This window comes from Castor canadensis, chromosome 9, assembly GCF_047511655.1.
Source record: "Castor canadensis chromosome 9, mCasCan1.hap1v2, whole genome shotgun sequence".
Lineage (NCBI taxonomy): Eukaryota > Metazoa > Chordata > Mammalia > Rodentia > Castoridae > Castor > Castor canadensis.
The window spans coordinates 8,537,669-8,681,847 of record NC_133394.1 but is presented as its reverse complement, the minus strand read 5'-3'; positions in this window follow the sequence as shown (position 1 = coordinate 8,681,847).

Genomic DNA, 144,179 nt, shown 5'->3' with positions numbered 1-144,179 from the left:
TTTTTCTTTTTTCTTTCTTTTCTTGAAAAGGGATGCTGTGCACACACATAAAAGCAAAGCTGACATCCTTTGTTGAGACTGTTTATGAAATGCTGTCTTTTGAGAGAACATTTAGATGGCACTCTGTCTGTCTGGTGGGAAAAGGTTTTCAGCTCTTGTCTGTTGATCTTGAGGTTTTGTTGCACTAGGGAATGAAACACTCAGTGTGTTTATATCCATGGAAGCAGAAAGTGCTTTCTCTCTCCCATCCCCTTCTTCCTAAGATGTCATATCTTGAAGAAAAACAAAACAGAAAAGGAACAAATTTATTCTCAGGGAGCTTGGAGGAGCATGAATTATTTATTCTTAGAAATCCTCTACTATCTTTGCATGAAAGAGAGCCCTATTATTAAAAGTGAATATTTCTTTTTCTGCATGTCAATAACTGGGAGATGAGAATGGACTGGCTGTTAGATAGCTTCCTCCTTAGAGACCAAGCTCCCCAAGGCAGTCTCTGCAGCAGCTAAGTTATTTTTAAGACAATAAAATCATTGGAACTGATATATTAACACTCACAATTGATGTGACAGAGGTCTGCCACCGAGGCAGTCTAAAAGGAAGAAAAGGCCATTAAAATGATCCCAATTATTTTTTAATTATGAATTAGTGCATTTGCATAAATCACAGCACAGAGAATTTCTGGGTGCACATGCAGGCATGTATGTGTTTAAATTGCTTGGGTTTATTGGTTTCTTGTTTTCCTTCAGCTAGGTCGAGCAGTAAATTCTCTACTACCTTCATCCTGGAGCAGAGGAAGTTGGTTCCTCTTGCTTGGGGAAAAATTTAAATTTTCCTTTGATGTCAGCAATTCCATTTTCTTTCTAAGCAGTTGTGCAAATGAGAACAATCATTTTGTCTTTCCAGTTCATACTGGCCTTTTCTAGAGCTGAAAGAACATGGTGCTTCCTTGACAAAAATAAATTTTGGTTAGAAAGAGTCAGCTGGCATTTTAATCCTGGAGGAATGGAAAACTAAGGGAGAATTACAAATTGGCTTGTCATTCTGGTGGGCAGTGGCTTTGGGGGTCACAGCCTCCCCATTGATCCTTTGGCCCTTTTTGCTTTAGGGGGAGTGGTAAGCTGGAGGCTGTTAATATTTTATTCCTGGAGGTAAATCATTGGCTGTTTGGAAGCAGCTCTTCCCTTTATCAGAGGTGAGGAAACCCCAGGATTCAAAACATTGCTGTATGAACCCTTGTATGTCCAGTAATGCAGGCTGTTTGTCTTCACCAAGAACAAGCAGTGTTTGCTGATTCCTTTTTGTTAAAATAGGTCACCCTTTAAGGAAAAATGTCAGGGCTGGTGGAAACAAAGCTTGGAAGGAAAGAGTTGATCTTTGGTGCCACAGCCCCTCACTCCTGTCATAGACCTGCCCCACCTGCAAGCGCTCAGAGCCTTTGTGCTAGTGACAACACTTTCTCACTCCTGATTTCCATCTCTCTTCCTCCTGTCCCTTCCTTTCTTTTTCTTGTTATTATCTGGGAGCTCAATATAATTCTATGAAGCAAAAGATTAGAAACAACCCAAATGCCTATCAGTGGAGAGGGCCAGTTAAATAAAGGGTAGCGCCCGATTTAATGAAATACAATGGGCTGTAATAAAGGATGAGAAGCCATAAGTACTGATAAGAAGAGCTCTCTAAGATTTATTGTCAAGGGAAAAATAAAAGGCACAGAACAGTGTGTTTGTTGGATCTTCTGTGGTGTCTTTTGTGCCACAAAGTGGTGAGGGAATAAGAATTTACTTCCTTATATATGCTTTTAAAATGTCTAGAATGATACGTTCGAAAATAATTAAAGTGACGAATGCTACTGTTATCCAGGTGTGAAGTGGTTAGTGGTGAAGATAACTTTCGGTGACTTATTTATTTTAAAACTGAGCTTTTCAGAGCTGGGAGTGTGTGTGTTAGAGTTCTATTACTGGGATGAATATCTGAGACAGTCAGTTTATAGGGGGGAAGATTTTTCTGGCTCACCTTTTTAGAGTTTTCAGGCTATGTTTGCTTGGCCCATTGCTTTGGGCCTGTGGCAAGGCAGAACATCATGGTGGAGAGTGTGTGGTAAAGGAACTGTTTACCTCATGGGAGCATAAAGAGAGAGAGAGAGACAGAGGGGAGAGAGAGAGAGAGAGAGAGAGAGAGGAAGAGTTTAGAGTCCTAACATCCCCTTCAAGGGCATGTCTTCAATGACCTGACTTCCTTCCACTAGGCCTACATCCTAAAGGTTCTGTCACCTCCTAATGGCATCACAGGCTAGTGACCAAGCCTTTGCCATATAGATTTTGGAGGACATTTAAGATCCAAGCTGTTATAACAGAATGTGGCAAAGTGATTGCATGCCATGCACAAAGACCAGGGCTCTATCCTTGACACCACACACAAAAAAATAAAACCAAAATTGGAATAACAAAAAGAGCTTTTCATTGAAATACATTGTATATTCAGAAAATTGCAAAGAACAGGAACCTGTAGCTCAGAAACTTCATCTGTGTGAACAGTGTCCATGTGTGAAGTGGAACCTAACTCTCAATGACCCTCAGCTCCTCTGAGCCCCTCAGGTGTGCTCCAGTCACCACCTGCCCCCCAGGGCTAACTGCTGTCAGTACTTCTCAATCCTGCTAAAATTTATTCTCTACAAGGAGGAAGAATCATAATTCTACAAACATAAAAAATAATATTTGTCAAAGAGTTTTTGAGCTCGTTACCTAATGAAGGCACTGGTAAGTTTTGTAAAGATTAAATTTTACGTCAATTTCACCAGCACAGATTAAACATCGTTTTGGAGTCTGCAGGGTGTTTCTGGATGCAAAAGCATTTAAATTGAAGACTCAGTAAAGTAATTCCCTCCCCAAGGATGGCGGCATCATCTGATCTGTTGAGGCCTGCATGGAAGGAAAAGCAGAGGCTGTTTTTTTCCCGGCCTTACTGTGTGAGATGAAGCACCTCATTGTGTCTTCTCCAGCCCAAGGATTGGGGTTCACAGCAGTGGCTCCCTTGGATCTCAGGGGAGTAAATACCTTTGGAATTAATAGCACAACTTTCCTGGGGCTCCAATTAATAAATAGCAGATTGTGGGACTTCTGAGCCTCCTCTCTCTCAAATCCTGACTAATAAAAATATTGAAAAAAATTGAACAAAAAACACTTCAATGAGAATTCAAAGCAGGTAAGGAAGTAGCTCAGTGGTAGAGCACTTGCTAGCGTGTGCAAGGTCCTTTGTTTGGTCTTCACCACTGCAAAAACAAATAGAAAATGATCCAAAGAACAGACATGTATATAAGCAATTAGGACCGAAATGATCTAGCTAATAGAATGCAAAATTAGTCAAAATTACATCTATGAACAAAATAATTTGCATTATTGTTCATTGTCTACAATTTATAGAGCTGCAAGATAGCACAGGGACAGTAAGTTCCAGACCATCAGGTAACACAGAAGAACCTGTCGCAGGAAAGCAGCCATGGTCTCACATAATGAATGGATGTCGCTGTGTTGCAAACTTTATTTACATAAACAGGAAGAGGGTTGAGTTTGACCTACTATGATCAGTTTCCTGACTCCTGTTCTAAGCCTTCTATGCATGTAAATTCATTGTCTATTTTAATGTAATTTTACTATTTCAGGAAATGTTTCACCAGGTAGGTACAAGTTGAAGATAACTTCATTGTTCAAGGTGTGTAGCAGCAGAATGGTGTGATAACTTATCTCCTCACCACACAGGCCATGGTTAACACTCCTGTAACAAAACAAAAGTCACAAGAGAGAAGAGTAACAAATTAATCAAACTTTTATGTGACATGGGAGCTTTCAGAAAGAAGTCTTGAAGATGCAGAGAAAACTACATTTATGTTACATTTGATGAAGAATAGGTTTGCATGGGGATCTACAAATGTTACTGACAAAGGGAAGGCTCTAATGGTAATGCAGCAAGTGGGGAACTGAGGGAGGTCTGTGTGTCCAGATTCTCTGTGTACAACCCTTCTTTCTGGACATTGGGCAGGACTCTTCAGTAATAAGAGTACTATGACTTACTATCCGACAAGGAAGGTCAGAGAATTTCTTTGTAGCCAGCTATTATACAGAAAGATAATAACACTTCTAGATAGTAACACTTCTAGATTTTTATGGCTGGCTTTGGGAGAGGGGTATTCTAGCTTCTATGCCTTGGAGAAGAGGAATTCTATTCTCTATGACTTACCTTTGGGGAAAAAAGAGGACCAGGAGAAAGGGTGGAAGGAGACGGTCTGAGGGATTTTGCTTCTGAGGTTGCTTCAGAGGCCTTCGACTTCCTCAGTTCAAAGCACTCAGCACACGAAGATGCCGTTCTTTAGGGAATCCTTTTCTGAGCCCAAAAAGGAACTTATTCCAAATCCTACTTACACAAACAGAGACTGCTCAACTTTTTGATAGAGTGCACCAAAGATGGCTTACTTTCCAAGAGTCTTAGAAAGCTTCACCTTGAAATACTTGCCTACCTGTGTCCATCAACCTTAACTCTTTATATCATTATACTGACCAAATCCTAACCAAGCATCCCACACTGAAAGACACACCCCAAGCCCAACCCCAAACATCATAAATTTCCTCTCCACTCCACCGTGAGATGTTTCTAGAACTCTGGCAAGACAATGTTCCTCTTCACTGTGGTGAGCAGCAAATTCACTGTTGTCTCAGCAACAGTTGACTTGGTGGTGGTTTGCTGGGAGCCAGTGTTTGACAGAGTTACTATGAACAGTACTAAGGTAAACATCCTCATATGTGTCTTCTGGTCACATGTACAAGCATTCCTGCTGAGTGTGTATTTATGAGAGGACTCTAGGTCACAGAACATGTACACATTCAGTTTAGTAAACACTGCTAAACAATTTTCCAAAATAGCTGCTTTTGGGCTTTTTGATTTTTTTAAAGCATAAACTATTTACAAATTAAATAAAAATACAAAAATATATTAAAAAGTAGAGTCAATAAAGCCAAAATGTGATTACTTAGTAATCAATGAAAGAAAAATATTTTATAGACAAAACTATTATGCTTTTTTTTTTCCAGAAAGATGTGTGTTATGCTGAAGCAAATCTCATTCCTCAAGGTTTGTTACAGCTAGGACCAAGTATACCCCAAGACCAACTATTTTCACTTCGATTCCATGTTTGTTAACCACGCCTCTCACGAATTGGGTTTCTTATGCCACCTGTCTGCCACACCCCCCCTTGTGCTTTGTCTCACATTCTCTTTGACTTCTGATAGAATGATAGCTGAGAGACCTAACTAAATCTGCTCAGGCTTTGATTCACCTTGTGTTGACAGTGTCATGCCTCAAGCATACATTGTATGACTTTTTTATTTGCCTTTTGGGATTCTCCAGTGACACCGAGTAGAACACAGATTGAGACTGGAAGTGGGGTTGTTGAGGTGTCACCTTCCCTGGGCCAGTGCTTAACCAATGGGGAAATGATATATAAAGGCTTCTGCAAAATTACAGATCAGTTCTTGAATTAATCCCAGCCCTTGAACTAATTCCAGGAGGTTTTGTCTTAAACAACATTGAAGTTAATCCTTTTTTTTTTTCCCTTTGGCAGTACTAGGGGGTAGAACTAAGGATGTACCTATTTGCTAGGCAGGCAATCTTACTACTTGAGCCACTCAGCTAACCTTGAAGTTGAATTCTTTTTGTCATTTAACCAGATGACAAATGCCATGATTGTGATCTGTTCTAAACTGAATACATTTAAATTTTGGAATAGCGTTGTAACTTGCTTTTGACTTTTGGAGCCGGAGGGCTGGTCTAATGAGAACTGAACCCCTAGTCTCTCCCTCTGACTATTTCATCTGTGAATAGTGATGGCAAGTGCTGTGTGGAATCTGATGGTCCAGCTCCAGGGAACACCGGTTCCCAGCCCACATACTCTCTCTGTTCTAGTCCCTCACCCAAACCATATGCTACCATGATAACTGAGATACTCCACCACCTATTTTCAGGGTAGCCAGGCTGTCGTTCCCCATGTGACTATCTCTTTATGGCAATTGCTTCTCAATTTTTCCCACAAAACAAGCTCTTCACACAGTGGTAGGTAAAACACCTACAGCACAGCCATGCTATTCATGAACATTCTGCCACATTGGCAAACTCAACTTCAAGACCTCCACTGTCCAGGGGAAGATTTGGTGCCAAGATGTGAACGTAGACAGAGACAGCTGTAAACCCATGGCTCAGAAGCATCTTAGCCTTGGAAGGAGCCTCAATAGAGACAGGGTCTGGCTCTTATGCTCTACCCATAGTTTTGAGACTAAAGTCAGATGAGTTCCTTGACCTTCTCAGGCTATGAATAGGAAAGTGGCCCTTCTCTTGCATGTGCTTCCAGGTGTGTATGAACCTGTCTGGGTCCTGCCTTTTCCCTGATATTCAGCATGAGGTACGGAAGGGCTGTAAAGGGTGCAGAATGTGGTCGGCTAGCTTGGGAGGTCTGTGTCCTAACAGACAGAGCCTTGAAGCCTATGTGTTCCAAGCCCAGATCACCCTGGGCCCCCATATCTGCGTTCTATTGCTTAGCATCTTCTTGTCTTTGTGGATCTCTCTGTCTTTTGCTCTTTCTATAAAATACCTCTTTTTCTGTTTCCTTCTCTTATTTTTCTCCCCTAGTTGGCAATTACAATTTGAATCTTCTTATTGTAGAGTTCTGTTTCAAATGCTTAATTTAAATAAAAGGGAGCAGCTTTGATGCCGGTATAACTTACAACTTCCACTCGAGGAGTGTGCTGCTGGTTTTGAAGCTCTGAGATCTGAGGTGTAACTATTGTTGCTCGGGGAGCACGCTCATTCAGTAGTCACTCTTGATGCCGCCCGACTACTCCTGCTACTGTAATGCTGCTTTTCTTAGGGAACAGGTGTGAACTGTTTCATTCTATTGGGGTTGTATCAGTCAGGGTCCCAGCAGGAAACAGATGGTATACTTGAAAGAGGTTAACCCAGCGAGGATTTCTTCATCCATTTAGAGGATCCATTTGAAAAGGTGTGCTGTGGGAGAGCCCCGGGGAGTGGTGTAGTGATCTGGGTCTAAGAGAAGCAGAGTTGTTATCACCTTCAGGACACGGAACTTAGAGACAGTGCTGTAGCTTTAGCTTCTTTGGGAAAAGCAGTCGCTTTGGATGTGTGTGTGTGTGTAAAAGAGTGTTGGAGGGGGAGATTCTTTTTTTTTTTTTTTTAGCAGCACTGAGGTTTGAACTCACAACCTTGTGCTTACCAGGCAGGTACTCTACCACTTGAGCCACACTCCCAGCCCCCCCTAGGGGGAGATTCTTTAACCTGAGATGGCCTTGCAGGGAAGGGGACCCTATTCTTCTTCACAGCCCCAACCAGGTTCCTCAACAACTGAACCCAGTAGGAAGCCAGAGAACTCAGGAGTCTACTGATGTCCTGAGGCAGAGGTCAATATAAATGGAAGATATGCCAGCTCTTTATTCCCCAAGGCACAATTAAGTATCACTTAAACCTAAATTGTGGGTGGAAAACCTGATATTAGTGAGTTTTTAGGTTCTTTCTTTTGGGTCACAGAGAACAATTTCTGCAGTCCTGACAAGATGTCTTTAGGCCATCACTCTGGCTCCCTGTGTCACCTTGTGGAAGGCTGGCCCTCCTTTGCCTCTCTGGAATTGCTGTTCAGGGCAGGCTCCTGCAATGTCTGCTGGTAATCTTCCTCCTCTTTGGAAACCATGAGCCTCCTATTTCCCAGTCCTTACAGTGGCCCTTCTACCTACATTGGAAGCACAGCTTTCCTCTTTCCTCTCTAGACAGTCTGGTTACATGGCTAGTGGACTTACCTCAGCATTATAATACTCACAATGTACAGGGACCAGAAAGTTACCAAGTTAACAGTGGGGGAATAACACAGGGTAGAGCTACAAGTCCAAGAAATGGTTCACACCTCTCTTACTCCACAATCAGGTAAATCACAGGACAAGCATGATGCTAAGACAGCAAGAATTCAGGAAGCAGTGGCCACTAGCTTCTGAGCTCTAGCCACTTGCTGCTATTTGGGAACATGGGCTATTTTAAGATGCACTGGCAATCCGGGTTTTCATGTAAAACCTCTCAACTTTTAAGTGTTGGTCATTGGGAGCTAACGCAAGGCAGTAAATACTGCTTTGTTATATGGAGGGGATAGAGAAATAAACTCTTGTGGGGAGGGAGCTTAGAGTTTACAAAGCTGGTATTGAGAAACATAGGCATGGAGTTCCCTATCCTTTCATTATCCCCATTACCCTTTTGGAGGAACAGGCTGGGCCACGGAAAGGTTGCTGTGTGCATCTGTTCCTTTACCTTTTCATGCTGGGTGTTAAGTTTGGGCACCAAGCAGTGTGGAATAAACACCAGGTAAGCAGTGCCTTGTCGCGGAGGCCAGCTGCTACCTAGCAAAGTCATGAGGAGTTGGATTTGCCTTTCTCAAGAGAGAAGCCCCTGGATCTAGGGAAGTGAGGCTCACTTCATGCTGGTCAGTTCACTGACAAGGCCTTGAGTTCTTGTTGACTGTGCTGCTGATAAAAAATTATTGTCAAGACCAATGTACAAAACTTTTCCTTATATTATCTTTTTATTTTTTAGGTGTTTTTCTTTTTCTTTTTTTTAACTTATTTTTTTTCCTTTTTAAAATTATTGTTGTGCTGGGTGGGGGTACACTGGAGTAGTTGCAAAAGTTCTTACAATGTATCAAATATATCATATTTGAATTCACCCACTCCCCCAATTCCCAGACTAGTCTCAACAGGTTATCATTTTTGCATTTACCATTTACTTATATGTGTATACATTATTTGGACCACCCTCCCTGCCCAACCTCCGGGCAGAGCCTGTTCTCTGATTTTGTAGGAGAAAAAACATAAAACATAGTAAGAAAAACATGGCCTTTTTGCTAGTTTGAGATAAAGATAGCTATACAGAGAGATTCCTAGCATTGCTTCCATGAACTTGTGCATTACAACCCACATTGGTTCATCTCTACCTGACCTCTTCACTACTTTCTGGTCACCTTCCCATGGTGGCCTTGGCCAATGTAAGATTACTATATTCCTCTACAGTGAGCACATCAACCACATCAAGTTTTAGGTTTCCTTTCCTTTCCTATTCTTCCTATGCATGTTCTTCCTTGAGTGTGTGACCTGTGTCCAATGATATCACTGCGTTTGCTTAGTCTATAATCTGCATATGAGAGAGCACATGCTATTTTTGGCCTTCTGAGCCTGGCTAACTTCATGTAATATGATGTTTTCCAGTTCCATCTGTTTACTTGCAAATGATAACATTTCATTCTTCTTTGTAGGTTAGTAAAATTCCATTGTGTATAAATGCCACATTTTCTTAATCCATTCATCAGTAGAGGCACATCTTGGCTGTTTCCTTAGCTTGCTGATTGTGAATAGTGCTGCAATAAACATGGGTGTGCAGGTGCTTTTGCAGTAACCTGAATCGCATTCCTTTGGGTATATTCCTGGGAGGGTATTGCTGGACCACATGGAAGATCGATGTTTAGTTCTTTAAGAAGCCTCCATATTGTTTCCCATAGTGGTTCTACTAGCTTACATTCCACCAGGAGTGTATGAGTGTTCCTTTTTCCTTGCATCCTCACCAACATTTGTTGTTGGTGTTGTTCTTGACAGGGTGAGGTGAAATCTTAGTGTGGTTTTGATTTGCATTTCCTTTATGGCCAAGGATGGTGAGCATTTTTCATGTGTTTTTTTAACCATTTGGACTTCTTTTGAAAAAGTTCTTTTTAGTTCATTTGCCCATTTCTTTATTAGGTCATTGATTTCTGGAGAGTTTAGTGTTTTGGGCTCCCTATATATTCTGGCTATCAGTCGTTTGTTTGATATATAGATAGTAAAGATTTTCTCACACTCTGTGGGTGGTCTCTTCAATTTAGAGACCATTTCTTTTGTTGTGCAGAAGCTTTTTAATTTTATGAAGTCCTATTTGTCCATCCTTTCTCTTAGTTGCTGGGCTGCTGAAGTTCTACTGAGGAAGTCCTTGACTGTGCCTATTGCTTCCAGTGTATGCCCTGCTCTTTCCTGTACTAACTGCAAGGTTTCAGGCCTGATATTAAGGTCCTTTATCCACTTTGAGTTGATATTAACACAGGGTGATAGGAATGGATGTAGTTTCAGTTTTCTACAGGCAGATAACCAGTTTTCCCAGCAACATTTGTTGAAGAGGCTGTCTTTTCTCCATCGTATGTTTTTGGCACCTTTGTCGAAAATTAGATGAACATATTAACATTTATGGTTTCAGTCCTTCTGATTAAGTCTAATACATTTAGAGTTGATTTTTCTTTATGGTGTAAGATAAGGGTCCAATTTCATTCTTTTGCATGTGGTTATCGCATCCAGGTTTTGTAACACCATTCATTGAAGAAACTATCCATTCCCCACTGTGTATTATTGGTGTCCTTTTGAAAATCAGTTGACTGTATAAGCCTCAGATTATTTCTGCTCTAGGTTCATCTATGTGTTCTGTTCATCTATGTCTATGCATCTGTTTTCCTGCCAGTACCACATTGTTTTAATTGCTAAAGCTTTGTAATATGGTTTGATATCAAGAAATATAATCTCTCCCACTTTATTCTTTTTTCTCAAAACTGTTTCGGTTATTTGTATTTGGGGTCTTTTTGTGGTACTACAAAGATTTTGTGGGACTTTTTTCTACTTTTGTGAAAGATGCCACTGAAATTTTGACAGGGAGTATATTGACTATGTAGATTTTTGGGGATGCTATAGACAGTTTGATGATAGGAATTCTTTCAATTCATGAACATGGGACATCTTTCCATTTATTTGTTTTTTTCTTCAGTTTCTTTCACCAATGTTTTATCAGTGTACAGATAGTTACCTCTTTCGTTAAATTTATTTATAAATTTCTTCTGATTTTTAATGCTATCATTAATAGAGTTATTTTCTTAATTTTCTTTTTGAAAGAAATGCCACTGATTTTTGTATGTTGATTTTGTATCATGCAACTTTACAAATTTGTAACTTGGATTCATTTAATAATTCTAATAGCTTTTAAGTGGCATCTTTAGAACTTTTCACATATAGGATTATGTCATCTGCAAATATTGACAGGCAACAAAAGCAAAAGTAAGCAAGTGGGACTACATCAAGCTGAAAACCATTGCACAGGAAAGGAACAGCTAACAAAATGAAAAGGCAACTTATGGATTGAGAGAAAATATTTGCTAACATATATCTGATTTGGGGTTAATCTTATACAAGTCAGTAGCAAAATAATAATAATCTGCTTAAAAAGTGGACAAAGGACTTGAATAGACATTTTCCAAAGAAGATGTACAGAGGGTCGAGGTACAGAAAAAGGAGCTCAACATTACTAATCATCAGGGAAATGCAAATAGAAACCACAGTGAAATGTCATCTCCCATCTGTTAGGATAACTGTTTACCAGAAAGAGCAAAGATAACAAGTATTGGTGAGAGTATAGAAGAAAGGAACCTCTATATACAGTTGGTAAATCAGTATAGACATTATTGAAAACAGTATGGAAGTTTCTCAATAAAATTAAAGATATAACTTCCATATCATCCAGCCATCTCACTACTGGGTATTATCCACAGAAATGAAATCAGCATGTCTAAGTGATATTTGCATTTCCAGGTTCATCACAGCATTATTCACAATTGACAATTTGTGGAAACAACCTAAGTGTCCACTGAGAGATGGATAAAGAAATAGGGAATCTATCTATCTATCTATGAATGAGTATTATTCAACCTTAAAACAGGAGCTGTCTTGCCATTTGAGATAACATGTATGAACCTGGAGAACATCATGCTAACTGAAATAAGCCAGATACATGAAAAAAATACTGTATGATCTCGTTTATAGGTGGGAAAAATTTGAATTCATAGAAGCAGAGAGTAGAGAGTGGTTGCCATAAGCATAGGTAGAGGAAATGGTATGTGTTGGTGAAAGGAACAAATTTTCAGTAAGGTAGGATGAATAAATTCTAGTGATCTATTATGCTACATGGGGACATAATACATTATTTTGTATTGTATACTGGAAATTTCTGTGATCCTAAGTATTCTCACCACAAAAGAGATGTGAAGATATTTTCTCTCATGTATGAAAGATAGAGTCAAATACAAATAGAAGATATTATATATATATATGTATATAATGTATGCATGTATATGACATGTTTCCAAAAGCAGGATGGTTAGAGGAGACTAAGGAAGGAGAAAAAGAAGAAAAGAATGATAGAGAATGACTAATACTGAAATACATCAGATCTGTGTAGAAAGAAGACATAATGAAACACACTAAAAACTGGTGAACAATACAGGGTATGGGGAAAAGGGTAAGGAAGAGTAATAGAGGTGGTAAGACTGATTAATGTACCATATATTTACAGGTAAAATACCAAGGCAAAACCCCACTGAACAATAAACAGACACTTAAATGATGAAGGACAAGAATGTAAAACAAGTCATGTTAAAGGGAGGGTAGTAAAAGAAGGGGGAGGTAAATGAAGAGGGTACCTGAGGGAGAATATGGTTGAGCTACTTCTGTAGAGGTATGAATATGGAACATTGAAAGCTGTCAAAATCATTTTAACAACAGAAGTGAGAAAAGAGGGAGAACAATGGAGGAGATGAACCAATTGGGGTACAATATATGTATATATGGAAATGTCACAATGGAATCCCCTGTATAACTATCATACAATAATAAAAACATTAACTATAAGAAACAAAAAGAGATGTGAAGAGATGGATATGTTAATTAGCCTAACTAGTTTACTATACATGTTTATCAAATCACATATTGTATACCTTAAATACATACAATTTGGACTAAAAAAGTAACTCGAGCTCCACAGTATCTCATTGGACAATCCTGTTGGTTTCTGCTCATCACAGATAGTTCAGAACTTTTGGAACATTGAAATGTCTTTGGGTCACCATTTTCATACCCTTGAGCAGACATTGGAAACCAAAAGACTGGCTTGAGACTGTCTGGTGTCTTCCTTTCAACCCTCCTGCTGAGAAGGCACCCTCCTCACCTGAGGGCAAGGAGAACCCACCATAGCAGGATAGACTAAATGCCAGGTAGGGATACGTTCATTTAGTTCTGATGAATTTGCAGCAAATAAAAGCAAATACAGGTAATTTTTTGTTACTCTGATAAAGTAGACTAACTAGTCTAAATGTCTAACTAGTAAGTTATGCTAAATGTAAGCTATTTAGACTCTTTGTAATTGACAAGGAAAGGGAGTATACTATGGGAGGAAATGACTGGACTAAAGAATCTTTACATTTCTTCACAAACTCATTTCTCTCGGGTATACCTTGCTCATGACTGCAGGGCTGCACACACTAACATGCTTAAGGGTTGGGGTTCAGGGGACTGATACTGCTCCTTCTTAAAGAACTAGACTGTACTTGGGTATAAATCCCTTTCCTTTGTCTTCACTGAACAGTTAGATTTTAGAGATACCATGGAAAAGTGGGGTGTTTGGGGGTGCTTCCTTATGTCAGGCTTGGTGCTATGGTTGGAGATTCATGGGTGAGTAAAATAGACGCAGTCCCTGCCCTTGTGGGATTACTCTGGTGCTCATCAATATGGGGTAATATAAATTGGGTAATTTTAATTATAACACATGGCTTGCTCCCCATCCTGTGTTCTATTACATAGATCTTTTCGGCTCCTGGCCTTCTTCCAGGTGGTGGAAGCTGGCTTAGCTATTCCTGACTATAGGGACATCATTTCCCCTCAAATTCCAGGTCCAACAGTGGAGGAACCATGGTGGTTCTTCCACCAGCTTGCATGAGTCAGCTCATCAGGCTTAATTTCATCTTTGAAGACAATTTTCTTCCCCAGGGAGGCTCTGTTTACCTACATGTGTCTGGTATTACCCTACCTTATTCCCAAAGGGTAAACAGATTAGAGTGCAGCATAATAACCCCAGATACATAACCTAGAAATGGGGTTGTGGTGGTGTGCCACCTGTCAATAATAAACTTGCAACTTCCTCCTTTTAGAGAAAAGAATGAGAGTTCACATGCTGTTGCAGAAAATAGGACAGCAGAGCAGGTCTGGGGCCTGTCATTTCTGAATATTACCTTTAAGAAACACATTATATTTAGAAACATAAATCTTCACTTGAACTTTAACTTAGGCACCCCTTGAGGTTTGGTGCAATGTCTCAGAATTACTGAGGATTGACTCCATTGGGTAGAAGAATATTTTAAAGTGATCGAGGGCTGGCAGCTTAGCTCAAGTGGCAGGACTTTTGTCTACCAAGCTTGAAGCCCCAGGTTCGATCCTCTATAGTGAAAAAAAAAGCATTAATGTAATTAAGTAATCTAAAAATTAGCTTGCCACTCATTTTCCATGTGACAAGCATTGAGCACATATTTTGTATTAGATATAGAGCTAAGTTATTGAGAATAAAGAAAGTGACTTAGGAACTTACTCATAAAGCTGTATTGTAATGAATTTTGGTATTTAAACATTTATTACAATTATTTATTGTATAATTCATATGTAAGTATGGATTATGTATCATGTGTCACTTTATCAGCCACAATTCATTTGGAAAAGCAGTGCCATAATGTGTGTTATGGTATAAAGACTAGATGATGGGGGCTGGACACAGGTCATTGGTGTACTACTTGCCAGCCTGCATGAAATCCTGGGCTTCTATCTTCAGTGCACACACATACCCAGCTGTGAGAGGAGGTGGGGAAGCAGAGCACTGGAAGTGAAAGTCTGCATCAGGGAAGAGTGGGCCCCGGAGTGGGTGCAAGTCAGAGCTTACAGTGGAGGAGCTGGAGAAGGGGCCCATGGGAAGCTATGGCCTTGTGAGCCACTGCTTAAGGTCTGCTGTGAGGCTGGGGCACTGGGACAGCAGCTCCATCTGTCAGAAAGGAAAGCTAGAACCAGAACAAAGGAGTGAGGGCCAGCTGAGACCCTTGGGATGCTTACATCTCTCACCATGCCCAAATCTGGTCATGTTTCCTTTTTACTTCTGCATTCCAAATTTTTGTACAAGTTTCTTTATTTTGGCCAACTGTAGCTGGGAACCACACAGAGAAGATATTTTGAGAAGCACAGTTTGCATCTTTAATGGACTTGACATTCACAATCCAGCAAAATGATGATAGAAGGAAACGCACACACACACACACACACACACACACACACACACACACACAATTGGCCTGTTGTGATCTATTATAAAACGTTCCTGAGATGGCTCCATACATACATTTACACATACCCTAAGATTTCTAAGATTTTGTTCCCTTTCAATAGTAACATATTTTTAAATAATGTTAAATAGGACTTTTTTAGGCAACTGTCATATCTCTCTTGGGTGCATCACATTTGGCAGAAAATGCTTGTCTCAAGTGCTTAAAATAGTACACATAACCCCTGACAAATACTGTACAATTTCCTCTATTTCAGAGCCTGCATGGATGTCAACAGACTTCCCAGCAGTTAGAAGCTCTCCTAAGTCACAGTGCCTGTTTTCCTGTTAGGTGTTCCGTTATTGTTGAGCAAAATCCATTTAGAGAACACGCACAACTTTGTTTAACTCTGAAGTCCTCCTGAGAACAGGCAACAAATGTTGGCGTTCTCTAACGACAAGCACAAGGTTTGATTTGGCAAGGGCTGCAGAATCAGAGGTAGGAAAAACCATCTGGGACTTTTCTTAAAGATGGCTGGAGGTGTTTGACCACAGGATCCTTAAAGCTCTTAGGGAAAGACTTCTGAAACAAACTCATAATTACAGCAAAAGGAAATTCAGATTTCTGCATTCACAATTTTTTTCTTATATCAAAAGGAGGCCTCTCTTATGTTCTGAAAGTCTTATTTCAATACTCCTTTTTGCATTAGTTGATAAAAAAAATCCTCTGGGTGAAGCAGGGACACACACTTGGCCAAGAAGGAACTGGGTTTCTGTCCATAGTTTTTATTATTTATGACCTTGAACTATTATCCATTGTAAACCTGTTTCTCTTTTTTGCTAAATGGGCACCTTATAGTATTTTTTTGAGGACTAAATGCAATAAGTATTTCAAGCACTTAGCTAATTGTAAATACTCAATAAATGTTAATTTCTTTACTATTCTGTTCAGCACAAATTTATTTTATTACGGCAATAATGTACTTTTCTCTCCTAAAACTATCACTAAGCGGCTTTTGTGGACATTGATTTTCTTCGTAAATAAAGACTGATGCTTCCTGTGGAGGTAATAATGGATTTGCTGCAAGGCTGATGACTGGCTGTCCCTTCTGTGTTTTGCATCGGGGTTGAGGAGAGACCTTAGCTAAATAAAGGTTATCAGAACAACAGGCTGCTGGAGAGATGGGAAAAACATCCTCTTTCTATTTACTTTTTGAGAGATGTTTGGTATTACTTATGGAATGACTGGAATATTGTTTTGCTTAGCAGCAGGAAGAAAGGCTAAAGTTTTTTCCCCTCAAACTTACGTATTTGTTTAAGTGGGCAAATACAATAGTATCATTCATTGTGCACAACGTGAGCACATTGTGTGTGAACATGTTGTGGAATGGTTATATCCAGCTTATTGAAATATGCATTACCTCACATGGTTGTCGCACATGTCATGAGAACATTTAAATCCACTCTCTTAGTGTTTTTGAGAACACAATATAGCATCAATCTGTTCAAGCATCCCATCATCAGATTGATTCAGAAATGTCTAAGAAGTGAACAGAGCTGTTTTCTGTCATGATCATTGATCAACTAGATTCCTCACCTGGCATATTTATGCTTTTTTTAAAACTCTAGACATAAGTCAAACAACTTGATGCTTTCTTATTGTCTCTGGAGATATTTCTCAACTGCAAATATCACATTCCTACTAAAAACAACAGAATCCAGAAAAAAAAAAAACTAAAGTCTTACAGTACCTCAAATAAAATATTTTCCTTATGTTTATGTAGAAAGTTTCTAGCTAGGATATTGCATTGCCAGATTATTCCTCACTATCCCAGGGGAAACTCAAATGTGAGCCAAGTTCCAGATTTAAATGATATTTTCTTGGAAATTATTTAAATAAGACATAATATAATGTACTACTGAGGCCATAATTTATTTCAGTGTTACCTTCATGTTGAAAAAGAGTTAAACAGCTCCTGGGTATAGCTTATGAATTAGGAGAACTTGTCTCCATAGATAATCACTAAATTTTATAGAACTTACATATAAAGTTATACTGCAATCATAAATCATACACTTTAGGATATCAAATGTATCTGTTTTAACTTTTACTGGGCCTCCAAATTTTCTAGGAGTTCCTTATTTGAGATGACAATCATCAGTATTAAACTGATTCAAACTGGGTTCTGTCTAAATGGACATTACATAAGATATCAGAAGACATGACTCTTCCATGTCACCTCTTTGGGCTACAGTAGCTTTGTTTATGAAATGATGATCTCTGATGGTCTCAGGAGATCACCACAAGTACATACAAGTCACTGGAAGATACCCTTGTTGATTAGGTTTTCTTAAATTAAATACCCAGTTACTCCTTTAGGAAGTGCATTTACTCCTTACGTGTTATTTCATTGATTTTACTATACAAAATTCATTTCCAATCTCTTGCCAGGGTTCTTTTCTCCTTCTTAATAATGGTTCGCTTGTTAGTCCTTGTGATAGATACTAGGACAAAAATAAAAAAAATCACAAAATAAATGGAGTTGGAAGGGACTGTGACAGATCATCTGGCTCAGCCATCTGCAATTGCAGCATGCTTTGGTGTTCATTTGCTCTATAAATAACCAGGAGTATCCAGCCAACTGCATATCACTTTAACATGGCCAACAGTGCTGGTCACACTTAGCAACTTTTCCCTTTATTTATCCTTGGAACTCTTTTGATTTTTTTGGCTGGAGTTTCAGGAAAACCATCTGACTCCAGTCTGGAGTCTGAAATGAAGAGCTGTGGGGAACTGGGTTTGGTAGGTGAGGCAAAATCCCGAGAGCTTCCAGATCTAGCTTCCCTACTCCTGCTTCTATCTCTGTTTTGAGGGTGGGCTCATCTCTGCCTTTGATCTCTTGTTTCATATCCATTTTTGTGGTGCTGAAAGGGATAATGTTAGAGCTAAGCATAGACTAGGATAGAAGATGACAACACAAATCTAGAACAAGAATTCCTTGTGTCTTGCTTACTGTTATTTTATGTACAACTTGAATAGGTCCTGGTACATGGTAGGTCCTTGGTAAAATGGTCAGTGAATTTACAAGCTTGCTTTTGTCCTCCCCCTTTTCTCTATTTTCTTTCCATGGTCTTCCCTCTCCCCATCTTTCTGCTTATCTTAATCTCTCACCTGTAAAAATTCAAATTAAGACAAAAATAATGTTGATACAGGGGTCTATCAGCCATTGCTTCTTGATTAGAAAAAAAATGGAATGTTTGGTGACTGTGTGAACTGGACATTGTAAAGGAGCCTCTAGGAGAAATATTTCTCTAGCAATCTATGTGCTTATTTGTGAGCAAGGATATCCAGAGAAATAAAGCTTACATAAACTAGATTATTTCAAGCCAAAATTCCACCTTGAGATGTTTCAGAGAATGATTGAGCAACTTGGGTAAGAAGCTGTCACTTAGCAGCCAATTCATATCCCTACATTCCTGCCCAATGGACCCAGTCACCAGGGGAGTCATGATGCCCTGTAGAAGAGGCCTGCCTTGTTCTTTGGTCCATGCCAACTCCAGTCCTTGCAATGATTCTCTTTCTTCTGCTCAGTCAGTGTCCCCAGGGAGATTCCTGATGTCAGGGATGCAAAGGGCTATTCAGCAATGCTTCTTTCTTTTGCAGTTCTCCCCCGAATCACCAGAGAACAAATCACAAAATCTTATTATATGTCTGACACTTCTTTCTCCTCCAGCTTTCTTCATCTCCAGCTCCCTACTTGTAGCCAACACTCCAACCACATCAAACTCTACTCTTTCCTGAGCCCCAGCATGCTCTTTTCAATCTGCCATAGAAAAGACAGAGGAGGAGGATTCTAGCATGTGTCAGGCTCAGAAAAGTGACCCTCCCAAAGACATCCATTGTTAATCCTGAACCTATGAATGTTGCTTTATAAGGAAAAAAGAAGTAAAGGATCTTTGCATATGTGAAGTTAAACATCTTGCAATGGATCATCCAAATGGATCGTAAATATGATCCCATGCTCTTAGCAAAGGGAGATTTGACCCACACAGAGGAGGAAGCACCACGAAGGAGACAGAGATTGATGGCATATGGGAACAAGTCAAGGAGTGTAAGCTGCTGGAAGAAGCAAGGAATACATGTCCCTGAGAGCCTCTGGAGGGAGTTCAGCCTGCAGACCTCAATCTGGCGACACGGTTTCTGACTTCTGGCCTTCAGAACCTTGAGAAAGTTCATTCTTGTTGCTGTCATCTATCAAGCTTGCAGCAATTTGTTATAGTAAGTGTTGTAACACCTTCTTTTACCCTTCTTTTATACTTGGCTAGCACCTACTTAATCTGGGTATCTCAGATCTGATGCCACTTCTCCCCGGAAGTTCTCTGTATCCCCCTTGGGTCCCAGTTACATGGCCCCTTAGAATATTCCCACAGTAGCAGGGATCCCACCTGCTTTCACCGTAAATGTTTCTTGTTTATTCCATCCCTAAGTCTTGGCAATGTGAGGGCAGGGATTGGCTTTTGGAATCCATCCCCCAAGTTTCTTTATGGGCTGGCATGCATTAGGTTCTTCACATGTGTACAGAGACCTGTGCCTTCCATCATTCCACCAGCCACTTCCAATTAGAATAAAATTTTACCATAGCATATTTCTTTGCAATTTTTGATTGGGGAAATAATCACATATTCTGTTTTCAAGATTCAAGGCAACTTTCCTCCTGTATCCTATTGAGTTCAGAGGCTGCTATAGCCTTCAGCTCTCAATGTGGGATGCTATAATCCCCCATGCTTGGTTGATGGTCTCCAGCATAGCCTTCCTCTCTGCACCTTCATGCTTTTATTGGTGAGAACCCTTGTCCTCAATCCCTTTCTTGCTGGTCCCACTGGATAGAGAGGTATGGAGTCTATTCCCAGTCTCCTCTCATGTGAAGGGGTGACCTCAGTTTTTTGGCCAATTCCTTCATGTTCTTTAAGAAGTAGCTTTTCCTGCTTCTTATCCCTAATGCTGATCCAAGATGTGGAATTAGTTCCATTGTGTGTGATTTGTGTGGGTAGACCAGTCCTACTATGGAGTCAATATTTGCTGAGATTAACCTCCTGGTGTTTCTGGGTTCTGTGAGGTAAAACTGACTGGGCTTTTGAATTCTAGGTTTCATGAATTCAGACATCAAGGGTTGAGGGGCTGAGCTAGAGTGATGATGTTGGGAATTGTGTGGTAAGGGATGAGTTCAAAAGACATTATGTTGCTGTGTGGCTTTCCGTCCCATATCAGCCTGGAATTTCTATGTAAGCATAAATGATCATTGATAATGAGTTTGTAACTATTTGGCTGCTAGAAATTTTAGGCCCTTACATAGTCCTCCTTTTAGTTTTTCCTTCTGGGGAGCCCTAACAAGTGGTCTTTGTCTCCCCAGCAATTCCATCCCTGTCTCCAGGTCCAGCAGCTCCATCAAGGCCTGCCTCTATTACCACCTGAAGCTCCAGTCCAATCCTACAGCCTCATACAAAGGCTTCACTGCTGGGGCTGCCATCATTCCTAATTAGGTTAGGACATTTGTTTACCTCCAAACACAGAGTTAGATGAAACATGGATTTTATTCGGACTTTAGTAAGGAGGGAAAACACCACAGGAAATAACTTACAATTAACCACAATACTTGACTATTTTTCTACATATCACAGTCCCAATTTGGCCTTTGTCCTGTGCCCCTCAGCCTGACATCTCCCACCACTACTGGGGTTCTGAGCAAGTTACTTTGACAATTATCATGTATCTCAGAGAAGGAAGGAACTCCTCAGACTAGGTTCTGAAAGATCCAAATGTCTTTTTTCTTCAAGAGACCCACACAAGGTTGTGTGGGATGGTGCCCAGCAGGCCCACATCTGTGCATTCTGGCTTAATCACCATTTGTAAAAGCACAGCACTAGAGCCAACAGCAGTCTGGCTCAGAATCTCTTTACATTCTCTCCTCCAATGTAAGCTAAAGATTTTCTGGCAATCTTTTTAATGTCAGGCCTCCAGTGACTATAAAAAGCTAACACAACAAACCAAATCAAACCAGCAACTACTCCACGAGAAAGGACAATTGAAATTTAGTACACTGTGTAGATTATACAGAACCTGAACAAATATCTTCTTTTCTTGTACATTTCTTTTTCCTCTTCTCTCCTCTCCACATAAGGGTATGGAGGCATTTTTACTGCATCTCTACCCAGCACACTCAACTGTCTCAAAGATCTTGTCTAAATTATGACTTCAAAATTTGCCCCAAGATCAATTAATCAATCCTTTACATTTGTGGAATTAAAGAACCCATTTTGTTGATTTTCCCCTTGAGAAATTAAGTGTATCAATGGAGTTTTATTCAGGAAGAACAAATCATTATGTCATTTTCAAGAAATGGATGGAACTGGAGTTTCACCATGTTAAGTGAAATAAGCCAGACTCAGAAAGACAAATATCACATGTTCTCTCTCATATGTGGAATATAGATTAAAAAGAAAGACATAGAAGTAGAAGAGACACAATTTGAGATAAAGAATGGGAGAAGGGGGAAGCAAGAGAGGACAATGGGGGGTGAATATGATAAAGCACATTGTATACATGCATAAAAGTGTCATAATGAAATCTTTTATTTTGTACAACTAATATGTGTTAATACAAGTGAATGGCAAAAAATTATGTGTTCCACAATTGAATTTCTGATTCAACCTCTCATGAGGCTTAAAAAAGACTTTGAAAAATTATTATCTGTCTTTTAAAAAATAAATAAATCAGACTGGGGGTGTTGCTCAAGTGATGAGTGCTTGCCTAGCAAGTGTAAATCAAAACAAAAGACCAGATATTTTTGGGGTTTCTGCTCATTAAGGTTTCAAAAACCTTAGTTTCCAGGTTTTAGTGATAAAATAAACTCTTTCCTTTATGTAATTCTGGCAGAACATGGGACTTCCTGATACAATGGATGAAGCTTAAAGCTTTCCACTATGGGTAAGTGAAATGGTGTGTTACTGATCAGGTGTGTAGTGCCAAGAATTCTGGGAGAATGGTTCTGGATGGTATGATAAGCACTTGATTGATAGCTTTTTAAAAATTTTTAGCTTCAATTGACAAATGTAGATATGAATATATTTCTTGCTTTCATTGTTTCCAACCTAACAGCAAACATGAATAGTCAAACAATGCTTTCCTGCCATTGGAAAATATTAGAGCGACTATTTCATTTTAGGAGGTAGGAGGTAGGAGGTAGGACATTGGTCAATTCAGGTTTATCCCAAACAGAAGAATTGCTTTGTAAGACTTTCTAAAAAAGTAGAATCCTAGTGGGCTGGGGATGAAGCTGTGGTAGAGACCTGCTTTGCATGCTTGAGACCATGAGTTCCATCCCTAGTGAGGGAAAAAAGATAGATTCCCATTTGAAATTGCATTTTCCAAAATTTACTGGTTTCAGGATTTTTCATACCTTACAGTTTTCAGAGTAGTCTAGATTGGACAACTGAGCAGATCATCTTAGAACAATTTAAAAACCACATCAACATTCCATTAATGCAAGGTGAAAACAACTGTTAAAATCATTATCTTTATTACTCAGTGTTTTTCTAGAATTTGATAATATGAAGCAAGGTCTCCCCAATAACACTGTATTCCATTTTCATCATTATGCTTAATTACGTTAGTCTTTATCCGCATATGTACACAATCTAATCCATTAAATATAATTTTATTTCAATTACTAAAGTGTTTTAGTTTTGAAACTACTCTAGAGGGTTGTTTTGTTTTCTCAGGTAATAAGCAAATATCCATTTTATCATCCTTATTAAAATGAGCTGCCTTTTCTTATCAGTTGTTGACAAAGGTAGTAATAGTGATTATAGTTCTTGATGTTTACTTAGTATATTACACAAAGTCTGATTTTCTGTTTGCTAATAAATTTTCTCCTTTCTCTTTGTTTTTCTTGTTTCTAGACCTTTCTGTCATTGAGAGGTAAATACTTACCACATTAACATTACCCTTTAATCGTTGAGAAATGCGTTCGTTGATGTCTTTTTAAATCTTTAAATAAGCTTCTCTTTCAATTTCAATCCACAGGAAGTAAGACTCTTTAGCTTATTAATGACTTATTTATTGACACCCATTTTCTTGTTGGATTAAAAATATAATTATATTGGCATATGCTTGATGAACTACTTAGTAAATCACTTCAATGTTCTTATACTCCTATCTTCAATTTAAGGTGATGAAAATTAATCAATCTGCTGTCAGTACACTAAAATGTAACTCTTCCCTACTGGGTCTCAATAACCTTCATGCATCTGCTAGCTAAAATGCAATTATAATTTCTCATTGTTTCAGAAAAAGTAGGGAAATGACTATTATATATAATCTCTAAAAATAGCCTCAATTTTCACCCTCTTCACTCCAACTCATTTGAATTTGTGAGAACCTTAGTTATTTTTTTGAATCTTTTTTTTTAGGGATTAATAATAAGAGTATAGGATAAATATATTTGCAAACCACATACTCAACAAAAAACTTGTATCTAGACATACATAGAAAGAACCCTCAGAACTCAGGCGTTTTATGACAGACAATGTGATTATAAAATGGATAAAAGTCAGGAAGAGACATTTTATCCAAGGAAGACAGGAAAGGCAAATAAGCACACATGTGAAAAGTTGTTCAACATCACTAGCCATTAGGTAGATAAAAGTTAATACCACCATGAGATATTACCACACAGCTGTATGATCAGCTAAAATTGAAAACAAAGGCAGTACTAAGTGCTAGTGAAGATGAGGAGGAGATAGACCTGTTGTACATTACTGGTGGGAATGGGAATTGGCACAGCCACTCTGGAAACTTCTTCTGGCAATTTCTTTTAAAACTAAATACATATTTAGCTTATGCTCTAGGAATTTCACTCTTGGCATTTGTCCCAGAGAAATAAAAACCTATGCTCATGTAAAGTCCTGTACATGAATGTTCACAGCAATGGTATTTGTCATAATGCAAAACTGCAACCCAAACGTGTCTCGGTGAGTGAATGGCTGGACAAACTCCTGTACATCCATATAATGGAATATGACTGAGCAATAAAAAGGGAAAAATGCCCTATTGAGACCAGCCAAAACTTGGATGGACCCAAAGGGCATTATGATTGGTGAATAAAAAGCTAATCTCAAAATGTTATACACTGTATGATCACATTTATCTAGCATTCTTGAAATGCTAAAACTATAGAGACGGAGGTAGAGCAGTGTTGTAGAGGCAATGAGGTTGGGTAAAAATAAAGGAGCAGCATGAGGGAGCCATTTTGTGGTGGTAGAACAGCTCTGCATCCTGATGAATGCATGAATCCCTCATGGATCCTATGAAGCTTACATGGGATCAGATTGCATAGAACTACCAATCTACCTCCCTACTTCCCTGCCTGTCTACCTACACACACACACACACACACACACACACACACACACACACACACGTGCGCATGTGCTATTGAAAACTGAGCAAAGTCTGTGGTCTGGTTAGCAGCATTGTGATGTAAATTACGCTTTCGTAATGTGCTACAAATACATAAGATTGTTGTCATTGAGTGAAGGTTTCAAGGAACTCTTTGTACTGTGTTTATATACTGTTTTTATAACTTCCCATGAATCTACAGCTGTTAAAGGTAAAAATATATGTATTAAATAATTTAAAATACCATTGATTAGCCATTTCAAGAAGATACTGCATATAAAATTCTTTGGAGTAGTAATTTCTGAAACACATTCATAGAGTCATTTTTATAATGCATGCCTTAAGTGATAATACTGGATTTTTTATTAATTAATTGTAGCTTAATATGATCAAATAAACCTGACAATCAGGATGTATTTGCTGTCATGGTATATGCCTTGTCTCATGAAGTAGTGCTGTATGTTTGGTGTCTGTCCTTTTGGGAGGAAGGATTTAGGATCAGCAGGAGGGATTATTGGGGATGGAGGTGTTTCTAGATAAACCCATGGATTCGTAGGAACTCTATGTAATGTGAAGAATAGGAAGTCTTTAGCAGGCAGACTCATGGACTCTTAGTGGGTGACCATAACAGTGATGGCTCTTGTGGGTGGCCTAACACCTGGCTTACAGAATCCCTGAGGATTTAATCACTGACTCTTGTAACAAGTAAGCCCCCATTCCAGCATGACACTAGTGTATGGTAGCACTGGTTTTCCCATTGTTCTTGACAACATGAGGTGGAGTTATCCTTCACAGCTCTCTTTTTTTTGTGTGCCCCAAACCTGGTTTATCAGTAAATGCTGTTGACTAAGTGCCTTGCTTCCTACTTTACAGAGAAAATGAGTTAGAAAAAACCTTCATGCACACCAATGACCACATTAATTCACCACCAGTATCCCTTCATTGTTACCCTTCCCGTTACTATAGAATCCCAGGTGAAGAATCCACGCTCATCTCAAATTTGTTTCTTCACTTGTGGAACAGGTGACATTCCTTCTCAACTACTCAAAGGCATGACTCCAGCAATTCTTCCCATCTCATGCATTGTCAGTTTTCCGTTTTCTCCTGAATTATTCCATCCAAGGTACAAGCATGTTGTTAATTCGACCTTCTTAAATATTTATCCTCTTGCTCTACTGTTTTGCCAGGTTTTCCTTCATTTCTTTCCTCCATTTGGAGAACTATTTCTCAAAAGTGTTGGCTGTGTTGATGGTTTCCAATGCTGGTCTTCCTAGTATTTTGAGAACCTACTTTCTACTTCACTGTAAGTTGTATCTTAGTCTCCTTAGATGGTTGGTCTTCTTTGCAATCCTTTAATCCACAGGTCTCAGCGCTTGTCCTCTTGTTCTGTCAACTCTAGTTGCCTTGGTCATTTCAGTCTCAGCACTTTTTTTTTTCCCTTTTTCTTTTATTATTCACGTGTGCATACAAGGCTTGGTTCATTTCTCCCCCCTGCCCCCACCCCCTCCCTTACCACCCACTCTGCCCCCTCCCTCTCCCCCCCCAATACCCAGCAGAAACTATTTTGCCCTTATTTCTAATTTTGTTGTGGAGAGAGTATAAGCAATAATAGGAAGGAACAAGGGGTTTTGCTGGTTGAGATAAGGATAGCTATACAGGGCATTGACTCACATTGATTTCCTGCATGGGTGTTACCTTCTAGGTTAATTCTTTTTGATCTAACCTTTTCTCTAGTACCTGTTCACCTTTTCCTATTGGCCTCAGTTGCTTTAAGGTATCTGCTTTAGTTTCTCTGTGTTAAGGGCAACAAATGCTAGCTAGTTTTTTAGGTGTCTTACCTATCCTCACCCCTCCCTTGTGTGCTCTCGCTTTTATCATGTGCTAAAGTCCAATCCCAATGTTGTGTTTGCCCTTGATCTAATGTCCACATATGAGGGAGAACATACGATTTTTGGTCTTTTGGGCCAGGCTAACCTCACTCAGAATGATGTTCTCCAATTCCATCCATTTACCAGCAAATGATAACATTTCGTTCTTCTTCATGGCTGCATAAAATTCCATTGTGTATAGATACCACATTTTCTTAATCCATTCGTCAGTGCTGGGGCATCTTGGCTGTTTCCATAACTTGGCTATTGTGAATAGTGCCGCAATAAACATGGGTGTGCAGGTGCCTCTGGAGTAACCTGTGTCACAGTCTTTTGGGTATATCCCCAAGAGTGGTATTGCTGGATCAAATGGTAGATCGATGTCTAGCTTTTTAAGTAGCCTCCAAATTTTCTTCCAGAGTGGTTGTACTAGTTTGCATTCCCACGAACAGTGTAAGAGGGTTCCTTTTTCCCCCGCATCCTCACCAACACCTGTTGTTGGTGTTGCTGATGATGGCTATTCTAACAGGGGTGAGGTGGAATCTTAGCGTGGTTTTAATTTGCATTTCCTTTATTGCTAGAGACGGTGAGCATTTTTTCATGTGTTTTCTGGCCATTTGAATTTCTTCTTTTGAGAAAGTTCTGTTTAGTTCACGTGCCCATTTCTTTATTGGTTCATTAGTTTTGGGAGAATTTAGTTTTTTAAGTTCCCTATATATTCTGGTTATCAGTCCTTTGTCTGATGTATAGTTGGCAAATATTTTCTCCCACTCTGTGGGTGTTCTCTTCAGTTTAGAGACCATTTCTTTTGATGAACAGAAGCTTTTTAGTTTTATGAGGTCCCATTTATCTATGCTATCTCTTAATTGCTGTGCTGCTGGGGTTTCGTTGAGAAAGTTCTTACCTATACCTACTAACTCCAGAGTATTTCCTACTCTTTCTTGTATCAACTTAAGAGTTTGGGGTCTGATATTAAGATCCTTGATCCATTTTGAGTTAATCTTGGTATAGGGTGCTATACATGGGTCTAGTTTCAGTTTTTTGCAGACTGCTAACCAGTTTTCCCAGCAGTTTTTGTTGAAGAGGCTGCTATTTCTCCATCGTATATTTTTAGCTCCTTTGTCAAAGATAAGTTGGTTATAGTTGTGTGGCTTCATATCTGGGTCCTCTATTCTGTTCCACTGGTCTTCACGTCTGTTTTTGTGCCAGTACCATGCTGTTTTTATTGTTATTGCTTTGTAATATAGTTTGAAGTCAGGTATTGTGATACCTCCAGCATTGTTCTTTTGACTGAGTATTGCCTTGGCTATTCGTGGCCTCTTGTGTTTCCATATAAATTTAACAGTAGATTTTTCAATCTCTTTAATGAATGTCATTGGAATTTTGATGGGAATTGCATTAAACATGTAGATTACTTTTGGGAGTATCGACATTTTTACTATGTTGATTCTACCAATCCATGAGCATGGGAGATCTCTCCACTTTCTATAGTCTTCCTCAATCTCTTTCTTCAGAAGTGTATAGTTTTCCTTGTAGAGGTCTTTCACATCTTTTGTTCGGTTTACACCTAGGTATTTGATTTTTTTTGAGGCTATTGTAAATGGAATTGTTTTCTTACATTCTTTTTCCGTTTGCTCATTGTTAGTCTATAGAAATGCTAATGATTTTTCTATGTTGATTTTATATACTGCTACCTTGCTATAGCTATTGATGATGTCTAGAAGCTTCTGAGTAGAGTTTTTTGGGTCTTTAAGGTATAGGATCATGTGGTCTGCAAATAGGGATATTTTGACAGTTTCTTTACCTATTTGTATTCCTTTTATTCCTTCTTCTTGCCTAATTGCTCTGGCTAGGAATTCCAGTACTATGTTGAATAGGAGTGGAGATAGTGGGCATCCTTGTCTGGTTCCTGATTTTAGAGGGAATGGTTTCAGTTTTTCTCCATTAAGTATAATGCTGGCTGTAGGTTTGTCATATATAGCTTTTATAATGTTGAGGAACTTTCCTTCTATTCCTAGTTTTCTTAGAGCTTTTATCATGAAATGGTGTTGGAGCTTATCAAAGGCTTTTTCTGCATCTATTGTCTTTGCTTCTGTTAATGTGGTTTATTACGTTTATTGATTTTCGTATGTTGAACCACCCCTGCATCCCTGGGATGAAGCCTACTTGGTCGTGGTGAATAATCTTTTTGATGTGTTGCTGAATTCAGTTTGCCATTATTTTGTTGAGGATTTTTGCATCAATGTTCATTAAGGAGATTGGCCTATAGTTCTGCTTTTTGGAGGTGTCTTTGCCTGGTTTTGGGATAAGTGTAATACTGGCTTCATAAAATGTGTTTGGCAGTTTTCCTTCCCTTTCTATTTCGTGGAACAGTTTAAGGAGGGTTGGTATCAGTTCTTCTTTAAAGGTTTGATAGAATTCAGCAGAGAATCCATCAGGTCCTGGACTTTTCTTTTTGGGGAGACTCTTGATTGCTGCTTCAATTTCATTTTGTGTTATAGGTCTATTCAGGTGATTAATTTCCTCTTGGTTCAGTTTTGGATGATCATATGTATCTAGAAATCTGTCCATTTCTTTTAGATTTTCAAATTTATTTCAATATAGGTTCTCAAAGTAGTCTCTGATGATTTCCTGGACTTCCATGGTGTTTGTTGTTATCTCCCCTTTTGCATTCCTAATTCTACTAATTTGGGTTTTTTCTCTCCTCATTTTAGTCAGGTTTGCCAGGGGTCTATCGATCTTGTTTATTTTTTCAAAGAACCAACTTTTTGTTTCATTAATTCTTTGTATGGTTTTTTTGGTTTCTATTTTGTTGATTTCAGCTCTTATTTTTATTATTTCTCTCCTTCTATTTGTTTTGGGATTTGCTTGTTCTTGTTTTTCTAGGAGTTTGAGATGTATCATTAGGTCATTGATTTGGGATCTTTCAATCTTTTTAATATATGCACTCATGACTATAAACTTTCCTCTCAAGACTGCCTTAGCTGTGTCCCATAGGTTCTGGTAGGTTGTGTTTTCATTTTCATTGACTTTGAGGAACTTTTTAATTTCCTCTTTTATTTCATCAATGACCCATTGCTCAACAGCTGTTTGCATGTTTTTTGTCTTTACTTTTGTTGTTGAATTCTACTTTTACTGCATTGTGATCAGATAGTATGCACGGTATTATTTCTATTTTCTTATATATGCTGAGGCTTGCTTTGTGCCCTAGGATATGGTCTATTTTGGAGAAGGTTCCATGGGCTGCTGAGAAGAATGTATATTGTGTAGAGGTTGGATGAAATGTTCTGTAGACATCTACTAGGTCCATTTGATCTATTGCATATTTTAGATCTTGGATTTCTTTATTGAGTTTTTGTTTGGATGACCTATCTATTGATGATAATGAGGTGTTAAAGTCTCCCACAACTACTGTGTTGGCATTTATATATGCTTTTAGGTCTTTCAGGGTATGTTTGATGAAATTGGGTGTGTTGACACTGGGTGCATACAGATTGATGATTATTATTTCCTTTTGGTCTATTTCCCCTTTTATTAGTATGGAATGTCCTTCTTTATCTCGTTTGATCAATGTAGGTTTGAAGTCTACTTTGTCAGAGATAAGTATTTCTACTCCTGCCTGTTTTCGGGTGCCATTGGCTTGGTAAATCTTCTTCCAGCCTTTCATCCTAAGCATATGCTTATTTCTGTCGGTGAGATGTGTCTCCTGTACGCAACAAATTGTTGGATCTTCTTTTTTAATCCATTTTGTCAAACGGTGTCTTTTGATGGGTGAATTAAGCCCATTAACATTAAGCGTTAGTACTGATAGGTATGTGGTGATTCCTGCCATTTAGTTGTCTTAGTTGTTTGAAGGTTTGATTGTGTGTACCTAAGTTGATGTTACTCTCTACTGTCTTGCTTTTTCTTTTCCTGTGGTTTGGTGCTGCCTGCCTTTTCATGGTTAAATTGGGTGTCACTTTCTGTGTGCAGAATCCCTTGCAGAATCTTTTGTAATGGTGGCTTTGTGGTCACATATTGTTTTAGTTTCTGCTTATCATGGAAGACTTTTACTGCTCCATCTATTTTGAATGATAGCTTTGCTGGGTAGAGTATCCTGGGGTTGAAGTTATTTTCATTCAGTGCCTGGAAGATCTCACCCCACGCTGTTCTTGCTTTTAATGTTTCTGTTGAGAAGTCTGCTGTGATTTTGATGGGTTTACCTTTGTATGTTACTTGTTTTTTCTCTCTTACAGCCTTCAACATTCTTTCCTTAGTTTCTGAACTTGTTGTTTTAATGATGATATGTCGTGGAGTAGTTCTATTTTGATCTGGTCTGTTTGGTGTCCTGGAGGCCTCTTGCATCTGTATGGGAATATCTTTCTCTAGATTTGGGAAATTTTCTGTTATTATTTTGTTGAATATATTATGCATTCCCTTCGCTTGCACCTCTTCTCCTTCTTCGATGCCCATGATTCTCAAGTTTGGTTTTTTGATGGAGTCAGTGAGTTCTTGCATTTTCTTTTCACAGGTCTTGAGTTGTTTAATTAATAGTTCTTTGGTTTTTCCTTTAATTACCATTTCATCTTCAAGTTCTGAGATTCTGTCTTCTGTTTGTTTTATTCTGCTGGATTGGCCTTCCGTTTAGTTTTGCAGTTCTGTTTCGTTCTTTTTTCTGAGGTTTTCCATATCCTGGCAGTTTTCCTCTTTAATGTTGTCTATTTTTGTCCTGAGTTCATTTATCTGTTTATTCATTGTGTTCTCTCTTTCACTTTGGTGTTTATACAGTGCTTCTATGGTTTCCTTTATTTCTTCTTTTGCTTTTTCAAATTCTCTATTTTTGTTGTCTTGGAATTTCTTGAGTGTCTCCTGTACATTTTGGTTGACCCTATCCAGTATCATCTTTATAAAATTCTCATTGAGTACTTGTAGTATGTCTTCTTTTAAATTATTCTTGTGGGCTTCATTGGGTCCTTTGGCATAGTTTATCTTCATTTTGTTGGAGTCTGGATCTGAGTTTCTGTTCTCTTCATTCCCCTCTGGTTCCTGTACTAATTTTTTGCTGTGGGGCAACTGGTTTCCCTGCTTTTTCTGTCTTCCCGTCATTGTCCTTGGTGTTGTTACTGTCCCTGTACTGTGTGCAATTAAGTATTTTCTAGCTTGTAATAATAACAATGGTAATATTTAGAATGGAAGGGAGATCTGAGATGGAAAGCAAGAAGTTAAAGAAAAGGGGAAAACAAATATACAGACAAGAGGGAGAAAGCAGAACAAGGTATCAGACAAGAGAGTTTCAAAGGTATAAACAGGGAGTGTTAGTGTACTAATCGACAGTAAGCTGAACAGACATTAGAGAGACAGAGAGAGGATTGAAAATCAAAGATAAAAAAAAAACTAAGTAAATGAAAGAAATATCTATATATAAAAATGAATTAAAATAAAATGGAAAATAGAAAATTAAAAACAACAACAACAAAAAAAAACTTCCAAGTTTATATGCAATGCAGTTTCAGTCTTAATAATATGGGTGTCCATCTCAATCTCCCGTCTTGGAGTTGGTGCCTCAGATGTTGTTCTGTAGTTGTCTCATCAAAGGGAATGCATAAAGTAGAACAAAACTACACACTCACACACCAAAAAAAAAAAAAAGAAAAAAGCCCCACCAAGTGTCCCAAGTTCAAATGCAATACAGTTTCAGTAAGTTTTTTGGCTTGCAGGTGTAATTTGGTTGTTCTCTCATCAAAGGTAGGGAGAAAAAGAAAAAAAAAAAAGCATCTGGAGACAGTTCTGAGAGTGGTATCTGCAACTGTGGCTTGCCTGCCTGCTGCTCTCAGCTTGCTGTTGCTGGCGGCGTTATTTATGCAGATCTCTGGTATGAGCTTAGCACTCACCTGGCCCTGCAGGCTTTGTTTGCTCAGAGTTCTCCTGTGTGGGAGCCTCTGCTACAGGCTTTCCCCTTTCCAAGCACTGGGAAAGGTGACACTGCACTGGCGTTGTCAGGCCTGTGTGTTTATTTACAGTTCATGTGGGAGGTGGGTCTTCCCCTCTCTCCTGTGCAGTTTTCCTCCCACTGCCACTTTCACAAGCTTTCCTGCTCCTGCTTTCTGGGCAGTGCTGCTGCTCCTGCCGGCCACCATGTTTATTTACAGTTCAAGTGGGAAGTGGGTCTTCCCTCCTCTCCTGTGGAGTTTTTCTCCCTCCTCCACTCTCACAAGCTTCCCCGCTCCTGGTTGCTGGGTGCACGCCCCGCTCCCGCCAGAGGCTCTCCTGCCTGCCCGGCTTGTTTATTTACAGTCCTGGGAAGGGTTCCCTTCCCCCCAATCTTCAGCGCTCAGGGCGCCCCACCCTCTTTCCAGCATCTTAACTGTTCTTATTGCTTATTACTCAGTTTCTCTTTTTTTCCCCAGGTGGAGGTCAGTCTGTCCAGGGGGCTATGCTGCTCTGGCCCAGGCTTGTCTGTAGGGGGTACCATGGTACCACGAAGCTCACCTGGTCCGTGTCTTCCCAAGCCATATGGGCGCTGGCCACTGGTGGCCCTGGGGGCCCTCCTTGTTTCTCTGTTTAACGTGAAGTGGAGATTCTCTGCGCCAGCTGGAGGTGTGGAGGGGTCAAAGTTATGCCTCTTCTCAGTGGTTTTGCCTGCAAAGTGTGTCTCCAGCGTCTCTCCAAGATTTCACTATAGGAGGCTCGCTTTCTGCTTCCTCCCTCTAGCCGCCATCTTGGAATCTCTCAGTACTTTGAATGCCAACTCTACGTCAATGGCTCCATGTTCACATTTCCAGCACAGGCCTCTCTTCTGATCTCTAGATGACACTACACCACATGATCTACCTGGATGTCTAATTGCCATCTCAAACTCATGCCCAACATGTACTCTGAGCTTCCTCTCCAAACCTATTGCTTTCCATACTTACAATTTCTTATCAACTTCATTCTTTCTGTTTCTCAGGCCAAAAACTTTGCAGCAATTTTTGGTTCTTCTATTTTACCCCTCACACCCAGTCCTGTAGAAAATTTCCTTGGTTCTACTGGAGACATGTGTCTAAAATCTGACCACATTTAAGTCACTTTTTTTTACTGTCATTATCATCTGATTTTTTGTTTTGTTGGTGCTGGGTATCAAACTCAAGTCCTTTCACGTGCAAAGCACATGGTCTACCATTGAGCTACACCTCAAGCCCTATCACCCTTATTTGAACTACCCATTATTTCTCATATTGGATCTCATATTTATAAATTGATAGTTGCACTCGTTCGTTGAGTCTTTCTACAGCAGTGATCCTTTTAAACATAATCAGATGTAAGTCTTCTGGTCAAATCCTTGCAATAACCCCCACTTCACTCAGTAAGGGCCAAAGTACTTCAATGGCTATGATACCTTATAGTATCTGCCTCTTTCCCCATGGTTCCCTGCTTCTCCTAATTTGCTCTTGCTGTGCTAGTCTTGGTGAGAGCTCTTCTATCACTGGGCCTTTTGCTAGCTTTTTCCAGGGAGCTCATTTCCCAGGTATTCTTCACGAACTCCCTCATCATCTTTAATGTGTTTAGGTAGCTCACCCTCTCAGTAAGCCTATGTCAACCATAGATAACAGCTATGTACTATTAACTTTTAAATGCTAAAAGAAAGGGTCATGATGGTTTGCATCATAAAGGAATGATTAATGAGGTAATATTTCATCACAAAGAAATGATATATGTGTTTAACCAGATTTACACATTATTCACACAAATTGAAATATCACATAGTATCCATTAACAGGTTTTTTTTATGTTTCTATGTATCAGTTAAAGCAAATTTAGTTTAAGTAATAAAAATAATTATTCTAAGAAAAACACACATTTGTTCTACAGAAAACAAAACAACCATGATTTCTCATTCTAAAATTTGGTGGATAAACTGAAAGATAAATTGGTGAATTTTAGACCTGAAAGGTAAGGAGGAAGAAACAATAATACAGCAAAGCCAAAAAAAATGAGAATCATGACAAACAGTACAACAGATTTATTTGATACATTTGTGTTTTCTAACAAGCAAATTACAGAGCTCCAGAGGAGGAAAAAAAAAACCCAAAACAATAACAAGAACAACAACAAAAACACAAGTCAACAGATACAAGGGAGACAAACAATAGATTAAAATTTCCCTGATCTGACAAAGATGGAATCTGCAGATTCACAGAGCTGATAAAGTTAAAGATACAACTGGTGCACCATACTCTGGGAGTATTCCTGATCTCAACAGGTACAGATGTTATTTTTTAATAGGAATAACATGTTCTAGTGTTCCAATGCACAGCAGGATGAATATAATTAAAATAATGCCTCATGTATCTCAGAATAGAAGGGAGGAATTTGAATGCATTCACCATAAAGAAATGACAGAGATTTAATGGGCTGCATATGCTAATTACCCTGAGTCAATCAAAACATCTTTTTGTTCCTTATAAGTACATAGGAACTTTATGCATCAATAAAAAACTTTTCAAGAGGATAAAGAACAGGTTATTTACAAAATAAGAGTCAGACTGACATCTCTGATTTTTCGTCAGCAATCTGGAAACTGAAACACATGACTCAGGAAGGAGAGGAGCTGGTATTCAAGGGCCAAGTTTCTTCTCACAGTAGGAAAGAAATCTATTTATATGAATGGAAGAGTTTAAAAATGTATTACCTACTTGCTCTGTCTGAGGAAAGGACTAGAGGAAGAACATCACCCAGACAACTCATAGAGCAGAAGACAGATTTTAAATAGGGGAGGATGGAGAGGCAAGTGGTAGCCAATGAAACTTGCAACATATGTAATTAAATTTAATACAATAGAATACCTGAAGAGGTGATGGAATAATAAAATAAAAAGTATCGAAGCTTGGCACCAGGGGCTTACACCTGTAATCCTTGCCTCTTGGAAGACTGAGATTCAGAGGATTGCAATTGGAGGCCAGCTTGGAGTATGCCTGTCATCCCAAGTTACACAGGAGGGTGTGATGGGGAGGATTGCCTTTCTAAGCCAGCCCAAGCAAAAAGTTCCTGAGACACCATCTCAATGAAAACACGCTGGGTGTGGTTGTGTGTTCCTGGTATCCCACTACCACGAGAAGCATAAAATAAGGAGGACTGTGGTCCAGACCAGCCCAGGCAGAAACAAGACCCTATCTGCAATCTAACTAGAGCAAAAAGTGCCAGAGCCATGGCTCAAGTGGTAGAGTGCTGGGCTGGCAAGCATAAAGTCCTGAGTTCAAACTCTGGTACTGTGATATATGTATATAAATAGTAGAAGCATGTAATGGAGACATAGTAGCCTAGAATTATTAAATCATCTAAGCAAAGCTTGGGAATTTGTTGGTGAAGTATGTTTGCAAAACATGAAGTACAATTAATCTACAGATTTCATCTGGCTGGAGAATACAGAAGTCAAACTATTTTTAAGGTCTAATCCAGTTGCCTTAGGGTGGGAAGTAATTAGGGTATCGAGCATGTCAATGGTGAAAATGATTTGTAAGTTTCAGGAACTTTCTAGTGGCCACTAGTAGAAGGAAGAATATGGTAGAATGTCCAGATTAAAAGAAAGAAAACGAATAAACTCCAGCCTCACTAAACCAACTCTCAAATAGAGAAAGGAAAATTAAGGAAATACTAAACATTGTAGAAAAAAATAAAGCCCAGTAGATTAAATATAAAACAAGAGGAATTCTTTTAAATGCCAAAGATAGTCATATCACGACAAAAAACAAAGTTCCATGATATAGTGTTCACAAGAACCACTTACAACAGAGTAAAAGAAAAAAAAATTTTAAAAATATAAGTTGAATTAAGAGAAATGTAAATAGAAAGCCACAGGGAAAATATTAGCATTAGACCATAATTAATACTAAAGCTAACAACACTGAACAAAATAGAAACATTACCAGGATAAATAGGGATATTATGCAATTATCAGAGGCAAAATTTATGAGTAAATTATAAATCTGCATGCACTAAACATCAGAACATTTAAATAAATAAGGCAAAAACTATTAGAAATACAAGAAAACCATGATAAATACACAATTATACTGGAAATTTCCATACATATCACCCAAATGGTCTAAATTTAATAGCCTCAGAGTAAGCAAGCACATATCAAATTGATATAATGTAGCTTGGAAGTTTGATTCCATCTCTTCCCTGTTTCTCTGTATTAGCCAGCCATGGTTATCATAGCAAAATACTACAGAATGGGGTGGTATAGACCACAAATTTATTTTCTGTCTGTCCTGGAGTCTGGACATCCCAGACCTTAGCAGGTTTGCTTCTCTGGGTGCCTCTCTCTTTGGCTTGCAGGTAGTCCCTTTCTGCTCTTTTTGGATCTCATTTCACCTTAATTATTCCTTAGACATCTTAATATTCAAATACAGTCACATTGGGAGTTAGGACTTCAACCTATGAATTTTGTGGAGATACAGTTCAGTCCATAATGCTTACACTCTATATTTGCATATGGGATATCTACATTTTTATTTTCATGGAACATATATAAAATTGAGTGTATACTTGATCACAAAGAAAACTTTAACAAATTTAAAATCCAAAACTGGACAGTCCAAATTCTAATCATATTTCAATTAAAAATAATAAGATGACTGAAAAGTATTCACTATTTGAAAATTGAGAGATAGCTTCAGCTGGGTATGGTGGTATGTGCCTGTAATCCCAGCTGATCAGGAGGTGGAGGCTGGAGGATCATGAATTTGAAGCCAGCATGGGCAGACCTTGTCTGAAAAAAAATTCTGTAGTTAACTCTGGAATCAAAAAATAATTGACATTCATACTCTGGCTTGAAACACAAATAATACTTCACATTTAAATATGTCTACAATTTAAGCCGTATTCAGAGGAAAAACCTGTAACAATGAATGCTATCATCCTTTTAGAAAAGACTAAAAATGAAGGAACTTGAAATATAGCTTTGGAAATTAGAAAAAGGATCAATAAAATTAGTCAAAGGATATCGGAAAGAAACATAGATGCTGACATTAATGAGGTAGAAGCAATAGCAAAAAGTATGGAAAGTAGGCACACCTCATTTTATAGCATTTACTTTATTGTGTTTTTCAGACACTGCATTCTTCTTGTACAAATTGAAGGTTTGTGACAACTCTACGTTTATCAAGTCTGTTGGTGTCATTTTCCCCAGCAGCTTACGGCTCACTTGGTATATCGGTGTCATAATTTGGTAACTCTCACAGTATTTTTAACTTTTTCATTTTTATTTTATCTGTTACAGTGATCTGTGCTCAATGATTTTTTGATGTATTCTTGTGATTGTTTGGGGGTGCCAAGAACCACACTGAAAAAAGAGGGAACAGGTTATGTGTTCTGACTGCCCCACGAATCAGCATTTCCCCATCTACCTCCCTGGTCTCTGAGATGCAGAGATAATGAAATTAGACCAATTAATAATCCCACCATGGCCTCTACGTGTTCAACTGAAAGGGAGAGTCATACATCTGTCACTTAAAATCAAAAGCTAGAAAGCTCGAGCAGGAAGGCATGTTGAAAGCTGAGACAGGCCTAAAGCCAGTTCTTTTATGCCTATGCAAGTTAGTTTCATTGGTAAGTTGAGGTAGTCAAGTTGTGAATTCAAAGAACAAGTTCTTAAAGGAAATTAAAATTGTTACTCCCGTGAATGCACAAATGATAAGAAAGAGAAACTGCCTTACTGTTCACGTGGAGAAAGTTTTAGTGGTCTGGAGAGAGGATTTCAGCCACGTTTACTTAAACCAAAACCTAATTGAGAACAAGGCCCTCTCTTCAATTCTACAAACACTGAGAGAGGTGAGGTAGCTGCAGAGGCAAAAAGCTGGTAGATGTTGGTGAGGCTTAGGGAAAGAAGCTGCTCCTATAGCATAAAGGTCAAGGTCACACAGCAAGTACTAATGTACAAACTGAAAGCTGTGGAGAAGATCTAGCTATGATCATTGCTGAAGGTGGTACAACAAACAACAGCTTTCAAAGTAGTCAAAACACTTTCCTATTGGAAGATGCCACCTAGGACTTTGACAGCTAAAGAGGAGAAGTCAATGTCTGGCTTCAGAACTTCAAATCATAGGCTGACTGTCTTGTGAGGGGTTAATGTAGCTGGTGACTTTGCGTCGAAATCGATGCTCATTTCCTATTGTAAAGATCCTAGGACCCTTAAGAATCACACTCAATTTACTCTGTGCTCTGTAGTAGACACAAAGCCTGGATAATAGTATATACTTCTGTTTGCAGTGAGGTCCACTGAATATTTTAGACTTATTGCTCTGAAAAACAAATGATTCCGTCCAAAATATTACTGCTTATTGGGTACCTGGTCACCCAAAAGCTCTGGTGGAGATGCCCAATGAGATTGACGTTGTTTTCATAGCTGTTAACATAATTCCCTTCCGAAGTCCATGGGTCAAGGAGTCTTTTTGACTTTCCAGTTTTATCATTTAAGAAATACATTTCAAAAGGTGATGACTGCCGTATTATCAGGTGACGGTGCTACAGTAACTCAGCTGATGGATCTGGGCAAAGTCAGTTGTGAGCATTGTTGAAATCACAGTAAAGGATTTAGAATATTTCATAAACTTAGTTGCTGAATCAATGGCAGAGTTTGAAAGGATTGACATGAATTTTGAAAGACTTTCTACTGTGTGTAAAATTATATCAAATAACATCATATGCTTTAGAGAAATATTTTGTGAAAGAGAGAGCTAATCGATGTGGCAAACTTCATTGTCTTATTTTAAGAAGTTGTCAGTCATCCCCACCTTCAGCAACCATCACCCTGGTCAGTTAGCAGCCATCGACATCAAGACAAGACATTTCTCCTCCAAAAAGGTTAGAACTAGGCTCAACTCATCTGTAGCATCTTTTAGCTATATGGTATTTTTAAAATTAAGTCTATGCATTTGAAGACACAATGCTGTTGCACATTTCATAGAGCAAGTACAATGCAAGCATAACTTTTATATACACTGCGTCATTACAATGTTTACTTTATTGTGGTGGTCTGGAACCAAACCCACAATATCTCTGCAGTATGCCTATATATAAAAAAATCCTAAATTTTCTAGATTCACAGCAAACAGTGAAAACTGTCTGTGTCCATACAAAATAGAGAAGTTTGGGGTGGGGTGGGTGGTGTAGGGAAGGTACTGCTTCCTATACTTGGCTGTGCTTTTAAGGCATGTGTAAAAGTATGGTTAGAATTAAAATGAAATCTTGGCATTTAAAGGAATGAGTTTTAGCAATTTGGAAGAGTTATTTGCACAGAGGTCTTATGCATAATGTACTTACATGCTTAAACAAATATCAGTAGTTCTAAAATATAGTGTGCTATCATACTTTTGGGTTAGAGTCAGAGGGAGATAAAGAGTGATTTCAGTTTTTAGGCATGGACTATGAAAGTTTCTAGACAATAATCTTAGTAATCCCAAGTATGTATGTCATAAATGTGTCTTCATGAAGACAAGATTTGAAAATGTTAATATATAAGATTTTACCAATATACTCTTAATAGCCCAGAGGAATAAATGTACAGTGTCCATTTGGCTCCTGGCTGTATCTTAGACTTCTTCATTTTTTATGACTTTAATATTGTTTAGATAGTTGGGTTAATTTTGCTTGACATAGCTTTAACAGAGGCTATTATAACTTAAGTAAATCCTACAGCTATTTCTGTGGGCAAACATTACAATAAATATGAAATGGAGAGTGTGTCCAGGTTGATGGCAATGCAGACTGGTGGGTGGGCCCTCTGGTAGTGGTTAGATGGGAGCCTGTGAATACTGTTGCGTATTGTAGACCCCAAAGTGTGTCACATAGGCCCTCAGTAGGTGACCACATGACCTAATTTTCCCTTGCAGGTCCAGTAATATTACAGCCTTTCTCTTGCAAAAGCACCCTGGAATGGATAGTGTGTTCATCTGGCTCACAGATGCACACATATGGGGTATCCCTTGCAGAGGCATGGTGAGTCCTTCATGGGGGAGAGAAGAGGGGAAACATGGTGGAAAGACATCCAGAATAAGTCTACACAGCAATTAGAATCAAAAGGTTAGATGTTCTTAAAGTGAGTTAATCCTAAAAACATGTTGTTTAGTCAAACGGGAAATAACCACACTGACATTTTACTATTTTATTAGACAAAATGCATGCCTGAAAAGAACCATATTCACATTTCAAGGGTGTGTGCAACCCGAAAGTAAATGCATGGTAATAGTTGGCTGGCGGGGAGGAATGTGAGTGGGAGAGAGAATTGGAAGGGAGGGGAATAAAGCAAGGTGGTGCCTTGAACAGACCAGCGCTAATAATGGGTTGTGAACCGAACAGTATGATTAAGACAGCATTCTCTACTTGACATCCAAAAAGAGCGCTGCAGAATATAATTATATTTTATGTGATACAAGTATAAAGACTGTGTCTTTAAAATGTTTTTTACAAGTCAGAATTAAAACATTATTACCTACCTCAGGTATGAGAAACAGGATACAAAATGAATATTAGTGAATCTTTGCCAAAATAGAAGCTTCTGTTTTAAGAGTCTCTAATTCAAAAATTTGTAAGTACAGGGCTGAAGGAATTCAAATGGGACAGGAAAAATACCCATCCTCACTCCCAACCAGCTTCTGAGTGATGGGAATTTTCCACGAAACGTGCAATTGCAAATGTAGCCACTTATCCACAGTATTTACACATGTCACAGCCAAACTCTTGTAAGAAAATAAATACTTTCAATTTGAATGACAACTGGAGGATTTCACAAAGGGAAACAGTGTTGATGTCCCCTGTTGACTTTCTGGGGTCTCTTGGTCAACAATTCTCCATGGATTTGGGCAGCTTGATAATTGCTACCTATAAGAGTTGAGGAAGCTCAGCAGGTGAACCCTCCTGTTCTTTTCACTTGCCTTTTCTCCTGCTTCTGAACGTGGTTTTCTTGAAGGAGAAGGACTGGCCTTCACTACAGAGTATCTGTCCTCAAGACTCCAGTTGAAAGCTTGAAACACATTCTCAATTCCAGTTGGCGCAGGCTTGCATGGTGTCTTGAAAACAGATCCCTTTTGTGCTATTGGTAAATGTCAAGAGGACATTTGAGATGTCACTGAATACTGCTGGGGACTTTTCAGGAAGGCAACTTTCTCTGCAAGTATAGTTTCTTAAACTATGGGAAGAAACCTAATGACTTAGTAGCGTTTTCAGAATTCTATGGTTTTGTTATCCTATGGTTCCACAAGACAATTGTAAAGGCAATAATGATACCTTACGGCAGGCATTGTTTTAAGCTTTAGCACACTGTAACATTTTTAGCCCTATGAGATAGATGCTGCATAATTGCTGGCTGGTAGATGGGAAAGGACATTACAAAACTTTATGAGCTAGTACCTCATAGATGGCAACTTGGGTGCTCTGGTGGTGGAGGAGAGTTGAATTCCACCACTCGCTGAAGCTCCCCAAGATGCATTATAGGATGGGCTGTTCGTCTGATGTATGGAAACTTTAAGTAGGAGGGAAAGGAGCGTGTATTTTGGAGTTAGACTGACTTGGGGTTTTATTAAAGATTTTGCCACTTCCTATTTGTGTGATTCTGGGGCAAGTGATTTGATCCCCTGGAACTTCGGTATTCCCCTTGATAAAACAAGACTAATGATACATTTTTTTTTATCTTACAAGTGACAGAATTCTTACACCAATACTAAACTTCAGTAACATTTATTACCTAATAAAATGAGCATCACGATACTTCATTACACTATGCAAGCATTTTTACAACACTTAGAGTAGAAAATACAATGTAAAATCACTTCATATACTACCCACTTGATATAATGTACATACTTAATGTTCAGTTTGACCCTCAATCATTATTTTGATAGGTTTCAATGTTAAAAATTTAACTTAAATTTTAAGAAAAAGCTTGACATGTTCAAATTAATTTTTTGAACTAATGTTGATTTTAGCCAGATATTCTTGGTGCCAAGCAAAAACTTGGACTAAGTTATATACATATAGACACCACATGTGATTCTGTTGCTGCCATTTGGGGGAGAGGAAAACCATGTGGTTTTAGACTTTTCACTAAATAGGGAGACAGATGCTAATACATTGGTGATTTGATTTAACTAAATGGGAATATTTATATGATTAATTGCAACATTTACTGAGCACTAACTATGTGCCAGGTATATGAAGCGATTTATATTACATTCCCTCGTTTAATTCTTATACAACATTAAATGAGTATTTAATGTGTGATTAAGTATTGTGATGCTTATCTTATAGAGGAAACTGAGATATAGAAAAGTCAGTAACTAATCCAAGGTCACAGAACAAGTAAATTGCTGAGTCAGGTTTTGAACTAACACATCTCCAGTTCTAACCTGTGTTTTTCATTCTCACAGGAACTGCTCCAAATGGGATCTGATTATAGTAATGATTCCTAACTGTGCGAAGTAGCCATCAAAAATCCAAAACCAATCTGTTTTGTTTAATTTAAATAAAGAAACACCATTACACCTGGCTCTTGTTTTTATTTTTAATTAGTTAATTAATTAATTAATTTATTGTGGTGCTGGGGACCACAGCCTGGTGAATGTTACACAAGCACTTGACCCCTGAGCTATATCTGCAGCTTTGTTTATGTGTAAAGGGTAAAAAAATGTCAATTTTCATTGTTCTAAAAGACTAATGTTCATAAAATTGTGTGTGTGTATTCCTTTTGGAGAGAGTTGTATGGGAGGTATTATTAATTTACAGTTTCATTTGAATTGTAGATTTGAAAGTAATCTAACACTTGATGTAAACAATTTGGATTAATTGAATTTCAACTGGCTTTGCTGCTTCTGTGTTTATGACTGTCATGCCAGGGGAAGTGTAGTGTCTTATTGTACTGTATACATGGAGGTTTTTCAACAGTAGTCCAACTGCAGAAGAACAGTGGACAAATGGTTATAAAGTGGAGTGTTCCAATTTGGGGCTGCAAAATTCAGTAGCTCCTGTGCCACAGAAATTAGTGATATATCATGACTTGGTGTGAATGTATTATGTGCCTCTCACCTTTGTTCAGATAATTCTGAAATAATTTATTAGCAATTAAGTATAGCAGCTTACATACATACACACACACACACCCTTACAGAATTTTCTTTACTGGATTCCTGCTGTAATTTGACTAGAAAAGAATTTTAGTTTCATTTTCAATAATACCACAGGTTTAATCATATATTCAATGTAATTTGATAGAATTATCAACAGGAACCTCTTTCTTTATTTGCTAATTTGTGTGAATATAATATCTGATTATCCTGAAATAAGACACAAAGATTGAGATCATTAGTAAGTTTTTGGGGAAACATTTATGTGCAAGTCATACTGCAGAAGATTGTCATTGAAGTTAAATTGTACATACAATGAATGGGGAACTGGACTCAAAATAGATTTTTGTTATTAAGTCTACAAAATACTATTTGTATTTTTTACATAACCAAACATTACCTGTCATTGAAATTAATGTGATTTATATTGCATTTATATTTATATTGTCTATGTATATGACTTACTGAAACATTCACTAACCCAAGACTATACTCATTAAACTACTTTGTCACTATTCAGGCAGTAAATATGTAGGAATTTGTATGGAAACTTTTCATTGTTTCAACATAAGTCCTTCAAATTTAGATCTATACATATTCTCCAGGGATAATATTTACAGATATATATTTAGCATCTTTAAAAAGAGAGTATTTGCTTCCTGCATTCACGCTTGTTATTAGTGCTTATGTATATGGAGTGCTAAAATGTTTGCACATTTTTGAAAATTTCATCTCTTAAAAAATCTGAGAGAAATCATAGTATAAGATAACTACACAATACTTTTAAATCACCGTTGCATTTTCGTTGGCTTTTTACTCCAATTTCATTCCATCCAATGAGAGCTACTTTATCATTTGCTCTTTCCTAAAAGGGCTCCTGGACCCCATCTCCAGCCATGCTGTGATTTTTTTCATTTTAAATCTAGGCTACCTTTTGACTTCCTTACACAAAGGCATGAGAGGAGAATGATGGGCACAGGATTCAATGGTAATTTATACATAATTCTTTGCTTAATCTGCTTCACAACTTCAAACTATTCTGCAGCTCAAGGTATTGTCTCCTTTCCTTATAGGCATATATCTAATCTGGGGATAAAAATTGAGAAATAAATGAGGTAAAAATAAAACATTGTTCAAAGTAGCCTTTTTACTGCCTTGGAGTTTGGGAATGATTGCTCTCTACATTGGCATTTGAGAGAAAAATTTGGCTATTATGGTTTTTCTTGTTATTTTTATTAAGCGAATGAAAAAGGATGGTAGTGGTTCAGCCACTGGGGTGTTGGAACAGCAAATTGAGGGGCCCCCAAAGACCTTGATACCCATTTTTGAAGTTCAATTCCAGTCCCTAAGATTAGAGCAGCCCTTCCAAAATGAGGGTCACAAATGCATTTGTGATTTAGACTATTTGTCTGGATGCTGTCAGGGAAACAATTGGCTATTATTGAACAGAACTGCTGATTTTCTCTTTGTACGATTTTTTTCTTTTGTTTTGGTCGTCTATGAATGGTAAAGTCTGACAGAAAGTTAAAAAAAAAAACCTAGTTATATGGAAAAGAGAGGAACATGGAGACAAAAAGGGAAGAAACAAAAAGAGATAGGGACGAAGAGGGTAGATTTTCAATTTTAGATGACATTGATTTAGTCTTGACTAATTTAGTTCAAAATACATTCATGATGCATGTACTATGTAAGAGACTTTAGTAATTGATATGGGCTACAAATTAGACAAAATAAAAATCTGTGTCATGAAGGAGTTTACTGTCGTGAGGGGAGGGATGAAACTGAAATGGAATGGAAAGGACACTTTCCGTACACCTTCTCTTCCACGCCTTCTCTGGATTACCCCTCACCCTGCCACTCCTGCCTGCCCTTGGTCATAACTCATTGGTTCAGAACAAGCACAGAGCTCAGAGGAAGCCAACCCATTGAGTAAGAAGAGACTCTAGATGTGAAGTGTCTAATCTTGAGTAGATGAGCCAATTATGTCAGAATTCCTGCAATCCATCAGCAGTCTTTTTCCATTCCCTCTTAAAAATATATGTCAACTCTACTTCTTTTTTCCCACTCCCATCATATCACTGCCAACAGGACCATCATTTCCTACATGATGTCTTCACTGCGCTTCTCTTCTTTAAATTTTTAATTGTTGTGCTGGATGTGGGTACATTGTAGCATTTACAAAGGTTCTAACAATGTGTCAACTATATCATTCTCTCTCTCTCCCTCTCTTTCTCTCTCTCCCCCCCCTCTCTTTCTCTCTCTCTCTCTCTCTCTCTCTCTACACACACACACACACACACAGAGCAGGAACTGTCTGATTATCTGGCTAGATTGCAGGTACCATTATTATTTATAGTAGACTTCACATCTTACATAGCCCTTAGAGCTATATTAGAAGCACAAAATTAATTTATATTAAGACATTCAGAAAGTGTGTGCTAGTGGTGAATCCTGAAGTTAGCAGATAACCTGTGCCCTTGATGGAGGGTGATCACTGTGGGATCACTCGGAGGTTTAGCAGTATCACGTAGAGGTAGGTTGACCTTGGAAGTGTTGGGAGTCAAGGTGATCTGGGTTCATGTTTTAGCTCTACCATTAATAGCAGTGCTACCTTAGGTAAATTAAGTAGCCTCTGTGAACTGTTGCCCATTATGTAACTCAGAGGCAGCAGTGTCTTTTTACAAGATTGTTGTAAGGATGTGTGATAATGTGTGTAAGTTAATTAGTATGAACAGTAATGAATAGCGTTTATTAATTCTTCCCATGCCGGGCCTAAGGCTGAGAGCTTTATTAATAAAATATTAGAAAACATCAGATGTTTTCATATAGCCAGTCAGTGGCAAAATCAGGATAAGCTCAGGAATTTATACAACACAGCCTAATCTTATAAGCCCTAAGCTGTACTGGTTTCCATATGCTGTATGGAAAAAAATATCCCAAAGGAAACAAGGAGTTACTGTTTCTAAGTAAGTAGTGTTCATAGAGCAGAGGATTAGAAACCACATCAAGGTAGAAAATGACCTCTAAAAGGGACAGTTTTTCAAGTTTGACAGTTTTCGATAGTTTTGTTTCTAAGAGTAGTCTCAAGAAAGTCAATTATATCCTTTTCTCATATTGGCTTGTTCTAGTGCCTCTCATTTGGGGTGAGCTACACTCCCATTTGCTGTCTTTTCTCTGACTTATGGTAAATGACTTTTTTACTGGTACGTGTAATTATTTACTGTAAAATCATCTTTTGTGGGTTCTGGAAACATTTAGAGCATTGAACTGTGGATGTGTCTTCACTGATAGCTTCCCATTTGCTTCCTACCTGGGCTCAATAAAAATTGGCCTAGACCAATTTTTGTTTTGGAGTTTCTTTACAGCACAGGCAATGCAAATTGAGACCTAATGCCATGCTTGCCTGGGCCTGAGGTTGGATTTCTGATGGGGATGCCTCCCATCCTCAACAGACCCAGTCCACCAGCAGGCTTCCTTATAGATTTCTCTGGATTAATGGTCAATCTCTTAGTAATCATATTTTCAAAGATGGGCCAGATCCTAGAGGCTGCTGGATTTATTCAGTGTTTTAGATTCAGTTTCATTTTACTTAGGCCACAGAGTACATGTTTTCCCCACATATGTTAGAAGTTCAGCTCTTAACCGGGGCTGACACCTCATCTCGCTTATGCTACTGGTTTTACCCCTCCATATTGTTTCTGTAATATGGATTTTACTTTTCTTTGTTTAAGATATGTATCTGAATTTTTGTGGGTGTTTTATTTTTATCGACATTTTCATGTGTTGGATGTGGGAGGAGCTTGGTATCAATTCAGTCTACCATGTTGTCCCCAGAAGTCCCAAAGCATAGGTGAATGAAGTGAACAGCTTTTTCTACATTGATAGAACTTGTTATACAGAGCATAGAGAAGAATATGTGTCCTGTAAGGAAGGACAGAGCTAGGAAAGGACGGTCATAGGGAGCCACCAAAGACATTTGAGTAAGCGTATAGCACAATTAATTCTGTTTTTAAGGAATTAACTCAGTAGTATCATAAAGAATGAATTTATGTCTATGACATAAAAGTTAGAATGATATTTTGAATGTCTTAATAAAAGTTGAAAGGGTTGGGATGTAGCTCAGTGGTAGAGGGCTTGCCTAGCACGTGCAGGTCCCTGAGTTCCATCCCCACTACTGAAGGGAAAAAAGAACAAACCAAACCAACCAAACAAAACTTCTAAAGGGTCAGGTATGGTGGTGCAAACTTGTTATTCCAAGACTCCAGAGGCTGAGGCAGGAAGATTGCAAGTTTGAGGTCTGCCTGGGCAATATAGTAAGCTCCAAGCCAGTTACACCTACTTAGAGAGACCCTGATTCAAAAAAAAAAAAAGATGATAAACTGATTGAAATAGTAGAAATAGAAGGGAGAGAATAGATCCAAGAAAAAAAGAAACAACACACTTTACACCCCACAGAGACTTTTCATATAAGAGAGAAGACAGAGGGAACAAGAAAGAACATCTAGGCTTCTGACATGGGTGAGAAGGAGGACATGTGGTGGACTTACAGTACTTTTTTGGAAATACAGATTATCACTGATTATTGGCATATTGTTGCCTTTCCTCTGCTACAAATATTCCAACTATGGAGTATATGCTGAAACCTGGGACTGCTAGTAGACAGTGGAATGAGCTGGTAGGCTCACTTCTGGTTCAAATGTATTTAGTAAGTTACTTCAAGTACACCTGGAAGTATTTGGATGTTGTGAATTTCATTCTTATGCTTAGATTATCAGGATATGGGACTTGGTTCCTTTAATTGCACTCATGTTAACTGCATCCTCTGTCTCCCATTTTAAAAGTTGTGATGTGAAGATAGTGGGCTTCCAATGTGAGTATTTTTTTCCTGAGTCTGGGAATGAAATATTTGGTCTATAGGTATAAAAAATGAAATTAAATGAAACCATGGCAATTGGCTGAGAAAAAACACTGTATGTTAGCAGTTTATGAACCTTTTTTTTGCTGACAAAGCTCACCAGACCTGGACAGAAATTCTTGCACAAATGTGATTACAAGGCTCCCCTCTCTGCAGCGGGAACTGGCTCAGCAAAGGGAATCAGAAGAATACACTGATATAATTTCTCCTTTCCCTTTCTCTTTTAAAGAGAGATACATCATAGGAAATACACCAAGATTATACTCCATGCTTCTAATATAAACCACATTGTTTCCTTGGCTCATAGAGCCACTTTTGCATTCCAGATGGGGAATGGGTTTGCTACAGTCAAGTGAGTTGAGTCTTCATCAGAAATTATCTCCACCAACGATGGCTCTGTATCTGCTGTTCCAAATCTTTTATCCAGCTGCTTTGATTTCCTTTAGGTTTGAAATCTGCAGACTGAAGCACACATTAAGAGACTTAACTTTTTGACTTGAAAAGGATGGTTACAAGCCAATGTCTGTGTTTTCCAAGACCAGGTCTCTGAGTTCAGCCTAAGCACTGAGAACAGTCATTGCAAAGCTCCCAGGAAGCACTGGGGTCCAACGTAACAGCACATTAAGTGGAGAAAGCTTTGAAGATCCAGATTAAAAAACAAGAAGCAACCATCCAGCTGAGAGTCAGTCGCTTGAATTGTGATCAAAGTATGCTGAACTGGGGGTTTCAGGGGGCCTGAATCCTAGTCTTCTCTCAGTCACTACTTATCGATGCGGCCTTAAGCAAATGCCTCCACCTTTCAGGGCCTCAGTTTCTTCATTTGCAAAGTGAGGGAGACAGATAGATTAGGGGTCACAAATGCTGGTCAGTGATTTAGATGAAGCCACACTCCTGAGAAATTTGAAAACTTAACAGGCAGAACTCTCAGATGTTGATTTGTAAGTCTGGTATGCATGTTAGGATTTGTGAGTTTGTAAAGCACCCCTGGGAATTCAGATATGTCACTAAGTTTGGGAAACACAATCCAGGTGACATTTTTTTCACTTTTAAAGTTTTTGTTTCAAAAAAAAATCTCATATGTAAAAAAGTTCCAAAAGAGCTCAATGAATTCTCATAGCTTCTTCAGTTGTTAACACTGGTGATCTCTCTCTCCCTCTTTCTTTCTCTCTCTCCCTCTTTCTTTCTCTTTCTCCATCTATATCTTTGTGTATGCATTATTATTATCAATAATTTTCTGAGTCCTTTGAGAGCAAACTGCAGGCATCATGATACTTCATCTCAAAACACTTCAGTGTCCCTTTCTTTAGAATAAGGACTTTTGCTGCTACAATCATAGCAAGGAGAATAAATTCAGGAAATTTTATATTGATACAATATTATTATCTAGTACAAATCTGTTTTCAAAATTTGATAATTTTCTAGATATTCTGCTTTATATCCTGATTTTTGAAATAATTAAAAAATTTTTCAGTAATCACACAGTTACAGAAAGTTTTAAAGTACAAGACAAAGAACTTTTTATTACCACATATTGATTGTACAAAGGGGTTTCTTTGTGATATTTATATGCAGTCATATAATTTACCTTGATCAAATTCATCCCACTATTATTCTTTCTTAACTCCCCACTTTTTCTGCCCCTTTTAAAACAGCTTTTACTAGGTTTCATTATGCTATTTTGCACACACACACACACACATATATAAAATATACTTAGATTATATTTACCCACTATCACCCTCTTCTTTTCCCTTCTTCCCTCCCAGTGGATCAACTCCCCAGCCCTCCCCCCCAAAAATCCCATTTTTACCATCATTAGACAAAGAACTTTTTATCCCTGAATCATTTGAGAGTAAGTTGCCAATCCGATGACCCACTCCAGCGCCCACACCAATCCCACAGTGCACGATTCCAGTGGAGACTTTCTCCTACGTAACCAGAGTAAACACCAAGCAGAGGAAATTAATGTCCATACATTCTCTAACTCCTTCTCAGACCACATTCAAATTTTGCCACTTGTCTCAATAATATCCTTTATAGACAACCATCTAGTTCAGAATTTAGGTGCCATATCTCTTTAGTCTCCTTCAGCCTGGAAGATTTTCATATTTCCCTTGACATTCTTGACCTTGATATTTCTGAAGATTGCAGGCCGTTTATTTTGTAGAGTGTCCTTAAGTCTGGGTTTGTTTAGTGTTTTCTGGTGATACAGGTTATGCAAGCTTGTCAAGGGTATTGCCCAAGCCCTGGATTCAGACAGGTCTCCAAAAAGCCCTGATTGCTTATAGTGGAGGATGGTGTTTGGTAACTTAGATCTGGGCAGTAGGCATGCTTGTTGCTTTTTGCATCTCACTCCCTGCTTAGGGAATGTGTGTGTGTGCTGACATGGGTGTGTACATGCATATACATAGGTACGTATGTATTTGATAATATATATGTACATGTGTGCCTATTTGTATGTATCATATATATTTACATTCACAGATACTAGTTAATAAGCTCTTCATATTCAAACTCATATTTACATCTATATTTTTTTTCTCTCTCAAAGCATCATTTCACAATAATGCCTCCAATTCTGACTCAACACAAGGGTCATGCTAATTTTCTTCCTTTCCATATTTGTAACCCATTTCCTTTCCACTTGTAATCCATTTGTAGCTTATATTTTTCCAAGAAAGTATTGCAATGTGCATCCTGGCACCCATTATCCTTGTCTCTGTTTACGTACTTGAGTACCACTTTTATGTAACCAATTTCCCTTCTCCTCTGCCATTTCCTCCCCCACATTGAGACCCATCCCCCTGCTCAGGCTCTGACAACTTACGTGTGGTTCCCTCTTTCCTTCATTGGCTGGAAACCCTTTTTTACTTGGCTCATCCCCTCCTGTCTCCCCATCTCCCTGGTGTGGATGTCCCCTGCCTTGCTAGGGCACCCACACTGCATACTTCACACCACTCAGTCTCTGATCCCTACACTGGGATGGCCCTCCTGAGGAGGCTCCTCTGGCCCTGCATGAGCTCTGACATTGCCTAAAGGCCACCCATCACAGGATGTCCTCCTCTCCTGGCTTGGGGATCTGGGACCTCCTAATGGCTCCTCATACTTTGTCAAGAGTTTCAAAAAGCCAGAGTGCCTCTTTCCATTCCTGCTGTCTGGCTTTAAAGGAAGTAAACTAGATAGAGAAGATTTCACTCATCTGAAAGTTAGGAATGGGAGGGAGGGCATTAAATAAGTGCTGTTTAATGATAAAAGAACAAGTAGCAAATTATCAAATAACCTGAAGAAATAATAATTGCTACATACAGTCATGTACAAATTTGAATGATCAGTGTCGATAGGGGAAATTTCATTTCGTTTGAGCAATGTTTCCAAGTTTATTGTAACTCTAAACTGGTGGCATCTGATTTAGGATTAGACAGAACACTTAGCCCTAACAAGGGTTCAAGAATCTCTTATATGAGACAGGAAGTGCTTCATCGTGTCAGGTTTCTTTAAGGAGGACTTAAATTTGGAAATGTGGTCCACTGTACGCTCTCCAGAACCCTCATTTTCTCCCCTACAGATTCTACTACAGAAAATGCCTTTAGTCATAAAAGGATAGATTTTGTTATAAAATGAGGAAAAAATGTGCCCTTAAGCAGTGTAACTATTAAGATGGGTAACTTGTTACAGAAGGTGAAGATCTGCTGTGGAGGTTTAGACATCAGGATTCGGGGAAGAGCTGGAGGCTTAATGGACCCTCTACTATTTTGTCCCACTTATATCCAGGTGGACACTTGCAATCCAAAAAGCTGGCTATTTTACACACTGGAAGCCTTATATATGTTTTCCTTTAGATTATTTACTGTATAAATGATAGATTTTGATAGAGATAAAAATTATGAAACCATAGTTACTGAAGTTCCAAGTTACTTATTTTTGTTAATTTTTCAGTGTGATATTTTATTCACCATGGCACTATCAAATGATCAAGTTGTCCCTGTGGTTATAAGGAATTCATGGGACCTTGTCTTGATGACAGTCCTTTGGAGGAAGGCTGCCCTTTGTGGCCTCACAGGTCACGCCCTGCATAATCTCAGAGACACTGTTCATGGAGACCCGGCTGTGAAAAGCACCCCTTCCAGGTGCGTGTGCTCAGAGCAGCTTTGCAGGGATGTGTGCTCTACCATCACTTTGTGCTTCCTCACACTCAGGCAGCAGAAGGCAAAGATGTGAGCCCAGGAAGGTGGGAGAAATGAGTGCCATTGGCTATTTTAGCTGTACATAGGGATAGGCTTGTTCTGTCCTAAGCCCAGTCCAGAGCCCTTTGAATAGACGTAGACACACAGCCTGTGGACATCTGGCCTTTAAGCAACATAAGTTCCCATAACTTTGTACATCAGTAAGTGGAACAAAAAGGAACAGGCTTTTTGCAGTGTAATTATGTTTTACTGAATTAGCAGAACAGCATGACCTTCAGCGGGTCTCTGGGATGCTGGAGAACGCGCCTTTGTCAGGCTGCTGCCCGCCCTGCTGAAGCAGCATCTGCAGAGCCCTGGGGAGCCCACTTGGAGCACACTGAGAGGGAACTTGGTGAGATTAAGCCCCTCTCTCATGACAGAAAGGGGAGCCTTCTCAGCAGAGCCCGCCTTCACCAGCAACATTTGGTTAGGGTGCTATCTTCTGACCCCTTCATCCACCTTGACTACCTCAGATAAGACACCATCAACTGTGAGGTACGCTGCTACTTGATGTTCTACCAAGAGAGAAAGATCATTTATGACCTTCATGTAAATCTGACCCACCAAATGGATACCTTAACCCTTGGGCTAAGAGAAAATGAAAATAAACCCATCACCCAGGAGGGTAAAGCAAGAAGATGCATGGCTCAGTCTTGGCACTGGGTTCAGGAGGGGTGGAAAATTCTCTGGCAGAACTTCAGTTTTCCCTGATGGCAAATGTAAGGCATTCCCTGATTTCAGAAATGTTACAATGCGAAAACCTTTGTCTTCAAATGAATGACAGAGCTCATTTTTGTCAGCTCCCTGTTACAAACAAGGAAATTGAGGCACAGAGAGGTGAAGCCGCTTATCTGAATGTGTGATGTGGGAGAGCTGGGGTGCACTTGACTGCACCCTTTACTGTTTCCAGAAGAACGTCATAGCCTGGTAAAGGAACAACACCTGTGCAGGAGCACAGCTGTCCATTACTTATAGGTATCAGAGTATAATGCTCACTATCAGGAAAGAAATTTCATTTATAAGGACAGACAGTCAGAATAGATTTCTTAGGTTTAACTTAAAAAAGAAACAAGTTCCCTTCCCCCAAAATCAGCATCCTGTGTTGGCTCCTGTCATCATGCTTTTTCAAATTTTTTAGAAACATATTTTCCCCTACAAAGAAAGGGCATTTCCTGTGATACTTTTGTGGCTGTTTCACTGTAAGATTAAGCCCATAAATGAGAGTAGAATTTCCCTCTTCTTCTCTTTATCTATATTTAGCAAATGACATACTGTGTATTTCTTAGACGGAAAGCATCCCCCAAGGGTGGAATGCTACAGTGTGCCTTTGCAATGGCACCCAGCTGGGTGAGGATGCAGTACAGGGCTGGGGTGGGGGAAATCACAGATGGCAAAAGGATATGGTGATTCTTCAAGGCAATCCAGATAAGATCAGTGGGAACTTTATATCTGATACCAAACATGATGGTAATTGCAATTTTGGGATACCTTCCCAGCCTTTCTTGACTTATTTTCATTTCTGTATGCCTTATCTCAGCTTTGTGAGCTTTTGGGTTTTCACTGGTGTGTTGTGTTGGGAAACCTACTTACAGAGGAATTTCCTAGTAGAGAGTTTGTCCTGGGGCCAGTTGGGGTGAGCAAAGCTCATTGAACTCAAGGTTTTGAAAGCACACATGTTATTTAATAGTCAGAAATATGCTGGAGAAGTGAAGGACTGAAACACTGGGGGAGAAGTTGCTGAAGTTTTCTTCTTGCACTCTCGGGACACTTGCTGTGCTGGCAAAGAGTGAAGGAAGTGCTAATGAAGAATGCTGGCAGGATCCTTTATATCAGACTGTCATCCCGAGAAGGTCTGCAGAGTGTAATGAGGCGGCAATTGAGTTGGCAGAGTTTGAAAAGGTTAAGGCAGCTTCGGGGATCACTATTTGTGCTTCTTGGGTATTGAATGTCATGCCAGCAATAAGCAATATGCAATCCAGAGATGAACAAGCAATTAGTTCTCTGCATTGGTGAAAGGCTGCCCCGCTTCAGTGTGGATGATGAAGGCTGCAAATTCTTTTCCTTTGAGGTTGAACTGAGTCACAGAGACTCAAGCCAGTGCTGAGTGAAACTTCGCAGCCTGTCAGCAGTGTTTATTGAGTTCCCATCATTTTCATGCCATATAATTAGGTTTAAACAAGCCTTCAAAAGTTTAGAATGCATGCTGTATGATGTCAGTAAGGAGCACTTTTGATGGGGTTTAGATTTGGAGTAGACTCAATTTTGTAAGTAGCAATGAAACTGTAAGAGGAAGTAATACCACACTGATACATCTCTTTTGAGTTGTTGAAATGTTTATACATTTCAGAAATGAAATACAGGGTTCCATTTGCAATTTATTAGTGAAGACCTGTTATGGTACTGGACACCACTGTCTGCACTGGTGATTAGGCAGGGAAAAGTTCTCTGCCTTTAGAATGTTACTGCCTACAGGGCTTGTGTTAGACAGAGTGTCGGAGTACCAAATGATATCCTGCTACTCATTCCACTAGGAAAAATGCAGGAGAAACATCTCTAGCAGAATTTCTACCCAATCTGTAGAGGACAGATTGGTAGCCATGGCAAAATTGGAGTCCTAGGAGTAGTCAGGGCTCTCTTGGAACTCCTTCCAGAGTTCTCGCCTAGTAAAAACTTCTGCTTCTCAAACTTTATTGTGTATGAGAACCACTTTGAGATCTGGTGGAAATGAAGATTCCCATTCAGCTAGTCTGGGATGGATTCTGAGACTCTGCACTTCTTATAGATGATGCTGGCTGTTCTGCTCTGTAGTTCCCACTCGAGGAATTTCCACTGTGTGAAAATAGCCTTAGACAAGATTTGATTGTTCTCTTAAACCACTTTACCTATGTTGTTTTTATTCTAAGTTGTAACATGATAAAATAACAAGAGAGAAGAAAAGATCATGGCAGGGTAGAAAGATGTCTCAAAGATATAAAAGCATGGTCCAGAAATGAGCTTTCTGAATTTTCCTCAGTTTTGGGGAGGGGACAGTACTAAAAGAGGCAGAAAATGCTCCCCATCAGCATTGAAACATGAATGCAGATGTGGCCTGTAAACTGGAGATAAGTAGCACTTTCCCTCTGGAGCTGTAAATTAGGTTCCAAGCCACCAAACTTCTGTGTTTTTCTGGCTACTGTGTCTTACTGCAAGGGAACCATAGGACTTGTCAGCTTTTAAAAGGTAGCAGAAACTGTGAAAGTTGCAGAACCCTTACTAACATTTGTGTTACTCAGCAAATTTATTATTTGATTCACCCATTCCAAGTTGACGCCCGTGGGGGAAGGGAAAGTAGGGTTTTTGCAGAGTTAAGTTTCTCAAAGACTTTTAAAAATGGCTTTACCTTTGGGAAAGTGAGGCCTAATTGTAAATAAACTCTCGTTGCATTCACATCAGCAGTCCGGGATTAGTTAACAGCTTCACTTGTGTGTGCCAAAAAACATTTTTCAAAAATGGCTGAAGCTGTGTAATCAGTAACCTGGAGTTTAACAGAAAATGACACAGACATCAGGGCCCATTTCTCCTGGTGCTGGCATCCTGCACTCAACTACATGATGAATTGTCCATCTCAGGAAGTGTTTCCCATCACTTCCGAATGTTTGCAGATATTGCCCTGCTTGCATTTGGCACACTGAATATATTTTGTTCTTTTTTTGCATTTTTAATCAGAGATAAATACTTCTAGTTTCTGTGACTCTTTGTTTTTCACTCTCAGAAGCCACAGCAGCCACTATTCATTTTTTAAAATTAATTAATTAATTAATTAATTATTTTATTATTCATATGTGCATACAATGCTTGGGTCATTTCTCCCCCCTGCCCCCACCCCCTCCCTTACCACCCACTCCGCCCCCTCCCTCTCCCCCCACCCCCTCGATACCCGGCAGAAACTATTTTGCCCTTATCTCTAATTTTGCTGAAGAGAGAGTAGCCACTATTCATGAAGATGAAGTACAAGATATTTTTCACGACTTTTTGAATGAAGTCTGGAGCTTGTAAAAAATATGTCCTTGTTCAATGATTTCAACTTGGCTGGTTGCAACACTGGAGTCTACTGAGGGTTGATACTTTTAGAGTTGAATATGAACTCAACTCCCAGAGGCATCTGAGAAAGGCCTTACATGGCATCTGCTTGAAAATATAGATCCTATTTGTGTAGTTGTTTCTGTACCTCTTAAAAACATTTCCTTTAGGAGTACACATCAGGGCCATGAGCAAAGAGAACAGCAAAGAAGCTAAAATATTCTTCAGATACCTAAGCCAGACACATGCCATGAAAAAAAATCACAATAGAAAGAACACCTGTCTAAGAAAATGTCATCATCCTGTTCCCCTGCTTTTCAGAAGAGCAGGAAACTATTGTAAATAAACCATTATAAATGTCCCTAGTTCACTGCAGTGGCGTTTTTCATAGTGTGCTCCACTAATTTGAATCATTTGTTAAAAGTGTAGATTCTTGGGCCTAGCCTGAGGCCTTCTGATGGAGACTGATCAGATTATGCACTTGCTGTAAGCATCCCTGATTAAACTTACGTACTTGAAAACTATTAACAAATTAGGTTGGAGAGAATTCTACTTGAAGTTTCCCCCAAGAATAGTAAGAAAGCTTTTTCAAGAACTGTAGATATTAAATATGATGTGATTGTAAAAGTGGAACTGTTTGGTGGGGGGAGGGACCAGTAGGTGGGAGCAGGGGAAAGAAGAGGGTGACGGTGGGGTGAATATCACAGAAGTAAATAGAAACATATGTATGAAAGTAGCATACATACCAAAGATTGCTGGGCATACGGGGGAAGGAGGGAAGGCAGTTCCAGAACACCAATACAGATGAGATCAATTCATTCAAAGTATATTATATGTATGTTGTAAATATAACACCTAAACCTCTTTGTACAATTTATGTTAATAAAATAAAATTAAAAAGGAATGGTAGGTATTAATCAGTCAAAAGTGCCATCTATTTATCCTTCTCACTGTAAATTCCCAGAAACTCTCTGCAAACTCAGGTATCTGATGAAGATTTGGTTCCAAATCTATCAATTATTAGAGACTAAATAAAAGCACTGAAAGTTCTTTTCAAGTAATATTGTATCTTGAATTTTGACTTGCATTCCAGAAAAAGTAGAATTTAGTTAATTATTTTTACTTACTGAAACATTTACTGAAATAGTTTTTAAAGTTTCATTTATTCAATTTTTGGTAGTTGAATTATTTTCAGACAAAAATCTCACATGAAAACACAGTGTGAAAAACAGATAAAAAGAGAGCTCCAGACAGAGAGAGAGAGAGAGAAAAAGGGAGAGAAGCACAGAGCCTACTCACTCTGTTCCTATTTCATTCTTCTAGAGTAAGAAAGTGTTGAACTATGTCCAGTGGAGCACATCCTACTCACTGCCTATTTTTATAAATAAAATTTTATGGAATCCAGGAACGCTCTGCATTTATGTATTGTATATGACAGCTTTTTGTGCTCCAACATCAGAGTTGAGTAGTTGAGACAGAGAGCTACGTAGGCAAACTCTAAATAAAATGTTTACTATCTGCTAATCACTGTGCTAGAGGGGACCATGTCTTGGATGTGCACCTTGCTGGTCTTGGGTGACTTGAGCCATTGCTGGCCATCTCTGTCCACAGTAAGCATTTGCTACTGTGAACTGCACAGATTTACTGTCATTATTTCATGTGTTCCATGCCAGGAAAAGGCAAGAAAGCCCTTCTTAAGAATGGTTCAGCTACTGTTTAGCTGGCCTAGCATGTCCTAATTTACTACATGACAGTGAGTACCAACATCTCAGCATCTGGTGAAGGTCTGGCTACATCATTATGGCAGAACAAGCATGCCAACTCAGGTCTCTCTCTCTTCCCTTACCTTCCCTCCTCTTTTCTTTCTTGTTTCTTTCTTCCATTTAAAAAAAAAATTTTTTTATTGGTACTAGGGTTTGAACTCAGGTCTTTAAGTTGAAATGCAGAAACTCTTACCACTTGAACTACACATCCAGCTCTTTTTACCCTGGTTGTTTTGGAAATAGGGTCTTGCTTTTTGCCCAAGCCAACCTGGACCAAAATTCTATTTTAGGATTTTTGTGGTTACTGTGATGACAGGTGCATGCCACCAGGCCCGGCTTCTTTCCATTGAGATGGGGTCTCATAAGCTTTTTTTGCATGGGGTAGCCTGGAACTGTGATCTTTCTAATCTCGGCCTTCTGTGTAATTTGGGATGACAGGCAAATGCCACAGTGCCCAGCTGTTTTCAAACTCCCTCCTGGGCTGATCTCAAATTGTAATCCTTCCCATCTCAGGCTGTCAAGTAGCTGGGATTGCAGGCATAAGCCACTGGAGGCTGGCTTCTCTTCCTTTTCTCACAAAGCCATTAATTCTATTATGGGTGTCTTTCACTCATGACCCCATCTAATCCTAATTACCTACCAAAGGCCCTACCTCCAAATACCATTAACCTATGAATTTAGGAAATAAGATTCAAATGCATGAACTTTTAGCAGACACACTCACACCATAGCAACTATTCAGTATATTTCTTTTAGTCCTCATTAAATACATTTCCTTAATTAATAATGTGTGACTTAATTATGATTCCCCAATGGTCTTGTGTATAAGGAGAGAAAATCTGCCTTTGAAACTTACTCCTTACACATGACAATTTGGGGCACTCTTGCAGTAGGTGGAGGGCAAAGTGTATTTTTAAGTGTGCTATTTATAACAGTCACACTAGGAAGGGTAAGATGTAAGATGGGGAAGTGAATTCCCAGTCGCTTCAAGGAATTCCATTTCATTCCATTATGCTTTACGTTACTTAACTTCTGAATTGTCTTGATGAGGCACTGGGTTTGGGATATAGCAATAATGATCGTTATAGATAGCCAGGAATGACATTCTAGTTTAAGAGGCATGATCTCTTGCTGATAACAGAGTAGGCACTATCAAAATCTTAGTAGCACAGGCTGTACAAGAGGCACTCTGAAGTCTTTATGGTGGCACCTTTAATAAGAACCTGTTCCAGCTTGAAATCTAAGTTCTGTGCCCAGGTACCAATGTCCTGAATGTCATAGGCTGTTTCTGCTCATGATGACTTTTCATGGAGCTCAAAACAGCAGCATCTTTCTTCCTCTTGACTTATCAACACAATTTAACTGCTACATCTTGTCCTAGATTCCTAGCTCAGCTCGCTAGGATGCTTTCATATGAGGAGATGGAATTATTTACTCCTTAATAGTACTTAGATTTTTAAGGCAGTGACCCACTTACTGGACATGTGGTATACCAAGATTTAAGGTAGAGGTACCAATCACTTAATCTTTTAACATCCACCTGTAGGCCAAAAGATTCACTGTCCAGGTGTCCTCTAATAAAACTGGCAGGCAGAGGGGACACTGTCAGCAAAACCTCCCTGAATGTGGCTTTTCTTCTGGTGAGCTTCAATTAAAAGGGTCAATGAAGCTTCATCCAAAGGAGCCAAGGGTGCAACAAGAGACCAGTTTCTGGTTCCTTCACAATGATTTCCTCATCCCTCTGTCACCCGTAGAGAGAGCCTGATTCTCATTACTCTTCTTCTCCCAAGGTGGCCACATCAGAAAGGGACTTCAGTCCTAACTGGCTTATTCCTTCCACCTGAGAATGTTCTAGAAGCAAAGATAGTTCTTATTGGATACGTTGCCTTTCTTAGCAAAGCAAAATGTTAACTCTCAAATAAAAAGAGACAGGATCTATTGTGATTCATTTCCTTCTCTCAAACACAAATTTAAGTATTTTCTAAAATTTCAAGGTGCTTATTTTCCTAAGATAAAATAATCTAAACAGTATATTTAAAGGAACACCCCTAGTTGTTTGTAGTCTGCTAAGGGAGACAGCTCTGTCATACAGAATTGATGATGGTGCTGTCAGGAAGTAGCCAGGATGCCACAGCTGGAAATTTCAGAGATGCACATCTTAGCTGAGAGGAGAGGTCTGGGGTCCCACAGTGGGCAAAAGACACAAGGTAGGATGAGAAACATAAAAAGTACTCATCAATTCCCACATTTCATTAAAAAAGGAATTTCACTGGGAAATAATAAAGAGAAATGGAAAATACAATTGCAGTGGGTTTTTTTAAACTAAAAAAATTAAACGGTTTTATTCCAGTCAGTCAGAAATCTAACTGGTTGTGGTGGTGCATGTCTGTAATCCTAGCATTTGGGTGTTGAAAGGAGGAGAATCCCAAGTTACATAGAGAGTTCCAGACCAGCCTGGAGTACATAATGGAAAAAAAAAATCAGGAATCTTCCTGATTTCATTCTACTTTCACAACACACCTGATTCCTTTAACTGATAAATGTACTCCCCTTAACCTCTGTGTTTCCGTGTAGCAATTTAAAAAATAAAGCCTTTCTTAATGAAACATTTTTTTCTTAAAATTCTACACCACCAATGTAGGATATCTTTCCTTTCTCCCCCTCAGACCTTTCATCATCCTTGATGATAATAATCTAATTGCACCCATTCTTTATCTGTCCCTCTGTGCTTTCTCCACAGTTCCCCAGAAATGTTATTTGAAAGACACAGATCCAGGTGCATGCTATGCAATTAATAGGCCTCCACTAAGTGGAACCAATAGACCATTAAAATGTAACCGTGCTGTCCAAGCTATCTTTCTTTATCTTTTTCTCTCCAGCAATAACCTGACCCAATGGCTAAAGACATGAGAATCTATCTCTTCAATCCCACTCTGTTTTAAGTGCCGAAGAAGAACAGGCCACAGATAATGAATTTCTACTCTTGGTCATAAATGTGCAAATACCTCCATCAAGTATGCCTCCTGTTGAGGCTGCTGAATCAGGAGTTACACCATTTATGATAGGAAATGGAATAATTTGCCCACTCCAACTCAGGGAGAGGTAGGGCCCTGCAACAAATGACCTGGCTGTAAAATAATAAAGTAAAAATGGGGTTGGAGCTGCCTGGATTATTGTTTGCAGGAAATAGAGTATCAGTAAGCAATTTAAGGAATGGTTTCTCAGCTAGAGTCCAAGGGTTATTTAGTTAGTAATGGCAGTAACCGGAACAGCTTTATGTCAAGATGGAGCCACAAGTACCAGTCAGATAGACAGCAACGAATATTAAGTGACGTCAACCGCCAGCATGAGTTGATTGCAACTTGTGGCGCTGGGAGAACAGAGTGCGCCAGGAGTGTTAGCAGTGAGAAAACCCGCCACGAGAAAACCTTGGAGGCCAGGAACCACTCAAATCCCCTGAATCCCGAAATCCTTGCTGAGGAGGGAGAGAGAGTGATTTAAGAGTGCTGGAGGCCTGGACTGTTAATGCCTTCTTATTTTTGTCTGTCAGAGTAATTACTGACGTGACAATTCTGTGGGTATACATTAAGAACAACAAACATTCCTGGGTGACTGCATGGGTACAGCTTTCAGGTTGCCAAAGGGACCAGTCTACTCTTGCACACTTTCTGGAGCAGAGAGAAAGAATGGTTCAACTTGCTGGCTGACGTGTTAAATACAAGGGAGCTACTATACCCTGGAGGTTTTGATGCAAAATATGCAGCCACAAATATTCAAACCTCTGCAATATTAGATTCCATTCTGAAGATAATAATATTAATAGCTTCCATTTATTGAGTGCTTATTAAGATCAGGTGTGCCAAAATATTCACACACTTTATCTCCCTCAATGCCTCATAGTGACCTTGTGTTAGGCTATGTTATTATCTACACTTTTCAGATGAGTGAAGTAACGTACAGCAGACTAAGTAAGTTGGCCAGGGAAACAAAGTTGGTTAAGTGTGAAGTTAGGAGTCAGACCCAATTTTGTTTTACTTCAGAGCCTTGGGTGGAACCACCTTCCCCGGTATTGTCTTCATGCAATAAAAACACAACGAGCAAAAACTGTGTTATCCTTTAGCTAACACTTAGCAGATACTGGTGGTGGGTATCATATTGTTTCAGGATGGGATTACCATTGTAACAACCCCAAATCTGTAGTGCATTTTGTCATGACACAATGCAATTTTGACATCATTTTTCACTCTTCAGTGAGGTAAGCTGAAGGTAGGTGTGGGTGGTACACACTTACCGTTCCAAGCAGCCATGCAGAGACCCATGCTTCCTCCCAGTGTGTGTTTACCATGTGAACCTGAAAATGACCATAAAGGAAAGACAATGGGATCACGGAAAAGGCACCCTTAGCTTTAGCCCAGAACTGACACAACCTGTAGGCTCATGAACTATTGCTCATAAATTAGTTACAAAGCTTGTTGCAAAGTGTAGTTTAACTGTGCTGGAGGAGAGTACAACATCTGGTGAGCATCTAGTTAGTCCCCGGTACAAAATTTCACCTGCATTAGCTCACACCTCACATCAAACTTTGTCTTTACTTTTCTTGGGATAAAAATGAAGGTGCATACAGGGTGGTTCCACTTTCTCAAGATCATCTAAATAGTTGTTAGGGGTGTGTTATTGGCAGGAGGGATGAACAGAGGTCTTCTCACGCAACAAAAATAGAAATTTGTAAAAACTCCTTATTCTATATCTGTTAGCCATTTAATGGAGTCATCACGAGCACATCCCCTGTGGATTCTCCATATGGAATGGTTACTTCCCCAGCCACTTCCTGTGATTCCCTGCACGACCTCTGTACTTTCTTCCCTCTGGACTTTGCCTGAGCTGCAGTCCTTTCTTTCTTGACACTGGTCTCTTTAATGCCTCTTTCCATCAGCTTAAACATACCTTCTTCAGAAAGTCCACTCTGATTTCAAAATTGGAGTTAGGAAATCTGTTTTGAGGTTCCGTAGAATCCTGGGGTTCCCTTACATAGCACTTTGATAACGTCTCCTCTGCCAGGAGTGTCCACCCCATCCCTGTTGAAAGAAGCTGTACCAGCCTTACATTGCGTCCTTGCAATGACGTCAATCTACTCACTCATCTTGAGGTTTCTTGCTTCTGAAGCTTGCAGCAATCTTTCTTTCTTTCAGAACTTTTTTTTCTTATTCTGCCTGTGCATTGTAATTATTTGTGCTTCTTACTTGTCTTATTTTTCAGCAACCAGAAGCTGTCTGTACCTCTAGGACCACACGGCCTAACAATGCATCTAGAATATGCATCGTGTTCCAGGTTTGTTGACATAAAGTAATTGCAAGCATCAGGTTTTTAGGTCTCACCTGAGAGGTGTGTGAAATCACTTGTTTTCATGTGGAGATACACTTAAAAGGGGCCCAGTATTTTTCATTGTTGTTCCTACCAGGTGTTCACCATGGACTCAGAAAGATTTGGCCTTGGATTAGATTTTAAAGTTGAAACAATTATGTGTGAGTTGAATCCAGGTGGATGTATGAGAGTTTTACAGAGACATGTGGCAGTTGGGTCATAAAATGTAAAACTGTTATTTGTTTTGGGAAAATTTTAAAACAAAGGAAAAATGATTTTCTTTTGTAAAACATGAAAGCTGATAGATGGTAATTATTTTCTGCTTGGCTGCAATGATGACTTCATAACATAATAAATTTATTAATGACTGTGTTGGCATAATTGGAGAAGCAGGTGTATTAAGCGTATCTATGAGATTTTAGCACTGGTAATGTATTTGAATTCTTAACTTTATAGGAAAAGATGTAAAATGTTATTTTTTCAAGGTCAGGCTTTTACCTCTTAAAAACCAAAGAATTTGAGGAGTGAATTTATAGTCTTATGAACATAAAGCTTCAATCAATCAACTTTTTATTTTTTTGCACAATTTTCCAAAAAATGCTTAACCTGAGAGAAAAGTAACCATATTGTTCTCTTCCAGTGCCCCTGTCATTAACCCTTTTATTTTAAGTTTGCTAAAAGGATTTTTTTTCTGTGAACTGATTAGACATAGACATATATCTAAATTTGGGACCTTAGGATGTAAATCTAGTTTAGAAACAAGACTTCTGTTGGGCTTATCAGGCCTTTGTATGGGTCTCTATACCTGTTCTCTTTCTCCAGTGTTCACCTATTGATAAGGGTGACTGGAAGCATAATTAATGCAACCCCTTCCTTCTTTCCTTCTCTCCTACACCACCACTGCTTTATTGGGGGGAGTGGTACTGGAGTTTGAATTCAGGGCTTTCTATTTTCTAAGCAGGCACTCTACCACATGAGCCATATCTTCAGCCATTTTTTTTTTTGCTCTGGTTATTTTGTAGATAGGGTCTTGCTTTCTTCCCAGACCAGTTTGAACTGAGATCTTCCTATTTTAAGCTTTCTGCAGTTGCTCGAATGGCAGGTGCATGTCACCACACCCAGCTTTTTACATTGAGATGGGGTCTTGCAAACTTTCTTGATTGGCTGGCCTGCAAACGTGATCCTCCTGATCTCAGCCTCCCAAGTAGCTAGGATTACAGGCATAAGTCACTGGAGCCCTGGCCACAATACCACTCTTATTCTGACTCACGGGCTTACTGGTGAGGATTCTGTGGTACTAGTCCTGATAAAAATAGTCAATGTTTGTTGAGTGGGATGGCATGCTGAGTTCTTTGTATACAATAAGGCAGGTGCTATTTTCACTTCCATCTTATAGGTGAGCAAACTGTGTCTTAGGTTAAGTAAATTTGTGCAAGGTTGTGGAACTAGTAAATGTTAGGGTTTAAGGCAGACATATTTGCTTATTTTGGTGTCACTTCAAGTGCTCTTTCATTGTTGTGATCTTTGATGCTAAAATGAGATTAGAAAGAGTTGGATAGATTACTAGGAGTTCTTTTTTTCTATCTTAAAGTTATGGCCATTGAGACTTTATAAACATGGAAATAGAATCTCTATACTGCCCCCTTACTGTTCGGCATTAAAAACCCAGTTTTAGCAAAAATCTGTGAATGCATAGTTAATGGATTCAACATATATGAACGAATTGCCAGAATGTATAAAGTTATGATTTTACATATTTGTCACAAATGACTTCAGCATCCATATATTATTGAGCTGAGGTTTTCTAATGGGGATAAATGTGCCGTGCTGTGGACCCTCAAGATGGGAAGATACACAACTCATGCTCAGTGAAGCAGAGGAAAATATATTACCCCTCTGCCGTGCCGTGACATGCCTGTATTCCATTCGAGCTTCATGAGAGAACTCAAAAGAAAATACAGAGACAGCCTTCTACTGCTAGCTTTTAGAAAAATCTTTAAATGTCAGCTCAATGCTATTTGCATAGAGCTCAGAAAGAACAACTTTTTTTTAAAAAAGGAAATTTTGCTAAAGTGTTATGTAAGATTTTATCCCCTACAAGTTATGTTTTGTTATATTGCCTGAGAATCCATGAAGATTTTTAATAAATGATAACTGAAGGGAAAGAGTTTTATTCCAGTTTCATAATAAAGAAACGTGGAAAAAGTTACTTATAAATTGTCAAAATCACACAAGTAAAATATTTTATTTCTTAAAGATCACAGCTTTAAATTTGTTGCAAGTAATTGTTTTTGTTAGCTGCATTTCCTCCTGTCCTTTCTGTGGTAGCACTTTGTTGCTGAAAATCAAGGTAATCCTGATTAATTAATAAACTCCTTGGGCAAATGCTGTTTATTTTATTAAGAATAGCAAAAAACCAATGCAATCATCTTGGAAATACATGTTCACATCAGGTTTCGTTTTCAATTCTTGTTTTGTGCTTATACAGTAGACTATTCACACTAGTGGTATGGTTGGTACCAGTTTCCAGTGGCTTGTAGAAAGTGTTCCACCATGGTTCTTGATTCTTCGTGTCCAACCAAGCCTAGCATCTGAACTCTGGCTGAACTTCAGAGATTGGATATTCCAGTCACTCACCTCTGTGGATATAAGAGCAGAGAGAACTTGAAACTCTGGGTATCAACCCTGCTAGCAACACTAAACAACTCAGGATGGCATTAAATTAAGGGATTGGAGTTGGAAGTGTTGTATTCCAGCTACTGCAACTTCTACCACTTTGATCTCTAAGACAGAGAGACGATGTCGCAAATGAGAATTTTATATCTGCATATGAAATTTGACAATAGCATTAGTTTACAGAAGAGAAAGTCAAGACTTTCAAAGTATACCAATCACAATTAAGTTCAGCTGGCACAATGAAGACATGGTTCTACAACTGAGGGTTGGATGTTTGCATTCCAGGCTGCGGCAGCTCTGTAGGGACTTAGGTTTCCTCTAGCTTACTACTTTGCCATTCTTACGATGGTCCAAGATGAATACTAAAACTCTCAATCCACCTTGTGGAGGAAGGGATTAAAAAACAGATAAGGAGTGTATTTTATGTTCTTAAGAGATGTTTCCAGAAATTGTGCCTGGTTACTTTTCTTCATATCTCATTGGTTCAAGCTTAGTTCTGTGGCCACAGCTAGCTGCCAAGGAAGTTGGGAAAAGGAGTCTTAATTCTGGGAGTCATTTGCTCAGCTAAGAAGAGTCAAGGGTTCTGTTTCTAAGAGGAAGAAAGAAAGGATATTAGGATTGTAATCTGCTGTCTCTATTACAGTGAGATTAAATACAGTAAGATTAATTCAAGATTACACAATTTTCTAATGGCAGAGATTAGAAGTAGGTCCCCCTGATGAAAGAGTGCTGTTTGAATCTAATAAATTGTCCCTCTAAGCTTAATAGGGCCAGTTTATGTACATAGAGAGAGATGAGATTAAAGACCATTATGATTTCAAATTAGGTCAGAAAGCTTGTTCTTTAATCATTCTTCCACTCATGTATTTTTGCATATTATAGTGTGGTTTCCATTGTATTTAGTTTTATTATTCTTAGCTTAAATATAGACAAACTCTTGATATAAGGATTATATCCAAGTTTTTCCATTAGCAACCCTGGTGAAGCAATGGAAGGCTGGGAGTCATGTACTCTGTTATCACACATCTCAAGTGGGCAGTCTGCTTGCCAGACAGCTGCTAGAGCTCCCTGGTCAGCTTACTCCACCACCTTCTGGGATGCTGGCTCACACCTTCTCTTGCTCCTCTGGCATATGACACCCTTCCTCTACGCTTTCAATGGATGACCTTGTCTCATATTTCACTGAGAGAGTAAAGACAAACTCAAGAGAATTTCTGCTAGTTGCTGCAAGTGCAATACCAATCCACTGGCCCCGGATCCACACATTCTGCCCTGTTTTTGTTACGGTAGATGAAGAGTCCAGTTTCTTTCGGAGCCAACCCTTGCACTGGATGCCATCCTTCTCATGTTCTCAGGGACTTTGCTTCTGCAGCTGTGCTCTCTCTTTGTCAAGCACCATTTTCTCTTCATACAATCATTCCTACTAGCGTTCGAAGGTATTGCAAAATCTTTCTTGATGTAACAGACCAGATTACACATTCCTTTTTGGATATGCTGGGCTATTCTTGAAAGAGAGTGCCTTGTTTCACTCTAGGGCCTCTTTCACTCAGGCTTTCACCCCTAACACGCCTCAGAAATCCTTGTCAAGGTTGCCAATGGTTCCATCTTGCCAAATCCTATGGGCATTTCTTCATCTTGATCATGCAGGACACATCAGTAGCCTTTTGCCGTTGCTCCCTTCCACCCATGGGAAGCACACTATTCCCTTGCATGGGTGACTCTGTTCTTCCCTTGTTTTCTTTCTATTCAATGGGTTTGGCTCCCCAGTTTTCATTGCTGGCTCCTCTCTCTGACAAAAGATTTTGGGTGTGTTCTAGGGCTCAACTTCTTGGTTGTTTTCTCTTCTATCTTCTTTCTCTTTCCCTAGTTGACTCTGTTCAGAGCCATGGTTTCAACTTTCATCTCTTTCTAGATGGTTCTAGAATTTGTAACTTTAGTGCCTTCCTTTTGAGCTCCAGACTTAAAATTCAAACCCTTTCTTCAACATCGCCACTGGATGTCTAAAGAACACTTTCCAGTTTAACATGCGAACAGTAGAACCTAGATTCCCTTTTCTTCAACCATTTCTTCCTCCCAGTAAGTCAGTACCACCACTTACCAAGAGATTCAGGCCAAACGCCAGGAGTTAGCCTTGGTGTCCCTCTATCCTGAAAACCACCTGTTATGCATAGAAACGCATCATTTCCAACCTCAAGCTATGTCTGGAATTTGATCAGCTCCGCCATGTTTACCATTCATTGCCTGGTTCAAGATCTCTCTTGGATTTCTAACTGCTTTCTCTGCTTCTAGTGTTGCCACCCCTTATTCCTGCGCTCCAGTGAGTTGAGTGAGATGTAAATGAGGTCATGTAAGGCACTTTTCTGCTATAATCCTCCAGAAGCTCAGTCAAAATAAAAACACAGCTCTTCACTATGGTCTTCGTGGCCCTGTGTGATCTGGCCTCTTCCCGTTCACTGAATCTCACCTTGCTTCTCTTGCACTAGCACTGTCTCCCCACAATGCCAAGGTTGAGCTCACTTTAGGGCTTTTGAACATTTTGTTCTCTCTGCACGGCAGGTTCCCTCTGCTTCCAGGTGTCTGTAAGGATTGCTCCCGTTTCATATGAGTCTTCGTTCTGATGTGGCCTTAGATCCATTATGAATATGCACTTGGCCTTTACCTCCATCTTGTCATCCATGTTCATTTTTCTCTCACAGCACTTATTACTATCACAGGTTCGCAGCCTTTTGGTTTCTTATCTATCTCCCTTACAACGTCAGTTTCATGAAGTTAAAGACTTTGTCTTACTTTCTCTTTTACCCTGTGCCTAGATGGGTTCAAGGTAACATGAAAGTATATGAGAGAAGCAAGTGAATGAAAGGTTCTGAAGCCATTGGGCAGCTGAACTCAGTCAGTTACCAAAAGAAAAACAGAAATTTATTCCTTTTGTTTAATGTGTGCTGAACTATTTAGGACTTATGCCTTTGCTCTTTCTGGAAGAACAAATCAGTATGTGGCAGGATCAGGGCAGGAGGAAAGGGACAGCCAGTCTGACACACACTCTGCAAGGTTTGCATTCCAAAGGAGGCACTGTGGCCAGAGATCGCTCCATTAGCTACTTGAGCACACCTACCCTTCAAATGCTAGAAAACAGGAAGAATCATCTACCGCATCAAGCAATTCACTAGAAAATCCTGGTCGCAAATTAAAGTTCAAATTTCATCTTTCCTTTCAAGGTTGTCTCTCTGTCTCACACAGGCATCTTTTTCATACGTGTTGATGTGTATTTGGTTTGAGAACCGCTCACAGGATGTCAGAGTCACATCTAGGACATCCAAGGGGGACGATATGGTTAAGTAGAAAGAAGAGATGCAGAGCTGAGGAGAATTTGTCTCTGGATATTGCTAGTCTTTTCCATGTGGCAGCTTTGCCTGTGGCACCTGTTCCCCTACACTTCTACTTGCTGTTTACATAAAAAGCAACACACACACTTTTCAGCCTCCAGCTACTCCAGACAAGATTGGACTAGATTACTTGAACATGGGTGAATCACAGCCATTTTTAAAAAGTGAAAACATCTGTTTAGTAGCAGAAATGTTCTCCTTCCAGAGGGAAAAACGTGTCACCAAGTATATATAAGTGATCCAGGTGAGTTTGTTTCTGTGGGACCAGGTGTGGTGGTGCATACCTGTAATATCAGCTACTTGGGAACTGAAGTAAGGAGATGGAAAGTTTAAGACCAGCCTGGACTACATAGTGAGACTCTGTCTCAAAAGAAAAACAACTCCCCCCAAACAAACAAACAAAAACCCAAAAATATGAGGTTTGTTTCCTCTCTATTATGAATACCATGACTACAGGTAATGTTTTGTATTTCTAATGAAAAAAGAGCCATTCTTGTTCCAAGTAGGTTTGGCTTGAGGTGTGAAGCACTGTCTTTGACCAGTCACTTATGCTCTGTGATTGCTTTCATCTCAATGTAGGCAACAATTTAAAAATTTTTCACCTTGCCTTTGGCAGGGACCCATTCCACATTCAGGCACGAGATAATGTGAACACTTTATAATCACCCCCAGGTGGCTTGGGACATATCTTTTTTTCTGTTCCTTCTCTTGGCCCCTTTCTTGAAGATAAGGTCTTTGTGTCTTGATAACAAGAAGAGACTCTAAGAACAAATGAGGAATTCAAACAATTTCATGTTTTGAATATTCCAATGGATATATTTCAGGAAGAGGGTGTCCAATTTGGGATTTTAGGCAAAAGATAACTTGGAGATGCACTCATTGGGAAAATCGGTCTTTAGAAAGCTGGCATTTCATGCAGATGGCCACCTGCTTAGTCCCCGATACAACAGCCCTGGCAGGAGTGTTGTAAATCAGTCCGGATTCTGCTTGGCTATTCCTCTAATCGGGCTCCAACTCAAACCTCTACTATGACAGACTTGGTACACTCACACTTGGCTTTTAAACATTTGTGTCTAATTCTTTTTAAATTTTTCCTTGTAATATTGATGTATGTCTTTGGAAAGCCAGTAGAAAGAAAATGTTTCTGTATAAATTTCAGCCAAAGTTTCCATGTTTACTAGAGAGACTGGTTAGCTTAGAAATAACCTTATTTTTTTAGATGGTAACTACCCCTGGACAGAGCAGGTAACTCACCTGGGAGAATTTTAAGAAGATCAATAGAGCATTTTCGGAAGGAACAAGCCCATCTAAGCATGAATCTACTATTTTTAGTCTGAGGGCTAAAGTCTCTCTGTTTCTAACTCTTTGGCCATGATCTCTGTTAAAACAGCCAGCTCTAGGAATCATAAATCATTAGGAATCATTTTATCTCAGTGCTGTAGGCTGGAAGGTGCTAAGCCTAGAAGGCAGTGAGTTTTATTTTAAGTTGTGCTACACAGCCAAAGCAGGGTGAATTCTAACTGAACTAAATCCCCTTTGTCATTTATTTTTATGATAATAGTAAGATCTGTGAACATTTTGGAGGCTCAGGGATAAAAGAAAATATCATTTTTAACTTTCACTCCGCTTGCCACTTGGGAATGGGTATTGTTCGTTTTCTCTTAAGAAATCACCTAAATAGATTAGCTGCTCCATATGACTTTGGAGAAATGGAAAATGCTGGTGGAAAAGGTGCTGGTGACCACAACAATACACTTGCAATTGCCATTTAGCTTAGCCCTTTGTAATCCCCTGTTCCACCTCACTGAGGCTGGTAATGCGGAAACCAGACTGAGAGTCCCCAACATGCAGCACAGGGACAGCTGAGCTGACTGCACCAGCCCCTTTGTCCTGGGACGGGATCTTCAAGGGCAGAAACAACCACTGGGGTGGGGGGTTCTCACCCTTTACATACCTTTACAGTTGTGGGACACCACTATCAGTCCCTACTCGCTAGTGGCCAGTGTGACAATGAAAACCTTTCAATTTCATGTTAGGAGTCCTTTCATACAGAATAGTTGATCTTAGGGAAAGGAAATCAATATTTGTCCACAAGTCATTTCTTTTTGGGGCCTGGTTCAAACGAAGAAAGGGATTGGCGAATATTCTGAGCACCTGCCACAGCTCTTAGAAAGCTGCAAATCTCGTAGGTCAGCAGAAAGTCTATGATGACTACTCAAGTGTACAAAGGCGCTTTGGAAAGGAATTGCAGAATCTCACCTAAGGCATGCTGCTTTATTCCTTCAGTGTGGCATCTGCACAAAGACCACTGAGGCAGGGTTTCAAAGGGGACAATTCTCGCAGACAAGGGCTCAGTGGGATTTACAACAAAGAATTTCTCAAGATCAACAGCAGTCTGCTGACATTGGAATGGGCTGGGGGATTGAAAACGTGATTAAAACAAAATGAAGACGGAATGGCAGCAGGGGAAGAGATATCCTGCAGAGCCCAGGAGAAGAGAGGAACTGCCAGCAGTTTTCTGGAGACAGGGACAGGAAACTGTTGAACTGTTGTTGCGTTCTTGAAAACAATCATGGCTTTCCTCATAGTAATCACATAAAGACTACAGTACAACGTAGTACGTTGCTAAGAAGGTTTAAAATAGTTAAGTTGATCAGCCATTATTGTATACTTGACTAAAGATAGTTCCTTAAATTCAACTTTTTTTTCAGGTCCCCTGTTCAATTAATGTTATTTACACAGGTAGACCCAGGTACTGACTTCACGCCATCAGAATGACATAAAGTATACTCTTTGAAGACTGGTTTTCATAGTACCTATTATATCAGTATGACAATATTCTATAGGAACAATTTGGGAAAAGTTTAAAGACATGATTTTTTTTGAGGCTATTTGCAGAATGTAAATCACAACAGGACTGTCTGTAAAGATGCAGCATCCTGGAATGGGAGGGCAGGTGAAGACAGATTTCCTGTAAGAACTTCAGGGCCTCAGCATATGGTCACACATATTGTACATTGCACAGCTCCAGGGGGTGGCATTTACCTGGCCTCCACAAATGTCATTCCAAAGCTATAAATAACATGCAACAGCAATGGAGATTGTCGTGTTATCTGTATACTGTTCTAATTAGTCTAGAGCTATGCAAACTTTATAAAGTGGTTCTAAAAACGTTTGTTACAAAACCTGCCATTTAGTGTTTGATAGGAATCCAGCAAAGCTAAAAGCCAGTGTTACATTTTTTTTTTAAATGGAAGAATGTGGTTTTGAAACTCCTTCCTCGGAATTCCAGTTGTAAGCTGGTTTTTATATAAATATACAAGTTCAAACGGCATTATATAATAAGTTATTTTGCCAGTGTTACTCAGTGTGGTAAGTTCGCTGGGAGGGTGGGTTTCTGTGACCGTGTCGGGGATGGGATCCATCCTCTCTCACTGACTGTCTTCTTCTTTCCCTTTCCTCATTCAAAGCTTGGGGATGGTCACAGTGTCTACATACTCAGTGAGATCGCTATGAAGGTTGTGATTTCTACACAAACCACTAAGAAATAACATACAGCCAAAGCATAAGTAGATGTTAGGAGCTATGCATCTTCATCTAATGCTCTCAGGTTGAAGCTAATCTATCCTTAATTTTTCTGGGAAATTCTGAAGCCAGAGAAGTTCACGATTAGTGAGATCATGAAAACCCAAGAGGAGGAAAGGATCATTTTAAACTGTATATTTGCTTTCACAAGTAGGAAATGAGAGAAAGTGCTAACTCTTTATTCACCTCTCTTCCTCCCGGTCTGAGTCACAAAGGAATAAGTTGATTGGTTGGAAAGCATTCTGGGCCAACTGTTAAAACCCCTGTCTTCTTTCTGGGTTCCTTGATGGCTGGTAGGAGGGGCTGTGATGCCCAAGAACACTGTCTACCAAGTATGTCTGCTTATGCTCAGCATAGGAAGAACTGCACTGCACTGCTCACACAAACTTGGGCAATGCCCTGTGGCTTGGTTTGACTGTTGAAACACAGGAAGGAGGTCAGGTTCGTGAAATTTTGGAAGAATCTTTAATACTTGATGTTTTTAGCTCTTCCCCCTTGCTTCAGAGATTGTCTAGCATGAGTGCAGATGGAGCTGGCTGGGTGTGGATCCTTGTGAGACCATAGACACATGGCATGAGCCAGATGTAAGAGCTGTCTGCAGCGCTGAGATCTGAGGTCATTTGTTGTTGCAGCATAATGTGCCCTCCATGACATCTTTTGGAGACCTGTGGGGACATTGCACAGTGCTGGCGCTGAGAGACGCAGATTACGCTCCAGAGATGGCCAAGGTGTGGCGTTCCTGCAGAAATTATCTTCTGATTCTTTTTATGTTAGAAAAAATATATATATTATGTTAATAATTAACTGGTTTATATGCTTTAAACAGTAATAAATAACAAATACTACTTACTAATGTGTCAGCCATTCATGGTATTAAAATTAAACACAGGATCTTTAACAAACTTAACCTTGATCGGTCAAGTCTGACATGAGGAACTGAAGTGAGATGTGTTTCTATAAACTCAGCCCAATTTAGTTTTGAAGAACCCTGAGTAAAATTTATCTGACTAAGTACAAAAGACTGCAAAAGTTACTGGCTAATTTTCTCAAGAGAAAATAGAAGAATATTAGAACCCACACAAAGCAATCCTTTCTTGTAACATGGCATTGAACCAGTAATCAGATATAAAATTATTATTGATTTTTACATATTATTTAGTGTTGTGAGGAGGTGACACACATGAAATGCAGCAATGACTGTATTTTGAACTCCTTTCAACCCATTCTAAGGAAAACAGTCTGTCTCACAATGAACCTTTGAAAAGGCTGAAGTTGAAAATGTACTTCCTGAAAGACTAATGGGGGTTATAAAATTATTAAAGAGTTTAGAAAACAGTTAGGTGTTATTTCTTAGAAATGCTGTATGCTGAACACTTCAGAAATGTTGCTTCATGGCTAATTGAAAGATATAAACAGATTATAATGAATAAATTCATAAATAATAATTTCTCTGCTTAAAAATTTATTAGGACAATAAATAACAATAAGAGAAATTAATACGTTTTCAAAACCAAACCAAAAATGTGAAAAAGGAGATGGGTAACTGACTTATCAGAAATTAAATAATAAGATTCTCTATAGTAGGAGATTTAAAATCCTGTATTCTCTGATCACACCTATTTTCCTGTATTTTATAGGGATTTTTAGACAAGTTATAATGTTGGTTTAAAATTATTCTAGCTGGTGATAAGTGATAGATGTGTCAACGGTGAGATGAATTTTACTCTCACTGGGTTATAAAGTTTTAGTCACTTGTTTATAAAGGAGCCCACTTTGAGTTTTTTGTATAATTTTTTAATTGTATGTTCTTTGTATCAGAGCTATTTCAGGTCAGGTGTGATGGTGCACAACTGTAATCCCAGCTACTTGGGAGATGGAGGTAGAAATATCCCAATCTGAGGCTGGCTGTGAACAAAAACATGAGACCTTATCTACAAAATAAACTAAAGCAAAAAGGGACAGGGTATGGCTTAAGTGGTAGAGCAAGCTCTTGCTTAGCAAGCAGGAGGCCCTGAGTTCAAACCCAATTAAGTTCAACTCCCCCACCCCAATCATCCTTCCTTATTTTAGAGGTAAGGAAACTGAATTTTGGAGAGGTTAAAAGAATTGTAGAAGGGGTACTATTGCAGAGTGACCTACTGTGAGCTACCTTAAAAATGTGCCGTCTACTTCTGTCTTTCCCAGCCCACTGTTCAATTTCACTTCATTAAGTGTGAATGGGGAGGACAAGAAATGCACCAATCACCTGGTCTTTCCATGCCTTGACTCCAGGCAGAAGATGAATGTATCTGATCTTTTTACCCTTTTGATGGAACCATCTTTTAGTAGATATTGGGTTTTTGTTTGTATTTTGGATATTTTTGGTACTGGAGATTGAACTAAGGGCCTCTTGCTTACTAGCTAAACCCTCAGTCCTTTTGCTTTTCAGGTAGGATCTGGAGCTAACTTCTACCCAGGCTACCCTCAGGTTATAATCCATTTACCTCCACCTCCCAAGTAGCTGGGATTACAGCATGGCCACTACTGGTCTTATTGTATATATTGTTAATGGCTCCAATGGACCTCTCTCAGAAGATCAGATCCCTGCCTTTCCCAACCGAGAGAACTGGATCCAAGGATGTCCTTCCAATGGAAGGATTTATAGTCAGTATTGCAGTCTAGTACATGTCCCTGATTTGGTATAGTTATTTTTTTAAAATTCAATTTTCATATGATCCACCCCTTTATTACATTACACTCCACCCATATCAATTGCTCTTCATTATTAAATTTAGACTTTCTTATGTCAGCTGATAAAAATTTGAATCATTACATGGTGTTGTTGTGTGTCAGGTGACAATTTATTTCAAGGAGTATCATCCTTTTGAATAGCTGTTTGTCCAATTACTTAATCATTGTATTATATTTTATTTCATTTAGAAAAAATTATTTGAAGACGGAAACCCGAGAGTATTTTGCATAATGATAATGAATCATAGATGAAAATTCTTTTATCTGCAAAAAGTGAAAAATCTCAAGCTCACATAACTCATTAATCTTAAGATGGCGTCTGTGTATCAACTTAGAAACACAGGATAAATAAGGAATACATATTTCGTGAATGAAATCATACAGCCCTTAAAGGAGCCATGTTTTGAAGTGTGTGAACATGTGTCATGATTCAAATAGGTTTTTACATTTCCTCCCTGCTATCGCTGCTATAAATGCTGACTGAGGTTGAGCTTGATCATTTATAGACATTGAGTATGGTTTCATAAATGGATTTATTTGTTTTATATTTCTCCCCAAGAAGACAATACGTTCTGTGGGATAGAAATGTGTTTGTAGTCTATTCACAGCATACAGATCGCAGTAGGTGCTTGTAAACATTGTGGAGCTGGTGAGGGACAGTGGCATTGTTACAGGTGCCTCTATATGCACTCATTCCTCCGTATACTTTTTTGTCTGTGGTACTGGGGATCAAACCAGAGCTTTTAGCATGCTATGCATGTGCTGTACCACTGAGCCATACTCCCAGCCCAGCTTACTTGAAAACATTGCCGTTCAACCTTCAAATTATTTTTGCTTATTTTACCCATTTCTCTACTCTGTGCTTTCAGGCTCAATTGTGGTTATTGGGAATTTATTTAACTTAAAAATGCATGAAGTATTTGAAGGCTGTAGAACAGCCTTGAAATCTACTTTGTCCTGTAGCCTTTCATATAATTTACAAGTTCATCTCAATGTGCTTGGGTATGTGAGAGAGACAGAGAGAATTTTTTTTTTAAACAATTCCCTCAGGTTTTGCTTCTAAATCTTTCTCAGAGTACTGTTAAATTTCATGAGTCCAACTAAGAGTTTCCTGGGTGGATTCAGAGAGCATCCTGTCTGTTGGCTTTTGGTTTGCAATAAAATCCAAACTCTCAATGGTAGTTTTCTTCCCATCCAAGGGCTTGTGGGCCAGAATACTTTTCATGGCAGGACTGCTGGGTGACTTGGACGGCACAATGTCACTGAGCAATAGAGCAGAAACAAGGTTTTATCACCTGCTCTCGGTTCTTTAGCACTCTGCTTTCTCAGTGGCATTCCATTTCATGGACAAGCAGCAAATTAAAAAAGCACAGCAAAGCAGGCCTTCCTATATATGTGCAAATGGGGAAAGGTTACACATTCCAGATGAAAACAAGAACAACACAGCTTGCACGTTGGGCTCTCATTGGCTTTTCATTAGTTCACCTTGAAACCATGGAACAGCTGTAGAAAAGATGAAGATTATGTTCCCTGCTTTGAATCAGGGAATCGCGATGCTCCAGAGTTGCTTCTTTGGCTCCATGAATGATTTTTACAATTCTGCAGCACTGAAATGGCTACTTGAAATTGTTGGACTCGGATGAAGAAAGCTGTATGTATATGTCAGGTGATCATAGGTCCTGAGGTCCAGCATGATTTTTTCCTTCTTTCCCTCATTTTAGCTTCATTTATGGAACAGGTTATTTTTCATGTAAAACTGCAGGGAATCTTACCTGACAATCTTTCCCTGGACAATCTGGCTCTTTCATTTCCTTGTGTTGCATTTTATGTTTTCCTTTTCCTTTTATCCATTCAAGGCAACACATGTATGGCTGCTATTTTACTGGAGAGCTCATTGCATTGTCTATTTTAACATTCAAATGCTCAACTTGAATTCCTGTCTCTTTTGACAGCATGTAGGAATGGCACGCATTGGCGTTTTAAGAGATAATTTCTTTTCTCCTCTCTCCATTCCTTGTCTCCAGTAGCCCTGCAAAATAGCTCATCGCTTTGCATTTCTCAGGCATTCAAGTGAATGTGTTTATAGAATCTAACAATCCTGATCGCTCAGTTCCTTTTTATAAGCAGAAAATGATAGCTAAACATGGCAGTGTTCCTGGCAAAGCTACATGAAGAGTGGCAGACAAGCTGACCTGGGCTGTGGAAAACAGCTATAGGTGTGTGATTTAAAAGGAGCTGTCCCATCAGTCCAACTCCCACGTTTAATGCTATAAGGATTGTGTGACTTCATTTTCTCGGAAAAGAAATTTGAAAAAGTATTTGAAATTTTTACCCATCAGTCTCTTTTTCTGAAATTCAGCCTACTAACTCAAATAAATAGTTTTTAAAAAAAGTGATGTCAAACAGCTGGGACCAAATGTGAAAGCAGTGTTCCTACAGCAGGGTGATTGTCCATGGAAAACCAAACCAAGTATGAGTAATAATTACTACTTTATTTTTCTGAAAACAGACCCTTAAGAAGTAGTGTCATGATGAGGACAACCGGTTAAAATCTCTAAGGACACTTATTGCACTAGACTTGAATTTGTTTCAGTTATAAACTTGTACATTAGGACATCTCTGAGGCTCCTGAATGGGAAAATCCAATGACTAGAGGTGGATGTGAAAAAGATCAGATGACCTGGAATGACTGAGTGTAATGCCTAGATAGACCTGAGGACTGGATTCGGTGTTGGCAACTGTAGGCTGTGGTCCAAACAGACAAGGGAAGCATGAAATTGAGGGCCAGCTATTTGGGAGAGAGAAAATAGTGAGGTAGGCATTGACAAAAGTTAATGCAATCAAATAGCAATTCCATAATAGGCTCAGCTCTGAGCAATTTGCATAACTTGCCTTATTAATCCTTATATAATTTGGGATGCAATAACTGTTCCCATTTTACAGATGAAGAAACAGAAGCCTAGAGAGTTTAAGTAAATTGTCTGGGGTTGCACAGAAGGAAAGTGGCAGGATCAGGGCTTGAACCATATTCCTAACATCTACAGTGTCTTTCCAATAGGTAAATAGCTTCCAGGAAACCCAGTCTGCTGGATAAAGAGTGACCATCTCAAAGACTCTAGTGGAAGCCTGTGAGTGAGCATGTGAAGAAAGTAATGGTGTATGTTTCCAACTCATTTATTGACTCTATTACTGCAGTTCAGAGTCTATATTCCTGGGGTTTCTTTAGGCTTTGCCTTCTCTAAGTGATGGTTGGTAGAGATGTGTGATAGCAGCTCTGGATCTCATATTATCTCTGAAGACTGGCCAGAAGAACAGAAATACTTGGTATCTGACGCTGCCTCAGAGAAATAAGGAAGACTGTCTCTATGTCCGAGGCACACCTCTGCCCCCATCCAGGACACATGTCCACTGCTGATCCTGTTAATTCACAAAGGCCATGGCATGCACTGGACTGTCAGGAGCTGGGATGAGGCTAACTTTCCTGGGCCATGTAAAGTTGGGAGGGTGGCTCAATACTTAAATTCATTTGCATTTAAGGAGAGGGTGAGGAAAGACAAGGAGAAGCTGGTGGCCACTCAGGATGGTTATTCCAGACAGCCAGACCCATTGAGCATGATGCAAATCCCAGGGCCTGGTTCTTAGAATTGGTGAGCTTGATTCAAAGCTCAGTTACTTCATTTGAGCCACTGTTGTAGAATGGAGTGATAAATAAGAGGAATTGGATGCTGTGCCACTGACTTTCTGGCCTAGTGTTTCTTACCTCTCTTCTGGATGGTACGACAGGTTTGAAGCAGCAGTCTTCCTGGGTCTATCAGAGTCAAGATGATTTTTATAAAATGATGCTGAATGTGTTGCCGACCTGGTATACTTTGTTAGGTACCATCTATGTTGCTCTCTCTTATTTATTCTGTTTCCCAAATTTTACTTTTAACACTGGTTTCTTAGGTGTTATTTAAGGAATGAAATTTTATTGATTGACTCTTATGGTGGCTTCTAAACACAGCTGTGAAGTTGGTAAGATGTTTCTTTGGTCCTCTCTGTGGTTGTGATGACAAGTACAGTGTCCTGTAGTGCCCCCGCTGCCTCCGACTTCCCTAGCAGACCAGACATTGGGCATTTATCATGGACCTCTTTCCTGCTGAGCGTGGTGGCCATGAGACATTATTCTTCATTTATCAGTCAAGGCAGCCACTGCAGAGCTGGCACAAGAAGTGGAAATCATTTCCTGTCCTTGCTCGAGGACCTTTGTCTCTGAGCCGCAGCATAGGAGAGCAAGAGGAAAAGGATATTTAGAACCAGACAGGCTTGGGTTTGAATCCAGGCTTTGCCAATTATTAACCTGCTGAATGAGCTTATTTCTCTGAACCTTTCTCCTCTGTAAAATGAGATTAATAAGGCCAGTTTTGTGGGCTACTTGTGATACTGAATGTGACAGAATATGTACTGTTGTTACTGACATGGCTTTTTACACATCAATTCACAGTGCCTTTCTACCAAATCTTAGACCCAGGAGAAAATGTGATAGATGCATTCTTGGCAGAATGCAAAACATTTCTGTTTTAATAGGAAAGTATCCTTAACAAAAGGAATTTATCACTGTAGTGTTTTATATATTTTTGTTTTGGGGTTCAATATCTTAAGCAGAAGTTTCACCTGCTCCAACCACTCAGACCATCACTGGTTCTGCCTAAAGACATGGCTTGATTTCAGTTTCCCAAATGTCAAACTTGGCAGAGACTAGTGTTTTAGGGAATTACAGAGGGTGAAGAATCCATAATCTTTGCCCTTGAGGAAGTCAAACCCAAAGTACACAATGACAAGTAAACAGTCTGTTGAATACAAATAACTGAAGCCTAGAAATAGACCCACATATGCTAAATTATAGCTCCATAAATGTATCACTTCTAAAATATCTGCATAGGCAGACAGATCAATGGAACAGAATAGAATCTTAAGTAGGTCCAAATACTTCAGGGAATCTAGTGTGTGATAAAAATAGCGTTTTAAATCAGTGAAAAAAGATGGATTATTTAATAGATCACATTGAGACAACATTTTTCAGCCATTTAGGAAAAAAATTATACCTCTATCTCATTCCTCACACTAAAGTACATTCTGGATATACTAAAGCTTTAAAGATAAAATGAGAAACTAAAAGTTTTATAAGGCATCATGGAAAAAATTTTAAGTAATCTTGGGTAAGAGTTTCTCAAGCGAGAAAAACTATGTAAGTTGACCAAAAATGATAGAAATTAATTTTGCTATTAAAGCATTAAAACTCCTCCCTTGGGGGGTGGGTAGTAATTAAAGGCAAAACTGCAAAAAAATTTGTACTTATAAATGTCCATCTCCAATTACATTCTGAAGAGGTTATTCCAAGTTTTGTTAATAGATTATGTAATCATCAAAAAGAATTTATTGTATCTACATTTGCTGCTATGGACAGATCTTCCAGATACATTATTAAGTTGAGTAAAAGAAAGATACTTTGTATCTATAGACATTTGAAAGGATCTAGAGACATATTTGCCTGGTCTATTTGAGAAACTGTTGACTGAGGCTACCTACAGGGATTAGGCTCAGAGTCACTGCTGAAAGGGGGCTTACTTTTCTTTGGATACATTTTTTGTAGTATTTGAATTTCCAACCAAAATCATGTGCTTTCATCATCATAAATTGATAAATTAATGGACAGCAGAGTGATGAATCAGCTGATTACATAGAAAAATTCACCAAATCACAATCAGGAATGAAATCTTCTCAGAAAATTAACTTTTTTGAAGACTAGGAAGCAGAGTGATTCAAAATGACATTCTGGGAAGGAAGGGACTCTTGGACAAGTTAGCTCTTCAGTCAAAAGAGACCGCAGGGAAGGGGCCTTGGGAGACCAGCAAGAACTGTCCATTACAGTTCAAGAACTTGACTAAGCCTTGACCCTGGCATTTTTCTGAGATGGGATCAGTAGAGTTATTTGCCCACATGAAGTCACTGTGTGTTCTGGGTCTGCAGACACACAAATGTCCTTGCTAGTTATTACAACCAAGAGGATCAGGAATTTACCTCCATAGAAGAGAATCTGTCAATCTACCAGATGCCAAGTCTCCCCATTCTTCCTCAATGACCTTGGACAGCCTAGAGCAGAAAAGCTGCAAAACAAACATTCTCCAGGACAAAGTGTCAGACTCACCACACCTGGAAACAAGCATCCCTGTGAAAATAAGGCACAAACGCCATGAGCGGAAGAACTAATCGCCAGGAAAAAGAGTGTATGCAGCAAACAGAAGATGTCACAGTAAGAACACAGAATGTTATGGATACTGTGGCCATGAATCACAAAGTACGTATGGTAAAATTTCCTTACTTTGCATTGCAAGTAGTGTTTCATTAATTCAAAAACTATGTTGGATGAATTCGTGATCTGGCAGAGCTAGATGTTGCTCTAGGATACTTTCTAGAAAATTTTCAAAACTTTTACTCATTTGCTTCTTATAACACTTCTATAAGGTGAGCAGAGCAGGGCAGGGGAGGACAGCTTTCGTTATACTTCATCAGAAGATATGGCTTGGGCAAGAGTTCAATGTCTTTGTGACAATGAACTGATTGGTGACAAAGTTGAAAATCACATGCATGATTTTTTAACTTCAAACCATATCTCTTCTAAATGACATGGTCTTTGTAAGAAATACAATGCTTATTTAACTTCATTGAGTAGAATGTTCTCTGTGACTTTTTCTGAGGCCAGGGCACATGGCTCTGAAAAGATGCGTGTGTGAAGAATTACTGGATTTTGTTTCCGACTTGTAGTTCTTAAACATCATCATGTGCAAGATTCCTGGAGGCAGCTTTTGTGCATACATAACAGCCTGGGTTTATGTTCTCGGAAATAACAGCAAAAAACTTAGTGATATAACTTTTTAAAAAGTTTCCTAGGTTGTCTATTTCAACCTGAAAGAAGTAGGTCATGAGGGTGACTGCAGATGTTTCAAGGCATTTAAGATTTTATTTTTATTTTAGTAAAAACTCCACTTATCCCCAGATTCTGACAGTGATGGCCTAAGCTACGGCTAAGGAAAAGCTCCTGATTCACCCAAGCCTGTGTTTCGGGACTTAGGCAAGGTCTGAAGCTCAAGCTTGCAAGGATGTTGGGGTAGCTGTCCAACCTGATCACGAATCAAGTTCTTATCCCCATGAACATCTTCCAGAAACAAAGTAGTGTCCTCAAATTCCATTTGGATTCTGAGGGCTTGTAAATAGACCCAGCCTGGGCAGGTAATGCGGCACAATGAAGGAGCTTGGTGCCATAGAACTGTAAAGTACCATGAAGAGTGTCTGAAAGTTGAAATTAACTTTTTATTAGCATGACACTGCTGTGGGCTGTTTCATCTTGTCAGCAGCAAATTTCTGGTTGTCTCACTTGCCTTTTCATTGGTTCACCTCCAGCTATTCCTGCATTCTAACAGGCACTGTCCTGCTTCTTGTCAGCTTTTTCTAGTCCTGCCACTTCTTTTTGTGCCCTTTTGATGTTTCAAAAGAAGCGTGGAATGTGATAGACCTTTCATTTTCAAATGTGCTTTTACTGGCTTTGATGCTGTATCAGAGCAATAGCCTGGAAAGATTGGGTGAAGGAGATAGGGGACCAGCTCTCCCAAGGGCTGACTGAATAACCTCAGCCATGCTATATTCCCCTATCTGTGTCAAGAATGTGGGTTAGACAATACATCTTCTCTTCCCTCGACTTTGCAAGCCTCCTGCTAGGTTTGTTGCCTGGACACCTGACATAATATAGGCCTCCGATGATCGGGTTGCTAGATTGAAATGGAATAATCCATTTCATGCAGCAGCATGTACTTCCTTTTTTTTCTCTCTCTCTCTCTCTGCAATAATTAGGGTTAGGTAGGCAGTTCATGCTTTGTTTCTATATACCTTGTTCCTCTCTGGTTGACCACCCAAAGAGCCATCTTCCTTTTGCCAGTGAGTATTTAAAGCCATGACCTTTAGAAAGAAATAACCCAAAACAGCTGAGAATGTGTGAATATTTGCTCTGCTGTGCAGTCTTGATTTCTGGAACATCATGTTTTAAATTGCAGTGAAAACTAAAGGTCTCTTTATGATGTTCAATAACAGTAAATTTTGTTCTAAGAAGATTTGATGACCTGGAGATGGTATACAAGGCCATTTAAAGATTAAGCTAGAACAACAAAAACATTAACAATTCACCCTAAATTGTCAATATTTTTTATTTAAAAATATTCAGTAAAGCTCTTAGAAAATCAGTTGTAGTATTTTCATAATTTCAAATACATTGAAAAGGAAATACTGGACTCTGCCTTGTGGAATTAGGTCAAAGTCATGGACAATGAAACAGTTCTTCCCTAAAGGACATCCGAGACATCTGCATTAATCCATTCAAGGTCCTTTATTTGGACAATAGTTAAGTCAACAAGACTCAAATTCACAATTAGAACTAGAGAAAAGTCAGTGGACCAAAATTGCTACAAGGGTAATGCTGGCTGCCATGTAGCGAGATTCCTACCATCACTTTGTTAGCTTTTCCCAAATTCATTGAGTATTCTTGTCATCTTGAAAACAATGGTTCATTTGTCTCGTAGGAATCTAAGAAGAATATTCATCAGGCAAGGTAAATGAAAGCATGATCCAATTACCTAAGAAAAATAGATTCCATTTAATCAAATTACTGTTCTGTTCTCCAGGCATGCAGAACAAGAATATGTCAGAACTGAGATGGGAGACTTCCAATTCTATTATGCCTTGATGAAAATCTTCCGAAGGTGTTAATTTGGTGAATGTGTGGTGTTAAAAATGATATAGACTTAACAAACGTAACTGGGAACTATGTTCAGGCACCCACTGTGAATCACATAGGATAGATCTGACTGGGGAGTGTTGCTCCTCGGATCACCCAGCACTGGAGATGCAGGTGATCTGTGTGCATCACCTTCCAAGGCAGAGAGGCCAGGGATTTGTAGATCCAGCTTTCTCAGGGATTGGACCTCCTTTACCTAGATGAATTTTCCACTTCTAATTAAAGGTAGCCAATAAAAAGCATCCTCTGAGCTGTTGCACTGTTCACTCTTAGCAAGAGATCTGATTGTATGAAGGTTTTTGTTGCACACTTCTAAATTAAAGTTGCCTTTAAATTCTGTTTCCACTTTCACATTTATGGCACATTATATTGCAGATATAATAGACTCTGAAGAGTTAGGCATAGACGTTTTATAACTGGAAGGCTCACCATTCACCTTGCGGAGTTAGTGATACAGAATGTGAAATAAAATACCATGACTATAGAGAGGAATATCAAGTGCAAATGATGCTTTAGTGGAAAAATATAGACACAATTATACATTGGGGCTTTTGGTTCAGACATTCCACCTTTAACAAATGAGCTAGCCTGTGTTCTCTCAGTGCTTCTAGGAATTCTCCTCAAAGAAAAACATGAAATTGGGATTATAAGAGAGTATAAAGACACTGGGTAAAACCCAGAGGTAAAGTATTTAAGCTTGAAAATTAGATAATTTAAAAATAGCCAATAAATTCCATTTAAAATGCCCCCCTTAAGATGTAGCTTATTCCATATACTTTGAATATTTCAGATTATATGTGGAGAGGTGATGCTGACTTTCAGTTCTAAAAGTGAATGTGCATTTTAGTCATGCTGTGATTTTAAGAATGTGCCTAGTATTTTGAGGGTTTCTTTTATATGGTGTTAGAACTTGAAAAATTATAATACATATTCTCTAGCAGATCAGTTAAATAATATATAATACACAAAGAAAAATGCTTTCTACCCTCCCCTCCTATATTCTTTCTTAGAGATAACTCCCATAACTATAACTAGCACTATCTCCCTTGCATCCTCTTTCTTATGAGTTAATATATAGTCATTCAACTGCATGGTGTACACACGCATGCATACAAACATGTGTGTTAGTCAAGGTTTTCCAGAGAAAAAGAACCAATAAAATGTGTATATGTGTGAGCTGAGTTATTATAAGGTTTTGGCTCACGTGATTACGGAGGCAGATAAGTTCCAGAGTCCACAAGCTGCTAGCTGCAGACTGAGAAAGGCCTGTGATGTGCTGAGAAAACCTGAGGTTAAAGGGCCAGTGGTTAGATTCCAGTCTGGGTCTGGCTCCTGAGTACCAGGGGCACCCACAGTCGGAGGGGGTGGCTATCCTAGCTCAAGCTGTTAGGTAGGGCAGGGAAGAATCCCTCCCACCTCCACCTGGTTGTTCTATTCAGGCCCAGAACAGGTTAGATGATGGCACCTGGGAGAGAGCAGTCCTCTTCACTGTGCAGATTCAGAGCTGATCTCTTCTGCAAGTGCCCTCACAGACGTACTTAGAAATGACGTATAGCCTGCTCTCTGGGTATTTCATGCCCCAGTCAAGTGAATGTGTACAATTAGCTGCTATAAAATGGATACTCTAACAATACATGAGAGCAAATACATAGATTGTCCTGTGATTTACAACTTGCTGTTTTTTAACTTAAAAATGTGCCACAGTTTTCCACATTGGTCTATTTAGGTTCACTTGTTCTTTTTAGTAACCGAATAGTCTTCCATTGAATGAATGTGCTATCATTTATTTAACCACATCCTTTGTGTTGATAATTAAGATTGCTTCCATTTACGATTGTAAAATAAACATCCATGTTCATATATATTTCTGCACTTAAAAGAGAATTTTTTTGGGTTGGATTCCTACAAATGAAATTTCTGGGTTGAAGAGCATACATACTTTAGACTGGATAAATTCAGCTGAGGTGTGCCAGGAATATGTTCCTACTGACAGAACCTCATCCCCTGGCTATGGCAGGCACCTGTTCTGAAGATCCTGTACTGCATTGTGTGTGCAGTACTTTGAATTTCATCCCTTAGATTGCCTTCCTAAGATTGTATTAACTTTTACTCATTTAAAAAGTGTGCAAGAATGCCTATCTTTTGCTTCCTTAATGTGCACCTTGTTAAACTGTGGACAATCTGAGAAATGAAAGCCAGTTAGTAGAGAGCTGCTACTCAGTGTGTTCAAAGCTTCAGTTGTGTTAGATGAGCAATTTCTAGAGCTGTGCCATACAACATTGCACCTGTAAGTAATAATGGGTGTTGTGCACTGAAAATTTTGTGATGAAGTACATCTCTTGTTAAGTGTTCTTACTACAATAACTTCCCACCCCAATGCTGTATTTTAAAATTCCTTTCACGAGTTTATTGGTCATTTTTGACACTTTTGGGAATTTCTTGTTCATTTTCTGTCTTTACTTTCCTATTCGGTTGTTTGACTTTCCTTAATTAGTGGCAAGTCATTTTTGCATAGTAGAGATATTATGCCTTGTTGAATATGTTATGGATGCTTTTCTTCTGTCAATCACTTCTTTCAAACTTTGTTTTTGGGTTTTTTGTAAAGCTTTAAAAAAATTTTTGAGTTGAAAATTGAATGTTCCCTTCAGAACATTTTTGTTTTCTGGCTTGCTTGGGAGGCCTTTTGCATTCTAAAATTATAAAAACATCTCACTATATTTTCCTCTACCACACATATACAAATTTAGTCCTTTTATCCATCTGTAGTTTGTAAATGCCGTGTCCAACATTGTAGCTCAACTTGAGGAACTAGGATCTAAGTTTTCCTTACAAATAGTTGATTTTATTGAATTTGTTGAACAGCCTATGCACCCCACTACTTCAAATATAAACCTTATAAATATAATTCCCACATATGTGTGAGTATGAGTTTGGACTCTCTTCCATTGGCTAGGCTTTGCATTCTTAGTGGTACCATACTGTCTTAATCTTAGTGTGAAAAATCTTAGTGTGTTTTGCTGTCTGATAAGTCAATATCTGAGAAGGCTCAGCATTAACTTAGACTTTCTTCTGATTTAATTCTGACTTTATACCTAAATTCTTAAAATACTATTTTAGTTATTTTTGACACGCTATGGTTTTCTAACATTTAGCACATGGGCTCTTGTCTTATTTAACTTAATTTTTTTTCCTATTTTCCTACTTGTTAAGATGGTACTTCTGTGCAGAAGTTGACTCTTCCTCCCTTTTGGTAAAGTCTTCCATTGATGGAAATATTAATGAATTAATAATTATTCTTTAGCTGGTATATTGCAGGATGCAACATATTTCACAAAATATAGTTTTCTTGGCTTGGGATTTTTCTTTTTGGGTACTGAGGTTTGAATTCACTTGGTAGGCTTGAACCATGCTTGCTGTCCTTTTTGCTCTGGAGATAGGCTCTATCTTTTTGCCAATGCCAGCCTGGACTACAATCCTATTTTAAGCTTCCAGCCATCACTGTAGTGACCACCATGACCAGCTTTATTCCACTTAGATGGGGTTTGCAACATTTTTGGGTAGGCTGGCTTGGAACTGTGATCCTCCCAATCTCACCTTCCTGTGTAGCTTCGGATGACAGGCACCCACCACTGCATCCAGTTATTGGGTGAGATAGGGTCTTGTCAATTTTTTGCCCAGGTAGGCCTTGAACCATGATCCTCCTGATCTTAGCCTCTTAAGTAGCTGTGATTACAGGCATGAGTTACCGGTGCCCAACTTGGCTTGAATGTTTTGATTCACCTCCTTTTTGTCAACTGTATAGTATTACATGGTATGAATGATGCATAACTTATTTACTTTCTTTTTGGTGATTGTTATGATAGCTTCCTTCCTACCCCCTTTCCAAATTATGTTGAAATAAACATCAGTATGCACACATATTTGTGCATATAACATGAAAATTTTTAAGGAAATATTCTTAGGAATGGAATTGGTAGGTCAGTGAAATAACTATTCATGTTGTTTTATTAATGGAGTACTAATGAAGTAAGTGCTCATATTATGCTGAGAACAACTAACTAAATTGAAGATGGAAAAGACCTGTCTGCCTCCCATACTTCCTTCACAAACCACTACCTAACAGTCATATGCATACAAAAATATAAATAAATGATTCTGTTGCATTCTAAGGGAAATGGGGAAGCTGACCACAATCCATGAGGGCAGGTGATGGAGGGGTGAAAGCTGACTTGGCAGATATGAAGAAGACAGAGGCAGCAGAAAGAATGGAAACAAGAAGAAAGCTGGGTCCCATGAATCCTTGTGAGTCCCAAGGAAAGCTAAGCCTGGGAGCCCAGGAGCAGTGGAATACAGAGTGAGATCCTGATGACCACAAGGGGACCAAGTGACTGGTGAGATCCCAAACATCTCCCAGCTACCCTGGAGGCTCCAGACTGTTGCCCAGAAAAGGGACCTGGGGTATCATCTTGGAAGGGATCTGTCCCAGGAGAAAAGATCTGCCAAGCAGGCATCTGAGGCCTTGCATGTACTGACACTTCACCTTGATGCTCCATAAGCATCTTAGAATCCAAATCTGAGCTTGATTTTGCCTCCTGAATCTCCTCTTCTTATAGGTTTTTCCCATTTCTCTGCCCCAAGCTAGTCTTTCAAGCAGAAAACCCAGTCATTACTGATTTCTTCCTTTGTACTGTTTCATGATGCAGCCCGTTAATTTTTTTTAACACTCTGAGACTCTCTCATGTGTCCTTTTCTCACAACTTCTGCACTGGGTTATATCACAGCATCTCTCTGCAGGACAACTTCAATAGTAACCTCCTACCTGGTCTCTTTCTTTGATTCTGGACCCCTTAATCCTGCCTTTTGCAGCCAGCAGAGTGCTTTCTCTGAAATAAATTTCTGCTCTCCATGCCATCCCTTTTTAGAACCTCTCACCACCAGTCATACCTCCCCCAGGTGGCTCATGGTTCTAAATTTAATGTGCATCAGCCTAACCATAGTGACCTAAAAAAATGAATGCTCCTGGTCCTTTCTCAGAGATTTCAATTCAATAGGTCATTCTTTATGGTTCTTGGACCATTCTAAGCAACACCGGCTCTAGCATCCTCTCTAAATTCAAGGCATGACATATGTGGCCTTCCATGCACTCACTCCCCCCATATGCTTTCTTACTTCCCATTCTACTATGTTTCAGGGTATCAAGGTATTGTTTCTCCTCAACCAGACATTTTTCTTCATATCCTTACACTCAGGACCCTATTTTCTTTGCTTCAGAACCTTCAGTGGCTAACTCAGAGGCAAGAACATAAAGCAAGGTTTCTTGACCCCTGGTTAATGGTCCAGAGAATCTGTGACATCCTTGAAATTGATAAGTAACAATTTGTACACTTGAGAGCATATGAATTCTTATGTGAACCTATACATCTAACTTTTCTAGGAAGAGGGTCAGTCAATTTTCATCTGATTCTGCAAATGAAGCATAACCCTCCAAAGAAAAGTAAGGGTCCCTAATGGAAGGATATAAATAAAATTTTGTTGAACTAAATTTTAAAAATCCATTTGAATGATTAATTTTCCTCAAGCTGACATAGTTAATGATTAATGAGGTGTGTGTGTGTGTGTGTGTGTGTGTGTGTGTGTGTGATAGAAAGAGTTTAAAACCACTTCATTCTTTTAGACAAGAGTGAGATCTGTTCCCTGGTGGCTTTAATTGCACCTGCTTTTCCTAGTTTAAGTGGAGAACTAATGCATGTTTTAGAATCGATTAGGGCCAAAATACTTGCACATGTCAAATACCCATTACTGAACAAAAGTTTTGTTTCGTTTTCAACATAAATCCCCTGAATAATTGACTCTGCTCTCTTCTATACTTTGTGCGTAAACTCACGGGATTGATTGTTGTGATTGATTTAACTTTCCAGATCAATTGAACAATACCATTGGCTTTTTCCATCACTGCATTGACTGAATCCACTGGCTATTTTGGTGCCTGAGAGAGAGAGCCTCAGGGTCTTTAGTCCAAGTCTCCACTGTTGGAGTTGAGTCTGTGAGTTGTCAGGAGCACTGAGTTGTCAATGAAGATTTTAGTTTCATGCCAGCCAAGTTCCTATTTCTATATTCCAGTTTTGTTGCTTTGGAACAATCTCCCTGTCTCTGCCCCAGTGACTCTAAATTATCTGGTCAATATTGACTTTACCACTCAAATACTGGCCCTATTTAAGTGGTATGATGTTTAGAAAATTAAAGGTTGGGGGAAAAAAGTGATGAGAAAATTAGACCAACAAATCAAGAAAATAGGCTCAAGAAGGCACTCCCTTGCATCCCCTCTTAATTAATCTTACATATTTAAATGTAATTTATTAGTCATTTCACTTAAAACTAGAAATTAGTTTTTTTTGAAAAAAATTAAATAAATGCTAACACAGTGTGGAAGGGAGAGGACTCAAACTATGTAATGAGCTTGTTAACCAAATATCAAATGGAGCAAACTGATCACACCTGTATGTGTTTCATATGCCATTTCTGTCTACAGGTAATGTTGACCCAGATATATCATCCCAATACTGTATATCAATTTATTTTATAGGGAAAAATCAAGGAATAAACAGATCTTTCTATCTGAACCCAGGTACCTAAAAGGTGTTAGAAGGAATGGTCCTTTGAAAAAGTGGTATAAATACACATATTCTTTTATTGGATTTGAACATTAAATCCCTTTATTCTCTACCTTCTCCTATCCTTGCTGCCACATAGTAAAGTTAGTTTTTTGCTTAAGTAATTCTGACTTTTGTCTTTAATTTGTTTTGGTGATCCACAAGTCTCATTATTAAGACATACATTAGTCCTGAAGTCTAAACAAATTGAGAGCATCTCTTAAACAGAAGTAAAATTCCAATGTGATGCCGAGCTCCATATGCGTCAGGGCTTGTGTCATGTCTATGTATCTCTAACACTTGGTTCAAAGCCTGGCATGTGCTTAGTGCTCAGCAAATATTCCAATGACTGGAAGAAGAAAAGAAAGAACAAGTGAAAGAATTTCCTTCAGTAGAGGTAGGCAGGTGGTGTGCTGGAGTCACTGTTAAGTCTTATGCAGTAATTACTTTGTGCCAAGTGTGGGAGTTGCCACCTGTGTTATTTTAATGGCTTTTGTTTTCATGTTAAAAAGAACCTGAAATAGCAGGTTCATATGATTTAATATGGCACACAGAGTCAAGATTTAAACTCAATTCATTTCCTACCTATCTTAAGGTTATCATATATTGATTACTAGAAACCCAAATTTGTAACTTTAGTTGGAAGGAGGGGACAAATTACCACTGAACCATCATTAAATAGAATAACTTGACGTATTTGAATGAAGCACGGAGTTGACATAAACATTTCCACTAACTCAGCAATCTAAGAACCACGGGTGGTGCTTTCTCTTTCACCTCTTCCTTTCTGTACCTTTCTTCCCTCCACCTGCAACTTATCATGGAGTATATTGGATAAGTTTAACTGCATTTCCACTAATTTCCTTGACTTATTCTACTGCTTATGAGAAACAGAGAGCTCAATTTCTAGGAAACTAGTAGCTATCAGGATAGACTCAAGGAGCAAAGATAATAGGTAAGTAGGAGGGAGATATAAATGATCTTTGAAAACAAAAGTGAGTTATGGTATTCATTAACTCCTGATTCCCAAGGAATTAGAAACTGGAGCTTCCATTTCTAACTATGTACATCCTACGCAAAATGAACTTGAACTCCACTGTTCTTTAATTTCTCAATGTCGTTGAGTTCCTATCATCTATATTCTTGGAATTGATTTTCTTTGTTATTTTCTCTTCATAGCTAAAGGATTCTTACACTGAGCCTCAGAAGCTTTTGGTTTGGGATTTGCCTCAGAGAAATACAAGCAGAAGGGATGCCCACCTAGTTAGTCTCTCAAGGCAAGAGTTTTTTGAACAATTATGGAAATTATGTTGATACAAACTTCTATTTTTTGTATACATAACCTTTCCTGTGGCTAGAATTTCATGGTTCAGCATTTTTAGATGTAAATATTTTTCCTGACCGTAGCATAAATAAGTTTTGAGTAGCACAGAGGTATATTTGGCTTTAAAATCAGTGACCTCTCATTTAAAGGGCCTCCTGAAAGATGCAGCAAAAGGAGTGTCTATTCTGTAGGTATCAGGAGTCCCCTGTGTTCCCACTGGGGTCCGCAAGCTTGACTGTCTCTGCACTTCCCACATTAATCACTTTCTCTTTTAAATTCAGGAGCATCAGGCTTGGTGTAGAAGGTCAAAGACAAGGTAAAGCAATGAGAAAGTCAATTATGGTAAATAAGCCTCTGATTGAACGTTAGAGGTAGTTCCATGGTAACTTTGGCAACAGCCAGTAAAAACAGTCTGCTTTCAATTTCTATCGTTATGAGAAACTGTGTTTATAACCTCTACCAGTAAAAATCTATGCATAAAGCATAATGTTGTTCCAGGTGGAGTGATGTGAAATGTACATATGCAGAATCTTAGGAGATATCAGACCCTGTGATTTTTCAGCAGGGAGTTTTGTTCCAAGAAAACAGAGCTGCTTGCCTGAGGGCAAAACCTGGTTTTTCTGCCTATACCATCAACTACATTCAGGTTTGCCTGTTGTAAACAAAATTCGGTCCTTTCAAAAAGGATATGTAGTGAGTCGATACACATTTTTGTCTATTTTCTATAAAGTTTTATTTCTCCCTCAAAAGAGGAAAGAATAGGAACTCAATTTTGTATGGCAATCTAAAATCAGGAAGTCAGAGCAGGCAGTGGTTTCTAATTTTTCAGAGATAAGGACTTTCAACGTCAGCAGGTGTCCCGGTCCCTCTCGTCACAGTAGAGAGCTGCTGGACGAGCGGTTACATGTTCAGTGCACGTATATGTGCTTTCCAAGCATGTGGTCAACAGGAACATGGTAACAGGTGCAGCAGACTTTGTCTGTGAACAGGGAAACATGCTTCTGGCTTCAGGTCGCTCCCAGGACCCCTTGGAGATTCCTCCTCCCTTGCCCTGCTGTCTTCATCTTCTGATGGCATTCTCCCCATGTCCCCACACTCAGTACCATGGCTGCCTTCTCTCTGGAGCTCACCCAGCCCATCCTCTCCAAGGCTTTTGTGCTGGTTCTTCCTCTTCTTGTAATTCTTCCACCCAAGGTCTTGCAAAGTTTTTCTCCTTGTTATTCTGGTTTCAATTCAAATTTTTCCTCTACAAAGAATACTCCTAAAGCCACTCATTCCACCCACCCAATCCACCTGTCCACCCAATCAATCTGTTACATTGAGTGCCTTGTTTCCATAGCAATTATTACAACCTGGCACTTGTTGATGATGCTCCTTGCTAGGCTATTCTTTCACAAACAGCAGAGGTTTTACCTTGTCTTTCTTGCTGCCTGCAATATTTTCAGGTGCTTCTGACAGGGTTGTTGAATGAATGAAAGAGAGTACTAATCAACTTCTAGAACGCTTCATAATCCGCCAATTTTTCATCAGACTAGAAAATATTGGTTTAAATTCTTCCCTCTCTTCTTCTCCCTGTGGTCTCAGTTGACTAATGGGTAGTATAAATGTGTATTTAATGCATGTTATCCTGTTGTTTCAGAATTTTTAATTAGGCACCAAAATAGCAAGCAAAATATTATTCTCAGAGGTTTTAGACAGATCCCCAAGCTTTTATTAAATGCCAAACTATCAGCTTTGCTTAAACACTTAGAATCCCTAGCCCATATAAAGAAAGGTGTTCATCAGAGTAGAAAGAATGGCAGATGAAGGAGCGGTGGGGAGTTGTTTCCTCTACAAGGCAAATCAGGGCTGTTTCATGACTCTTCAGAAAGCTATATGCTAGAGAGGCAGTCCTTTGACTTATTCCATGCCTGGAGTCTTGGGGAGCCCCTTGTACTGATATCAAAGCAGAAATCTAGGGTCTTTTCAGATTCTGATAAGTGCTCCCTGAAGTTTGGATGTTCAGAGACCAGACAGAGACTGACTTGGTCTGGGAGAGTTAAGAAGGCTGTAGGTTGCAAGAGTCACTTGCATGGCTGGGCAGAGTGAACCTGTAGGATTCCCATTGGGTAGTGGAACCAATATAGGTGATCACACTACAGTTATCTCTAAATAACCCCATCCAAGAGAACTGCCTTAGGACTGAGGGTCCCCAGCAGAAAGATGCTGTGTGTGGCTAACCACTGGAGGGGGGCAAGTAGAGCGCATTGAAATGATCCATATCACAGAGAGGTAGAGATTGGGAAACTGTAAAACACCACCAAGGTCACCACTTCAATGAGACTCACTTTTAGATGGTGGCCATGGCAAAAGGGGATTTAATAGTTAAGGAGAATTACATGATGGCAGTGAATAAAAAGATCTGCCCCATCACTCCGCCGTAAGAGTAAATCAGGGAGAGAACGCGTATCCGTGGTTGTTGGTCTTGGGCAACGTTTTGTTTTCCACCTTTTTTATTACTGCTCTCCCAAGAAGTCCTTTTTTTACCCTCCTCCACCCTTAAATGTTTTCTCTCTTCTCCATGAATTGTGTGCCACAGGTATACCGTATTATGCTATGTAAGTGGCCCTTTGAAAGGCCACATGTCATTGGAACATCTGATTTTTGTGCCCCCTCTATTTTTATCCATTTGGGTGCAATATCACCTTCATTAAGAATGCGTAGTCTAGAGCAGTCATTGTTAATTGAAAACAATTTGCCTCCTGGGGAGATTTGGCAATACTTGATGACTGGTTGTCACACCTGGAGGAAGGGATACTGACATCAATTGAGTAGAGCCAGACATGCTGAGAAACATCCTCTAGTGACCAGGACAGCTTCCCACAGCAAAGATCTGTTTAAGGTACAATGTCAAGGGTGTGAAACCTGAGGAGTAATCCTAGTATAGATTCCAGAACCTCTACATCGTGTCCACAGTAAGGCTTAAGCTGAAAGTAGGGGAGAAGTTTTGAAGTTAACTCAGATTAATACTTTGGAATTGGGTGGAGTTTTAAAAAATCTTGAAAGTAACCCAAAAGTTATAGAATCTGAATCCAATGCTTCAGGACAGCAGAAGAAGATTGGATGGATGAACCAGAAGTCAGTGTGGGAGAATAAAGCTGTCCCCTGCTTACACCCCCCTGGGTTCACTTTTAAACCAACTGGTTACAGGGATAACAGAATGGGTAAGTTAGTGGTCTGAGACAATAAATTCAGGCAGCATATGTACATTGGAGTCTCAGACCAGCTTGCGAGAACTCACCACATAGAGCAACTAAATACTTGTATTGATGGAATGTGTGATAGAACCTCCATTGATTACTATGGATCTTGAATGGAAACACGTCTCTTTCTAATCATGGAAGGTATTTTCTGTGACCTATGGCAGGCAGGTGGCTGTAAAAGTGTTAGTAGTCATGAAGACCACAGAGAGGTCAGAGGTAAAGAATGGAGGAAATGGGATCTTCCACTGTGTTGGAGATCATGGTCCTTCCAAGATGTCTCCTTTCTTAAGAACACTGGAGGACTTACTAAGACACTTATTTATAGCATAATGTGTTATACAATCAAGCAGAGAAAGAACAGAAACAAATAAAAGCTTCTTTAAGATAGAATCTTAAAGGTTGTATTTTTTTTTACTTGATTTTGTATCAGAGTCATGATTTCAACATACAGGAAGGATATTTTATATCCCAAACCTATCGTTTCTTTTTTTTCAATTTTTAAAATTTTTTAAATTTTATTATTCATACGTGCATACAAGACTTGGGTCATTTCTCCCCCCTGCTCCCACCCCCTCTCTTACCACCCACTCTGCTCCCTCCCTCTCCCGCCCCCCTCAATACCCAGCAGAAACTATTTTGCCCTTATTTCTAATTTTGTAGAGAGAGTATAAGCAATAATAGGAAGGAACAAGGGGTTTTGCTGGTTGAGATAAGGATAGCTATACAGGGCATTGACTCACATTGATTTCCTGTGCGTGGGTGTTACCTTCTAGGTTAATTCTTTTTGATCTAACCTTTTCTCTAGTTCCTGGTCCCCTTTTCCTATTGGCCTCAGTTGCTTTTAAGGTATCTGCTTTAGTTTCTCTGCGTTAAGGGCAACAAATGCTAGCTAACTTTTTAGATGTCTTACCTATCCTCACCCCTCCCTTGTGTGCTCTCGCTTTTATCATGTGCTAAAGTCCAATCCCAATGTTGTGTTTGCCCTTGATCTAATGTCCACATATGAGGGAGAACATACGATTTTTGGTCTTTTGGGCCAGGCTAACCTCACTCAGAATGATGTTCTCCAGTTCCATCCATTTACCAGCAAGTGATAATATTTCGTTCTTCTTCATGGCTGCATAAAATTCCATTGTGTATAGATACCACATTTTTCTTAATCCATTCATCAGTGGTGGGGCATCTTGGCTGTTTCCATAACTTGGCTATTGTGAATAGTGCTGCAATAAACATGGGTGTGCAGGTGCCTCTGGAGTAACCTGTGTCACAGTCTTTTGGGCATATCCCCAAGAGTGGTATTGCTGGATCAAATGGTAGATTGATGTCTAGCTTTTTAAGTAGCCTCCAAATTTTTTTCCAGAGTGGTTGTACTAGTTTACATTCCCACCAACAGTGTAAGAGGGTTCCTTTTTCCCTGCATCCTCGCCAACACCTGTTGTTGGTGGCGTTGCTGATGATGGCTATTCTAACAGGGGTGAGGTGGAATCTTAGTGTGGTTTTAATTTACAATTCCTTTATTGCTAGAGATGGTGAACATTTTTTCATGTGTTTTTTTGGCCATTTGAATTTCTTCTTTTGAGAAAGTTCTGTTTAGTTCACTTGCCCATTTCTTTATTGGTTCATTAGTTTTGGGAGAATTTAGTTTTTTAAGTTCCCTGTATATTCTGGTTATCAGTCCTTTGTCTGATGTGTAGCTGGCAAATATTTTCTCCCACTCTGTGGGTGTTCTCTTCAGTTTAGAGACCATTTCTTTTGATGAACAGAAGCTTTTTAGTTTTATGAGGTCCCATTTATCTATGCTATCTCTTAGTTGCTGTGCTGCTGGGGTTTCATTGAGAAAGTTCTTACCTATACCTACTAACTCCAGAGTATTTCCTACTCTTTCCTGTATCAACTTTAGAGTTTGGGGTCTGATATTAAGATCCTTGATCCATTTTGAGTTAATCTTGATATAGGGTGATATACATGGATCTAGTTTCAGTTTTTTGCAGACTGCTAACCAGTTTTCCCAGCAGTTTTTGTTGAAGATGCTGCTTTTTCTCCATCATATATTTTTAGCTCCTTTGTCAAAGACAAGTTGGTTATAGTTGTGTGGCTTCATATCTGGGTCCTCTATTCTGTTCCACTGGTCTTCATGTCTGTTTTTGTGCCAGTACCATGCTGTTTTTATTGTTATTGCTTTGTAATATAGTTTGAAGTCAGGTATTGTGATACCTCCTGCATTGTTCTTTTGACTGAGTATTGCCTTGGCTATTTGTGGCCTCTTGTGTTTCCATATAAATTTCACGGTAGATTTTTCGATCTCTTTCATGAATGTCATTGGAATTTTGATGGGAATTGCATTAAACACGCAGATTACTTTTGGGAGTATCGACATTTTTATTATGTTGATTCTACCAATCCATGAGCATGGGAGATCTCTCCACTTTCTATAGTCTTCCTCAATCTCTTTCTTCAGAAGTTTACAGTTTTCCTTGTAGAGGTCTTTCACATCTTTTGTTCGGTTTATACCTAGGTATTTGATTTTTTTTGAGGCTATTGTAAATGGAATTATTTTCATACATTCTTTTTCAGTTTGCTCATTGTTAGTGTATAGAAATGCTAATGATTTTTCAGTGTTGATTTTATATCCTGCTACCTTGCTATAGCTATTGATGATGTCTAGAAGCTTCTGAGTAGAGTTTCTTGGGCCTTTAAGGTATAGGATCATGTTGTCTGCAAATAGGGATATTTTGACAGTTTCTTTACCTATTTGTATTCCTTTTATTCCTTCTTCTTGCCTAATTGCTCTGGCTAGGAATTCCAGTACTATGTTGAATAGGAGTGGAGATAGTGGACATCCTTGTCTCATTCTTGATTTCAGAGGGAATGGTTTCAGTTTTTCTCTGTGAAGTACAATGCTGGCTGTAGGTTTGTCATATATAGCTTTTATAATGTTGAGGTACTTTCCTTCTATTCCTAGTTTTCTTAGAGCTTTTATCATGAAATGGTGTTGGATCTTATCAAAGGCTTTTTCTGCATCTATTGAAATGATCAAGTGGTTTTTGTCTTTGCTTCTGTTAATGTGGTTTATTACGTTTATTGATTTTCTTATGTTGAACCACCCCTGCATCCCTGGGATGAAGCCTCCTTCGTCGTGGTGAATAATCTTTTTAAAGTGTTGTTGAATTCGGTTTGCCATTATTTTATTGAGGATTTTTGCATCAATGTTCATTAAGGAGATTGGCCTATAGTTCTCCTTTTTGGAGGTGTCTTTGCCTGGTTTTGGGATAAGGTAATACTGGCTTCATAAAATGTGTTTGGCAGTTTTCCTTCCCTTTCTATTTCGTGGAACAGCCAAACCTATCGTTTCAAATGTAACTTATTTGCTGACAATTCTATTACATGTCTACTCAACTGCATGTTATTTCTGTAGGATTACCCAGTGTGATTGGTATGGCTGGTCCCACATGATCTCTGTAACACGTCTGAGGACTTGGTAAAGGTGGCTGAATCTTTTCCACAAGGTCTCTTTCCTCCTGGCCCATTTCCAAGAAGGCTGGCATGGACTTCCTTATGTAGAGTTCTCCAAGGCAAGAGAGGAAGCTGCAAGCCTTCTGAAAGTCCGGGTTCAAGTCACACAAGACTAACTGTGTGGCATTCTCGCAGCTATAGCCAACTCACAGGACAGTGTCAGTCCATATCAAGGGGAGGAAAAATATTCCCATCTGGGGGAGAAAAGTATCAAAATCACTTTCCAGAGATGTATGTTTCTAGGGATGGGATAAACTAATGTAGCCATCTTTGCCATCAATGTACCTGCGACAATTTACCCTATCTATCAGTTTACCTACACAGGATAATATGTTGAGAATGACTGAACAGTTTATAAGAAAAACAAAGTTTGCTATACATAAATGCTGCAGGTATGTATTTTATAGTATAAGGGAATATACAAGACACAGTCATTTCTGTTCTCTCTCTCCCATTCCTCTTCATCACAGATGGGACCAGAAGTTTTAGCAAATATTTATAATCTGAATTCTCTTTTTATGTCCTACCTTGTTCTTGTCTTACACAGTTATGCTGTCCCAGAGTTTCTGTATTTCTATAATACAGTCTTTACTTATGGCCTTATTTGAATTCTGTCTTTGAATATGGTGGAAAATCCCATAATGCAGTGATCTGTAGTGTTAAAAATCTCTTTGTCTCTGTTCTCAGCCAGGATCAGAATTTTGTTCTCTGACATACCTTATTTTTTTCATGTCATAAAAACTGGAGTGGTTTAAAAAGATACTGTGATGTGAAGAGTCTCTTCTTGATAAGAATCTGAACTGCAAATAAATCCTGCATTTGCCGAGAGCTGTAACAATTCCAGCGTGAATCTAATGGAGTGCTTTGGGCTGCAAGTAACAGAACACCTGACTCAGATTGGCTTAGACAGAGAGGGTTATCATCTCTGATAGCCTCAGGCTTGATTCATTTAAGAACTTAATAGTGAGCTCTGTTGTTGTTGCCTCTAGTGTTAACTCTAATCTTTTGTTTTTATCAAGCAGGAAAGAGAGAAAAACAATTTCTCCCCTAACCATGGATAACTCCCATGTAGTCTGGCTAAGCCCTCTTAGCTAACATGTCCAGTCTGGAAGACAATGATCTCAGCTGAGTGACTAAGACTATATAGGAATTGCCCTCAAAGACAGGGATGTCACGTTGCTTAGCATCACAAGTGGGAAAGGAGATCTCTGAGTAAAATTTAGGCTCTGGTAGGAAGGTAGAATGGGGGGAGGCTAGTAATAGGCAAGGAAAAGTGTTTTACGTATTGGAAAACTTTCATGAACACCCTCTAGAAAGTGGTAGCCTCAGATGAAACAGAAACTGTAGAAACTAAAATCAGAATCAGGATAAAAATGGCTAACAGGAAAAAGTCACAGAATATCAGAAGATATTTCAAGAGATAACCAATGGATATTCCTGGATTCTACTTGTTTACTGTGGACAGAGTTTCAACATGCCTCCTATGTGTCCCACCCCCTTTCTGCTCAGTATTGCATACATGGACACAATTGCACACAGATATGGTAGATGACCAGAGGCCACAAAGTGAAGTGAGATTTATCACATTTTAAAGAGGAACACGAGCTTGTTCTCAAGTGGCTTCCTTCTGAAAGAAGGCTATTGTTAGCACCTCCTGGGGGCCACTGATCTGCAAGTAGGCTATTCTTTCTTGGCTTCCTTTCTTCCTCTCTCTTAAACTTGCCAGATACTTGCAGGTAAGGTCCCAGAGGGCAGCTTACTCTTGCCTCAGTAGCACCTAGAATAGCACCTGGCACAAAATAAACATTCAATCACTTGTTGGTGATTGGATTGCTACTAAGCATCCCAGGGCAGCACTGAAGTGAGGGTGGCCATGGGAACAGGACCATGTTTTTGTGCATATGTGAGAAGAAAGAGGAGAGAGAAGGATACATGTTGGTTGGTTGTGAAGTCAGGACTGCTCAAACTGCCTTCCTTCAAATCCCGGGGTTCTTTTTCATTAAGAAGAAATAAAACTAACCAGTTACTTCCTCAGAGGATAAAACAACCCTAGTTAATGTCTAATGAGGGTGTGTTAAGGAGAAATTTAATTAGGGTTCATGAGTTTTGTCACGTTTCATGTAGCTTCTAGCTTTTCCTCAGGAAAATGTATTAGCCATGGTGTGCGTATAAAGTACCCCTGTGTGTTTTGTTGGAAGATGTTGATGTGAGTGGCTGCCCTTTGATGCTGGTACTGTGAAATTTAGGTATAAACATTTTAATAAAGCTAAATTCCCAGTTTCCTCACAGTCCTTTGATGCCTCACCATTAAGTGAGTGAGAGCCCCTGGCACAGGGCAGGGATGGTAAATAGAGTTACTGCTACACTTTGCAGGAATAACTCCAGTGGATGCTAGGATCATTTTTTTCTTTTACGAGTCCATCGGTTATTGTCGCTCATACTAATTCAACACCCAAACTCCCAGGCTGACATAAAGAAGGTGCGGTTTCAGAACTGCTAGTGGTAACAACGTAGATTCTTAATTTATATGTCTGTGGGAAGAGTACAGCCGTTACCTGGGAGAATAATAACAGCTAGGGGAATAAGGGCAGTCAGTGCCAGGTCTGGGCTAGGCTCCTCACATTTTGAGACACCTGTACAAAAAGGCTATGAGGTAGGTGTTCATTTTCTTCTACCCTGGCCTTCTTTCTGTCTGTTATTAACACAGAAGCCAGAGTGACCCTGTTCAAATGTAAATTGGATCATGAACCTTCCAACTGCTTGCTCTCTATGAGAATGAAAGCCAAAGTCCTTGCTCTAAGGAAGCAGTCTTAGATGACCTCTCTCTCCACTTTACTTCCCTGATGTCACCCTTCCTCCTTTCATTCATGTTGCTAAGGCTAATCGCAGTGGGCTCTGTGTGGTCACTTGAGACTCCTGACTCAGGGTCTTGGTACTTTCTGCCCAAGTAGTTTAGAGGGTCTCTTCCAAGATAGCTTGGTGGGGAGCAGGTTTCATTCTGCAGGTTTTTTCTTGAAAGTCACCTTCTTGCTAAAGACTTTCCTAGCAATGTGAACAAAAATTTCATCTATTTCCTCCAAATCTCCTTTCTAACTGGGCCTTTAGATCAAAAAGAATTAACCTAGAAGGTAACACCCATGCACAGGAAATCAATGTGAGTCAATGCCCTGTATAGCTATCCTTATCTCAACCAGCAAAAACCCTTGCTCCTTCCTATTATTGCTTATACTCTCTCTACAACAAAATTAGAAATAAGGGCAAAATAGTTTCTGCTGGGTATTGGGGAGGGGAGAGGGAGGGAGCGGAGTGGGTGGTAAGGGAGGGGGTGGGGGCAGGGGGGAGAAATGAACCAAGCCTTGTATGCACATATGAATAATAAAAGAAAAATGAAAAAAAAATCAGTTTATTTACTTGCTTTTAGTGCTTTTTCCCATTAGAATATAAACTCCACAAAGGTAGGGATTTTGCTCTGGGCCCCCACCCCATCCCCACCCCATACCTAACAACTACAGCAGCACCTGGGCCACATGAGAGTCACAATAAACCCTTCATTGAGTGCCACATGGGTTCATTCTTTTAGTCACTTTCATTCTTCATTTACCAAGAGCAGGCATATGTTGGAAACTCATTAAAAAAAGGAACCAGAGAGACAAGGTCTCTAACCTCATAGAATTTTAAATCAAGAGAGAAAAGAAACAAGCAACTGACCATTTTATGCATGTGGACTTTAAATTTCACAGAAATTAGCTAGTTTTTCCCTCCAATATTCACTGCTCTTAGGTGGCACAAATAGGATGAACACCCAGAAATTTAAAATTGCCATGTTAACCCTGTTCTATTATGCCATGGTAGGTTGACGGAAGACCCTCCCCTTTTAATGTTACAAATTGCACGTTTGCGCTTACTCCAAATGCCCTTCATTGAGCAGGAATTTTGTTACTGTTGCCTCTACTGGGGTTATTGGCTGAGCTATTAAGGATTATCATTAGATGAAACGCATCAATCATTATTATTGTGGATAAGCTTCATTTGATCTGCCCTTCACGAACTTCAAAATAAGAATAACGGCTATTTTCTCTCCTTTGTTCTAAATTTAAAAGAAGTCCTTTAGCTTATTGTATGAGAGGACAATGTGAGAATAAAAAATATCCTGCTAAGTGGGTATCAATATTATCTCCTGGTTCACACTAGAAATTGGTTTTGAAAACATTAGGGTACCTATTAAATTCAGCTTAAATGAGAAATTCTTTATTTTTAAGTTGGATTTTTTTAAGCAGAAAGAAATCTTAAAATAGGGGTCTTTGAAGTAAATTTTTACTGTTAACTCTAATTTTGTGAGATTGGAGATATTTACAGAGAATTTAAGGCTTTTCAAAAATTTAATATTTTGTGTGTGTTTTAAGACAAAAATGACATCTCCTAAAGGGCAAAATCTAAATTTTTGACAGACATTATTTGATGTCCTAGGATATAATGATCTATATTGTTCTGGAAATGTGAAGAAATCTCTACATCTGGAAATGTGTCATTTCCCAAGGGAAAGCCTTATCATCTTGACTGCTGTCTGATAGTATGTATTTGAGGCCACAACTCACTCTGTAATGAGAAATAACAACAGATGCTATTGGAAGAAGTACTGCCAGTTTGTGCTAGTCAGCTTTCTGTTACTGCAACAAATACCCCAGATGAAAGAGAAAAGATTTATTTTGGCTTACAGTTTTTGGGGTTTCAGTCCATTGTTGGTTGGTGCTGTTGCTTTGGGCCTGTGTCAGCATGTCATAGCAACAGTAGAACTAGGTGGTAGAGGAAACCCATTGACCCTATGCCCAGGAAGTAAAAGAGAGGAAAAAAAAAGGGGTAGGGTCCCATTATTCCTTCAAAGGCATACCCCTCAGTGACTCACTGGGTCCCCTTCTCTCCTCCTCCTCTTCTTCTTCCTTCTCTCCTGCTCCTCTTCTTCTTCTTCTTCCTTCTCTCCTCCTCCTCCTTCTTCTTTCTCTTCTCCCTCCTCCCCCCTTCTTCCTTTTCCTCCTCTTCTTCATTCTTCTTTCTTCTCTCCTCTCGCTCCTCCTCCTGCTCCTCCTCCCCGTCCTCCTCCCCCTCTTACTTCTCCTCCTCCTCTTCTTCTTTCTCTCTTCCCCATCCCCCTTTTCTTCCTCTTTCTCCTCTTCTTCTTTCTTCTCTCCTCCCACTCCTCCTCTCCTTCCTCTTCTTCTCTTCCCCCTCCTCCCCGCCCTCTTCTTCCTCTTCCTCTCCTCCTCCTCCTTCTTTCTCTTCCTCCTTCTTCTTTCTCCTCCTCCTTCTTCTTCTTCCTCCTCCACAGTCTCACTATGTAGCCCAGGCTTGTCTTGAGCTTGCAGTCCTTCTGCCTCAGTCTCTCAAAGGCTGGGATTATACATGTGAACCACCACACCTGGCTAGGACCTCATTTTTAAACTTTCTACAACTTTTCAATAGCGCCAAACTGGGGACTAAGCCTTTAACACATGGGCCTTTGGAGGACCTTCTAGATCCAAACTAAAGCACAGGTTCATGTTATATCTTACAGAAGGCAAAAAGACTTGGCTCTAGTAAAGATTCTTGTTCTTCTCATACCTTGTGAGAAGAAATATATGTGACTAGAACAAGGTTATTTCTCCTTCATTTCTTTAATCTTTCATATTTTAGTTTTGGGAAGGAAATTCATGTATGAATATTAGTGGGAGATAAACTTGCTTTTTGGAAATGTTCTCTGAAGAAGAAAATTTCTTGTTTCAGGTGGAAATGGATTAAAGAGATAGCTGTAGGAAAAACTCAGTACCCTGTGAGATGGAAAAGAGAGAATCAAGGGAAGAAGACTTCCAGGTGACTCTCCTAGATGTCCTGACCTCATACGCAGAGTCCAATGTCAAAGAGGTCATGCACATTATACTTTAAGTAAAGACATTATTATTACACATCACAAAAGTTATGTGCATTTCTTAGCAAACTGAAAGACAAATGCATTGGGTTAATTAGGGTAACATTAAATATAAAATATTCAATATAAATATAAAATAAAGACATAAAGAAATGATCATTCGATATGATTTTCCTGCCATTATGGCATTTTCATGGAAAGTAGTAGGGGGATTGTAAAGGCTTATAGATAAGTAAAATATTCATTCCAGATTTCTTCACTGTAATTATCACTAGCGTCAAACCCTGTAAATGCCTGAGTGAGTCCAGTGTTGTGCTAGTGAGTGCAGAATGAAGTGTATTGTCCTGGCCATCACTGTGGGACACAGGAGTGGGGTGGGAGAATGTATTCCTTAACTAGTGCTAAAGCAAAAGAGCATATTGTAGTTTTTCAACATCAGTCAGTTTGCGGATCTGTTGCTCTTGGAATGAAAGTTTCCAAAGTCTTCCAGAGGAGGATATAATCTCTTATTAATATAATCTTACAAGTTCAAAGACACCAAATCTTAACATTTATATTTTTATATTTATTTATTGTGGTATTGGGCTTTAACTCAGGGCCTTTACCTTGAACCACTCCACCAGCCCTTTTTTGTGTTGGGTATTTTTGAGATAGGGTCTCTCAAACTGTTTACCTGGGCTGGCTTTGAATCGAGATCCTCCTGATCTCTTCCTCCCCAGTAGCTAGGATCACAGGCATGAGCCACCAGTGTCCAGCTAACATTTATATTTTTAAAGAGATGATACCTTTTAAATTGGATCGTAAATATTTTAAATGATTAATTATGGATTCAGAGAATGTAAAGTCAGAATTATTTATAAATATTTAAGAGTAATGCTAAGTGGGATTTGAGAAGAGGGTGGATTTTTGTCACAAATATATTAGTTTCTCCAAAACTGGCTCTTCCTACCTCGTTTCTACCTTTGTTAGGTGTTCTGGTCGGGTAAGATGAGGTAATAGCAAAAATCTGCATTGGTAAGTTGTTTTTATACTACTTTGTGTTATTTGGGTTCATTGATATATTTTCTTTTACCTTATTGGATATGAATTTAATCCAATATGAAACAATAAGTTACCTAAAGGGTATACACAGAGTTTTCAACAGAATTGAGATCATAATGACTTGGAGAATCCAAATCAGTCATGCTAAAAGCTATTTCAAGAACAAATCTTCTGGAGTCATCTGACTATATCCAACAATTTCATCACTGTGTGTATCATATAAATATTTTAAATAACTTATCAACCCCCACTTTGTAGTCTTCCTGCCCTTAAAACAACTCTTAATGTATACAAAACAGTTCATTGCTACCTGGCCACAGAATCACAGTGTTGCTTGGATAAACTTCTTCTCATTGGCCTCAAAGATGAATATTAATAACTTTATTACTCTGTATATGGATTGTTTCATAAGTGAACAGCAAGGGAACAAGGAATCGTTTTGTGTATTCAAAGCTTCATTTGGCAGTCATAATTGAGACACTCCTGGCAAGAATGCTTTCAGCATTCTTTCCCATAATACCCAGATGGGGCCAAACTTAGAAACCCTCCAGCTCTCTGATGAGTGAGGTCATTACACAGATGAAAAATAGGAGAGCATCTGGAAATGCTATCATCCCTGCCAAATGCTCGTGCTGGGGAAAAAGTAATTCATGTAATGTGTCTATTCTCTGGAGACCCAAGAATGAAAGAGACAACCCTGCATAGCTCTTGGGATGTAGAGTTCATGAGTTTACATGATGATATACAACCAATGGCAGGATAGATACCCATTCCTGAATCAGCTGCAGACCATATGTTTCAAATAAAGAGAGTTTTCATAAAGAAGTATCCATGAGAAAACTCTAATTTCCATTTTGGAAATCCAATAATAAACTTATGTATTAAAAGTGGGCATTTTGACATGAAGATTTCACCTCTTCCCCACCAAGGAGTTTCCAATTCATCTAGACTCAAACTTTCCTTAGAAAATATGAAGATACTTTTTACCCCCACTTTGAAAATGTTTCCATAGAGGAAAGAGCTTAGTGACTTGAGATTAGCCTAGATGCTACCTTAGAATATGTCTTCATTTAATTTCTGAGCAATCTGTAGGCCCTGGTTCAATTCCCAGTACCACCAGACAAAACTGAAACCCTGACTATAGGGGCAGGTATAAAGTTGAGTAACGAGAATCACTTTTTTGTCTTTCTATAAGCTGTAGGTAACTCTTTTTTACTAGAATTGGGCTAGAATTTAACAAAACAGCCTGACATTTTGGTAGCATATTGGTCATTGTTTTAATACCACTTTCCTTGGTGTTTTATCTTTACATCTATAGATCAAAGTACAGACTATGTGAATATGTGGATGATGAAAATATTGAGCTTCAGCCGCCTTTTTAGTTTTGAGAGTCTTATTCCCATTTCTCCTGGTAAACTTGATCAGTTGCAAAGTTTCAGATCTCAGAAACCTGTCTTCAGTGATGTCTCAGGTTCATAGAATCCCAGCATTGTAAAATGTCACAATAAAAGGACATTTACAGAGAGCACAGGCCTGTACCCCCTGATTTTGTAAATGACATGGTAGGTTCAGGGTCATGAAAAACCTGTGTTAGGTGACACAGGTGACGTGGCCCAGAGAACTTGTGGAGTGAGTGTGTGTATCATACATATGTGTTGCTGCCATAGTGACAATAATGAGGCTAGTAGAGTTCAAGATGCTTAATATTACGTTGATATTAAGAATATTCTTTCCTTTCAGGTTCCAGGTTTAGCCCTGAGAGCATTTATTTTTGAAAAAGAAAGTCCAGGTAGCTTCTGGAATCCTAATTTGTATGACTGTCACATCTTGTGTGATCTTTGCCACGCAGAAATGAGAAAAAAATATACACAAATAGTGAGTGAAGAAAATCAGGCTCACTGCAGGCCAGCGGTTACTGAGTAAACTGATTTGTGAAGATGTGTCTCTGGTGGGAGTAGAGGAAGAAGTGACAAATGGGTTTGAGTCACACACCTGAGTTTGGGCCAGCGCTAAATCTTATTGTATATATATGAACGCTTAAGCATCTTTAGACTTTGAGCTGATGTTTCCATAGATTTATTTTTCTAGGATTCTGTGTCTCTGTCTTTCTCAGTCTCTGTAGCTTTGATTACCTTGGCCTGTAGCTTATTACTTCTGTATTTTTGATCCTTTTCTATTTTATCTTTATATTTTAAAACATCAATTCTACTCTTATTTTTAACCTCCATCTTTCTACTTTCTTTGTTTTCTAACTTGTGTTCAGTGGTGGGGATTAAACCTAGGGCCTTGCTGTACCACCAAACTGTGTTCTCTGCTTGATTTTCCTCATTTTTAACATTACACACTTAGGTTATTTTTTTCAACTTTCTTCATCTCTCTTTTTCAGTTGGATACTTAAGTTATTAATTTCCAGCTGTGAATCTTTTATAAATATATTCATTATCACTGAGCTACAGCCATGCCACTATCATTTATTCTTTATTCCATAACATACACAGTGTATCATTTAATATAAGCAAGGAAATATTGCCACATTTAGAGAAACCAAGGCACGGAGTGCAAGAGTGGCAGTACTGTTTTAGTCTAACTTTTTGTTGCTGTGAGAAACACCTGAGATAAACCATTGAAAAGCAGGGAACAGTTATTTAGGCTCACAGTTGCAGAGGTTTCAGCTCATGATCTGTTGACTCCATTGTTTCTGGGCTGTGGTGAGGCTAAATATCATGGTGGAAGGGCATGGTGGGGCAAAGTTGCTTACATCATGGTGTCCAGGAAGTAGAGAGAGACAGAAAGGCGCTAGGGACAAGTATATCTTTTCAGGTCACACCCCAGTGACCTACTTTCTCCAACTAGACCTCAATTCCTACTCTCTACCTCCTTCTAATAATGTCAGTGTATTGGAATCCATCCAGGGATTCATCTCCTGATTAGGTCAGAGTCCTCAGATCCAGTCACTTCTCAATGTTTGGGTCCACCAGCAGGGGGCCACGCCTTAGATACTTGAGTCTTTTTGGTGGATACTTCTTATCCAAAATATAAGAGAAGTCATTTCATAGGTGACATTTCAAATAAGTCATATAACTCCAACTTATATTGAGAATATAAATTTCTGACTATAACATTTGTGTGATTTACTCTAGTCATCACCAGCCTTTATCATTTGATTTTAAACCTACTTTAAAAACAATGTGTGGGACAAGACTGGGCATGCCTGTAATCTCAGCTACTGTATTACAGAGATCAGAAGGATCTAGGTTCAAGGCCAGCCTGGGCAAAAGATTAGCAAAGCCAGATCTTAATTAAAAAAGAAAAAAGCCCAGGGAGCCACCTGTAATCCTAGCTACTCAGGAGGCAGAGATCAGAAGGATCTTGGTTCGAAGCCAACCTGGGCAAATAGTTCTTGAGACCCTATCTTGAAATTACCCAACACAAAAAAGGACTGGGGGAGTGGCTCAAGTGGTAGAGCACCTGCCTAGCAAGTGTGAGGCCCTGAGTTCAATCCCCAGTACTGCTTAAAAAAAACAAGTCCTGGGCATAATGGTTCACCCCTATAATCCTAGCTACACAAGAAACTTAGGTAGGAAGAGCATAGTTTGAGGCTAGCCAGGAGAAAAGAGCAAGACCCTATCTGAAAAATATTTAAAGCAAAAAGGGTTGGAAGCATAACTCAAGTGGTAGGGCTTTTCCCTAGCAAGTGCAAAGCTCTGAGTTCAAAACCTCATTACCTCCTAAATAACTAAATTAATAAAGTCACACAGTCTAGAACTACAGATCATCATGTTAACCAAAATAAGCCAGACTCAAAAAGACAAATATGGCATGTGTTCTCTCATATGCAGAACCTGGATTTTTTTAAAATTTAATGTATGAATATGATACTTCTTTTATTTATTTATTTTTTCCAATTTCATTAAGTGGGGTAAAGCAAGAAATCAAGTACCCACGTGTTGGCTAAATTTTCATTTGAATAGCATTTTGATTTTGGATAAAAAGGTTTAAATTTAGTCTAAAACTTCCTCCCAAAAGTCGTATTTACATTCTCTGTACATAAGTTTATATATACATAAATACAAATTTATAGAAAAAATTAATGTACACTTTTCATATTAAAAAAACAAAAACCACAACAAATGCAGTCACATGCTAAGCCAGCTGTTTGAGAAGCAGGCTCAGTGCTGGGTTCCAGTCACTAACCCTCGAGTCACTGGAAACGCATTACATAAGCACTCCATGGAGGCTTAGTCTATTTTCACCTCAGCCTAGTTCTAGCCACAGTTTAAGGTAAAAAATTTTTTCTTTTCTTCAAAAAAGTTTTCTGTTAAAGTTAGTGCCATACAAATAGTTGAGTTTGTACTAGAGATGAAAGTAGGTCATCAGATACCAAATATTTTGAAGCATAATTACTTATATGGCATGTTTTCTCTCATATGCAGAATCTGGATTTATTTTTTAAGACATGAAAGTAGAAGAGGAAGGGAAGAGGGCAAGAGATGATAGTAGTGGTGAAAATGATCAAAGTATATTATATACATGTATGAATATGTATAATGATTTTGTACAATTAATATGCACTAATAAAAAAGAAAAGAAAAAAAAGACAATGTGTAGGAAATGACAGTAGATGATGTGTTTGATACTCTTCAGTGTGTTAAGTCTATTAGTTTATTCAATCGTTATTGCCTCCTTGGGTGGCAAGAGCTGTTATTAATTCTGTTTGACTGAATTGAGGTCCAGTGAGGCTGAGTAAATTTGCCCAAGGTCAACACAGCTAGGTTCTGAGTGGATCTGGGGTTAAATCCAGGCACGTATCTAGAGAACTCACTCTTACACCATTAAGACATTGGGCTTTTTTTAGACTTTTTTTATTGTTGTGCTGGGGGTACATTGTGGCATTTCCAAAAGTTCTTACTACATAACAAATATATCACACTTGAATTCACCCCCTCCACCATTCCCCTTTAAACCCCCCTTATTCCTCCCCCTCCATTCCTGAAATAGTTTTAACAGGTCTCATTTTTCCATTGATATACATGTGTCCACAGTATTTGACCATGTTCACCCTCCTACACCCTTTCCCCACATCCTCCCCCTCTCACTGGGACCAACTCCCCCAGACAGGACCTGTTCTCCCCTCTAATTTTGTAAAACAACAAAAAAATGACATTTTTGTTTAAGATAGCTATACAGAGAGTTTCCTTGTGACATTTCCATGTATATATTATTATAAACTGAATTGGTTCATCTTCTCCATTTGTCTCCTTTATATCTCAGTCCCATTCTTATGGTGATTTCAATAGTTTTAAAAATTCTATATTCATTCTTGTATAGGAAGCACATCAACCATATTCACCTTTTTAACTTCCTTCTTTTATCCTCCGTCTCTTGTATGTGACCTCCACTTAGTGTGACCTGTTTTTCATTACATTGCCTGTATTTGTATTAGTTCTATTTCACATATGAGAGAAAACATGTGGCCTTCACTAGCAAAACACTCTTTCCCTCCATGTTAATATTAATTTTGCTTGATTGGTCCATTCTTTGTAGCAGGTAAAACTTTCATTAGAAAGAAAATCAATGGGGGCTTGCTTGCCTTATAGCTAGAGAAAACTGGAAAACGGCCCATCTCCTCTAGCTTTTAAACTCTAAAAAGCAGCTCTATACTGATTTTTCAGAACTATAGTAAGTTTTCGTGCACAATTGTAGACGTTTGCAAAATTGTTTGATTCTTCAAGCTGATCTGATCTTTGCTGCTGTGTTAATGGAAACAAATGGTTGGGGCTGAATTTCACAGTCCATTTGCACACAGAAGCAATGTGTAGACTCAGCCTGTATTCTTCTACTCTTGGGCTCACTTTTATTGCTTTTCCTCAGAAGTGCCTCCAGTGTTTTATAACTGTTATACACCATGATATCCAAAAGTGACCAGTGCTTTCAAGGGGAAATTCTGTGTGGTATCATGATTCCTCTGAGCTTACAGCCAAATTACATAAGTTGTTTTTCCTTTCCTACTTCTGCTTCTGTATTGCAGTGCAAGCCCATAGATCATCAGTTATCCATTCTTTCCTCCAGATACTTTTCTTCTCATTACTACCTTCTAGGTGTTTTGGATTATTTTGTAAGGTATATTAAGCTTGCATCATCTGTAGCAGAATATTTTCTACTTTTTTTCTCTTTTCTCAAGACAATCTCCAAATTTACAGTCACTTAAAAATATATACCCTGATGGCTTTTACCACATAAAAATGTAACACAAAATATTATTAATGATTGACTTATTTATATTGCTGCTTTATTAATTTTATTTTGGTCTGAATTCAGTAACTTTCTTTGTTTTTTTCTGAACAGTTTGAATATCCACTCCCTGTTTTTGTTAACTGAGCACCTATTATGTACATGGCATAACAATATAAGGAATTATAAACATGACAAAATAGTCTGTGGTCTCTCTTTCACCACATACATGATGTGGTCATCAGCTTCTTCAAATGCTAGACATCATTAATCCTATTTTGCAAAATTGCTGTGAGCACTAAGTGAGATTAACTTGTGAATTTGCTGGCATATACGAAGCTTGAAAAAAAAAACCTGTCAACTGTGTGATGGATAATTTATATGCACAATTAATCTTTTGAAATAGTGTGGTTAATTTTATCCCTTCTGTTACAGACCATATGCCTGAGGTTAACTACCCTGTGTAAGGTCACTTAGTTGTAAATAGTTGGGGTAAGACTTCAACTTCTGTCTGCTTAACTCTTAACATAGACAGCTTCAGTGTGCTGGAACCCAACCACTTAACGACTGGCATAAAATCTATACATAATGTAAGAAATGAGAAGAACAACATAAATACAGATCTAGCGATTCTTGGGTAAGAGAAAAAGAGATGGGTCAGTTAGTGGGATGTGGAAAGATTTGTAACATTTATCTTGACCTTGGACTTGGAAGAAGATGCACTCCTACACAAGAGCCAGCGTGAGCAGTTACAATAGGTCACTTATGGACAATAGCTGGTGTTTTTTGACAAGGTTTTAGCAGAGTAATGGAAATGAGATTGTAAGTGTTGAGTGGTGCTATTGACAGGATAATTTGAATACCTTGAATACAAATGAAATACACTTGAAATTGATCTGAATTTACAATAAGCAATGGAGACTCATGGGAGGTTTTTGAGGGCTGAGTAAAATGACCTTGGTAATGCTTTCGGAAGATTAATCAAGACAAAATGTATGGATTAAAGACAGGGAGACACTGGAGAGAAGGAACTTCACTAGGATGCCATTCATGGGCAAACAGTGATCTGAATTAGGGCCCTCACATTTGGAATGGGGGAAGAAGAAGCAGAAATATGTCACCTAGGGAGTGAGTGCACACTGTATTTGACAAGCAAATAACTGTAAGAAAAAGAAGGAATCAAGAGGAAACCGGGAGCTACTTGGGGATGTGCTAGTTCCACTAGGAATAAAATGGGAGCATTTGATTTTAGACACATTGAGTTTGAGGACATGGTAAGTCTTGAGATTAAACGTGGCTGTGCAGAAGTCCATTTGGAATACAGAACTCAAGCTTATGGGTGATGTCAGAGTTAGTGGTGAGGAGTGAAGCTATGACACTGGATCAGACTCCATAAAGCAAAGAGGAGAAAAGAAGGAAAGCAAGTTAGATCTCATGATAAGGCTCATATTTATGGCAGGGAGTTAAAAATACCCATTCAATACCATGTAAAATGCATTTACTTAAGCTTCAAAGGAACATTGAGAAGTGGTCACCATCTTTTTCAAATAAAGAAAGAGCTAGAGGGGGACTGGCTAGGTTTATCTGCCACATAATCATTTATTAAAAGAAAAAAAAAAGAAACATTCTTACTGTGTGTTTCCTGTGCTCAGGTTCTGTGCCAGACCTGGAGATAGTGCTGGACAGACAGGTCTCTTCTGTCATGCAGATTTTCTCCTTTCTATCTGTTACAGGCATGATTTCCATACAACTGCTGAATGAATTCAACAAAAATATTGGGGATGTAAGGAATAATAAGAAACCAGTCTTTCAGAAACTGTAGTTGAGAGAGGGACAGCAAGCAGGCTCAGAAAATTTTAGCAGTTCGTGCTTAAGTGACCCAGTAACAATCATTTTTATACTTAACAAAATTATGGTGTGTGGTTATCACTGTTCTATCTAAATTATTCCACTTCAACCTAAATTCACTCAAATCACTTCAACCTAATTATTTCTCTCTTATTTAGCCATCTAGGAGAGTGTGATATGATGGATCACATTTAGAAGATGTTATAATCTAGTTTAAATTTTAAAAGACTGTGTGGCAACGACATGCTTAAAGGGTATGGACTAACTAGAACATTCATGCATTGTTGGTATCAGCACTTGGAAATTTTTCTAGAAATTTTTTAGTATCTATTCATGACCTAGCAATTTTACTCTTGGGAAGTTACTCAGAAGAAATTAAAGCACATATTTACAAAAAGTCTTGTGTAAGAGTGTGAAAGGCAACCAGGCACGGTGGTTCATGCCCTTGAGAGGAGACGTCCGGAGGATCATGGTTCAAGACCAGTCTGAAAAATTAGCAAGAACCTCTCACACAAACAAGCTAGGCATGGTGGCATACTTACAATCCTGGCTACTTGGGAGACAGAGACAGAAGGGTCAAGTCCTGCCCTAAAGGAAAAGAAATAAAATTAAAAATGGCTGAAGGCCTGGATCAAGAGGTAGAGAACCTGCTTAGCAAGTGCAAAGCCCTGAGTTCAAGTCCCAGTCCTGCAATAAATAAGTAAATAAATACATAGATAAAATATGAAAAGTCCAGCTTAGAACTATTAGAGTTAGCTATACATTAGTTCTCAAGAGGAGACTGAATCAACACAATTACAGTGAAATATTACTCAGCAATGTTAAAGAATGACTTCTGATAGATAAAGCAACATCATGCTCAGTGAAAGAAGCCTTACACAAGGATGAACACTGCATGCTTATACTTCCCTGGAATTCTGTGTTAGGCAAAGCTAATCTGTAATGAAGAAGTTAGAATAGTGGTTGCTTCTGTGCATAAAGCAGAAATGGAGAAGTGGCAAGAGACTTGTTAGGGTAAGGGGTAGTGGTTTGGGTTATGTGGTTGTATGCATTTCTTATTTGTGTATTTTATAGATCATAATTTTAACTTAACAATGAAAACTGTATTGAAAGGTTTTAGAGTAATAGGTAATAGTATCTACATCTTATTTTGTAATGCATCTATAATTAAGCTGGATTAGTGAATGTCTAACTGGATAGATATGTGATAAAGTAATTCTTAAAAGTACATTAACGATACAGAGTTTAGGTGGCAAGTATATGGGTAAGCAGAATTCTGTTCACCTTTGTGTAAGTTAGTCATTCTCTCTGCAAATAAAATGCATAGCACGCACCATGCCGTTGTATCATAAGAACGCCCTTGGAAAGCAGAATCTTTGCTACTGGACGGGGTGGGAGTTGGCAATTCGTTTCCAGGAAATTTCATGGATGGGCAAATTGAACAAGATGGTGATGGGTTAGAGATAAAAGATGGAGGTTTCACAAATAGGATGAGATGCTGGGAATGAAACCTTGAAACTTGTGATCTTACTAGAATTTTTCTTCTTCAGGGTGGCTTTCCCAGGGATTTGTTTATGGCTTATATTTCAAGGATACAGACAAAATTGTCTCACTAAAACATTATTGATTATTAATTGATTCATACTCTAATCAATGTAAACAAAGTTCTTTGAATTATACAGAGATTTTTGATTTTGCTAATGTTTACCTTTCATATTTGTAAATTTACTTACTCCATAAAACACATGCATTCTAGAAAAACAAAGAGTTTGCAATATAAGTATCTTTTACTAGCTTCAAAAGAATAAAAATTAATAATCTTTATGTTTAATATGTTTCACTTATCTCACTAAAAGAAAATAAAAAAATTGAAGCAAGGTATGGAATAAAATAGTATTCTTTTTCAGAGTTGAGTTTATAGTTTGGAGTGTGGAAATTTGCAAATTTCACAGTATTTTTGTATTAAGCAAGGTGATAGCTTCAGAGGTAATGATGTCTACAGTATTTTGTTAATTTAACAAAATGATATAAGCTTATCTTTATGTATTTATAAATTATCATTTATAAATTATCTGATAACTTGAACTATGTAAATTTAGGCTTTTTAAATTTTACTTTTGAATTAGCATGCATTAATAATATGAGGGGATTTCATTGTGGTAATTTCATACACATGTACTTTGTACCCCCTCCCTTACAATAAGTTTGGGTTTTGATGATTAAATGTAAATATATTTTTTCTATTAATATTACCCTCTCACTTTCTTTCCAAAGAGTCTTGACAGTATTCATTCTTCTGACCCTAATTTATTGCATATGCTAACTCTTGCTACAGATGGAGAGGATTATTGGGAAATATCTGAGCTGTGCAGTGGAGGATCACTGGGGTTTATATTTCTTGCTAATTAGGTAAGTAATCTTACACAAGGTATTAAGTGTCTCCAGACTTCATTTTCTGTATTTGAAATTGAGGAGTCTGGACAGATTGACTCTAATGTGTTTACAATTATTTTTAACTTTGCTGAGAATCTAGGCAAATCTAAGTAAAGCTTAGAGTGATTGTGCTTACATTTCCCTGTTATTTTGTCTTTTTTTCTTTTTAACATGGCAAAGAAGTAAAAAGGTTAATACAAGTTTAGGTAATGACTATGTAAAAATGTGTAAACATGTTATTGATCTCACATAGGCTTAGGTACAATAATAAGAGCAACTAATATTTATTCACTGATTACTGCATAACTTATCTGTTCGCAGTGCTGTATGTGTTCATTTAATTCTCATAAATACTTTATGGAGGGAATTCCAAGATGGCAGCTAGAGGGAGGAAGCAGAAAGCGTGCCTCCTATAGTGAAATCTTGGAGAGATGCTGGAGACACACCTTGCAGGCAAAACTGCTGAGAAGAGGCAAAACTTTGACACCTTCACACCTCCAGCCGGTGCAGAGAATCTCCACTTCACGTTAAACGGAGAAACCAGGAGGGCCCCCAGGCCACCAGTTGCCTGCGCCCAGACGGCTTGGGAAGACGCAGACAAGGTGAACTTTGTGGTACCGCAGTACTCCTACAGACAAGCCTGGGCCAGAGCAGCATAGCCCCCTGGACAGACTGACCTCCACCCGGGGAAAAAAGGAGAAACTGAGTAATAAGCAATAAGAACAATAAAGACATGTTGCAAAGAGGGTGAGGTGCCCTGAGCGCCACAGAAGGAGGGAGGGGAATCCTTCCCAGAACTGTAAATAAACAAGCTGGGCCTGGCCCGAGAGGCTCCGGTGTGAGCGGGGGTGTGCGCCCAGCAACCAGGAGCAGGAAAGCTTGTGAGAGTGGTGGAGGGAGAAAAACTCCCAGGAGAGTGGGGGAAGACCCACTTCCCACATGAGCTGTAAACAAACATGCAGGCTGAGAAAGCTGGTGCAGTGTCACCTTTCCCAGTGCTTGGAAAGGGGAAAGCTTGTAGCAGAGGGTCACACACAGGAGAACTCTGAGTAAACAAAGCCTGAGGGGCCAGGTGAGTGCTAAGCTCACCACAGAGATCTGCATAAATAATGCCTCCAGCAACAGCTGGCTGACAGCAGCAGGCAGGCAAGCCAAAGCTGCAGATACCATTCTCAGAACTGTCTCCAGACTCATTTTTTTTCTCTCTTCCTTTGATGAGACAACAACCAAGCTACACATGCATGCTGAAAAACTTACTGAAACTGTTTTGCATTTGAACTTGGGACACTTTGTGGGTTTTTTTTTTTTGTGTGCAGTTTTGTTCTACTTTATGAATCCCCTTTGATGAGACAACTACAGAACAACATCTGAGGCACCATCTCCAGGATTGGAAGCTGAGACAGACACCAAAATTAAGACTGAAACTTCATTGCATTTGAACTTGGAGGTTTTTTTTTTCTATTTTTCATTTTGTTTTATTTTATTTATACATATATATATTTCTTTCATTTACTTATTTTTTATTTTTATTCTTATCTTTATTCTTTTTATTTTTTATTTTCAATCCTCTCTCTGTCTCTCTAATGCCTGTTCAGCTTACTGTCGATTGGTACACTAACACTCCCTGTTTATATCTTTGAAACTTTTTTGTTTGATTCTTTGTTTTGTTTTTTCCTACTTGTCTGTTTATTTGTTTTTCTCTTTTTCTTTAACTTCTTTGCTTTCCATCTCCTCTCACACAGTACAGGGACAGTAACAACACCAAAGACAATGACGGGAAGACAGAAAAAACAGGGAAACCAGTTTCCCCACAGCAAAAAATTAGTACAGGAACCAGAGGGGAATGAAGAAAACAGATACTCAGATCCAGACTCCAACAAAATGAAGATAAACTATGCCAAAGGACCCAATGAAGCCCACAAGAATAATTTAAAAGAAGACATACTACAGGTACTCAATGACAATTTTATAGAGATGATACTGGATAGGGTCAACCAAAATGTACAGGAGACACTCAAGAAATTCCAAGACAACAAAAATAGAGAATTTGAAAAAGCAAAAGAAGAAATAAAGGAAACCATAGAAGCACTGTATAAACACCAAAGTGAAAGAGAGAACACAATTAATAAACAGATAAGTGAACTTAGGACAGAAATAGACAACATTAAAGAGGAAACGACCCAGGATATGGAAACCTCAGAAAAAGGAATGAAACAGAACTGCAAAAGAAAATGGAAGGCCAATCCAGCAGAATAGAACAAACAGAAGACAGAATCTCAGAACTTGAAGATGAAATGGTAATTAAAGGAAAAACTGAAGAACTATTAATTTAACAACTCAAGAACTGTGAAAAGAAAATGCAAGAACTCACTGACTCCATCAAAAGACCAAACTTGAGAATCATGGGTATCAAAGAAGGAGAAGAGGTGCAAGTGAAGGGAATGCATAATATATTCCACAAAATAATAACGGAAAATTTCCCAAATCTAGAGAAAGATATTCCCATACAGATGCAAGAGGCCTCCAGGACACCAAACAGACCAGATAAAAATAGAACTACCACACAACATATCATCAATAAAACAACAAGTTCAGAAAATAGGGAAAGAATATTGAAGGCTGTAAGAGAGAAAAAGCAAATAACATACAAAGGTAAACCCATCAAAATCACAGCAGACTTCTCAACAGAAACATTAAAAGCAAGAAGAGTGTGGGGTGAGATCTTCCGGGCACTGAATGAAAATAACTTCAACCCCAGGATACTCTACCCAGCAAAACTATCATTCAAAATAGATGGAGCAATAAAAGTCTTCCATGATAAGCAGAAACTAAAACAATATGTGACCACAAAGCCACCAGTACCAAAGATTCTTCAAGGAATTCTGCACACAGAAACTGAAACCTAACTTAACCATGAAAAGACAGGCAGCACCAAACCACAGGAAAAGAAAAAGCAAGACAGTAGAGAGTAACCTCAACTTAGGTACACACAATCAAACCTTCAAACAACTAAGACAACTAAATGGCAGGAATCACCACATACCTATCAGTACTAACGCTTAATGTTAATGGACTTAATTCACCCATCAAAAGGCACTGCTTAATGAAATGGATTAAAAAGGAAGATCCAACAATTTGTTGCTTACAAGAGAACCATCTCATCGATAGAAATAAGCATAGACTTAGGATGAAAGGTTAGAAGAAGATTTACCAAACCAATGGCCTCCGAAAACAGGCAGGAGTAGCAATACTTATCTCTGACAAAGTAGACTTCAAACCTACATTGATCAAACGAGATAAAGAAGGACATTCCATACTAATAAAAGGGGAAATAGACCAAAAGGAAGTAATAGTTATCAATCTATATGCACCCAATGTCAACACACCCAATTTCATCAAACATACCCTGGAAGACCTAAAAGCCTATATTAACACCAACACAGTGGTTGTGGGAGACTTTAACACCCCATTATCATCAATAGATAGGTCATCCAAACAAAAAATCAATAAAGAAATCCAATATACAATAGATTAAATGGACTACTTGATGTCTACAGAACATTTCATCCAACTTCTACACAATATACATTCTTCCCAGCAGCCCACGGAACCTTCTCCAAAATAGATCATATCCTAGGGCACAAAGCAAGCCTCAGCAAATACAAGAAAATAGAAATTATACCATGCATACTATCTGATCACAATGCTGTAAAAGTAGAACTCAACAAGAAAAGTAAAGACAAAAAACATGCAAACAGCTGGAAACTAAATAACTCATTACTTAATGAACAATGGATCATTGACGAAATAAAAGAAGAAATTTAAAAGTTCCTGGAAGTCAATGAAAATGAAAACACAACCTACCGGAACCTATGGGACACAGCTAAGGCAGTCTTGAGAGGAAAGTTTATAGCAATGAGTGCATATATTAAAAAGACTGAAAGATCCCAAATCAATGACCTAATGATACATCTCAAACTCCTAGAAAAACAAGAACAAGCAAATCCCAAAAGAAATAGAAGGAGAGTAATAATAAAAATAAGAGCTGAAATCAACAAAATAGAAACCAAAAAAAACCATACAAAGAATTAATGAAACAAAAAGTTGGTTCTTTGAAAAAATAAGCAAGATTGATAGACCCCTTGGCAAACCTGACTAAAATGAGGAGAGAAAAAACCCAAATTAGTAGAATCAGGAAGGCAAAAGGGAAGATAACAACAAACACCATGGAAGTCCAGGAAATCATCAGAGACTACTTCGAGAAATTGTATTCAAATAAATTTGAAAATCTTAAAGAAATGGACAGATTTCTAGATACATATAATCATCCAAAACTGAACCAAGAGGAAATTAATCACCTGAATAGATCTATAACACAAAATGAAATTGAAGCAGCAATCAAGAGTCTCCCCAAAAAGAAAAGTCCAGGACCTGATGGATTCTCTGCTGAATTCTATCAGACCTTTAAAGAAGAACTGATACCAACCCTCCTTAAACTGTTCCATGAAATAGAAAGGGAAGGAAAACTGCCAAACACATTTTATGAAGCCAGTATTACACTTATCCCAAAACCAGGCAAAGACACCTCCAAAAAGCAGAACTATAGGCCAATCTCCTTAATGAACATTGATGCAAAAATCCTCAACAAAATAATGGCAAACCGATTTCAACAACACATCAAAAAGATTATTCACCACGACGAAGGAGGCTTCATCCCAGGGATGCAGGGGTGGTTCAACATAGGAAAATCAATAAACATAATAAACCACATTAATAGCAGCAAAGACAAAAACCACTTGATCATCTCAATAGATGCAGAAAAAGCCTTTGATAAGATCCAACACCATTTCATGATAAAAGCTCTCAGAAAACTAGGAATGGAAGGAAAGTACCTCAACATTATAAAAGCTATATATGACAAACCTACAGCCAGCATTGTACTTAATGGAGAAAAACTGAAACCATTCCTTCTAAAATCAAGAATGAGACAAGGATGCCCACTATCTCTACTCCTATTCAACATAGTACTGGAATTCCTAGCCAGATTAATTAGGCAAGAAGAAGGAATAAAAGGAATATAAATAGGTAAAGAAACTGTCAAAATATCCCTATTTGCAGATGACATGATCCTATACCTTAAAGACCCAAAAAACTCTACTTAGAAGCTTCTAGACATCATCAATAGCTAAAGCAAGGTTGCACGATATAAAATCAACACTGAAAAATCATTAGCATTTCTATACACTAACAATGAGCAAACTCAAAAAGAATGTATGAAACAATTCCATTTACTATAGCCTCAAAAAAAAAAAATCAAATACCTAGGTGTAAACCTAACAAAAGATGTGAAAGACCTCTACAAGGAAAACTATACACTTCTGAAGAAAGAGATTGAGGAAGACTATAGAAAGTGGAGAGATCTCCCATGCTCATGGATTGGTAGAATCAACATAGTAAAAATGTCGACACTCCCAAAAGTAGTCTACATGTTTAATGCAATTCCCATCAAAATTCCAATGATATTCATTAAAGAGATTGAAAAATCTACTCTTGAATTTATATGGAAACACAAGAAGCCATGAATAGTCAAGGCAATACTCAGTCAAAAGAACAATGCAGGAGGTATCACAATACCTGACTTCAAACTATATTACAAAGCAATAGCAATAAAAACAGCATGGTACTGGCACAAAAACAGACATGAAGACCGGTGGAACAGAATAGAGGACCCAGATATGAAGCCACACAACTATAACCAACTTGTCTTTGACAAAGGAGCTAAAAATATACAATGGAGAAATAGCAGCCTCTTCAACAAAAACTGCTGGGAAAACTGGTTAGCAGTCTGCAAAAAACTGAAACTAGATCCATGTATATCACCCTATATCAAGATTAACTCAAAATGGATCAAGGATCTTAATATCAGACCACAAACTCTTGAGTTGATACAAGAAAGAGTAGGAAATACTCTGGAGTTAGTAGGTATAGGTAAGAACTTTCTCAATGAAACCCCAGCAGCACAGCAACTAAGAGATAGCATAGATAAATGGGACCTCATAAAACTAAAATGCTTCTGTTCATCAAAAGAAATGGTCTCGAAACTGAAGAGAACACACACAGAGTGGGAGAAAATATTTGCCAGCTACACATCAGACAAAGAACTGATAACCAGAATATATAGGGAACTCAAAAACCTAAATTCTCCCAAAACTAATGAACCAATAAAGAAATGGGCAAGTTAACTAAACAGAACTTTCTCAAAAGAAGAAATTCAAATGGCCAAAAAAAAAACATGAAAAAATGCTCACCATCTCTAGCAATAAAGGAATTGCAAATTAAAACCACACTAAGATTCCACCTAACCCCTGTTAGAATAGCCATCATCAGCAACACCACAAACATCAGGTGTTGGCGAGGATGCGGGAAAAAGGAACCCTCTTACACTGCTGGTGGGAATGTAAACTAGTACAACCACTCTGGAAAAAAATTTGGAGGCTACTTAAAAAGCTGAACATTGATCTAGCATTTGATCCAGCAATACCACTCTTGGGGATATACCCAAAAGACTGTGACACAGGTTACTCCAGAGGCACCTGCACACCCATGTTTATTGCGGCACTATTCACAATAGCCAAGTTATGGAAACAGCCAAGATGCCCCACCACTGACGAATGGATCAAGAAAATGTGGTATCTATACACAATGGAATTTTATGCAGCCATGAAGAAGAACGAAATGTTATCATTTGCTGGTAAATGGATGGAATTGGAGAACATCATTCTGAGTGAGGTTAGCCTGGCCCAAAAGACCAAAAATCGTATGTTCTCCCTCATATGTGGACATTAGATCAAGGTCAAACACAACAAGGGGATTGGACTTTGAGCACATGATAAAAGCGAGAGCACACAAGAGAGGGGTGAGGATAGGTAAGACACCTAAAAAATTAGCTAGCATTTGTTGCCCTCAACACAGAGAAAGTAAAGCAGATACCTTAAAAGCAACTGAGGCCATTAGGAGATGGGGACCAGCAACTAGAGAAAAGGTGAGATCAAGAAGAATTAACCTAGAAGGTAACACACACACACAGGAAATTAATGTGACTTAACTCCCTGTATAGCTATCCTTATCTCAACCAAGAACACTTGTTCCTTCCTATTATTGCTTATACTCTCTCTTCAACAAAATTAGAGATAAAGGCAAAATAGTTTCTGCTGGGTATCGAGGGAGTGGGGGGAAGAGGGAGGGCTCGGAGTGGGTGGTAAGGGAAGGGGTGGGCACACGGGGGAGAAATGACCCAAGCATTGTATGCACATATGAATAATAAAACAATAAAAAAAATGAAAGGAAATAACTTAAAAAAAACTTTATGGAGTATATTTTCTCATTGCCACTTTGTATATAGGGAATCAAAAACAAGCATATTTAAGTAACTTGCCCAAGAACACACAGCTAATGAGTGGCAGATCTAAAATTTCATTCAGACTGATTGTTTTGAGTCTCCTTCTCCCTCTGTAATGACCACAAATGTATGTGTTTATACTAAGGTCTGTCATTCTATAAATCCCTCATATAATGTGATAATTAGGTAGTAAAAGTATAAGTTTTCATGATGCAAAAAGTTCATCTCAAAGGAAATTTTTAATTGATGCTAACCTTCACTTTTAAATTGCTGTGTACTTAAAAAATCATTTGTACTTGATTTTGAATTGGATGCAAAATATTTATAAAATCTTCTTTAGGACACCCACTAGAAAGGATAAAAGGAAAATACAGCATACTAAATGTTAGAGATGTAGAGAAATTAGAACTCTCATGCATGGATATGATTGGTACCACCACTTCAGAAAAGCATTCACACAATATGCTAAAGCTGAATATTCCTTGCCCTATGTACCAGCAGTTCCACACTCTGGTGTATTTCTTTCAGAAATATATATGTAGGTGTAATCAAGAATATCCACAGCAGCACTGTTCATAGAAGAAAAACATTGGAAAGAGTTCATTTGCTCCATAATAGAATAGATAAATGAAGGGTGGTCTTCTTATGACTGATTAGTCAGAAATAAGAGTAAATAACCCACTATGAGTAACAACACGATCCAATCTCACAGACATGATACTGTGTGAAAGGAACCAGAGTGCCTAATGAGTGGTTCTGTGCGTAGGAGCATCAATAAAAGATAGAACTCAGCTATGCTGTTAGTAACCCAACAGTATTTACCGTGGAGGATAAGAACTGGAGGGGCACAAGGAAGCATTGTGTTCTGAGACTTCTATACCTTGATTGTGGTCATAGATGGTCTCCTTATGATGGGTAATTCACAAAAGTGTATGCACTATTTTTGTGCTTTTTATTTGGTACAATTTAATAAAAAGTTTCATTAGAAAAAAGTATGTAGGATTCAGAGAGCCAACCTAAGACACTCCCATGAAGCTGTCCCTTGTGCGAAAAGCCATTATCTCCGATCCCTGTCTGCTCCTTTCTCTTCATTTTATCTTTCCTTCCCTAGAAACTAAGCTGGTGTCCTGAATTGGAATGTATTAGTCCATTTCTTTCTTGATGGTATTATGTTATAGTATTTTAAAGCAACATATTGAAATACATGTCTATTTGTGTCATTATCTTTGTATCTCTTAATTATTCAATTCGTGTATTAAACAGATATTTATTTATTTGGTGCATACACTCTGTATTGAGCCTGAGGGAGATATGAAGCTGTATAAAACTCTTCTCCATCCTCTGGTTACCTTAGTTTATTGGGAAATAAGGCGAACATCTGTTGCATGATTCAGAAACAGTAGCTTTTGCTTTCTATTCTGCAAAAAGGAGGAATTAAACTAGATAGCTTGTCAAATTTTTTTCAGTTCTAAAATATGATTTTTGAATTTGATTTTAGGATAAAAATTTTGTGATCTAGGACTCAATTATGAAAATATATGATATATACAATGAAATGAGAAAAATTCATATGAAAGAAACAATTCTGGGAACTTGATTTATGGATGCAGAACATTTGGGGACAGGGACAAAAACTACTCATTTAAGAGAATTTAGGGCCTCTAAACCTCACTGCAGATTTGCAGAGCAAATTCTGTTGAGTCAGATAAGCAGAAGAGTAAAAGAGATTTATAATGACAAGAATGACCTATTAGGAATCTCTATTAGAGGAAAGGCAGATAAATTTGAGAGAGATGAGGGGGAAAATGTAAAGAATTATGGGCTGAATTGGAAAATGTTTTAGGTTAAAAAGTTGGGAACAAAATGGAGAAAGTACAGAGAATATTGGAAGTAGAGTAGAAATCCAGGGGAGTTTATGTTTTTCATTGCAGCCAATATCTCTTAACCCCACCTCTGCCATCCTGGTGGGAGTAAACCCTGAAATCACTTTCGTTTACAGTTTTTCTTTCATTTAAATATTACGAATGGATTGGGCCAAGTAGACAAGTTGCAGTTTTTACAGTCAAAACAAGATGAGACCCTTCCATGCAGTGAGAGTCATTTGAGAAAGAAGAGATGGGAGTCATACACAAGTTAAGCTAATTAGGAAGTGATTAGGCTGTCCTGGCAAAGTTGGCATTTTATATTGGAAACATTTGGGAAAGGCTTTGATGAACTGTGATTATTAGGTTCAGAAGCTGGTTTTTGGTGTACTTGAGAACTTTGCTGACCTCCCTTACGTTTAGTACTATAATCTTGTCATGGAGAGGATATTGTACTTCGTTTCTGGGACTTATATTAAACTTTGCAGCAGTATGTGGAAGTCCTACAACAGGAAGATCTTCAAGCCTGTAGAACTGCAATGATAAAAGTTTACTCTGGATAGCATAATGACAGCATGACTGCAAAGTGAAGATGAAGGAGAAGTTTCCAAGTAAGAATGGTAAGACTAAGTGAGTAAAAGAAATGAAAGGAAAAGGGAGTCAGTGACCTCTCCCAGGTCTGGTGCATGAGCGGAGTGGGAGAGTTGGGTGTTATTTACAGATAAGCATTAAGTTATTTGAATATTGAGCTTGTATTTGCTTGCTGAGTCAGTGTGCTTATGAAGAACTCCCATGATGCAGTATTATGCACTCATTGAGAGCATGATGCTAAACAAGAGTGACAACAAAAACAGAGCATGTCCCCCTGGTGCTTATCATGTAGCTGGGGATTTGTATATTGTCTTAGCTCATTATGACTGCTATAACAAAATACAATTAACTGATAGGCTTATTGTAACAGAAATTTATTTCTTATAGTTCTGGAGAATGGTAAATCCAAAATCAAAGTAATGGCAGACTAGGTGTCTGGTGAGGGCCATTTCCTCACAGTCATCTTCTCACTGTGACTTCACTTGCAGAAGGGGCCAGAGATCTCCATGGGGTCTTTTATGAGTACAGTAATTCCATTCATGAGGCTTCTGCACACATGACCCCATCACTTCTCAAGGGCCTGCCTCTTACTACCATTTTCTTAGAGATTAGAATTTCAGTACATGAATTTTAATAGTACATCCACCTCAGAATCAAGTTTCATGATTGCATCCAAAAATGTCTAATTCCAAATGATAATCCTTAAGAAAGAACAGTACTTGGTTCTCTAAGACTATTTAACATGGAGATCAAATTTGATTTAGGTTAGTAGGACTGTCCCAAAGGTAACATGCTTGAATTGAGATTTAAACTATGAATAGGAAAAAGTTGGATGGAGGGAAGGTCTAGAGTCCTCAAAAGACAAACATCATATTATGAAGTTGGCGGGGTAAGTAGGAGCAAGGTTGTACAGGGCTGTCTGGGTCATGGTAAGGATTTGATATTTTTCTAAAGGCACTGGGACTTGAGTTATGGATTCACACAGAGAGATTGTTTTGGGGAGTCAAGGAGAAAGGGAAAAACAATAATACAAAGGAGTCAGAGAACGGGTATAACAAGTATCCGGGTACATTTTTCCAAACATCCTGTTCCACCATTGTCTTGGAGTATCAGATTGACTATGGTTGAGGCTACTTCTTGGTGTATCCACCAGTGGTCTCCAGCAACAACCACAGCAGAGGCTTTCCCACTCTGGAGGTGAGCCAGAGGCTTTATTTACCTCTGGTTAAAGTTGTGGTTTTATGCACATACATACTCTTAGATCAAAATCTTGGCTCTGAGGATACCTCTTAGGTAAACCACTCCCTCTTCCCTATTTCTTGGAAATGCCCTCCCATTTGTCAAAACCTCCCCAATTATATCATAATCATTAAACCATATCCTCAAAAGTGTCTAAGACTGGGAGCTTGAGGCATTTCACTGCTTGCTTAAGTAGCTTGGTCAAGCTGTCTGCCCTCAGTTTCCTTTGAAGGTGTATCACTTTATAATCACTTCTGTTGTACTAATAGTTAGCTTTTGCTTAAATAAATATCCTCTGTTGAAGACTCTTCTGTGTGTCGGCCCCTGAATTCTTTCCTGGGGAGACCAAAGACTTGCCATCTATCTCCCCTGACAGGATGATTTGATTGTCATTTTCAAAGGCTACTATGATTTCAATATAGAAATTGAAGTACAGAGGGAGAAAGGAGAGAGAGAGAGAGAGAGAGAGAGAGAGAGAGAGAGAGAGAGAAAGGAGAGCAAGAGAAGGGGGAAGGAAGGATGGATGAATGTGACCATGGTAGTCAAAGCTAGAGATGAGGGTGGCTGGAACTAGAGTAGGGAAAGGTGGAGGAGGTTGCCAGTGGGTGATAAAGGCCAGGAAAGGGCAAGGGCTGTAGTTCAGTAGTAGAGTACATTCATAGCGTGAGGAATGAAGGAAGTTAGGAAGGAAGGAAGGAAGGAAGGAAGGAAGGAAGGAAGGAAGGAAGGAAGGAAGGAGAGAAGGAAGGAAGGAAGTTAGGAAGGAAGGACGGAGAGAAGGAAGGAAGGAAGGAAGTTAGGAAGGAAGGAAGGAGAGAAGGAAGGAAGAAAGGAAGGAAGAAAGAAGTTGGGAAGGAAGGAAGGAGGGAGGGAAGGAAGGAAGTTAGGAAGGAAGGAAGGAGAGAAGGAAGAAAGGAAGGAAGAAAGAAGTTGGGAAGGAAGGAAGGAGGGAGGGAAGGAAGAAGAAAGGAGAGAAGGAAGTTGGGAAGGAAGGAAGGGAGGAAGGAGGTAGGGAGAGAAGGAAGTAATGAAGACCAGGGAGTTCAGAAAAAGCCTTCAAAGGCAACAGAGAAGTAATGGTCAGTGAGACAGGAGGACCACAGGAGAGTGTGACCTCATAAGAGACAAAGGCAGAAACAAGAATGTGTGTTGTCATGATAACAAAGGAAAAGAGGCTAAGTTTATATTCATTTCTGCATCTTAAGAAATATGAGATGATGAAATCTGGCCCTTGTACCCCAACCACTTCAATCCTTGGAGAGAGCACACCATGGATGACAATTTGCCATTGGGTACTGGATGGATTTCATAACTTCAGGTGCAAGGTCCTAGTGGATGCATCTTTGGCAAAGGTTAGCCCATGTTGCTGCAAACTAGTCTCTTAGAGTTAGGAAAAACATGTACTGGCCTTTTATGTTTCTGTAACAAGAGGCAGGGCGCGGCCTCACACGGGTCTCAACTAAGGGCTAGTATCCCCAAATTTAGGAAGGAAAGATCAGAAGAAGAGTAGAAAAGAATCAATCAGAAATGCCCATTGCATTAATCCTAAGATCTTTTATCTAAGGAGCTTTTCTTGTCCCCCTTTTCTTCTTGGAAGTTGACCTGGGAATTGGCTACCTTCTCTTGATAATGTCATGTCTTGGGTACATCATAGTAACTCCATTCATCTATGAAATATTTTGTGTGCCCCTGCACTGTGTCATGCACTGTGCAAGTTGTGGATCAAAGATAAGAAAGCTGTAGTCAAGGTTTTCCAAAGCTTGGAGTCAGAGGCAGGAAGACCTACTGTGAAAATAACAAAGTTTGAGCTCGAATGCCATTCACTTGTCTTGCCCCATAGGGAGCTCTGTGAATAGCTCTATAAGATCATATACTCCATAAAATTTTGCAAAAGCAAGCACATTTGTCTGCTATTGGTTTAGAACCTTTGACTTCCCATTCTGACTCCCTGTCCGTGAAAATTCTTTTCCTTTTGGGTGGTATGTATGGGTGAGGGCATTTGGCTAAAGAAGGCAGGAAGTGGGTGGCTGAGTCAGGTATACAATTAATGTAGACTTAGCAGGATATAGGTGTTTGATTCAGAGGACGTCCATGAATACTTAAACTATACACAGCAAGGAAATCTCTTCAGAAGACTCCAGTGAGGTCAGGGAGACCATTCTAAGCATAGTTGGACTCTTGCCCTCAAAAGGCAAGAACCTGGGAGCTTTTAAGGAAGATTTTAGCCCAAGGGGAACTGCAGCTGACTGTTTCATTCCAGTTCACAATCCTTTTTGAAAGACTATCTCTGCTTCAAAGTCACTTTCCCCAAATCCTTTATCTTTGATCAATGGGAGGTGCTGAAACCTAAGCCAAAGCCACCACTCCCCATCATCTGGTGCCTGCTCCTGCTTTCCCTGCCACTTCCAGACACCTTGAGGTTACATGGTGAATACAGTTTTGCCCTTTTTCTTTTCTAGTTCATTGCTTGCTAGAGTATTTTAAGTACACATGCAAACTCGAGTTGTCTTTGGAGGCCATGGGTAATGTGACAGTCTGAACTGGAAGGTGGTTCAGACATGGGTGTAATTATACTAAGTACACTTGAAAGATAAACCCCAACATTGAGTAGATTTAAAAAAAAAAAACTTTACTCAAAATAATTGATAAGGCTCAAATTCTCCATTTGAACTGCATTTTAAGAAAAAATGTTTTATGTTGATTCAATAACCTTTCTTTTGCTATCTTTAACTTTTGGGTTGCTAGGAGGATATTCAGATAAAACTGTAATATTGACAAAAATTATAGTGCAACATTAAAAAAACCATGAGAGCAGTGACTGTTTTAGATGGAGACATATGCATAGATTCTTAGATTCTCAGTAACCCAATTCATGAAGAAAAATAAGGCATATAAACACATTGTCAAAAGGTTTAATTTCTTGGTATTTTTGGGGGAGGACGGGACTATGGAGTTTGAACTCAGAGCTTTATACTTACAAAGCACGTGTGCTTAAGTCACACCTGTAGTCTGTTTTGCTCTGGTTATTTTGGAAATGGTGTCTTGAGAACTGTTTGTCTGGGCTGACCTCAAACTATGACCCTGTGGATCTCAACCTCCCAATTAGCTGGGATTACCGGAGTGAGCCACTGGCACTTGGCAAGTTTCTTGGCATTTTTGACATCAATGTGAACATAAATGAAGATACATTACAACTTACACACTGTGACAGTGGGGACTCAGTGACGCTGCATAGAGTCAACAGTTCAGAGTGTTAGGCTGCTCAATGCACAGGCAAACTTGAAAGATCTTAGCTTATATCAGCTTTACCAACTGGATACAAATGCTCAAAACCTGCATTACTAATGATGAATTTTGAAATTGAGGGAACCTTTTCTAAATTATCACATTAGTGATATTTTAAAACTAATTTTAACTTTTTTTATTATGATAAAACACAGAACATAGAATTCACCATCTTAACCTTTTTACGTGTATAGTTAGTAGTGTTAAATACTTCATATTATTCTGCAACAGATCTATATCTTTCTTTTTTCATTGTAAAATAATGTTGAGAGAATACTTATTTAGAATACATGTTGTAAAATAATTTACTATATAGCCAAAAAGTATATAAGATGACAGCAAATTTGTTAATAAAACATTTTTCCTGTGGATTTTATAATATTTGTGGTTATAAGAAAGCTTTACCAACCACTAGGTAAAGTATCTCCCATGTGATCTGAGCCTGATGGAGACTCTCGAACCTTTCCTCACCCTTGTCTTCTCCCAAGTCTTTCAGTCTCTGGTAATCACCATTCTACCCTCTATTATAAGATTATCTTTTCCAGATTACACAAATGAGTGAGATCATGCATTTCTTTGTCTCTTTGTTCCTGGCTTATTTCACTTAACAATGATTTCTAGTTGTGCCCAGAGTCTCACAAATGGACAGGATTTCATTCTTTTTATGTCTGAGTAGTACTGCCTTATATACATATACTGCATTTTCTTTATCCATTCATTACTTGATGTGTCGTTTCCATTTTTTGGCTTGTATGAATCCAATAAGCCAGTAAGCCTGGGGATGATGACGTCTCTGACAAACCGATTTTATTTCTTTTGCATTTACACCCAACAGTGTGATGCTGGGTCACATGGTAGGTCTAGCCCACTGAATTTGCTTCTTGGTTCACCAGACCCCCCCTTACCCTGCAAGCAAAATAACTGGTTTAAAAAAATTGATCTTAGGTTTTCCCTAGATAAGCTGTTTGTAGCAATTGAGACTCTCCCACTGAAGAAGAGTCTTAAGAGACAGTATCTAAGTCTCAAATCAGTTTCAAGTTTTGTTTCTTAAAAACATGACTTTTAGTTTGTTTTTTGAGAGCTTTTAAAGTTTTGTCATTTGTTTTACTACTTTTCTCATTTAGCATATGTAGTCTCACGACTCTTCTGAGTCCCATCTTTCTCTGCAAGAGGTCCAGGAAGTCGGATCCCAGCAGTCTGCAGACGCATCTGCTCCATTCCTGTCTACGAAGAACACGCCAAGCCTTCACGGGGCTGGGAGGGAGCTGTTCACTGTGCAGTTTTGTGCTAAGTAGAAACTACTTAATTTGATGCCCTGGTGACCTCATAAGGTGATGTGTTCTCACTTTTCCTTTTGTTTCATTTTCTTCCCCACTTCCTCATTTTCCAAGTAAACAAACTATTCCTGTCTTTTTAAGGTCACATCTAATGAATTTCAAGGTTAGGTCTAGAATTTACTTGGTTGGCTTTTATTCTAATACTAGTTTCAGCATTTTTAGCTGCTCTTTTTCCAAACACATGCATGCTTCTTTCCACAGAGCTTAGTCCTTACCCAAGCTCAAACTACTAAGCCTTTATGAAAATCCAAAGATACTTTATGTAAAACCTACATTACCACAGAGAAACTCCCCTTCCATTTTAATAACTCCTTACAACAATTAGATTCTAAAGAGAGCATGGAAGGCCCAAATCACACAAAGCTAAATTTAAGAAAATACCCTTGAAAAGTCCCTCAAATAACCCAGAAGAGGTATGCTCACTGTGTGTAAGCCACAGAAAACCTAGCGCAGGCCAGGGTGGGAGCACAGACACACTTCCTGCTTCATATCACTGTGGGTTGGGTGTCCACTGAGCAGAGTGGCAGGGATGCCGATGGCTTTATTAAATTGTTACCCGGCTGTGACAGGTTTGTCACTAACTCGCTCCCACATTAGACAAGAATAAGGCTAAAATTGGCATCTGGTCTCAAAAGAATCTTTAGAATTTTATTTAGCTTCTAATTCCGTGGGAATAGAAGTTTGCGTGCAAGAATAGCTTGGCCAGGTTCACAAAGTTGAGTTGCAATGATTTCTCTCAAATCCAAGCAAGGCCTTTTTCTCCCTTCACAAGCATTGGGATAACTGTGACCTTATGAACTGGGCTATGGTCACTGAGTGTCACCTTGCTGAGTTTGCCATCTGAACCTATGCACAGCTCCGTTTGTACTAAGTATGCAGGAAAAGGCATTTGGGAGCCTGTGTCACCTATGAAACTGCCTTTGTGCAGAGCTAGAAGTGATCATTGTGTGGTAATTAAGGCATTTAAAAATATCCATGTGTCATAAGGAAAAATTCCAGCATTTGCCATTCCCCCATTATGGCTGATCTGCTGCATTTACTCGTCTCTGTCCTCCCTGTGAATTCATTTATTGCAGTGTTTTTAGCAATGTTTGTTAGCTTCATTGCATAATTAGCCGTATTCAGCCACTGCTTTTTTAGCCTGAAAGAACTGTAATTAGTTTTCATTCACTATTGGCATTTATATGCTGCCAGGGTCATTGTCGGAAGGTATAAAGACTATAATTCTATCACCATGGTTTAAATCCCTGAAAATGTAAAAATCTATTTTGTTCGTCTTAAGTAATAAAAGAGGGTGTGTGCTACAAATGACAGAATTTCACTGCTCGCAAGAAAAGGCTATTGTAGGATTTGCGTGCCTGAGGGGTATGCGTGCAAGGTACCAAGTTGTTCTCTGCCAAAGTGGGAAATTCTATTTCTGCTATTTAGTTAATTCTAAACTAACTCGAATCAGGCTTAAGAGCAGTCTCATATTTCCCCTCCCCCCTTTTATTGGTGGTGCTTGTGCTTGCTAGGCAGTTGCTCTACCACTTGAGCTCTTTTTCACTTTAGGTATTTTTCAAATAGACCTTGGACTTTGATTTTCCTTCCTGCGCCTCTTGCATAGCTGGGTTTACAGTCACTCACCACCATGCCCAGTGTGAGGTCTTGCTAACTTTTTCCTTGGGCTGTGATCCTCCTGATCCCCTCCTTCCCAGTGCTTGGGATTACAGGCATGAACCACTGATTGTGGTATATTTTCTCTCCTAATGGCATTATGCTAATCAAAATGTTTTAGTGGTTAAAAATGTGGGCTTTAGTTTTAAACCACTCTGAGTTCAAAACCTACTTCATTTACTAAGTAGCCTCTACAGGGCTAATAGAAGATGAACTCAGTAATGTTAATAAAGCACGTAAGACAGTGCTTTTAAATATTAGTTATTTAAGCACTTAGCAATACTTTTGCTTCCTTATAATGCTACCATCTCACGGTTTTTAAGATGGTTGAAAGTTTCCATCCAGGGCCTATGAGGGTCCAGGTGTTCTACAGAGGGGACACAGATGGAGGTCTACACAGGGGACATAGATGGTCCTGAGAATCAAATGAAAGAGCGTTTAACTCACATTGACTGAAGTAACACAAATCCAACGCAGTGGATGTCGATTCTGCCACAGGCTTGTGTGCTTACGTTCTGGCCATTCCTTGCTATTGTTGGAGAGTTTTCTGCTGTGTGTGCGTGTGCATGCCTTGTCAGCTGTGTGTGTGTGTGTGTGTGCAGTGTAGTGCAGGGGTGTGTGTGTGTGCACAACTAGGGGAGGTAAGGAGTTCTGATCACCGAGGCCCCTAGGTCATGGTTATCACTCTGTCTTCGGGGGTCAGTGCCCTGCAGCCTTGCTCCTGAGTCTAGTTCAGGTAAGTGGGTTGTCTTTTTTGCCTCCTGTGTTTCATCCTCCGCTTTGGGACTCCTGCATATTGGCTTATGAACCCCATTGTGGTCACCACCATGTCAATGTAACTGATGTTTGTACACTGATGATGTTTTAAAGTCTGGAAGCAAAAGTTCTGTGTACAATGCAACCTTGAGGAGAGCGAGAATTAGGAAGGAAGAGTTAAAGACACACACGTGCCTACAATCTGATACTGAGTGCCAGTCACAGAGGTGGGAAAACCTTGCTCTGTGCTGGGCGTTTTCATGGGGCTTTCACTCACAGCAACTCACTTTGTACCATGCTCTATGAGGCAGAACTTTATTTTCTTAGGAAACTGAGGCAATGCAGGGAAGCACTGGGACTGGGCACTGGGCCTCTGTTCTTTTTTGTTTTCCCATGCTAACTCTATGCCATGGTGGCAGAGAAATTCCTGCCTTCTGTCTGCTGTGTTTAGAATGACTAGAGATAGCCGTCCATACTCGCCCCGCCCCCCCACTTTTTAAAAGATTTCTGTTGGCCAGTAAATTAGAATCAATCCACAAGACTTCTCTATTACATATACTTTTTTTCAAATTAAATATATACTTTGATTTTTTTAACCCTAGGTTTCTCTTTAGTCTGTTAGATGCTTAAAAAATATTACTATAGACTGCTTTTAAACAGAGATAAAGAGAAATTGGTAGTTGAACCAAATTCTTGGATTATTCATGCAAATGAATACAAGACTGTTGTTGAGGAGTGTGAGATCCAGTCAGGAAAATCAAAAGCACCAATCACACTCATATAATTCTATGTTAGCAGATCTGGGAGTCACATACCTGGCTCTGCAAACATTTGCATGTGTTTTTTCCCTTTAATTTTAACTTTTAATTATACACATTTTAAATATATTATCAGGAATAGAAAGGGTTTCTCTTTTCTTTCTAGATGTGGAACCAGAGAGAAGAGACCTTCCTAGTGATGGGAATTTCTTTTTAATTAAGGAAGAGGAGTTAGGGAAGTAATAGAGGAAAACAGGTCAGAACACAATTCTGGCAGGTACTTTGCAACTAATCAATAATTGCCTAAAAACTAGAGGATTTTAATGGTTCATCCCAATGGCCTGTCTGTAAGATAAAACTTGTGTAATAGAAGCTGAAGCTCTCACCAAAACCCTCAAGGAATTACCATGGGCTGAATGCAGATAGTTAGGGCCTCAACCACACACAGCAGGGTTTCCTTCTTTTCTCTCTGCCATTTTCTTTGGATAGTCTTAATCAGGAGTAATTGAGGCAGACACTGGGGTCCCAAGCACAGAGGGCCAACTGGAGCAGTAGGCAGTGCACAAGACTTGGTAGAAGATGCTCGAGTTCTTCTTCATCTTCTTTTTTTCTTTGTTTTTTTTGATGCTAAAGATTTAAAACTGTTTTTAGTGTATACAAAATAATGGGTTTCATTATGACATTTAAATTCATGTAAATAAGGAACTTGGGTCATATTTGCACCTCTGTCTGGTTCACTTCCCACTCCCTAAGAAGACCTCTCTGCTTTTATTTTTAAGGATTCCACACGTGACAGAAAATAGATGCTGCTTTCTGAATTTGACTCATATTGGTTAACATTATGATCTCTAGTTCTATCACCTTTCCTGTAACTTTCCATCAACTTTAGTAATGGCTGAATTTAATGCTTCGCTGTGTTTCTGTGCCTCATTGTTCTTTATCAGTTCACCTGTTGAGTTTCTTATACATTTACTATTTTTGCTGCCTCTGCTTCCTTAGTACTAGTGTTATCGGCATGCACCAACATGCCGAGGTATGTCTGTGTCTTGAAATGTTCCCTCTATATTTTCCTTCCAGAGTTTCAGTTCTTATATGAAGGCCTTTGATCCACTGTGATCATACCTGATTTTGAACAAGGTGAGAACTAGGGATGAAGCTTCAGTCTTCTCTATGTTTTTCCATAGAAAAAAAAACTGCAGTCTTCTCTGCAGTTTTTCCAGCACCATTTGTTAGAGAGGCTGTTTTTTGCCTCCAGTACGTTTCTGGCACATTTGTCAAAAGGAAGATGGCTGTAGCTGTGTGCTTACTTCTGGGCCCTCTATTCCATTCCACTGGTGTCTGTGTCAGGATGTTCTGTTACTATGGCTGTATGGTACAATTTAAGTCTGTGTCTTGTTGAACCTCCAACATTTTTCTTTTCTTTTTTTGCTTAAGATTGCTTTGTCTATTTTGGGTCTTTTGTGCTTCCATATGAATTTTAGTATTTTTCTGGTTCTGTGAAGAATGTCGTTACCATTTTGATGGGGATTGCATTAAGTCTGTAGATGGCTTTCAATAATATGGCCATTTTCAAAGTATTAATTCTGCTGATCTATGAACATGGTATATCTCTCTTCCTTCTAGTGACTTCTGTGATGACTTTCTTCAGTGTTTTATAATTTTCAATTTAGAGATCTTTCATAACTTTGGTTTAGGTCATTCCTAGGGGTGTTTTTGTGGAGGGCTATCAAGAATGAGATTGTTTTTCTCCTTTTTTTTTGTCATTGAATTTGATTTTGGTGTATAGAAAAGCTACTGACTTTTTTTCCTCTCTCCCTTTCCTCTCTCCCTTCCTTAACTTCTTCCCTCTCTCTCCTGCCCTCTTTTTTTTTAAGTATTGGGGCTTGAACTCAGGGCCTACACCTTGAGCCATTCTACCAACACTGTGTTTTGTAATGGGTTTTTTGAGCTAGGGTCTCATGAACTATTTGCCCAGGCTGGCTTCGAACCACAATGCTCCTGATCTCTGCCTCCTGAGTGGCTGGGATTATACGCGTGAGCCCCTGGCTCCCAGCTTTTTTCTTTCGTTCTCACTGAGACAAGGTCTCATGATCTAACTCAGGTGGCCTGGACGTAACTGTGTAGACCAGGCTGGCCTTGCATTCATGATTTTTCCTGCACGTACCTTCCAAGTGCTGCTTGTGTCATGTTACGTTGCTAAAAGTGTTTATCAGCTCTAAGAGTTTTCTGGTGGAGTCGTTAGGGTCTTTTCCGTATAGGATCATATTACCTGAAAACAGTGATATTTTGACTTCTTCCCTACCTATTTATACCTCTTCTATTTCTTTATCTTGCCTTATTGTTGGATGTAAGATTTCAAGCACTATATGAATAAGAGTGATGACAGTGGACACCCTTGTCTCATTCCTGATTTTTACAGGAAATGTCAGGTTTTGTTCATTTGGTTTAATGATGGTTACCCAATTGTCATATATGGCCTTTATTATGTTGAGGTACAATTCTTTTGTTCCTAGTTTCTTCAGGGTTTTTATCATTAAAGGATGCTGAATTTTGTCATAAGCTTTTCTACATCTGTTGAGATGATGGTGTGATTTTTGTCCTTTATTCTGTCTATGTGGTGTATTATGCTTACCGACTTGTGTATGTTGAACCATACTTATATTCCTGGAATGAAACCAACTTGATCATGCACGGTGTGTGATCTTTTTAATGCGCTATTGAATTCATATTGCAAATATTTTAATGAGGATATTTGCATCTATATTCACTAAGGCAATTGGCTTCTATATTTTGTTTGTGTGTGTCCTTATGAGGTAGTGCAGTCAGGGTAATAGAGTAATGCTGGAATCCTAGAATGAGTTTGGAAGTGTTGCTTTCATTTTCTTTTGGTGGTACTGGGGCTTGAACTCAGGGAATCACACTTGCAGGGCAGGGACTCCAACACTTGAGCTACTCTGCCAGTTTCCCTTTGTATTCTATGGAGTAGTTTGAGGAGCACTGGTATTAACTGTTCTTTAAAAGTTTGGTGGAAGTCAGCAGCAAATCCTTCCCATCATGGGGTTTTCTTTATTGGGAAACTGTATATTACTCTTCAGTCTCATTGTTCATTATTGAGCAGTTTAGGTTTTGTGTATTCTCTTGGTTCAATATTGATAGGTATTATGTGTCTACAAACTTATCCATTTCTTTTAGATTTTCAAATTTATTGGAATATAAGTTTTCAAATATTTTCTAATGATCATCTTGATTTCAGTGGTATCTGTTTTAATATCCACATTTTGCTTCTATATTTATTAATTTGAGTCTTCTCATTTTTTTTTTGCTTAGTTTGTTGAAGGGATTGTCAATCTTATTTATCCTTCCAATGAAGCAACACTTCGTTTCATCCATCCTCTGTGTTGGTCTTTAGTCTCTTTCATTAATTTCAAATTCTGATCTTTATTATGTCTTTCCTTCTACTAATTTTGAGATTGTTTCATTTTATGCTTTTCTAAGACTTTGAGGTTCATCATTAGGTTGTTTATTTGAGCTATCTCTGATTTTTTAAACATAGGCACTGTTATAAACTTCCCTCTTTAAACTGCTCTCGCTATATCCACCAGTTTCCAAGAAATGCTTTCATTTAATTTGATTCTAAAAATTATCTATTTTCCCACCTAATTTCTTCAATGACTCATTGATCATTAAAAAGTGTATTATTCAATTCCTAAGTATGAATATATTTTCTACAGTTTATCATGCTCTTGTGACAAATACAGGAAGTTATTTCAGCTTTCTTGTATTCATTAAGACTTGCTTTATGTCATAAAATATGATCTACTTTGGAAAAAGTTCCATGGGCTGCTGAAAAAAATATGTATTCTATAGTAGTTGGGTGGATTATGCTTTAGGTATTGGCTAATTTCATGTAATCTATAGTGTCATTGAACTCTGACATTTACTTATGGATGTTTTTGGTCTGGATGATCTGATTTTTGGTAAGAGTAGAGTATCAAAATCCCCAACTATTATTGTATTGGGGTCTCTCTTAGCCTCTTTGTCCAGTGGTGCTTGTTTTATGAAGTTTGGTGTTCTGACATTTGGTGCATATGTTTATAGTTGCCATATCCTTTTTATTTATTTTTCCTTTATCAATTTTATGTGAAGTTTGTCTCTTCTGACTAATTTTGGTTTGAAGTCTGCTTTGTTGGATATGAATATAACTACTTCTGCTTGCTTGTGGATACCATTTACTTGCAAGATCTTTTCCATCCTTTTGTTTTCAGACTAGTTTTTCTTTGCCATTGAGGTATGTTTGTTGCAGGGAGAACACAGTTGGACATTGTTTTTTAATCCAATCTACCAGTCTGTGTCTTTTAATTAGAGAATGGAGACAATTAACATTCAATTATTATTGAAAGGTATATAACAATTCCTGTCATTTTGTCATTTTTATAATTGATTTGTTTCTAATCCTCATTTCTTATCTGCTTTTCTAATGAGATTTATTACTTCCCATATTCTTGTGGTTTTGTTTATCTACCTCTTCTGTGTGGAGGAGTCCTTTAGGTATCTTATGCAGTGCTGGCTTAGTGGTCATGAACTCCCTTAGTATGTGTTTATCATTGAAGGTCTTTATTTCTGTTTTAATTTTGAGGGATGTAGTATTCTAGGTTGGCAGTTTTTTTTTTCCAGGAGGGAGGGGACTTGATATATATTTCAAGCATTCCATACAGCCTTACTTTTAGATTTTTCTACTGAGAAATCTGCTGCTATTCTGATGAATATGCCTTCAATGTGTCTAGACACATCACTCTTGCAGCTTTCAATATTCATTCTTTTCTCCATGTACTTGGTGTTTTAAGTATAATATGGAGGAGTTCTTTTCTGATCTTCTCTGATGTTTTAAGAACCTCTTGTACCTGAATTTCCATCTCTTTCCCAATATTTGGGAAAAAATTGTGCCATTATTTTGTTGAACATATTGTCTATGCCTTTAGCTTATATCTTTTCGCTTTCTATTGTGTCCATGACTTTTACTTTTGGTCTTTTAGTGATGTCTGAGATGTCTTATATGTACCATTCATACTTTTTTGCTTTATTACCATCTAAAAGTTTTAATTCATCTGTCATGTATTCAAGCACTGATATTTTCTGTCTTCAAATTGATCCAGTCTCCTTGGTGAGGTTTTCAACTGGGCTTTTAATTTGATTTATTAAGTTTTTCATTTCCAAAATTTTGATTTGATTTTTTCAGAAACTGTATCTCTATTGATCTCTTCTTTCATATCCTGCATTAATTTCCTTATTTCTTTAACTTGTTTATATCCTCTTTCAATTCATTCAGATATTTATCAATGTTCTCTCTGAATTCATCGATCATTATTAAAGTCATTCTTTTGACTTCTTTCTCCAGATTTTCATCCACTTTGCTATTATTAGAATGAGTTATTATGGAATTGTTACTATTTAGAGAAGTCATGTTACTTTGTTTTATCATATTTCTTATGTTTCTGCATTGGGATTTGCACATCTGGGGGTCAAGTTGTTGGTTATAAATTTTAATCGCTCATGTTCTTTCAGTTGAAATATTCACCAAGGTTCAGATGGGACTAGTTCATGACAAGATTGAGGTACAATTTTTCACAACTAGGCTGGGGTGTAGCTAAATACCCACCCAATGTGATCAAGGCATTGGGCATAATTCTTAGCACAACTCAGAAAAAAAGAAAACTTACTCTATCAGCAACCACAACCTGCAGAAAATAAAGCTGTAGATATTCACTAATAATCAATGAAAAATAATTATCACCACAACTCGCATAACATTAGAGCAAATATAGCAAGGATAATACTGCATGAACTAAGAAGATACTACTTAATAAGGATAGGAATGGGAAAATATAAGAAAAATAATACTAAAAAAAAGAAAAAATAGAAAAAGAGGTAAAAATAATAGAATGAGAGGAGGGATGAGAAGATAAGAGATAGAAAAAATTCAGATAAAGATAAAGGAGGAAGATTACCAAAGTGGTCACTATCACCATCACCACCACCAAAAAACCCACTGAAAATAAAGACAAATTTTAAAGGGAGGAAAATGAGAAAGAGGAGATCTTATTGAAGAAAGAAAGAGAATTTAAAAATGGGTGGAAGGAGAAAAGAGGGGGAGGAAGAAAAGTAGATTAAAGTTAATATTAAATGCTGAGTACATCAGCTCACAACCACAGCACTTGGGGGCTGAGGCAGGGAAACACAGCCTAAAGACAACCTGGACCCTATGTTAAGAACCTGCCTTGGAAAAGAAAACAGGACAGAACAAAATAAAAGAAAGAAATTTGATCTTAAAAGGAGAAGAAATGAAAGTAAAATATAAAAGAGAAAAAAAGAAATTGTGTAACAATGAAAATATATAAATATTTAAACTAATCTGATTAAAAAGTCTGTCTAGAAATGCAAAAATTAATACACCACAAAAGGAACAAGGAATAAAATGAAACATTTTTTTCTTAAAGGGCACAGTTTTTCAGTTGTCAAAGGAGGTCAATATGTGGGCAGCAGTGAATCATTTCCACCTAGGCTGACTGGCTCTGCGTTCTGTGGCCCCTTCAGGTGAAGGTGTCATCAGGTGAAGGCTGAGTCTGTGCTATTTGACTTCTTCTTTTTTTCTTCTGTGGTGATGCTTAGCAACCAGAGGGTATGGTTTGTAGGCAGTGCTGACTGTGATCATGCTGGACTGTCTTATTTCTCAGGACTGATAGGCAGACTGCAAGCTTTCCACTATCTGGTCCTAGTCTCTGTTACCTTCAGATGTTTAGTTTTGGGGTGGAGAAGTGCTAAGGGGATGCAACCATCTGAGTGTTGGGTGAACATGTGCATGTTTTCTGTCTAGGCCTCTACTTTACCATCTTAGCTTCTTCCCCTAAATCCTCTGTTTCCCTGATGGGTGGCCCAAAAGGCAATCCAAGTGATTTCCTTTCTCCCTGTGACTGACCAGTTTCCTAATGCACAGAGCTCTCAGCATCTCCCATCAAGTCTTTCTCCTTTAGCTAGACCAACTCTGTAAGTCAGCACTCTGGATCAGTGCATGACCCTTGCTGGGAGTTCTGGAGATGGGACAATGCAGGGACCTTTGCTTGAAGGCCACAGAATCTGACAGGAGCCATTTCCTGCCACTGCACTGTCCTGGCACCACCATGCTATACAAGACCCAGGGCCCCTGCCTAGTTAGACTATAATACTGGGCATTATCGAGACCAGAGCTAATTGTGTTTTCTGAGTCTCTTGTTCTTTCTTTCCTCTTAGTCTCCTCTCTCACCATGCACCATCCACAAGTTCCATGTGCTAAAGCTCTCTTCTCTTTCTCTCTCTCTTCAGCCCTCTATTTTTGTATAATTTTCTGTTTGTACACTGTTGAAACTTGCACGTTTTCCTGCAGTCAAAGGGTAGCTGCTCTCCAGCTGTCCTGCTCTATCTATCCCCTGGAGATGCCACCCACCTGTGGGTGCCACTAGACTTCCATCTTTCAAAACTTTGAGTCCCTATTCTTGCTTTTCATTTATTATTTGTGTTCCTTTGGGCAAATCACACCTTTCTCTTTCTGCAAAATTGGATAATATATGTGCTGCCAGCTCTGTAGAATTGTTATAAAGAAAGAACACAAAGCAATTACCATTTCAAGAGCATTGTGAAAAGCAGGATAAGAAGGGGGCCTAGCTGAGCACGATGACATGTGTTTGTTATCCTAGCATTCTTGGGGCAGAGGCAGGAGGAGCATGAATTTGAGGCCAGACATGGTCTGTCTCAAAAAAGAAAGATTAAAAAAAGAAAGAAAGAAAAAGAATGGGTGTTTTGTGGTGGGAACACCAAACCCATCGAGATGAACAGGAGTTCAAGGAGAAAAGCGTTACTCTAGGCATTTCAGACATGACTGCATGCCCCCTGGGAACTTCCTAAACAATACCAACACCTATATCGGTAGGTGCA